General features: G+C 45.1%; 4 protein-coding genes across 5 annotated transcripts; 2 read left to right on the top strand and 2 right to left on the bottom strand.

Moving 5' to 3' along the window:
• Positions 1–8,287: 8,287 nt before the first annotated feature.
• On the top strand, positions 8,288–19,554 carry LOC117668282 (major histocompatibility complex class I-related protein 1-like). 2 transcript variants are annotated; one of them, XM_034422061.2, is made up of 6 exons: positions 8,288–8,395; positions 10,197–10,472; positions 11,509–11,784; positions 12,075–12,356; positions 18,256–18,345; positions 18,847–19,554. In XM_034422061.2, the coding sequence occupies exons 1-6, from the start codon at positions 8,326–8,328 to the stop codon at positions 18,885–18,887; spliced, it is 1,035 nt and encodes a 344-aa protein (XP_034277952.2). In that variant the 5' UTR covers positions 8,288–8,325; the 3' UTR covers positions 18,888–19,554. The 2 variants fall into 2 exon arrangements, with proteins under 2 accessions (XP_034277952.2, XP_060541527.2); XM_060685544.2 differs by lacking the exons at positions 18,256–18,345; positions 18,847–19,554 and adding an exon at positions 13,836–14,761.
• A 3,281-nt stretch (positions 19,555–22,835) lies between these two features.
• On the top strand, positions 22,836–37,809 carry LOC117668283 (major histocompatibility complex class I-related protein 1-like). The gene is made up of 6 exons (XM_034422062.3): positions 22,836–23,485; positions 28,334–28,609; positions 32,405–32,680; positions 32,885–33,166; positions 36,252–36,335; positions 36,862–37,809. The coding sequence occupies exons 1-6, from the start codon at positions 23,254–23,256 to the stop codon at positions 36,921–36,923; spliced, it is 1,212 nt and encodes a 403-aa protein (XP_034277953.2). The 5' UTR covers positions 22,836–23,253; the 3' UTR covers positions 36,924–37,809.
• Positions 37,810–58,925: 21,116 nt separating this feature from the next.
• On the bottom strand, positions 58,926–79,246 carry LOC117668281 (class I histocompatibility antigen, F10 alpha chain-like). Its single transcript, XM_034422060.3, has 8 exons — positions 79,092–79,246; positions 73,110–73,388; positions 71,023–71,298; positions 66,176–66,457; positions 61,399–61,488; positions 60,121–60,162; positions 59,198–59,260; positions 58,926–59,010 (listed from the first exon to the last, which is right to left on the bottom strand). Exons 1-7 carry the CDS (start codon positions 79,159–79,161, stop codon positions 59,223–59,225), a joined length of 1,077 nt encoding a protein of 358 aa, XP_034277951.2. The 5' UTR covers positions 79,162–79,246; the 3' UTR covers positions 58,926–59,010; positions 59,198–59,222.
• A 13,715-nt stretch (positions 79,247–92,961) lies between these two features.
• LOC117668276 (major histocompatibility complex class I-related protein 1-like) lies at positions 92,962–103,742 on the bottom strand. Its single transcript, XM_034422054.3, has 6 exons — positions 103,395–103,742; positions 98,826–99,101; positions 97,311–97,496; positions 96,142–96,423; positions 95,574–95,663; positions 92,962–94,283 (listed from the first exon to the last, which is right to left on the bottom strand). Exons 1-6 carry the CDS (start codon positions 103,735–103,737, stop codon positions 94,234–94,236), a joined length of 1,227 nt encoding a protein of 408 aa, XP_034277945.3. The 5' UTR covers positions 103,738–103,742; the 3' UTR covers positions 92,962–94,233.
• Between the last annotated feature and the right edge of the window lie 6,711 nt (positions 103,743–110,453).

Raw genomic sequence — 110,453 nt, 5'->3', positions numbered from 1 at the left:
TGAAAGCTTCCACGCCATTCTGCATTGCCGGACTTTTGCTTTAAGACTTTGCTGGAAGTATCTCTGGACTTGATTTAATTCCGTAATTATTGAATGCTTTCCTTTGATGTATTAGAAGTGGGGAGAAGTTATCTCTCCTCTTTGTAAATAATAAACTCTTGGCAGGCAGCCACTAGGTTGTTGCCAAGTTCCGTTATCATAAGGAAAAAGATTTTGCTGGCTGGTTTGGTCTTTAACCCCTGAACATCTGTTGGTGTGTGTGCGTGGGGTTGGGGACAGAACATGCAGGCCACGCCCACCCTGGCTCCGCTGAGGCAAAAACATCGTGATACGTCACGATCCGGCCCGTGACACGATTGAATTTGACACCCCTGGTATAATGTGCAATAGAATCTTCCAAAAAAAATATATATTTCTTTTAAAACAGAAGTGTGCGTTCTGAGATTTATGCCACTAAAGTAAATTCATTTCAATTTTTTAAAAAATTAAACTTTACCATATATTTGATCGTCCAAAGTTTGACAAATAATTAATATACCAAGTGTAGCTTTCAAACACTAAATGATTCCAGATCGTCATTTATGGAGTTTCATGCTATAGAAAAAGGGAACATGAGATGGATTACACAGCCAGGCTGCTACCTCCTTAACAATTGTACATATATTGTAAGTTTGCCAAAATTATTTGCTATAAATAAATGCTTTTGTTTTCTTCCCACTTGAGTTGCTGCCTGTTTTGGGAGGTATAATAATCCAAATTCAGAAGGGGGAATATGCTTTGGGGTACAGGCTCACTTTGTGTTTGCTGCAAATGTTTAAAAGATTTGTGCAGAGGGGCAGGAAAAAGCACAATGGATGTGAGGTATTGAGAGGTCCACACAAGCTACAAATTCCTCTTCCCCTTTCAAATCCAGATTGTTGTACAGCTTCAAGAGAGGTAATTGAAAATTTGAAATCTTCATTTTTTGGGCTCTTTTTTGGGCCGTTTTCAGCCATTTTTCAGGCTGTTTGGATGTTCAGTAGTAGTAAATAAATAGGGAAATTGTACTTTGTTGAGGGCTTTGATTCAATTTCCCTCTATTTATTTGCTACTACTGAACATCCAAAACGGCCAAAAAACAGGTGGGTGTGGGGCCAGCCAGTGGTGAGTCATTTCACTGAACTGGGCAGAATTTTAACAACCAGTTTGCCCGAATCAATCCGAACTGGCTGAATCCCACCTCTGTTTCCTGGCTATGATAGCAATGCCGGTTCTTTGTTAATCATCTCTCAAGGAATAAAATTGTGTGTTTGTTTCAACACAGTTGAATAAAAATAATAACACTACAGCCTCAACTTTTTTCTTTTGCAAACTTAAAATATACTAGCTATTTTTATAGCAAGAAATTGGTCTAATCAATAAATGCAAAGACAAAAGTTTTGTTTTTTTCGGTCTCAACAAAATCTAGAAGCAGTTTCCAAGTAGAAAGAGAAGAATCCAAGTGGATGTATTCTTATTCTTATTATCTTTATTCATTAAATAAGAAACTCAGTCAACTGAACATTCAAAAATGCATCACAAATACCATTTGCACACCAGAACAACTAGACACAAGAACAGTTTTTTCCCAAACGCCATCACCCTGTTAAACAAATAATTCCCTCAACACTGTCAAACTAGTTACTAAGTCTGCATTGTTGTTCTGCCCTGGCTACGGATCCCAAAGAACGCAGCACACACAAAGTCCGTTCAAACCTTAGTTTACTAAATAAACCAGTCTTTTACAACAACGGCTGTTAATTAACTGCATTAACAGCTGCCAAGAATTCAAAGAATAATAACTGAAAGCTTACTATGGTTGGCAGAATGCCCAGAAGCAATTTGCAGGAAGCCGATAAGATAAGACAAAACACGAAGGTATGTGAACTAAGTTGTTCCCTGCAAATTGCTTCAGTCGGCGTTCCTCCTTAAATAGGCTAAGGGAGTGGCCAGTTAGCCCCAAGCCTTACTCTCGAGGAGACCTCCTCCTGAGGAGCCACTCCTGCCTTTTGGCAGCTCTGCGTGCCTGTGCATCGAGAAGAGGCTCCTCCTCTTCGTCCTCTTCACATAAGGGAGCTTCTGGAGGTTCTGAAGGCCCTGGCTGAATCCCCGCCTCTGGCACCACATCTTCTCCAGCCTCCTCATTGTCTGATTCGAGTGCCAGCTGCACAGGCTGCTGGCGCAGCACCACACCAGCCTCCTCACTGTCTGAATCAGCTACTAGCTGCACAGGCCACTGATGGGCCACAACAGCACTACTATTAATCTTCTCATTGTTACCATCACCCATCTCCTTCCACTTATGAGTGTGCGACTGGCTTGTATCCTTATGATTTATATTGATATTGATTGTTTCTTTTATGTACTTTGAGAGCGTATGCACCAAGACAAATTTTCTGTGTGTCCAATTACACTTGGCCAATAAAAAATTCTATTCTATTCTAAGATCACTCGGAGTTTCTAACCTGGAACATAGAATCGTAGGGCTGGACCTCAGAGATTGTCTAGCAACTAGACTCTAGTCCAACTTTCTGCTTAAGGAAGGAGAGCTTATACCCATGATAGCGAACCTATAGCACGCATGCCACAGCTGGCACGCAGAGCCCTCTCTGCGGGCATGTGAGCTGTTACCCAGCTCACTTCCACTGCACATGCGCACGTGCCTCCCACTGGCCAGCTGATTTTCGGGATGCGCATGTGGGAGATGTGCACACATGCGAGGGGAGCGCATGCTTGTGCAGGGATGTGGAGAGCGTGGGATGAGAGCGGAAGCTCTCCACTTCTTCTAGAAGTGGGAAACGGGCTTGTTTCCAGCCTTTGGAGGGCCCCCAAAGCCAAGGGGAAGCTGTTTTCGCCCTCCTGGAGGCTCAAGGAAAGTCTCCGGAGCCTGGGGAGGGCAAAAAATAGGCCTCTTGGAAGTTTTGGAAGTCCGGAAATCAGCCTGTTTCCAGCCTCCAGAGGGCCTCCAGTGCCCAGGGGACGCCATTTTCACCCTCCCGGAGACTCGAGAAAAGACTCTGGAACCTGGGAGGGCATTTCTGCCGTGGTGCAAGTTGCTAAAATTTTTGAATCCCACCTCTTGCATGCATGCGTGGGGTGGGGGTCACGGCGGGGGTCGCATAGTCTCTTGGGGAGATTTCAGCCTCTTGCTGGGACTCCAGTTTAGATTTGGCTGAGTCTGAAGTTGGGACAGTCCTGTCTTCTTCTGAGTTGGGAAAAGGCATCAGAGTTCCGCCCCTTTCAAAGGCTTTGGTCAAAATGTAGCAGAGAAGGGTTTTCATGAAAAATCTTCCTCCCCTCCCAACTGCTGCTGTTCTTTCTCTCAGTTCTCCTCCATCCATCTTGGAGGCAGAAGGTCTTTTTTGGGACAAATCTGTTCAGTTTGTAGTTTGAAGATCTTCCTGTGTCTCTTAATAGGAATGGCCTGGAGTTGTTGTGACTAAACAACTGTAAAATACCTCTGGGACAGGGGTGAAATGTAAAATGTGTTACTACTGGTTCTGTGGGCGTGGCTTGGTGGTGGTGGGTAAAGAGAATGGGTGGGCGTGGCCAACTTTTTTTTTTTAACTTTTCAAAGCATTTTTTCTAATGCTTTGAAAAGCCTCTGCTGATCAGGCAACTCAGCTGGGATCGTCAGAGAGGCATTTTAAAAAATGCTTTGAAAAGCCTCTCTGACGATCAGGCAACTCAGCTGGGATCGTCAGAGACTTTTCAAAGCATTTTTTTTAACCACCTCTTCGGCCAAGAGGTTGCAGAAAAAAATGCTTTGAAAAGCCTCTGAGGATCCCAGCTGAGCCGCGCGATCATCAGAGGCTTTTTTTTAAAAAACTTTTAAAAGCATTTTTTCATTGTAAGAGGTTGTAGAAAAAATGCTTTTAAAAGTAAAAAAAAAGCCTCTGATGATCATGTGATTCAGCTGAGCATGGTGGGGGGGCGCAGGGATTTTTGCTACCGGTTCTCCGAACCACCCGCCACCATCACTACCGGATTGGGCGATCTGGTCCAAACTGGGAGCATTTCACCCCTGTTCTGGGGGCTTTTCCTTCTAAACAGGGGGAAATTCATATGCTCTCTGGTGGATTCTTTTGAACTTTGACTATTTTTTCTTTTTGCAGAGAAATATCAAAATAAGTACAGAGCAACATCAAGTGAGTGGTTTGTCCTCTTTACATGGTAGATCCAAGTCAGGGTGAGAATCAGAGGCAGCATCAGTTGAGATGTAGATGTGAGTATGTATGTACAAACACAAAAGAAGCTCATGAAGAGTTGTGTTAACTTCCTCTTCCTCTCAAGAAATCATCTGTGGAAAGTGGGTCTCTTTTCACAACAGCCAGGCTGTTCTTGGGAGTGGAGACCCCAAGGAGAAACATCTGGGACAAGGAACCCTCAAGAAGGTGAGAAGACCCCTCTGGTTGGAAGATCCCTCTGACTGAGAAGCTGCTTTGTTTTCCAAGAAGGTGGAAAGGAAAGGCTTGGACATCATGTTATTTATTTTTATTTATTTTGTCAAGCATGTATTAGATACCAGATATCAGTGTAGACATAACTATGAATACATGAGATGGATACGAATAAATGGGGACAGTAGGACAGGGATGGTAGGCACGCTGGTGCGCTTATGCACGCCCCTTACAGACCTCTTAGGAATGGGGTGAGGTCAACAGTAGACAGTAGACAGTTTAAGGGGGTTTGGGGAAGAAACCACAGAGTCAGGTAGTGCATTCCAGGCATTGACCACTCTGTTGCTGAAGTCGTATTTTCTGCAGTCGAGTTTGGAGTAGTTTACCAGGAATGTCAATGGAGAAGCCGGCAGGTAAAGTGGCAGTCATGTGATGTCTTTGTTATGTAAAATGTCTAACTTGTCTATATCTTGTCTGTATCCCTACCTCCCTACAGTTCTGCAAGGGTTAACAATATCACACGCCCTCTCATTTCCATAATCCTACCTGATTCCTGACTCCTCCCCTTTGGTATAAAAAGGACTCTCTGAGGTAATCTTGTTCCAGTTCCAGCTGTGTATCTGTATGAGATAAACATAAGGTCAATAACCATTCAATAAAAGGCCTAGGATCTATCCAGGTCTAGAATAAAAGACTGAAAATAAAATACTCTTTGATTAGTGAGTTATTGGGTTAGAACCATCATCCTTAACAGTCTTGCTTAACGACCAGGGATTCACCTCATGTGCTCACATGAAGTTTCACTGAATGACCACACTTCTTGATGACAAGTTTTCCAGCCCCTATTGTCATACATCAAGGACTATGTGCAGGAAAACGGTTTGGGATGCAAGCAAAGCTTTTACGACAGGATAGTTTAAACTTTAAGATAACGGAGAAAAGGCAAGATGAAAACACAAGTGATTTTGGATGAGACAAGAAAAAGGAAGTTTTTCAAAAAGTTTCCAAAGAGGACAACTATTGCCCGCCAAATTAAGCTTCCACGGAGGCAATTCTCTATGAAAATTAATAATTAAATAGTTCACTAACAAAGTGTTATCAGCAAGAGAAATGGAAATCAAGATGAATTATGCAAAAAAAAAAAAGAAATCTGGAATTTGCAAACACTGTGAAAATGGTTGGTATATAAATTGGGTAAAGAAAAAAAACAGCCGTCAAAAGGAGAGCAGAACAGAGGTCCGATTGGTCATTGCCTAGCAACAGAGTAAATGTTCCGATGAGTGACATTTGGCTGCTGCCTATAGAAGAGGTTGGGATGCCTTCGTTCTCTTTGCTGGAAACCACATTTAGTTCAGATGGATATGAATTTCACGTTTGAATCTCAGCCCTGTAGACCTGCTGACAACCTCGAACTCGACCTTGGGCTAACTTTAGATGATTCTTGGAAGCTCCTCTTTGAAGAACATATTTTGTAGGCCAGCCTTCACTTTGGTTGAGCTTCCTGGGGATATTTGTGTTACCTGATAACGATACCTGATATTCTCTTGCAGGACTAAAATTAAATACAGGCAGCGCTTTGCCTGGGATTTCATTATTGGCATTTTAAAAGGGGACATTTGCACTTTTAACATGGCAGTTTGGATATAATTTTTTTAACATTAAGGCAGCGTGTTTTTCTCTCCTTTGCCAAGGCCGTTTCTTTTGGTATGGGAGAACTTGCTTTTTCAGCAACTACACAACAGAAAGTGTCTTCTGGAAGACTTTTGGAGGCACCTGCAAGTCAGTGGTGGGTTCCTACCAGTTCGCCCTGGTTCACACAAACTGGTAGCGGCAGCAGCGAGAGGCTCCACCGACCCGCCCGGATGTCATCACAGACGGTCTGCGCATGTGCAGAAAGTTCTGCACACGTGCAGAAGCAATGCGCGCGTGCAAATTGCCCACACGTTCACGAGAGCGAAGCAGTAACGAAGGAAAGTGGAACCCACCCCTGCTGCAAGTATTAAGCAAGATAAAAATTTATCTGGAAAAGAGAGTATATAGACCCGTGATGGCGAACCTATGGCACGCATGCCACAGGTGGCAGGCGGAGCCATATTAGTGGGCACACCAGCTCAGCTCTGGGGCGCATGCGCGCGCTGGCCAGGTGATTTTCGGGCCTTCTGGACCCACCAGAAGTAGGGAAACAGGCTGTTTCCTGCCTCTGGAGGGCCGGGGGGGGGAGAAGGCCCGTTTTTCTTTCTTACCTGGCTCCAGATCCTCTCTATTTATCTGGGAAGGGTGAAAACAGCCTTTCCCACCCCCTTGGAGGCCCTAAGGAGGCTGAAAGGGCCCATTTCCTGACTCCCGGTGGGACAGGAAGTGACGTTTTTTCCTGTCCCCAGCCTCCAGAGACTCCTAGAGAGGCTCCTACAGACTCCTAGAGAGGCTCCTACAGACTCCTAGAGAGGTTCTGGAGGCTGGGCTGGTTTTATTGTTTGATCACTTGCTTTCTGTCATTTCATATATAACAAAAGCATGTATTGTTTCTGTAACCAATAACTATTTAAAAATAGTTTCTATCCTTGGGCTGTCAGACTCTTAAACATGACCACAATCACTCCATGCACACATGGAAACGTATGACTAATTTTTATTTTTATTTCCCCCCCTAATTGCATAGGGATTATTCTTTATACTATTTATGTTGTTTGTATTTTTTGTCGTGGATTGCACCAGTGAGGCTAAAACCAATTTTGTTGTATACATGATGTACAATGACAATAAAGGCTATATTATACATAAAAAGATTTGGGCCCGTCAGGTTCTTTAAACTACCGTGTTTCCCTGAAAATAAGACCCTTGGATTTGCAAGGCAATGGGATGTGTGTGCGTGAAGAACATGGTGGCGACGAACATGGTGGCCAGGGTGAGCGAGTGGTGACCGGGGGACCGGTTCGGGGGCGTGGTCAGCCAGCCATTACTACCGGTCCTGCGACCGATGACAAATTTTTACTAGCGGTTCTCCCGAACCGGTGCAAACCGGGAGAAACTCACCACTGGATCAGTCAGTTAAAACAGATGAAGGTTACGCCTGCTGTGAACCCAGAGAGAAAAGAGATGATCTGAAGGGGAGGCTCATCCTACAGACGGCCAGTTTCCAGGGACTCACCAGGAATTGGAAGGTCCCCCTAATGGCCTCTGCCTTCTTCATCAGTAGAAATACAGAGCCATGAAAGGGAGGCAGAAGGTCCCTCTGTAAACTGATGCCTCCGTTGGGTTCTGGTTTCTTTGCAAGGGTGGCTGGAACGAGGGAGAAAAGTTTCATCTGTTTATTTTTGCAGAAATGGAGAGCCTCACCTTTAGGACAGAAGTCCAAATCTAGCATGTTGTGTAAAATACGGCTCAGATATTCACACAGAAAGTTTGTTATTTACAAGCAATCTATGTGAATTCTTTCACAGGATTACTGTTCACTCCCGATCAATTACATTTGTCCTTTTGGGAAGAAGATTACATTTATTGTACTTGGTACAAGAGAACAAAACCTTCCTATCCTATCATTGTCAGGAATTGCCTGTCGCAGGTCTGTAGTTTGTCTGTGTGTCTCTCAAGGAAGCTGCCAAAGAGAAGGGAAGCTTAGACAATCCAGTAGGTAATTTGATCAGTTCAGCTTTTGCTGGCTTGTTTCTACATAATTTGATTTGTTTCTGGCTGGCTTGGTGCTTCAACACTAGTTGAGAGCTTTCTTTTGATGGGATGGTTTTCCTTTTACCCCCTTTGGTAACTGAGAGGAGAAACTTTTCCTACTGGTTGAGATCAGCCAATCACCAGCTCACACTGGATTATTGTATTGTTGGTCTTTGGGAGCGTGTCTTTCTCTGCCTGCAACTTCAGGAGAGAGGAGCGCAGGCTGAGGATCGTGGCCAGGATGTCTTTGCACTCTCTGGCTCTGTCGCTTCTGCTATTGGTGGCGGTCACTTTACGGGAGAGCTGCTTCGGTGAGTCCCTTCAGGGGCCATCAGGGGTTCTGGCCCCTTCTTCTGTTGGTGGGAATCCATCCAGGGAATCTTTCTCCTCCCCACCCCCCAAAAAAGATTATTCCCAGAAAGAGAATCCTGATTTAGTCCTCTTTCTAGTCCGCTTCCCCTCCCCCTCTGGCCACTCTCAGAAGGAACCTCAAAGGTTGGATGGGATTCTGCTGCCTCTTCTCCCCCAGGGGAGCCCCTCTGGGAACAGGACAAGGGTGGCCCCTCCAGATGTTAGTCAAGTCTACCTGGGCACCCTCAAGCGCAGTTCTTTTCCCTCCCCCAAAGTGGAGGTTTTCAGTTTGCTGGTGATCAGGTCAGTTCACAAACCTCTTGGTTACCTTCGCCCAACTCCTCCACCTGGATCCTCTTTCCTGCCTTTAGCTGTGATCTGTGGCTATTTGTGGCTTCTGGTGTTAGGACGACCCGGGTTGTGTCTGGAATCGGTTCAGTGTATTGGCCGACGCGGAGGCTGGTGTAATTGAACCGTTGGGATAAGGCTGCCTTGTGACTGCAACAGGATAAGAGACTAGAGAGAAACAGTCCTTGAATAATGTTTCTAAAGATCCCGCCTTCTTGACTGTCACTTTCTCCTCGATCCTCTGGTTTCTCCTCTAAGGCAGATTTCATTGCTCAGCAGGACAAGGGAAAGAAGCAGGTTCTGGATCACGGAGAGTCAGATCCCCCCCCTCCTATTCTTAGAGAAAAGCTCTGATCCCTTTGGATGCTGAAATCTTCCCAGAGCAGGAAGTGGATCTGGGGCTCCCTCTCCCCAAAAGCTCTGAGAAGCCCCGGGGATTGTGGGGAAGAGCAGGAAGAAGGAGACCCAGGCCTTTTCCTGTGACTGCGAAGGACTGGGAGACCATACTGGATAGAATAGGAAGTCAGACTATTTCTTTCTCTGGGCTGTGCAAGTATTTCCTTTTTCTGTGTAGATCCAGGTTCTGCCCAAATAAGTCCCGTGAATGATCCTGAAAATTATCTTTAAAATCTTTGGTGCCCTGGGACCCCCCCCCACCCCAGCAGGGGGGTGGGGTTTTGACGGAGGCCTTTCTGGAAGGGGAGAGGGCAGAACTGAACATGACTGCACAAAGTTTGGGGATCCTGCTCTCTCTTTGGCCCTGGTTTCCCTTCCCTTCCTCTCTCTCCCCCAACCTCTCTGCCTTCCAACCCTTCAGGCCCTCCAGAAGATGCTCCTGTCAGGTTTCGTTGCTATCTTAAATAAACTTCATTCTCAAACGCAAGGTCTCTAATGAATCTTTTTTTTTATTTAAGAATAGGAGAACGACATCCCTGAACTCTGTGTGCAGCCAAAACTGGCACCTCCTTCCAACCCCTCCCTTTCCGTTCTTCAACCCCAATGTCTCATTGGCCATCGTGCAGATCCATCTCTTCATCCCAAGCACTTTCTTTCCACAGGAATTTCCCCCCTCCCTCTGTCACCCAGGTAACGCTCTCTACTAAAGAGCAGGGAACTAGGTAAAAGTTCATCTCAGCATTAAAGCAAAGCTTCTCCCTCTTTCATTCATGTCAGCGCTGGAGGAGATCATAATTTGGAACGCTGACAGCTCCTTTGCCTCTTGGTCATTCCCTCTTTCCACCCTCTGCTTTTTCTTTCTCTCCCAACATCTCTCCCTTCATTTTCCCCTTCCTCCTCCACCCCCCAAGTCTCTTCTTCTTCCTTCCAGACCTGAAAAGGGGGCCAGCTGTGCCCCACAGGATCAGGGTTCTCCAGCCGAAGTCCATTAACTCTGTCCCTCTGGCTCCGTTCCAGGCGGTTCCTCCCACTCGCTGAAGTATTTCTACACCTCCATCTCGGACCCCAATCAGGAGCTGCCCCACTTTGTTCTTCTGGGGATTGTAGATGGTCAAGTCTTTGTTCACTATGATACCCACAGCCGGAAGCTGAAGCCTCGAGTCTCCTGGATAGAGAAGGCGGGGAAGCTGGATCCCAAGTACTGGGACAGTCAGACCCAGATATCACATGGCGAAGAGGAGGCATTCATAGTAAGCCTGGAGAATCTGAGGAGTCGGTACAATCAGAGCGAAGGTGAGTGATGGGATAGATGGCTCCTCCTGCACCATATTCCTCATTCCCAGGAACCAGCGGGGGGAGGTCCGGGGTGGTGGTGGTCACTTCAAAGGGAAAGTCTGCTTCCATACCTTTTAAAAATAATGTCTATTCTTTTTTAAAAAATCAATATAAGATTGTCCTTGCCTCCATAGCTGACATTTTCTGCTAACTACAGTTAATAAAAACATTTTTAAAGGTATCCATCTATCTGTCTGAATATTGATAGGATGCCCCTGGTGGAGAAGGGAGGAAGGAGACAAGCCAGAGTGGAGGGGAGCCTCCTTTTTCAGGCCTGTTTGTATGTTTCTGCTTAGCCCAAAATGGGAACCACCCAGTAGTGGGTTTCAAATCCCATTGCTACCGATTCGCTTTTGGGCACGTGCGTGTGCACCTGCACAGAAGCATCCGGTGGGTGGGTGGAGCTTCCCGCCACCGCTACCGGTTTGCCCGAACTGGTAGCAACCCACCACTGGAACCACCCCTTGTGACCTGCTTATATTTGTGAATATTTGTGAATATAGAGCCAAGATTTATAGTCACAGGGATCCCTGCAGGCTTCTTTGCAGATCTACCAGATCCTCTTCGAGGCCACAAGATTGTCAGTCACTCTTTGCAGCCACAGATTCAGCAACTCTCTGGGATCCATCCCTTCCTTCCCCCCCCAAGAGTCTGCCCTGCAGAGAAATGGCAGAAGGAAAGATGGAAGGATATCCGTCCCTCCAATTTTTCTGCAATTCCTTTTTTTCCTGGATCTCCCTTGGGATCCTCTGCTGGCCTTTCCAGGTTCCCTTTTCTTGGCGAGGTTCAGGGGCTCCATCCCTGGTTGGGGGGGGAGGAAATGCAGGGAGGCAGGTCAAGGGAGGGGAGAAGGGCGGTTATTGATGGGGGCTTTCTTTCCCTTGAAGGCTAGGGAGGAAATGGGGGTGTCAGTGCCCTTGTCAACGTTTCTGCAGCGAAGGAGGGTCTCTGTCTATCTTGAGGACTCCAAACCATCATGTTGCCCCTATTTCAGGCCTTCACACATTGCAGAGGATGTATGGCTGTGAACTCTGCGCAGATGGGAGCAAAAGAGGGTTTCTGCAGCTTGGATATGACGGAAGGACCTTCATCACCTTCGACAAGGAGACCCTCACCTGGGTGGCTCCTAACCCCTTGGCCCAGATCACCCAGAGGAAATGGGATGCTATTCCGGGAAAGAGTCAGGGACATAAGGCCTACCTGGAGGAAATCTGCATAGAGTGGCTCCAGAGGTACCTGTCCTACGGGAAGGACACACTCCTGAGGACAGGTGAGCATCTGGATCCAGGCGGGACTTTCCTTCTTTATGGCCAGATCTCTTGTACACATTCAGCTCTTTGGGTCCCTGGCCGGATTTCTTGAACGCATTTGGCCCCTTTGGGTCCATTGTCTTGGATGCCCAGGAGGGAATCTCCTTCCAGCACCTCTCCAGCACACAGGAAGCTCTGTTTGGTTGTGGAGTGGAAGGTACTGGGAGACTTTCCTGCCACTCCCAAGTTTCTCATCCACCTTCTAGGCTCTGGTAGGACTCAGTTAATTCTGGGGGTGCCATTTCTGCAGAGCCCCCAGTGGTGACAGTGACCAGAAGGACAGAGACTGAGGATGGGATGGAGATGCACATCTGCCAGGTCCACGGCTTCTACCCCAAGGAGATCGATGCCTCCTGGAGGAGGGACGGGGAGGTCTGGCTGCAGGACACCCTCCATGGGTCCGTAGCCCCCAATGCGGATGGGACCTACCACTACTGGCTCAGCATCCGGATCGATCCCAAAGAAAGGGGACGCTATTGGTGCTATGTGGAACACGATGGTCTGCAGGAACCTCTGGATGTGGCCATAAAAGGTAAGAAGCTGCAGGGAGGGAAAGGCTGGGCTATTTTTCTGGCTGCAGGGTTGTGGGAGACAAATTTGATCTCAGCTGTGTCCATCAGTGAGCATACTTGACTTTTAAGCTGTTGGTTTTTCCTGTGTTTGAGGTTGATGGTTCTGCAGGGACCAGTCCAGGGGTGAAATGCTCCCAGTTTGGACTAGATCGCCCAAAACCGGTAGCGATGATGGCGGGTGGTTCGGAGAACCGGTAGCAAAAATCCCTGCCCACCCCCCAAACCCAGTTGAGCCGCGCGATCCTGAGAGGCTTTTTTTTTTTTTTTTACTTTTAAAAGCATTTTTTCTTCAGCTGAAAAAATGCTTTTAAAAGTAAAAAAAAAAAGCCTCTGAGGATTGCGCGGCTCAGCTGGGATCGTCAGAGCCTTTTAAAAGCATTTTTTTCTACAACCTCTTCGGCTGAAGAGGTTGTAGAAAAAAATGCTTTTAAAAGGCAGCTGAGCCGCGTGACCATCAGAGGCTTTTTTTCTTTTAAAAGCAAAAAAAAAAAATTGTTTTAAAAGAAAACAAAAGCCTCTGATGATCAGGCAACTCAGCTGGGATCGTCAGAGCCTTTTAAAAGCATTTTTTTCTACAACCTCTTCGGCTGAAGAGGTTGTAGAAAAAATGTTTTAAAAGTAAAAAAAAAAAAAAGTTGGCCACGCCCACCCAGTCACATTACCCCCCCACACACCAAGCCACACCCACAGAACTGGTAGTAACAAATTTTACATTTCACCACTGGAGCAGTCCATAGAATTGGCTTTATGTGATTTAAGGGAAGCAACAGACTCCCATGACAAGAATTGACCGGTCCTGATTAAATGCCCTTAGAGTCTCTTAGCCTTTGTCACTGGCCTGTTTCCTATCTCCAGCCATGGAGCAGGAGTTATACTGAGCACCCAAAAAAGATTTTATTTTCTTTAGCCTTCCCAAAGTACAAAAGTCAGGCGGAGTCTCGTAGTCCCTTTTCTTAAGGCCAAATTTCATTTAAATTGTTGAACTGCAGCTGACTTCAAGAAATGCATAGAGTGGCTGGACTGAGGCCTCCGTAGTCAGAAAAGCGACTATCAGTCTGAATAAAATAAAATAAAAAAGTCGTTTTTTTAAAAAAAAAATCAAGCATCAATCCATCAGGGCCGTGGCTGCTCTTCAGTGAGAGTCCTGAGTTTTGTGCAAGAAAAATGGAAAGTTCCCTTCCTTAATCCTGCCCCCCCTGGAGCCCCCACCAAATCTGATTCTGCCATTTGAGGGACCCTCTAGAAATTGGATATCACCACATTCCATTTTTTTCATCCTGAAATTCTGAAAGTAAAAAAAATTACAATGTCAGACCTGGAAGCCATCTTTTTTTCCTTTGAGCCTTCAGGCCTGCCACAAATTCTACTGTGGGAAAATGGGAGGGGGGGGAATTGTATGGAGTGAAGATGATATGTAGTCAAAATAACATTCTTTCTAGAAAGTCAAGGCCGTTGTGCCCTGCAGCTGTGCTGAGAAGAATGAGGAGGTATCTTCTGTTCCGGAGGGTACCTGATTGGTTCGTGTGATGGACATGTGGGTGAAGGGCAAGGATTTGAACTTTCTTTTGGGAGAGAAAAACCCGGAAGTTCTCAGATTCGGGTTTTCCCAGATGTGTTCTGTCCCCCACCACACGCACACACACCAACAGACGTTCAAGAGTTAAAGACCAAACCAGCTGGCAAAATCCTTTTCCTTATGATAATGGAACTTGGCAACAACCTAGTGGCTGCCTGCCAAGAGTTTATTATTTACGAAGAGGAGAGATAACTTCTCCCCACTCCTGGTACATCAAAAGAAACAGCTCAATAATTATGGAGTCAATCAAGTCCAGAGATAATCCAGCAAAGTCTATAGCAAAAAGTTTGGCAATGCAGAATGGTGTGGAAGCTTTCAGCTTTGTTCGTCACAAGGTTTGACTGGCCACCACGCTCCCTTTTCTATCCTGTGGGGTGTGGTCCAGTGACTCAGCCTAATCTCGGGCACACCTTTTCTTCTGTTGCGCGCGCTTATTTCTGCGACGCTGGCGTGGATCCAGCCAAGACTCATTACCCTCATCACTGTCCATCTGTGGCTGCGTGGACGTGCTTGGCCCCGGCCCTATCTCTTGCCCTTTGGTGGACACCGAAGGCATTGCCAGAGAGGAGGGTCCTGGAGAGGGAGGCCTTGCCAACTCCTCTCCTTCACTCTCAGAATCCTCTCCTGCCGATGACACAGGCTCAGATAACGGAGCCACAACACGATGTGCCAATATGACATCTCTAATAAAAGTTAGCTTTGAGGAACTTCAAGCCTCGGAGTTTGATTTCGTTGGGGGTGTTACTTGGAAACCTGACATAGAATTTTTCTGTTTCTGGACTGGTCACAACTCCTCACCATCATCCAAAAATCAGGAGAGGAAGTGGCATGATATAAATTAGATATTATAAATTATAAATTCTGCCCCTGGGTATTTCCCCCCTCAAATCCTACAATGCATGTTCCAGATCTGCAGAATTTTGTATTTTTTATTTGCAGTTGAGCAGAATGAAATAGAGAACAGTTAAGGGATCTTTAAAAGATGAGAATGTCATCTGGATGTTCCATGGTATTAAAGTTTTATGGTAAATCAGGCACTTTGTCCCATAAAAACTCAATCTGGAGTCAGTCAAAGGCCTCTTCGGCTAATCAAAGGAGGCCAGATGGCTGGACAATGAAGGGGAATCCAAAGCTGGCTTGAAAATCTTCCTCCAGGAGTCCCCATTGATGGTTCCTCATCAAGTTGAAGATATCAAATGGATGCTAGAAGAATCAGCCCGTTGTCATCTGTTCTTCAATATTCCTTTTAGTGATTTGAAGGAATCAATAGAACAAATAGCTATCCAATTTGAAGGTGATATAAAACTGGCCGAGTGAGCTAATATCCTCAAACAAGGGCGTGAAATTCAGAATGGGCTGAGAGGAACAACAATGAAATGGAAGAAGGACTCAAAAGAAAACAATGTCCAGGAAGGATGAGAATCTCAAATGAGCTAAGTCACAATCACATCCGACTGAATGTAATGGATCCTGTACCGAGAAAATGGTAAGACTAGATGACCTCTTAAATTCCTTCCTCCTAACTCTAGGATTCTAAGTGCGACGTTCTTCATTTAAGAAATAAACATCAAAGGAGCAAGTATTGGGTAGGGGATATTTGGCTTGGCAGGAGACAGAATATGAGTCTGAAGTATAGTGTACCTTTTAAGAAGGCTGTGTGCAATTTTAGTCTACCCCAAATAAAGTATAACTTCCAAATGATAAAGGTAAATTTCTCTCTGTGTTCTGCCATGATCGGAGCCAGCCTCAAGGAGAAGGTCCAGTTCCAGGCAACACCCTTTAATTGTTCTGATCTAGGCTTCCCCAAAAAGCACGAAGCTGAATCCTGGTCCCAACAAAACCTCTTTTATTAAACAAGCAGTGAATTCCTCTCATTCACCTTCAGCAAAGTCTTTCAAGAGAGAATTTACAGAATTTATCTGGCTTGGAGACCTGCCAGGCCGATATCTTCAAAACTTGGCAAAGAGTCTCAGAGAATCACAAACCAATTAGCGAACTAATTGTCTCCTGCAAACGCCACTCCTCTTTCGCTCCTCTTTTTTTCCCTCTGGGAGGGGTCGCCTGTCCAACTGTGGCCTTACTCCCAAGAAAGAAAGAACAAGGGTTTAAAGAAACCCTTGTTTTTAGTTGTTCCCTTCGTCCGGCAACTCTGTGCAAGCGCACACTGGGAACAGGCTCCAGCTGCTCATCTGCCTCACTGATGTCTGACTCTGAAGGCAGCTGATAACTATCAGACGGCCCTGGCCCCCTCTCTGCCTCCGATGCAGAGCCCTCATCAGAGCCTTCCCCAGACTCCAGGACTGGCCCATGTTCCTCCCCAACCTCCTTACTGTCTGAATCTGCTGCCAACTCCGCTGGCAGGACACAACATTAATACGAATTCGGAGCAATTGGAAAACGTTCACAGTACAGCAACAAGGCTGATCCAGGAAAGGAAACTGAATCCTCTGTAGACGAATAGAAGAAGCTCAGCATGTTTAGTCTTGAGGAAAGAGCAGTGGTGGTGTTGGTGGGATACGTGATAGGGCTGCCCTGGGATTCCCACCTCGGTTGGAAGCTCCAAATGCAAAGATTGAAACAATTTCTATCATGCCACTTCCTGGCTAGAAGACTGAGTATATGAAGTGAACGTTCATTCTTTTCTTCTCCTCCAGGGGGAGAGACCCATCTTACAAGAGATAAAGAAAATGAAAGTATACTTTAAAAAAGTGGGGGATGGATGATATGAAGCCTTTTGCTTTAAATAATAACATGCTACTATTCAAGGAAAAGAAAAAAGATAGCTACTGGATTTCCTGAAGAACATAATGAGCAAATCAGCCAGCCCTGGCCTAGGCAACCCATATCAATCAGGACCTCCCCAGTTTCTCTAGGGCAGAGATGGCTAACCTTTTTGCCGTCGCATGCCAAAAGTGGGGGGAGCATGGGGGGGTTGCAGGTGCGGGTGCCCACATCCATAATTCAATGCTCCCCGCCCTCCCGCGCATGCGCACGTGACCTCCCCACACTTCCCACTGCTTTTGGCACACGATGCCATGGTGGGCACGGTAGGCCTGCTTTTCCCCTTCCCCAGGCTCCAGAGGCTTTCTAGGAGTCTGGGGAGGGCAAAAACAGCCTTCCCCATCCCCCGGAGACCTTCCAGAGGCTGGAAACAGCCAGTTTCCTGACTTCCGGTGGGACCGGAAGGCCTGAAAATCAATTGGCTGGTGCGTGCATGTGCGTTGGAGCTGAGCTAGGGCAACCCTCACGTGCCCACCAATATGGCTCCGCGTGCCACCTGTGGCACCCGTGCCATAGGTTCGCCATCACGGCTCTAGGGTTCACTTATAGGGTCCTTGGAACTCTTCCTGCAATTCACTCAGCCACCTGAGTTGGACCCCGGTTCTTTGTGGACTATCCAACCACAATAGACATAAGTGTTGCATCCAGAACATGTTCACTGATTCATGTTTCACTAATTGCAAAATTAAAATGACCAGGTGCAATTTTTCTTCTTGGGCCATGAGATGCTTGAAGTCAAATTAACATCAAATAATCATTCAAAGAAATGTATTAGGATCTGTTGCATGGGTATATTGGGAGCGAGTCTTCAGTCTCATAAGCTCTCCTGCCAAGGATTTTAATCATGATTTTTTTCTCAAAGCCGGTTAGATGCTGGCTGAATTAGATGTAAGAAAAGTTAAGGCAATGGTTGGGTTTAAGTATCTCTTAAACAAATCGTGGTTTGATTGTTTTGACTTAGCACACAATAATCATCCTGGCCTCCTTCCCCTTCTAAATTTTTATATGCTGTTTTTATAGTTTAACATTTTATTGTAGACTGCTTAGTGTCTCACATGAGGGAGACGGGCAGTTTAAAAATATGGAGAATGAATAGAAAGAAAGAGAGAGAGAGAGAGGAAAGAAAGAAAGAAAGAGACAAAGAAAGAGAAAGACAGAAAGAAAAAGAAGGAAAGAGAAAGAAAAGGAAGAGAAGGAAGGAAGGAAGGAAGGAAGGAAGGAAGGAAAGAAGAAAGGAAGGAAGGAAAGAAGAAAAAGAAAAGAGTCGGCTGCTTTCATGCTGGCTTATCTGAGACAAAAGCAGCGTCATGAGGACACGTCCTGTAAACAATGGTTTGCAAGGCGTCTTCATGCTACAGTTAGAGGGACATGAAGAGAAGCCCCTTAGACTGTTTAATGTTGGGAATTCCCAGCCCTTTGGCATAATTAGGTGCTACCTGCCACCAAATGGGAATGATTGTTTGGGGTTCTCCTTCAATGATCTGCTCTTTCTCCCAATTCAGTTCCAGAATCCAACCTGGGCCTCATCATCGGTTGCGTTGTGGCTGCTCTTGTCCTGTTGTGTGTGATTGTTGGGACTTTGATATTCTTCAGTAAGTATCTTTTTTGCGGGGGGGGGGGTGATAGTCTCTCCCTTTGGGGGAGATTCTTCTGGGCTTCCTTTTGTCCTGTTTTCCCAGCCCACTTTGGGAGCATCGGAGATCTCGGCCTCTTGCTGGGATGCCAGTCTTCACTTGGCTAAGGTTGTTGGAGGTTGGGACAGTCCTGTTTTCTTTTGAGTTGGAAAGAGGCATCCCAGTTCCGCCCCTTTCAAATGCTTTGGTCAAAGAGCAACAGAGAAGGATTTCCATGAAAACCTTCCTCCCCTCCCAGATGCTGCTTCTCCCAATTCCCTTTCTTTCATCTCAGAGGCAGCAGGTCTCTCTTGGGGCAAATCTGTTCGTTTGTAGTCTAAAAATCTTCCTGTACCTATTATAGAAGTGGTTGTGACTAAAAAATTGTAAAATATCTCCTGGGGCTTTTCATTTGGGGAAATTGGATGATCTTTGTTGGATTTTTTTGAGCGTCGACTATTTTTTGTTGTTTTTTTGCAGAGAAACATCAAACTGCATACAGAGAAGCATCAAATGTGTGATTTGTCGTCTTTACATGGTAGCTCCAAGTCAGAGTGAGAGTCAGAGGCATCAGTTGAGCTGCATATCTAAGTATGTATGTACAAACACAAAAGAAGCTCATGAAGAGTTCTGCTAACTTCCTCTTTGTCTCAAGAAATCATCTGTGGAAAGTGGGTCTCTTTTCACAACAGCCAGGCTGTTCTTGGGAGTGGAGACTCCAAGGAGAAACATCTGGGACACGGAGCCCTCAAGAAGGTGAGAAGACCCCTCTGGTTGGAAGATCCTTCTGACTGAGAACTTGCTCAGATGGAAAGGAGAGGCTTGGCCATCATGTGATCAGCAGGAGGCATTTTGAGAAGAAAGGAGGCTTGGTGGATGCCAGCTGGATCTCCTCTTGCTCTGCCACCACAAGGCTCTCCCAACTATGAACTGATTGGAAAAAGAGACTTTGGAGTAATGTGTAGGTTGTGCTCCTTCTGTGTCTGGTTCTGGTGAAACCAGAATCTATTTGGGTACTTTGGGACAATTGTTATGTCCTTATTTGGGCATCCGCCGGGGATTGGCTAATCCTCCGGCGGGAAATTTAAAGAACTGTCATTGGGCGGTTGAGCCTGCCGGAGCGTATTTAAAGAGCCCCGGCAGCACAGCCGCTCGTCTTTTTCTGTACTAAATAAAGTGCTGAATGGACCAGAACTGGTCGCGCCTTTCTTTCTCTGCGCCGATCTAACAGTTGGCATCAAGGCAGAAATGGCCAATCACACCTTCTTTCAGGATGGTTTTTGAGGGCCAGCCTGGAAAACAGGCCTCGCCTCTCAGCCAAATACTAAACGGCCTGACCCAGTTTATATTTTTGGATTTAAAAAGGCTTGAAAGGAACCTGCCAATTCAGGTGGTGGCAGGTAGGAGTCCTGACCCACTTGAAGCAAACGAGTGAAAGGATCTTCACTGTTAACCTCCCACTGAAAGCATCTTTCCCAATGAATGGAAGGCAGGGCAAAGTGGGGCCTTACCCAGAGCGGCCATATTCCTAAAAACCTCTGTTGGAAGAAACATCCTTCTAGGTTCTGCTCCAAGTGGGGAAAAAGACACTGGAAACATGGAGACTGCTTGGAAAGATGGTTTAATGGTGGACAGGATCACATGGCTTGAGTTCCTGAACAGAAAAGGGGCAGATACAGTAAATCCTCGGGTTTTTATGCTCTCTCTCTGGCTCTGCATTTCTTGGGACCCCAAAAGAGTATCCTGATTGGTTGTCAGACTCCCAGGGGGTTGGGGTCTTAGCTAGCCTTGCTGTCTGATGGTCACATGTGCTTCCCAAGTCACATGTGGTGAGTTTCTGCTGCTATTGTGTAGAGGGCTAATCCTATCTTTGTTGGATCTTTGGCAATTCCTACTATGGCTCTGCCTGAAGGAGGTAGATCTTTGTTATGTAGAATAGACTGGCCCAGGCCTTAATGACCCATTGACAAAGGGTGGGGGCAGGAAGATGGGAGCTGCTTCAAAATATGCTTCTCCATTTCTCATCCAGGGAAATATAATATTCTGCCTTTTTCATATTTCCTAAAATATTTCACTCTTCCAGGAAAGGGGTGGGTGCTAACTTCCTACACCTCCATCATGATATCCCAGCAGAAGGCCCTCCAACTGGGATCCAGCAGCGTCCATTCTTCCTCTGTCAAATCGAGAGCCATCTCCTCTAAAGTGATTCATCTCAGTCTATATAGGTTGGGCAAAGAAAAAAAAAAGTCAAAAGGAGAGCAGAAGAGAGCTCCTATTGGTCATTGCCTATCCTATTTCCCCCCAAAATAAGACATTCCCTGATAATAAACCCAATCTGGCTTTTGAGCGCATGGCAATAAGGCCAAGCGCTTATTTCAGGGTTCAAAAAAAATATAAGACAGGCTCTTATTTTCGGGGAAACACGGTAGTAACAGAGTAAATGTTCTGATGAGTGACAGTTTCCTGCTGCCCATGTAAGAGAATGGGCTGCCTTTGTTCTCTTTGCTGGAAAGAGAACAATTTACACATTTAGCTCAGATGGATATGAATTTCACTTTTGAATCTCGGCCCTTTAGACCTGCTGAGAATCTTGAACTCAACCTTGGACTAACTTTAGATGATTCTTGGAACTTCTCCGCGGGCTGGCTGGGATGGACTCCATACCGGCCAAAACAGGACGTGGGGGCCGCACATGTCCCCCCCACCCAGCCCATTTGCAGCCTGGACGACCTCCTACAGCATTTTGCGCATTTTGGCCAGTAAAGGGCTGCAGGAGGCCGTCCAGCCCAAAAACTGGCTGCAGGGGGGCTGCCCCGTTTTGGCTGCCAGAGGCGTTGTGGGCCGGTCCTTTGCTATTTTCAGGTTGGCCCCGCGGACCAGATTTCAGCACCTTGCAGGCCGGATCCAGCCCGCGGGCCTTGAGTTTGTCACCTCTGGTGTAGGGTTTCCTGCCTGAGTAAGGGGTTGGACTAGAAGACCTCCAAGGTCCCTTCTAACACACACACACACACACATACTATTACTCAGCTTTTCCACAGCTACTCCCACTTGTATTCCTCCTTGTGAGTATAATTAGAGAAAAACATCCGTTTCTAACTGCTTTACTTCCACACCTTCTTTCCATGCACCCTCAGTTGTTCCACAGCACAGCTTTTACTGGCAATTTTGCTGTGGTGTCCCTGAAGAGAGGCCTTGAAGAGACAGGACGAAAACAGCAAAGGTCCTGGAAACCATTTTGGCAGGTTGCTGTCTCTCTCTCGCACCCCTTAATGAAGGTTTTTTTGCTTTGCCTGAATTTCTTGGTATTTCCCATTTTCAGATGGGCAAAAAAGCTCCTTTGCAAATTCAGGGCTGAATTCCTTATCAGCTCCAGGCCAAAGTCAGGGTGCCTGAGTTTGGGGGCCACAGCAGTGCCTGCCTGAAGAATCTCTCTCTAATGGACGATGCAGAGTTACAGATGAGCTGCCTGCAGTCCCTAAAATGGTGAAATATTCCCTGCAGTGTTCTTAAAATGGCAGAGGGCTGACTGCCAAAGGGGTCTAACTCAACATGGCAGATGGTATTTCCCCCTTCCCTCCCTCCCCCCCCTCAAAGCTGACAAATCCTCAGTCTCGCAATGCCTCCAGGAGCGTCACAAAGTAGTGCACGCATTTACAGGCCCAGTTTGTGAAAGCTTTGTGCAGCGTCAGCACTTCATCGGCCGGAAGAAGGAGAAGGCCATCCAGCATGTTGAGTCCTCTTCCCGTTGTTCTCTATTTACCGTGCTTCTAAAGTGAAAACTCAGCTTAAAAATCAGCCAGATCCTCCATTAATCAGTGGTGATTTTGGGAAGGTAGAAGAAAGGTGGCAGCAATTGGTGCCTTCTTAGCTGAAAAGATCTGTGTGGAGTGGGAGATAATAACATTCCCTTTTTGGCAACGAAAGGAACACACAGACACACACAGAGGTTCATTTGGCTCCTTTCCAAAATCCTGGCTCAGGAAGCAACCAGGGATTCTCCAGCCCTACAAAGGCTTCATACACACAGTGGATTTAACTGGGTCAGTCAATGCACCTGGGAGGCGCCTTCGCATAACCTTCTCACGCTGGATTTCTTGCGACCTGAGTGAATTTTCCTTTCTGGGACTTGTGTGTATTGTGTGTGGATCCCAATTGCAGGAGATGCTGCACCATAAACCTACCAGTCAGTTAAAACAGAGGAAGGTTACGCCTGTTGTGGACCCAGAGAGAAAAGAGAGGATCTGAAGGGGAGGCTCATCCTGCAGACGGCCAGTTTCCAGGGACTCACCAGGAATGGAAGCTCCCTTTAATGGCCTCGGCCTTCTTCATCGGCAGAAATATAGATGGGTGAAAGGGAGGAGAAGGTCCCTCAGTTAGCTGGAGCCTCCGTTGGGTTCTGGTTTCCCTGCAAGGCTGGCCAGGAAGTCAGGCTGGAAGGAGGGAGGCAACTGTCAGCTGTTTATTTCTGCAGAAATAGAGAGCCTAACCTTTGGGACAGAGGTCCAAATCTAGCATGCTGTGTAAAATACAGTTCAGATATTCACACAGAAAGTTTCTTATTTACAAGCAATCTATGTGAATTCTTTCACAGGATTAGTGTTCACACTCTGTCAATTACATTTGTCCTTTTGGGTACAAGATTGCATTTGTTGTATTTAGTACAAGAGAACAAAACCTTCCTGTCCTAGCATTGTCAGGAATCGCCTGTCACAGGTCCGTAATTTGTCTGTGTGTCTCTCAAGGGAGCTGGCAAAGAGAAGGGGAGGTTAGACAGTCCAGTAGGTAATTTGATCAGTTCCAGGGTTCGCTGGCTTGTTTCTACATAATTTGATTTATTTCTGGCTGGCTTGGTGCTTCAACAGAATTTGACACCTTTCTTCTGGTGGGATGGTTTTTCCTTACCCCCCCCCCCTTTGGGGGAGAAACTACTGGTGGGGCTCAGCCGATATCAGCTCGCACTGGATTGCTGGGTTGTTGGTCCCTCTGAGCGTGACTTTCTCTGCCTGCAACTTCAGCACAGAGGAGCGCAGGCTGAGGATCGCAGCCAGGATGGCTCTGCACTCTCTGGCTCTGTCGCTTCTGCTGTTGGCGGTAGTCATTTTACGGGAGAGCTGCTTCGGTGAGTCCCTTTGGGGGCCATTGGGGGTTCTGGCCCCTTTTTCTGCTGATGGGAATCCATCCAGGGAATCTGCCTCTTTCTCCTCCCCCCAAAAGATTATTCCGAGAAAGAGAATACTGATTTGGTCCTCTTTCTAGTCTGCTGCCCCTCCCCCTTTGGCCACTCTTCGAAAGGACCCCAAAGAGTGGGTGACATTCTGATGCTGCTCTCTCCCACTCCCCTCCAGGAGAGCCCCTCTGGGAACAGGACAAGGGTGGACACCCCAGTTGTCAGTCAAGTCTACCTGGGCACCCCCAAGCGCAATTCTTTCCCTCCCCCAAAGTGGAGGTTGTCGGAAAGCGGCGTTTGCAGGTGGTTGGGTCACTTTACAAACTTCCTGGCTGCCTTCGCCTGGATCCTCTTTCCTGTCTTTTGGGAGGGTTTGATGGCTCTGAAACCACCGTCGATATCTTCACCGCTGGACGGTCCAAATTGGACCTCACTGTCCTGTAGAGACAGTGATAGAGGAGGGCACATCCTACTGATCCCAGGGACATAGGCTGGCCAGGTGTCCACTATTTGAGCGGACAGTCCGCTTTTTTCACATTATGTTCACTACTTTTTTTTCCACAAAATCGTGGACATTTTTTTAAATTCAAAAGCTTTATGATGAAATGGTACGTAATCCAAAGCTGTACAGTCTAAGAGAATAAGGATAGGAGAATCGCGTTTTGTCTTTTTTTTTCATAAGTTAGAATGAGACAAAGATCGAATATCCATTGAACTCGATTCTCCGAAAAAATTAATGATGAGATTAAAATAAAAATATATTATAAAATTATGTACAGTTCACATTTTAAAAATGTATTGTAGCTTGTGTCGACTGACTGCTTGTACCATCCGTTCGAAGTGAACTTTGTATATTTTTTTAATATTTCTCAACGTTGTACTGAAATTAAAGAATTATTCCTTAAACACAAAGAATTGATCAAAGCTGCGCAGTCAAATAAAAAATACACACGAGAGCAAAGTAAAATGTAATTTAATATTTTACATATTATTATAATATATTTGATGTTTTGAATTTTAAGTAAAGTTTTGAAGTGATTATTTTAATACGTGTTAAAATGTTTGTAAAAAAATATATAATTTAATTGTAATTTTTTTTTTAACTGCTTAACACCCCCCCCCCCCGCTTGTCCGCTATTTTTTGGAAGCAGACCAGGCAACCCTACGAGGGACACCGCAAAGTCCCTGGTTGATCCAGGATAAATCCTTTTTTCCGGCGCTGAAGAGGCAGCCATTAAGTTGTTGAAGTTGGGACAGCTCCGAACGAAAGAGAATGAGTAAAAGTGTTACGATCTGGTGAGAGGCTTTTTAAATCTGGACTTTAAGAACACCCTGAAGTGCAAATATAATTAGAATTGAAGTTAGAAGGAATTTACCGGCGGAATTGAGCCTGAATTTAAATTAATTTCCCTCCTTCCTTCTTGATTGTCACTTTCTGCTCAATCCTCTCCCCTCCCCACTCCTCGTCCTAAACCCCCGATATCCCCAGAGCTTTTTTCTAGGACAGGCAGGAATTTTCCCACCCAAAATACTCCTTTTTCCATTTCAGGAGCGCTCAGCGTGGGTCAGTTTGCAGAATCCAAAATCCAGTTGCAGCAGCTTTTCAGAAGGCACAGAAATAGTAGGCAGGATCTTAACGTTAAATAGGTGGGTTGGACACAGAAGGAGAAAAGCAGCTCTGAATAGTGACCGTGAAATGAACGGCTTGCTTGGACACAGAGCAGCCCAAACTGACCAGCCATTCCTAAATGAGGAGGGTTCACGATTGTGAGGACGCCCATGCCCAACCTGTGTTACATTCACACGTTTCTCCTCTCAGGCAGATTTCAGACTTCCTCATTGCTCAGCCCCATAAAGGGAAAGAAGCGGATTCTGGATCATGGAGGGTTCGATCCCCTCTCCTTTTGTTAGAATGATCCCTTTGGATTCTGAAATCTCCCCAGAGCAGGAACTGGATCTGGGGCTCCCTCTCCCCAAAAGCTCTGAGAAGCCACTGGGATTGTGGGGAGGAGCAGGAAGGAGGATCAGGCCTTTGTCTTGTGACTGGGAAGAACTGGGAGATGATCCTGAATGGAATGGGCAGTGGGAGTATTTATGGGCTGTGCAAATTATACCCCTTTTCCGTGCAGACACAGATTATACCCAAATAAGTCCTGGGAATGATCCTGAAAATGATCTTTAAAATCACAGATTTTCTGTGGAATAGCAATAGCAATACTGTTTAGATTTATATACTGCTTCACAGTGGTTTACAGTGTCAGGATATTACCCCCAACAATCTGGGTCCTCATTTTACTGACCTCGGAAGGATGGAAGCAATGGTGAAATGTAAAATTTGTTACTACCGGTTCTGTGGGCGTGGCTTGGTGGGGGGGTGTAATATGACTGAGTGGGCGTGGCCAACTTTTTTTTTTTTTTTTTTTACTTTTAAAGCCATTTTTTCTACAACCTCTTTGGCTGAAGTGGTTGTAAAAAAATGTTTTTAAAAGCCTCTGACAATCCCAGCTGACTTGCCTGATCGGCAGAGGCTTTTCTTTTTTTTTTTAAGCCTCTGACCATCCCAGCTGACTTGCCTGATCGGCAGAGGCTTTTCTTTTTTTTTTTAAGCCTCTGACCATCCCAGCTGACTTGCCTGATCGGCAGAGGGTTTTCTTATTCTTTTTTTAAGCCTCTGACCATCCCAGCTGACTTGCCTGATCAGCAGAGGCTTTGTTTCTGTTTTTAAAAGCATTTTTTCAGCTGAAGAGGTTGTAGAAAAAACGCTTTTAAAAATTAAATAAAAAGCCTCTGATGATTGCGCGGCTCAGCTGGGCATGGGGGTGGGGAGGGATTTTTGCTACCGGTTCTCCGAACCACCCGCCGCCATCGCTACCGGATTGGGCAATCCGGTCCGAACCGGGAGCATTTCATCCCTGGAACTTTGAGCTGGTCAGGATCGAACACCTGGCATTGGGCAGAGGTAGCCTGCAATGCTGCATTCTATCCACTGTGTCACCACGGCTCAAGGTATGAGGGTGAGCCCCGCTGAATCCTGGGTTCAAACCAACCCACTGAATCTTGGGTTCAAAGCCAATGCCTGAACTTTGGGATGGGAAGAGGAATTTCCCTGCCGGGAGGAGGGGAGGCATAAGGAAGAAGATCCGGGGTTACGCAGCTTTGCAGCTCCCTTTGACCCATCTTTGCCTTTCCGTATCTCCCAGGCAAGCAGTTTGGGTTTCCCTTAAAGATCCCATTGTCAACTGTCTGCCTAATGCACCCAAAAGAACTAAACACCTTGAGAGCCTTGGATTCCCAAAAGTAACACTTTATAGGATACACCATTTTGGTACTGAAGAATCAAAATCAGCTCTGGTTTCCCAGGCAAATGCTTGCCTAGTTAAACAATAGCTTCCCTTTCTCCCCACCCCTGGGTGATCACATTGTCCAATTTTTTTAATGGGAACAGCCCACCTTCTCAAGCAACTGCAGTTGTGACCTTGATCGTGTCCAGGCTCTCACAGTCTGTGCACAAGTTCTCAGCATTTCCCTCCCCCCAGTTCATTGGCAAGTTGAATGTCGATAATGTTTGAAAGAAGCAAAGCAGTTCAATCTTGACGCCCTGGTCTCACTCAGATTCCCCCCTCCCCTTCCCCATTTCATAAAATCTCCCCCCCTCAAATTTGCACTCATTAACAATCTATGTTGGCCCTCAATGAAGTGAGAATGGGTTTTTGTCAGTTTCCAAGCTGCCATAAGGAAAGAGAGGAGAGGCTTGAACTTTCACCTACTTAATTCCCCTGAAGAACTGTCTCCACGGAGATGGGAGGGGAGGGGGAACATTCCTGTGAACTGACGGAGATGGGATGAGAAGAGTGGCTTGGAAGATGGCCAATGAGACACAGAGAATTGGGAACCGGAAAGAGAGGTTTTGGGGGGGCCAAAGTTCAGTGCACATTGAGTCAGGGTCAGTTCGTTATGCTCAATAAAGAGAAAAATTTCCTCAAAGATCGGGCATTTGGAAATTCATTTATTTGGAGATAACAACGAAGCTTGACAGTTTTTTTCCCCTGTTGGAGGGATTAATGGGGCTTCCTGCTGTGTTTTGAGCTTCTGAGGACGGAGCCCCCCCTTCTCCCTGTGGGGTACATGCAGCCTCCTTGGGGCAGAGTCTAAGCAATCCAGCAAGGGGGGTTGACGGAGGCCTTCCTGGAAAGGGAGAGGACACAATTGAAGGTGACCACACAAAGTTTGGTGATCCTACTCTCTCTTCGGTCCTGCTTTCCCTTCCCTTCCTCTCTCTCCCCAAACCTCTCTGCCCTCCAACCCTTCAGTCCCTCCAGAAGATGCTCCTTTGTCCCTCTGTCGCTCCCTCATTCCACCATCTGCTTATTCTTTCTCTCCCATCATCTCTCCCAGGGGTGAAATACTACTGGTTCGGACCGGTTCAGCTGAACTGGTAGCGACAGTGGTGCGTGTTTCAGAGAACCGGTAGCAGCGGAAGCGCAAGGCTCCGCACACCTGCCCCGACGTCATTACTTCCTGGTTTTAACCAGGAAGTAACCTGTTTTTGAGCCTCTGTGCATGTGCAGAGGGTCCAAGCGCACAGGTGACATGCGAAGCAAAGGTGCGCACACCCTTCCGAACCGGTAGGGAAGTTAAATAGATTTCACCCCTGATCTCTCCCTTTGTTTTCCCCTTCCTTCTCCACCCCCAAGTCTCTTCTTCTTCCTTCCAGACCTGAAAAGGGGGCCAGCTGGGCCCCACAGGATCAGGGTCCTTCAGCCGAAGTCCCCTAACTCTGCCCCTCTGGCTCCCTTCCAGGCACCTCCTCCCACTCCCTGAAGTATTTCTACACCTCCATCTCGGACCCCAATCAGGAGCTGCCCCAATTTGTTCTTCTGGGGATTGTGGACGGTCAAGTCTTTGTTCACTATGACACCCACAGCCGGAAGCTGGAGCCTCGAGTCTCCTGGGTAGAGAAGGCGGGGAAGGTGCATCCCAAGTACTGGGACAGTCAAACCCAGATATCACATGGCGAAGAGGAGGCGTTCAGAGTAAGCCTGGTGAATCTGAGGAGTCGGTACAATCAGAGCGAAGGTGAGTGATGGGGTAGGTGGCTCCTCCTGACCATATTCCCCATTCCCAGGAACCAGCGGGGGGAGGTCCGGGGTGGTGGTGGCCACTTCAAAGGGAAAGGCTGCTTCCACACCTTTTAAAAAAGAACATCTATTCTTTTTTAAAAAAAAATAGTATAAGATTGTCCTTGCCTCCATAGCTGACATTTTCTGCCAACTACAGTTAATAAAAACATTTTTAAAGGTATCCATCTATCTGTCTGAATATTGATAGGATGCCCCTGGTGGAGAAGGGAGGAAGGAGACAAGCCAGAGTGGAGGGGAGCCTCCTTTCCAGGCTAAACAGCCCCAAATGTCCCAACTTTTTTTATTTTATTTTATTTTAATTTTATTTAGTTTGTTGAACATGTACAAGATAACAGGTATAGGTATAAACATGGACATAAACAAGGAATGAGTATAAATAAATGGGGACAGTAGGACAGGGACTGTAGGCACGCTGGTGCGCTTACGCATGCCCCCTTTACGGACCTCTTAGGAACAGGATGAGATCCATGGTAGACAATTTAAGGTTGAAGCTGTGAGGGTTAGAGGATGTAACAACGGAGTCAGGTAGAGCATTCCAGGCATTGACCACTCTGTTGCTGAAGTTGTATTTTCTTCAATCAAGTTTGGAGCGGTTTACCTTGAGTTTGTATCTATTGTTTGCCCGTGTATTGTTGAGGTTGAAGCTGAAGTAGTCATTGACAGGCAGGATGTTGTAGCAGACAATTTTGTGTACTATGCTTCGGTCAGACCATAGGCGGCATAGTTCCAGGTTGTCCAAGCCCAAAATTTTAAGCCTCATGGTGTAAGGGATTCTATTGTGAGCAGAGGAGTGGAGGACTCTTCTCATGAAATACCTCTGGACCTGCTCAATTGTATCAATGTCAGATATTCCAGGCAGACGAGCTGTATTCAAGAATTGGTTTGATGTGACTGTGATGATGCAACTTATTATCATATATGGTGGACTTGTAAAAAAATCAAAGCATTTTGGATAAAGATTTGGTGGGTGATGCAGAATATTTTAAAAAAAAGATTGAAATTTACTCCGCACTTGTTTCTATTGGGTATAACTACGGACTGTACAGTTGTAGAGACTAAACTGATCCTGAACTTGATAACAGCAGCAAGATTGTTGATAGCACAACATTGGAAGAAGGACTTTTTGCCTACTATTGATGCTTGGATATTGAAAGTAACTAACTTAGCTGAAATGGCTAAAATTTCAGCATATGTGAAGGATCATACACAAGAAAGATATATACAGGACTGGAGAAGATGGATTGATTATATTCAAAATAAGTATCAGACTAAAAAATATCAAATAGCTTATGAATGAATCTTTAATTGTATAAGCGCTACATGAGTGATATTAGAAGTATTATATCTAAGAAGCAGGATTTTATCTATGGGGGGTTAAGAATTATTTTTTAGAGGGTGTTAGTTTACTGGTTGGTTAAGCAATTTAGTTTATTGTTAAAAGTTAATAGAAATACCTTGTGTTCTGCTCTGAGAAGTCGGGGAGGGGGAGGGGGAGGGAGGGTTGGGTGGGAGGGTTGTGGGAAAACTATGTTTTTTTCTCTAATAAAACTTTTTCAATAAAAAAAAAAAGAATTGGTCTGGCAAAGGTTTCGTATGCCCTAGTTCACAGTACAATGTTATCGGAGAAGAAGCTTCGCAAGATTAGGTTAACAACTCTTAATACCTTTTTGGCAATGCTGTTATGGTGAGCTCTGACACTTAGATCATTTGAGATGAGTACTCCTAAGTCCTTGACAGAGTGAAGGTCGTCTACGAGGTCATATCCACCCAGCTTGTGTTCTGATTTTTGTTGCCAATGTGTAGGACAGAGCATTTGCTAGTTGAGATTTGGAGTTGCCAATTTCACAATCATTCTGACAGATAGTCTAGGTCACTTTGCAGGGCAGCAGCATTGTCGGTGGTGTTAAATAGTTTTACGTCATCAGTGAAGAGGACGCAGCTGCTTGTGATATGATCACAAAGGTCATTTATGTAAAGCAGAAAGAGTGTGGGTCCTTTCCTCAAAGGGAGGCTCCTTCCAACCTCCCATCGCCTGAGTTGCCTCCTCTGGACCTTCTCCAACTCCCTCCTTTCCTTTTCGGAGGTCTTTGACCAGAACTGCACATAATATTCTAGATGTGGTCCAGGGGTGGGTTCTAATTTTTTTTACTACCGGTTCTGTGGGTGTGGCTTATTTTGTGGGTGTGGCTTGGTGGTGGGGGTAATGTGACTGGGTGGGCGTGGCCAACTTTTTTTTTTAACTTTTAAAAGCATTTTTTCTACAACCCTAAGAGGTTGCAGAAAAAAATGCTTTTAGAAGCCTCTGACGATAAGGCAACTCAGCTGGGATCGTCAGAGGCTTTTAAAGGCATTTTTTTTCCAGAAATTTTTTTTTGGGAGAAAAAAATGCTTTTAAAAGTTTTTTTTTTAAAAAAGCCTCTGATGAGGTGGGCAGGGAAAGCGATTGGTGATCGGGCTGGGGACCGGTTCGAGGGCGTAGCCAGCCAATGTTATTACCGGTTCTTTGAACTACTACAAATTTTTACTACCAGTTCTTGCGAACCGGTGTGAACCGGGAGCAACCCACGACTTATGTGGTCCCACCTTGGATTTATGCAAAGGCTTTATTTATTTATTAAATGTATTTATATGCCGCCATTCTCCCAAAGGACTCAGGGCGGCGAACACAAGTTAAGAAACAAGTACAATAAAATCATAATTTAATCCAAATAATTAATTAGTAGTCAATAATAAAGCCCGGAATCAGTCTCAGCCTATTTGTTTGAAAAGCCAAGTCTTCAAGTCCCGACGGAAGGAGCGGAGATCAGGAGCCGTCCAGAGCTCAGTAGGCAATTTATGACAATAGCTTCTGTGTTTTCAATACCATTTTAATGATTGCTGACATCCTGTTAGTCTTTTTCATTTTTTACATATAATTTGTACTAAAACATTTCAACAAGAAGATAAAAGCTAATACAAAGTAATAAAAAGTCAATCAAAGAAAAATAAAAAAGTACAAGAAAAGAAAACCAGCCTAAGAAAATTAGTAAAGAAAAAAGACATGAAGAAATGATTTCTGATATTCTTCAGAGCAGTTATAAATATAAATATATTTTAGCCCCTCTAAAGCAGCCATTCTCAATATTTTGACCCTGGAGGAACCCTTGAACTATTTTTCGGGCCTGCTTGTATATTTCTGCTTAGCCCAAAATGGGAACCACCCCTTGTGACCTGGTAATATTTGTGAATATAGAGCCAAGCTTTATAGTCACAGGGATCCCTGCAGGCTTCTTTGCAGATCTACCAGATCCTCTTCGAGGCCTCAAGATTCTCAGTCCCTCTTTGCAGCCACAGATTCAGCAACCCTCTGGGATCCATCCCTTTCTTTCGCCCCCCCCCAAAAAAGTCTCCCCTGCAGAGGAACGGCAGAAGGAAAGATGGAAGGATATCCATCCCTCCAATTTTTCTGCAATTCCTTTTCTTCTGGGCCTCCCTTGGAATCCTCTGCTGGCCTTTCCAGGTTCCCTTTTCCTGGGGAGATTCTGGGGCTCCATCCTAGGTGGGGGGGGGGGAAATGCAGGGAGGCAGGTCGAAGGGGGGGAGAAGGGCAGGTTATTGATGGGGGCTTTCTTTCCCTTGAAGGCTAGGGAGGAAATGGGGGTGTCAGTGCCCTTGTCAACGTTCCTGCAGCGAAGGAGGGTCTCTGTCTATCTTGAGGACTCTCCAAACCATCATCTTGTCCCTATTTCAGGCCTTCACACATTGCAGAGGATGTATGGCTGTGAGCTCCAGAGAGATGGGAGCAAAAGAGGGTTTCTGCAGCTTGGATATGATGGAAGGACCTTTATCACCTTCGACAAGGAGACCCTCACCTGGGTGGCTCCCAACCCCTTGGCACAGATCACCCAGAGGAAATGGGATGCTATTCCAGGAAAGAGTCAAGGACATAAGGCCTACCTGGAGGAGGAATGCATTGAGTGGCTCCAGAGGTACCTGTCCCATGGGAAGGAGACTCTCTTGAGGACAGGTAAGCATCTGGATCCAGGCTGGAGTTTCCTCCTTTATGGCCAGATTTCTTGGATGCTTTTGGCCCCTTTGGGTCCCTTGTCTTGGTGCCTGGATGCTTGTGGAGTGGAAAGTACTGGGAGACTTTCCTGCCCCTCCCAAGTTTCTCATCCACCTTCTAGGCTCTGGTAGGACTCAGTTAATTCTGGGGGTGCCATTTCTGCAGAGACCCCCGTGGTGACAATGAGCAGCAGGACGGAGGCTGAGGATGGAATGGAGACGCACATCTGCCAGGTCCATGGCTTCTACCCCAAGGAGATCGATGCCTCCTGGAGGAGGGACAGGGAGGTCTGGCTGCAGGACACCCTCCATGGGTCTGTGGCCCCCAATGCGGATGGGACCTACCACTACTGGCTCAGCATCCGGATCGATCCTAAAGAGAGAGGCCGCTATCGGTGCCACGTGGAGCACGATGGCCTGCAGGAGCCTCTGGATGTGGCCATAAAAGGTAAGAAGCTGCAGGGAGGGAAAGGCTGGGCTGTTTTTCTGGCTGGATGGTTGTGGGAGAGAAATTTGATCTCAGCTGTGTCCAGCTGTGAGCATACCTGAGCTTTAAGCTGTTGGTTTTTCCTATGTTTGAGGTTGATGGTTCTGCAGGGACCAGTACATAGAATTGGCTTCAGGTGATTTAAGGGAAGCAACAGAATCCCATCACATGAGTTGACCGGTCCTGATTAAATGCCCTTAGAGTCTCTTAGCCTTTGTCACTGGCCTGTTTCCTATCTCCAGCCATGGAGCAGCAGTTATAATGAGCACCCAAAAAAGATTTTATTTTCTTTAGCCTTCCCAAAGTACAAAAGTCAGTACAAAAGTCCCTTTTCTTAAGGCCAAATTTCATTTAAATTGTTGAACTGCAGCTGACTTCAGGAAATGCACAGAGTGGCTGAACTGAAGCCTCCGTAGTCTGAGTAAAATAAAATTAAAAAATCCTTTTTTAAAAAAAACCAAGCATCAATCCATCAGGGCCGTGGCTGCTCTTCAGTGAGAGTCCTCAGTTTTGTGCAAGAAAAATGGAAAGTTCCCTTCCTTAATCCTGCCCCCCCTGGAGCCCCCACCAAATCTGATTCTGCCATTTGAGGGACCCTCTAGAAATTGGATACCATCATATTCCATTTTTCATCCTGAAATTCTGAAAGTAAAAAAATTACAATTGGTCTGGACTGGTCACAACTCCCCATCGCCATCCAGAAATCAGAGGAGGCAGTAGCATGATATAAATTAGACATTAAAATTATAAATTCTGTCCCCGTGTACTTCCCCCCTCAAATGCTACAATGCAGGTTCCAGATCAGCAGAATTTTTTATTTTTTATTTGTGGTTGAGCAGAATGAAACAGAGAACAAGGGATCTCTAAAAGATGACAAGGTCATTTGGAGGTTCCATGGTATTAAAGCTTTATGGTAAATTGGGCATTTTGTCTCATAAAAACTCCATCCAGAGTCAGTCAAAGGCCTCATCAGCTAATCAAAGTAGGCCGGATGGACGGACAATGAAGGGGGATCCAGAGCTGGTTCGAAAATCTTCTTCCAGGAGTCCCCATTGATGGGTCCTCACCAGGTTGAAGATATCAAATGGGTGCCAGAAGAATCAGCCCTTTGTCCTCTGTTCTTCAATATTCCCTTTAGTGATTTGGAGGAATCAATAGAGCAAATAGCTATCCAATTTGAAGATGATATAAAACTGGGCGAGTGACCTAATGTCCTCAAAGAAGGAAGTGAAATTCAGAACAGGCTGAGAGAAACACAATGAAATGGAAGAGGAACTCAAAAGAAAATAATGTCCGGGAAGGATGAAAGTCTCAAATGAGCTACTAAAGACACAATTGCATCTGGCTGAATACTTTAATGGATCCCGTTCTGAGCAAATGGTAAGACTAGATGACCTCTTAAGTTCCTTCCTTCTAACTCTAGGATTCTAAGTGCGATGTTCTTCACTTAAGAAATAAACATCAAAGGAGGAAGTATTGGGCAGGGGATATTTGGCTTGATAGGAGATAGAATATGAGTCTGAAGTATAGTGAACCTTTTAAGAAGGCATTGTGCAATTTTAGGCTACCCCAAATAAGATATAACTTCCAAATGATGAGGGTAAATTTCTCCGTGTTCTGCCATGATCAGAGCTTGTCTCAAGGAGAAGGTCCAGTTCTGGGCAACACCCATTAATGCGGATTTAGAGCCATTGGAAAAAGTTCACAGTTTCCGGAATGAACTTCTATTCATTCTGTAGATGAATAGAAGAAGCTCAGCATGTTTAGCCTCGAGTGAAGGTGCTAGTGGGGTACGTAATAGGGCTGCCCTGGGATTCCCACCTCAGTTGGAAGCTCCAAATGCAAAGACTGAAACAATTTCTATCATGCCACTTCCTGGCTAGAAGACAGAGTATAGGAAGTGAGCATTCATTCTTTTCTTCTTCTTCAGGGGAAGAGACCCATCTTACAAGAGATAAAGAAAATGAAACTATACTTTTAAAAAAAGGGGGATAGATGATATGAAGCCTCTTGCTTTAAATAATAAAATGCTAATATTCAAGGGGGGAAAAGAAAGCTACTGGATTTCCTGAAGGACATAAAGAACAAATCAGCCAGCCTGGCCCCAATTTCTCTAGGGTTCACTTACAAGGTCCTGGGATCTCTTCCTGCAGTTCTCTCAGCCGCCTGAGGAGGACTCAGGTTCTTTGTGGACTATCAAACCACAACAGACTTAAGTGTTGCATCCAGAATACCTTCACTGATTCATGTTTCCCCGATTGCATAATTAAAATAACCAGGTGCAATTTTTCTTGTTTGGGCAATGAGATGCTTGAAGTCAAATTTACATAAAATAATCATTCAAAGAAATTTATTAGGATCTGTTGCATGGATAGATTGGGAGTTGATCCTCAGTATCATGAGCTTTCCTGCCAAGGATTTTAATCATGGTTTTTCTCTCAAAGCTGCTGGAGCACTGGTTAAACTAGATGTAATAAAAGTTAAGGCAATGGTTGGGTTGAAATATCTCCTAATCATGTTGTGGCTTGATTGTTTAGACTTAGCACACAATAATCATCCTGGCCTCCTTCCACATTCTAAATTTTTATATGCTGTTTTTATAGTTTAAGATTTTATTGTAGACTGCTTAGTGTTCCTCCATGAGGGAGATGGGCAGTTTAAAAATATGAAGAATGAATAGGAAGAAAGAGAGAGAGAAAAGAGAGAAAGAAAAAGAAAGGAAGGAAGGAAGGAAGGAAGGAAAGGAAGGAAGGAAAGGAAGGAAGGAAGGAAGGAAGGAAGGAAAGAAGAAAAAGAAAAGAGTCGGCTACTTTCATGCTGGCTGATCTGAGACAAAAGCAGCGTCATGAGGACATGTCATGTAAACAATGGCTTGCAAGGCGTCTTCATGCTACAGTTAGAGGGACATGAAGAGAAGCCCTTTAGACTGTTTAATGTTGGGAATTCCCAGCCCTTTGGCATAATTAGGTGCTACCTGCCACCAAATGGGGATGATTGTTTGGGGTTCTCCTTCAATGATCTGCTCTTTCTCCCAATTCAGTTCCAGAATCCAACCTGGGCCTCATCATCGGCTGCGTTGTGGCTTCTCTTGTTCTGGTGTGTGTGATTGTTGGGACTTTGATATTCTTCAGTAAGTATCTTTTTTTTTTTTGGGTGTGTGTGTGTGAGATAGTCTCTCCCTTTGGGGAGATTCTTCTGGGCTTCCTTTTGTCCCGTTTTCCCAGCCCTCTTTGGGAGCATCGGAGATCTCGGCCTCTTGGTGGGACACCAGTCTCCGTTTGGCTAAGGTTGTTGGAGGTTGGGACAGTCCTGTTTTCTTTTGAGTTGGGAAAAGGCATCTCTGTTCTGTCCCTCTCAAAGTCTTTGGTCAAAGAGCAGCAGAGAAGGATTTCCACGAAAACCTTCCTCCCTTCCCAACTACTGCTGCTTCCCCCAATTCCCATTCATCCATCTCAGAGTCAGCAGGTCTCTTTTGGGGCAAATCTGTTCAGTTTGTCTTCTGAAGATCTTCCTGTGTCTCTTAATAGGAATGGCCTGGAGTTGTTTTGACTAAACAACTGTAAAATACCTCCTGGGGCTCTTCCCTCTACACAGGGGGGGAATTTGATGATTTCTAGTGGATTCTTTTGAGCTTTGGCTATTTTTTCTTTTTGCAGAGAAACATCAAACTAGATGCAGAGCAGCATCAAGTGAGTGCTTTGTCCTCTTTACACGGTAGCTCCAAGTCAGAGTGAGAATCAGAGGCAGCATCCGTTGAGATATGTGTGTGAGTGTGTGTGCAAACACAAAAGAAGTTCATGAAGAGTTCTGCTATTTTCTTCTTCCTCTCAAGAACTAATCTGTGGAAAGTGGGTCTCTTTGCACAACAGCCAGGCTGTTCTTGGGCGTGGAGACCCCAAGGAGAAACATCTGGGACAAGGAGCCCTCAAGAAGGTGAGAAGACTGAGCTGGGTGGAAGATCCCTCTGATTGAGAAAATGCTCTGTTTTCCAAGAAGGTGTAAAGGAAAAACTTGGCCATCACATGATCAGCAGGAAGCATTTTGAGAAGAAAGGAGCTTTGGTAAATGCCAGCTGGATCTCCTCTTGCTCTGCCACCACAAGGCTCTCCAACTATGAACTGATTGGAAAAAGAGACTTCGGAGCCATCTGTAGCTTGTGCTCCTTCTGTGTCTGGTTCTGGTGAAACACGAATCTATTTGGGTAGTTTGGGACAATTTTGCTAGGGAACCTGAGGAGCAAATCATTCAGATCCGTTCAGAGAGAGAAGAGACCTGGGGAAGTCAGGAGGGGATGACTGAGATGTTGTCTTCCCAGGTGATGTGGGATGAATTTGGTCTTGTCCCTCCTGAGCAAATGGATGGGGCCCTTTGCAGCAGAGGCTCTACCAAATGTCCTTGGCACTTCCTGCCCTTCCTGGCTGGTGAAAACCTCTGCAGTTGACAGGGAACATGGCAGGGGTGAAATGCTCCCAGTTCGGACCAGATCGTGTGATCCAGTAGCGATGGAGGCGGGTGGTTCGGAGAATTGGTAGCAAAAATCCCTGCCCCCCCCCCCATGCCCAGCTGAGCCCTGCAATCATTAGAGGCTCTTTTTTTTAGTTTTTAAAAGCATTTTTTCTACAACCTCTTCGGCCGAAAAAAATGCTTTTAAAAGTAAAAAAAAAAGCCTCTGATGATTGTGCGGCTCAGCTGGGATCGTCAGAGGCTTTTAAAAGCATTTTTTTACAACCTCTTCAGAGGTTTTAGAAAAAATGCTTTTAAGAGCCTCTGACGATCCAAGCTGAATTGCCTAATCGGCAGAAGCTTTTTTTTCTTTTAAATGCCTCTGACGATCCAAGCTGAGTTGCCTGATCATCAGAGGCTTTTTTTCTTTTAAATGCTTCTGACGATCAGGCAACTCAGTTGGGATCGTCAGAGCCTTTTGAAAGCATTTTTTTTACAACCTCTTCACCGAACCCCTTGCTAAAATTTTTGAAGTCCACTCCTGCCCGCAGTGTTACCAACCCATTTCCTTCCAGGTAAGGTGAAGGTCTCTCTTTGCTTCATGGACACAACCATGAAGCTTTCTTGGCATCGAGACAGAAATGGCCAATCGCACCTTCTTTCAGGATGGTTTTTGAGGGCCAGCCTGGAAAACAGGCCTTGCCTATTAGACAAATACTAAACGGCCTAACCCAGTTTGTATTTTCAGATTTAAAAAGGCTTGAAGGGAGTCTGCCAATTCAGGTGGTGGCAGGTAGGAGTCCTGACCCACTTGGAGCAAATGAGTGAAGGGATCTTTCGTAAACACCTTTCCCAATGAATGGAAGCCAGAGCAAAGAGGGGCCTTACCCAGAGCGGCTATATTCCTAAAATCCTCCAGCATAACTTCCCTACAGAAGGCCCTCTGGCTGGGATTCAACAGCGCCCATTCCTCCTGTGTGAAACCCACATCCACCTCTTCAAAAGCACCAGAGCTCTAGAAAAAGAGAGAAAATCTTCCTCAGTAGACAATCCTGCAACAGGCTTGTAAATTGTCTCTCTTATTGTACAAAACAGGAAACAGAGCTTTGCCAAATATCAAATGGGCCTTTTTTGCAGAACAGAGTTATGTTGGATGTCCATATAGTCAACCACATTATTGTGTGCTTTTTATTTTTTTCCCCTAAAAAAATTCAGTTTGTTTTTCAACTGAATCATTTAGCTTATACTTATATGATATATTAAAGGAGGAAAAAAACTCTGAAGTGGTTTGTCTTGGTCTGATTTTCTTACGTTAAAAAAAAAAACTGGTATTTTAACAGTGTTGTGGAATGAAGGGATCAAACAACATTCCTGGGTCAGCCAGAGACAGTTTTATTGCGCAAGGTTCAGAGTCAGATTTATACCTGAAACTTTGAACAAGGAAAGAGCTCTGATACAACTGTTTTTATACATTTCTAAGACAAAGGATTCGGTGAGATCATGTATTTTCCATATGGTTAACATACATCTGATTTTCCCTATATGATTAACATACATTTGATAATATGTTCATCTAATTACTAAACCACTACTTGCTAGTTTTATAAGATTATTTTAGCTACACAACTTTTTCTTAAGTGCTTGTAGTTGCTAATGGGAGATTTACTGCTGTCCTTGGGTAATAAGAGGTAATAAGTGACTCTTTGTTTCTTGTGTCTGTTTTTGTGTATCTTACAGTGAGGCCATTCAGATATATTCCATCTGGCTGTCCTTCCGTGATGGCTAGGCCTCATCAGAAGATTTATTACCACTAATGGGGTTTAGCTGTTTTTAATGTAAACTCCAACAAGCACGTTTCTCTCTTATAATAATGTGAATAGAGAGGGTCTTTTAGAGTTCATGTAGCTGACTCTGTATGATTCCTTCTTTTATCCACATTATTCCTCCCTTTGAAAGTTTTTCCATGCAGAAACTTTCACTACTCCCTTCATAACATTCTATTTCTTTTAATAAACAGGGCTAATATATAATATCTAACAAAATATGATTAATCTAGGCCAGAGATAGGTATTTCTTGATCTTCACTCTCTTAATCCTTGGAGGTACTCCCTCCATTCTTTTTCAGACTCCATTTCTACATTTGTGTCTGTTTCAGAGTTTTTATCTTCAAGAAAGCGCTCTGTCAAAACTAATTCCTTCGCAGTCTATCTCTTTCACTGTTCTGATAGATAGATGTTTCAGCACAGGGATTGCACAAGGAATAAAAGCTAGGTCTGCCACGGCACATATCAACAAGAATAACATTTGTTTAATCCACCCGGATCCAGGTACCCAAGAAAACCACATGTCCATTGTTTGTAACATCTGACCTATCTTGGATGCCCTATCCTGCAATTCCTTGGCAATTTCTCTGACCACTCCTGATTTATTCATATAGAAACAACAGTCTTCTCCCAGAAATACACACATACTTCCTCTCTCTGCGGTTAGGAGGTCTAAGGCATGTCGATTTTGTAGGATCACTGCTGCCAATGAATCTATCTGGTCTTGGATTTCTACCAGGGTTCCAGCAATTTGGTTCAGGCCTTCTTGGAGCTCCTCTGATAATTGCTGAAACTGTATTACTGAGTGTGTCACTCCACCTATATCTGTTCCAACTGCAGTTCCTATCCCCATGATTACTAATAGTGGGACTAGGATTGGTGCCCATTTCTAAACATGCCCCATGAGAGGAGCAGGGATGGTATGTTCTCCACTGACAACACCTATTTTAGGAAAAAGGTGTACTAGTGTGCATGTTCCGGTCCAATTTGTTGGCAAACATAAATATGCATCCTTCCCGCAGAAGAAGAAAACTCCTTTTTCCCCTACACACACACCTATGTTGATGGAGAAAGCATGGGTCCGATGGTTCTTTTCATTAGTCCAGACCCCCAAAGTCCCCACCACAAACATTCCAGCAAGCGGCTGTAATGGGACTTCTAGTGAAGGGTCCTTTTGCTTATCTCTGAGGATTGGGCCTTCAAAAAGATACCGGGAGGTAGTATTCCCAGGGGGAAAGAGGATACAGAAACCTGTGCTGGACCTAATGGAAAGCCAGATAGGGAAGCAAGGGGGCTGGAATAGACTGGGGCACCTTTCCTTGGATACATTCCAGAACCCCTTCCATCCTCCCCATCTTGTGATAGTGGCAGTTGGTGGTAGTGAGAAAGTGACCTTATGGTGAACTGAGTGGTGTGCAGAAGGAAAAAGATCTTTGGTTAGTTTTACATCCCTAAAGTTCATTCTAGGACCAAGGTACACTTCTGATGGACCTTGGCTATTGGGCCAGCAATGGGGAGGCGGCTTTTTCCCAGCCGTTGGAATGCCTTATAAAAATCTCCTTGTATCGGAGATACTGGTGCTTTCTTTCTACTATCTTTTTCAAGGACTATTGAAGCCTTTGTCCTAGCCCAGAGTTGTGGCTTGACAGGAACGGCATGATAAAATGAAGGGCTGGCAGATAAACACAATCAGCATTTTTGACCTAAGGTAGGGTCATACTGATTAACAAGGTTTTGACCCAATTCCAGTATCCTTGATATGTAGTCTACTCTTCTCAATTGTTGCAGGGGCCCGTTCTCCTTTTCTATTCCTCCCTTTACTGGGATTGTCAAACTCTTGACATTAGGTCTTGAAGTCAGCTCAGGTCTAAAGAAACGACCCCACCTACTGACAATACGTCGTTGGTGGGAGCGGACTTGGCCTAAAGTATCTCTACTTAGTGACCTGATGCTGGTCGGTTCCTTGGGGTTCTCACTATTTCTAGATCCTTCCTCATGGACAAGGGGGATTTCTCGGACACACACACAACATTGGGAACTACTGTTCAAGATAGTCTCACTCACTAGTCCCTTAGCTAATAGTACCCAAAGCCCTAAATAAATCATAATGCCACAAGGTCTTAAGAGCACAAGACCCGTAGTTTATAAATTCACCACGTCAGGAAGAGGGTTAGGGGTATGTGTAACTTGGGGGAGGGCAATATCAATCATATTCCTAGGTTTCCCACAGAGCCGGTCCTTATATATATACCCCAGACCACTCCAACGATGCCCTTGAAGTGATGTCCCGGTGCCTGGAGGCCGTGCGGATCTGGATGGGGAGGAATAGGTTCAGGCTCAACCCATCCAAGACCAAGTGGCTGTGGTTTTCGACATCCCGATATAGTCATTTGGTGCCATCACTGACTATTGGGGGCGAATCATTGGCCCCCACGGAGAGGGCGCGCAACTTGGGCATCCTTCTGGATTCACGGCTGTCTTTAGAAGAGCACTTGACGGCCGTGACCGGGAGGATTTTTCATCAGGTTCGCCTGATCTGCCAGTTGTGTCCCTTTCTGGATCGGGACTCGTTACGCACGGTCACTCATGCCCTTGTCACCTCCCGCCTGGACTATTGCAACACTCTCTACATGGGGCTCCCCTTGAGGAGCACCCGGAGGCGCAGAGTGTGGCCGCGTGGGTGGTAATGGGAGCAACATGGCGTTCCCACGTAACACCCCTCCTGCGCGAGCTGCACTGGCTCCCGGTGGTCTTCCGGGTGCACTTCAAGGTTTTGGTTACCACCTTTAAAGCGCTCCACGGCTCAGGACCTGGGTACTTGCGGGACCGCCTACTACCACCAATAGCCTCCCACCGGCTGGTATGCTCCCATAGAGAGGGACTCCTCCGGGTGCCGTCGGCCAAACAATGCTGACTGGCAGCCCCCAGGGGGAGAGCCTTCTCTGTGGGGGCACCTATGATCTGGAATGAGCTACCCCCGGAGATACGGAGGATCCCAGATCTGCTCCGCCGCGCTCTAAAGACCTTATTATTTCACCAGGCAGGTGTGGCCTAATTTTCTCCCTCTTTTATAAAAGATTTTTAATTTTTTAATATCTTTTAATATTTTATATATTCAAATTTTAAAATTGGTTTTAAACAGTTTGGGGTTTTAATTTGTCTGGGCCAAAACTATTTAATTTGATTTTAATTCTACTTTTTTTTTTATTTAAAAAGTTTTACAAATACATTTTCTCCCCAATTCCACCCCCAAACCCTCCCTAACCCTCCCCTCCCCCATGACTTCCTTTAGATAAAATCCAAATCAAAATTACATTTTTTGAAACTTAAACCCCTCCACCCCCTGTGTACTATTTATATCTTCATAGAATGCAGTTAATCTATCCCTACATAATACATTCAGCTAAAAGCTATCTGATATTTCCTAGTTTGATATTTATTCTGCACATAATCTATCCACTTTTTCCACCCCCATACATAAGTCTCTTGAGTTCGATCTTTTAAATATGCTGAAATCTTCGCCATCTCTGCAAAACTGGCCATCTTCAAAGTCCATTCTTCAATAGTGGGCATATTTTGTATGTTTGTGTTTTATTGTTTGGCTGTGCACCGCCCTGAGTCCTTCGGGAGTAGGGCGGTATAGAAAGCAAATCAAATCAAATCAAATAAATAAATAAATAAATAAATAAATAAATAAATAAATAAATAAATAACAATACCACCAGAAGGGCTAAAATAGTTGTTGCCCAGAGTCCCCACACCCAATCTTCCTCAAACATGAGTGTCTTTAAGAATTGCTCACTGGATTCTATTACAGTTACAAATTACAGTCATGGAATGTTGTCTTCCTCCGTTCCAAGCTTCGGCCATGCGCGGGGAACCAGCTTCCGGGGTGGTTCAGCAAGGCTGACGATCACCACCGTGTGTTGAGAGTCCGTTGCCGGTAGGACTCAGCAGGGTGTATTCTTCTTGAACTTCAGCACCAATGGCCTGTCAGTTTTTGTCACCTGGTATGTGACCGGATCACTCTGGTCTGCGGGCGTCAGTCTCGTCCAGTGGACCCAGGATCTTCCTTTTAAGGTCTTAACTGCAAGAGGTGAACACATCACAACAGTATATGGCCCTTTCCATCTAGGTTTTAAGTGCTCATTTTTCCAATGTTTTATCCATACTCTATCACCTGGTTTGTAGTTGTGACCTGCAGTCGTAATAGGGGGAGGTCTACATTTTTGCATATAATGCCTCAGTTGGTTGACATGATTGTTGTGCTGTTGTAACTGCAAAATTAACTTTCTTGCTTCTACCCCCCGCTTTTTGAACTAAATCTGGCCAGCCTTGAAAGTGGTGCTTGAACAAGGCAGGGGGTCTACCATACAGAAGTTCAAAAGGAGACAGCTGGTATTTGGTTCGTGGGGTTGTTCTACAAATGTACAAGGCCATGGGGAAAACTTGATGCCATGGCAAGTGGGTTTCTAAGCACAGTTTGGTAATGATTGCTTTCAATGATCGATCAGCTCTCTCAATTTTTCCTGAGGATTGGGGCCGAAATGCACAATGATATCTCCATTTCAGGCCCGCTGCTTCAGTTAGGTGGTGATTTATACGTTGCACAAATTCGGGGCCATTGTCTGAACTGATGGTAGATGGACATCCAAATCTAGGGATTATTTCCTTTAAAAGAAAGCGTGCCACTTGTATAGCTAATTTATTTCTAGTAGGGTAGGCCTCGATCCACCCTGAGTAAGTGTCAATGAAAATGAGCAGGGCTTTATAACTATTGCATTTGGGCACGTCAGTAAAGTCCACAACTAAGTAGTCCATGGGCAAGTAAGAGATGGGCTGCTGTCTTGGTGGTAAATGCGGTCCTTGCTTAGCATTCACTTGCGCACACGTAGGACATTGAGAAGTTACTTTGGCAACCAGGCTCTGCAAGTTAGGTATGTAGAACGTTGCTTGCAACTGTTGGGCTAAAGCAGTCTTGCCAATATGTGAGGTCTGATGTGCCTCTGATATTAACAGCCAGGCAAGTGAAACTGGTACCACTAGGCGATTGTCTGGAAGGGTATACCATCCTTTACAAGAGTGGCTTTTAGATCTCCTTCAGCCTTGTCCCTCTCCACATGAGTATAGGTGGGATGTGATCTTTCAATGTATGATTCTATTTCTTGTGCTAGATAAAGATAGTAATCATTTTTATCTAGGGGACGGTGTGCTGCCAATTTGGCCTCTCTATCAGCAAATCGATTGCCCTGTGCAACGAGAGTGTCTGCCTTCTGATGACCTGGACAATGGATGACAGCTAAGGATTTAGGATATTGTGCAGCAAAGATCAATCTTTTAATGAGAGGGGCATGTTGGATTAGTTTGCCTGCAGAATCAGTGAAGCCCATTTGCTTGTAAATGGCTGCATGTGCTTGAATAGTCAAAAAGGCATATTTACTGTCTGTGTACACATTAATAGTCTTGTCTGTGGCTAACTCTAATGCTCGGATGAGTCCCCATAACTCAGCTGCTTGGGCACTTGTACCCACTGGAAGAGGAGCACTTTCAATGACTGCGTGTTGGCTAACTATAGCATACCCTGCATAATGAGCACCATCTTCCATAAAGCTGGAGCCATCAGTAAACCAAATAAGCTGGGCATATGGAAGAGGTGTGTCCGTTAGGTCTGGTCTACAGGAATACTGATGGTCTAGTACATGTAGGCAGTCATGTAATGGAAGGGATGCATCGGGTATAGGCATAAGAGTGGCAGGATTGATAGTTGCACATTGGTGAAGGCTTATCTGGGGGTTTTCTAACAGCAGTTCTTGGTACTTATGAAGCCTCTGATTACTTATCCACAAGTGTCCTTTATTTTCCAGAATGGTTTGCATGCATGGGATGTGAAGACTGCTACTTCAGAGGTGAAAGTCAGTTTGTTGGTGTCTTTCATAAGTTCTGCTACAGCCGCCAGAATTTTAAGGCAGTGTGGCCAGCCTTGGGCAGGGCAGTCTAGCTATTTAGACAAATAGGCCACCGGCCATTCCCATGACCCTTGCTGCTGAGTCAGCAACCCTAATGCTACATTATGGCGAACATCTACATAAAGACAGAAGGGCTTGGAAAGAGCTGGCAATCCTAACGCTAGAGAGGATACAAGTGCTTCTTTTAAATGACTTAATGAATTTACTTGTTCCTTGCCCCATTCAAAAGGGTCTGTTTCTGCTCCATGGGTTGATGCATACAGGGGTTTGGCAAGTAAGGCAAAATTGGGAATCCATAAGTGGCAAAAACCCATGACTCCCAGAATGCTCTGCAGTTCTTTCCGATTTTTCAGCGGGGGCAGTTGCAAAATTGCCTGTTTACGAGGTAGGCCCAAATTCCTCTGTCCCTGAGACAGAATGTATCCCAAATATGTAACTTCTTTTTTTTATTAATTGAGCCTTCTTCCTTGAAGCTCTGTATCCACAGTCTCTCAGTAACTCAAGGAGGGTCTGGGTATTTTGGAAACAGTTCTCCTGAGTGGTTCCTGTCACTAACACATCATCTACATACTGGAGGAGACAGTCCCCTTCCTGAACAGGTTGGAAGTACTGCAAGTCCAAAGCCAAGGTGTGCCCAAAAAGGGTAGGAGAATTCTTAATGCCTTGGGGTAATCTTGTCCAGGTATACTGACAATACGCAGTTTAGAGTCTTTCCACTCAAAGGCAAACAAGTCTTGACTATCAGGGTGTAAGGGTATAGTGAAGAAAGCGTCTTTCAGGTCTATGACTGAGAACCATGCGGCTGTGTGAGGAACGGTTCCCAGCAAAATGTAGGGATTCGGGACGGTCGCATGGAGCGTGACCACTGCATTATTTACGGGCCTTAGATCTTGTGCCGGTCTCCACCCTCCATCTGGTTTCCGAATGGGCAGAATGGCTGTATTCCATGGGGACTGAGTTTCCCTTAGTATCCCTGCAACTAAGTATTTGTCAATTAAAATTTGCATGGCTTTGGCAGCCTCTTGAGGGAAGTAATACTGGGTCACTCTGATGGGCTTGTATCCCAATTTCAATTTAACTTCCACAGGAGAGGCGAATTTAGCTAGTCCGGGGGAATTGTCCTCTGCCCACAGGGTGGGAACATTAAATTCCTCCCAATTACTTTCGGGGCTTGTGTCTTGCATTAACATCAGTTGCCAAGTCTCATCTACTGGGTGTGACACTGTCAGGTATTGTCCATTCTCGTTGAAGGAAATGGCGGCTCTCATTTAAAAAGTAGATCCCTTCCTAATAGTGGGACAGCGCATTCAGGCAAATAGAAAAATTGGTGCTCCACTAGGCCGTTCCGACCTTGCATTTGACAGTTTTCAGGAGGCTGTGTGTGGCAGCTGTGCCTGACACTCCTTGAACTCTGACTTTCTTAGTTGACAAGGGGGCCACTGGTTTATTCAGGACTGATCGACTGGCTCCGGTATTGATCAGCATGCAGACTTGATGTCCTCCCACCCATAAATCCACCATGGGCTCTGGGGGTGGGTCCGTGGGGCCCTGGCCTCTTCAGTCATCCCACTCCAGTTTGGCTAGGCCGATCACCTCCTCATTCTGGTATGACTGGCTGTGTTGTTGCCTGTCAGCACCTCTTCTTCCTCTAAATGCTCCTCTCGGGGTTTCCCTAAAACTTCTTCCTCTAAACACAGGCTGTCCACGCCCGTAGGATACTCCTCTTGATTCCGCCCTTCTATGGGGGCACTCTCTTTGCCAATGTCCTTCTTCTTTACAGATGGCACATTGGTTGGGTCCTAAGGTAACTCCTCCCAGGGCCAAAGCTAACATTTCAGTTTTCTTTCTTTCTTTAATATCTCGCTTTTTCTCCTCCTCTCTATCTCTATTCAGGTAGACCTTTCTGGCCACTTCTAGGAGTTCACTGGTATTCTTCCCTAGAGCTCCTTCCAATTTCTGCAGTTTTCTCCTGATGTCCATTGCACTCTGACTGATAAATCGTTCATTTAACAGGTATCTATTTGCTGGATCTTCTATGTTTATCCCAGTATGGATCTTATAGGATTCTACTAGTCTAGTCAAGAAGGCCTCAGGACTCTCATCCTTTTCTTGGTGTATGGTGGCAGTTTTGGCATAATTAGTGGGACCTTTTGCTGCTTCCCTTAAACTGTTTATGCATAGGAGGCGGTAGGCAGCTAATAGAGTTTGGTCTTGGTTAACATTGGGATCTCAATTTGGATCTACTTCTGCAGCTGCTGTGGCCTTTTGCGCAGCATTGGCTCCATCTGGATACATACGGGCTAAGACCTTCTCCTTAGCGATTTTGAATTTTTCTCTGTCCTCCAGGGAGAGTAATTAAATAATAATTGCTGGATGTCTCCCCATGTGGGTCTATGTGTGTGCATTATAGTACTAAATAGATCTACTATTTTGGTAGGCTTCTTGCTAAATGGGCCATATTGCTGTTTCCAATTAAGTAGATCTGTAGTTGTAAATGGCTGATATTGAAGCAAGGGACGAAGGATGGGCAGTCCCTGGGCATCAGTTCCATGACTCAAAATTTCCCTCAAGGGGGCCTGAGTCTCTGTCTTCTTTAAACTTGTCTGGCTTCGAGTTCGGGAACTAATGGGTTTAGATTCTTCTGATGGGACCAAACAACATTCCTGGATCAGCCAGAGACAGTTTTATTTGCGCAGTTTCAGAACCAGATTTGTATCTGCCATTCTGAACAAGGAAAGAGCCCTGATATGACTGCTTTTATACATATCCAAGACAAAGGATTCTGCTGGCACATCAGTTTTTCATTTATGGTTAACATACATCCGTTACATGACAATTGACACTTTTTTAATTACCAAATTCCTGCCTTAATTTATAGTACATGAGATAATTGTAGCTAAACATCCTCCTCTTTTGTAATCACTGATGCATAGATCCATGGCTGTCCTTGGATTAATAAGTAACTTTGTTTCAGATGGATGTCTCTGCATCCTTGACAGATATCTTCCTCGGAAGACATATATTATACATGGTCCTTGCATCTTTGACAGATAGGCCTCCCAAAAGATATGTTGCCAAGAATGGAATTTCGCTGACTTTAGTGTAATTTCTAAACAAGTACTTTTCTGTCTTATAATAATGTGAATAAAGAGGGTCCTCCAGTGTTCATATAGCTGATCTTATACCATTCACATTATTATTTTATTCACATTATCCACTTTACTGCTGTTGCTGTCATAGTGAGCAAAGATCTGATCGTTCACATACCCGACAGCAACAGAGTGGGGCGGCCACTGCTTGGGCTCCAAGGTGGCAAAGTAGACAACTGTGAGGGAATGTGAGGATGTTGTGGCCCCGCCCTCTGAGCCTATCTCATCAGAGGAAGAAAGTTCCGAACATGAGGAAGAGGAGTCAGCCAGGCCTCCCTCTCCAGGCCCCTCCCCTCTGGCACTGTCTCAGGTGCTGGCCGAGGGAGAGGAGATTAGCCAGGAGCCAGGTGTCTCGGATGAGAGCGAAGGAGAGCCATCATTCCTGGATGCACACCAACAAAGGCATGATAAACGGTTGCAGCAGTTAAGGAGGCGTGCTAGGGATTAGAACTGAGTCACTGGACCACACCCCAGAGACTATATAAGAGAGGGTGGTGGCTGGTAAAACTCCGTGACGAACAAAAACGAACTTTGGCTAGTCACTTGAACAACGTCTGAAGCTGCCGAAACGAATATTGTTTTGCTGGACTATTTGCAATGCGTATGTAATTTTATGTTATCTGTTGCAGTAAAAGCTCTTGGCAGACAGTGATTATATTGCTGCCAAGTTTGAGATAACGACCTGTGTGCGTGCCAAGTACTTTCTTAACCCTCGGCTGGCTGTGTTTGTGTGTGTGTGTGTGTGTGTGGACGGGGACAGATCAGAGGAGGGGCCTGGAAAAGGACCCAGAGGGGCAGATTTAGGGGGCTTCTGCTGGATGATTCTGATGTTATGGGGCACAGCAGGCCCCATGATCAGATCTGGAAGGAAGAGGAACAGATTGGGTGGCAAAGGAGAAAGGGGGAAAGGAAGGAATAGATGATGGAGGAGGAGGCAGTGGGTGGAAAGCAGGAGTGAGTGAAAGGCAGAAAAGCAGCTTCTGGAGGTTCCAACAGTGTTTTTTCAGGAGGCAACCAGATTTTCTTTTCTTCTCTCTCTCTCTCTCTCTCCCTCTCTCTCTCTCTCTCTCTCTCTCTCTCTCTCTCTCTCTCTCTCTCTCTCTCTCTCTCTCTCTCTCTCTCTCTCTGAAGACATTTCACTTCTCATCCAAGAAGCTTCTTCAGCTCTGACAGGATAGTGATAGATTCTGTCAGAGCTGAAAAAGCTTCTTGGCTGAGAAGCGAAATGTCTTCAAAAGAAAAAAACAAGAAAGTCCGTTGGCCTCCTGAAGAAGCACCTTTGGGAGAACCATGACCTGGATCAGGGGTCTCCAACCTTGGCAACTTTAAGACCTGTGGACTTCAACTCCCAGAATTCCTCAGCCAGCAAAGCAAAGCTGACTGAGGAATTCTGGGAGTTGAAGTCCACAAGTCTTAAAGTTGCCAAGGTTGGAGACCCCTGACCTGGATGACTGAGAATCTCTACAGACTTTCAGCTTCTGGGGGGTGGGTTGGAGGGCAGAGAAGTTTGGGGTGAGAGAGAAAGGGAAGTGAAAGCAGGATCAAAGGGAGAACAGGACCCCCAAAACCTATCTCCCCCCCCATCGTGCCCTTGCCTCACTGAGGGCCAACGTGGATTGTTAGTAAGCAAAGATTTGAGGAGAGATTTTATAAAACAGGGGAGGGAGAGGAGGCAGGAGAGATCCGGGTGAGGCCAGAGGCCGTGGGACCTTTCAGGGAAACTCAAATCCCTTGAGGAGATGTGGGCAGTCAAAGGTGCAGTGATAGGTGCAGCAATGAAGCCATGCAGCTCTCCCCCCCCCCAAACCCTGGATCTTCCTGCTTAGACACCAATTGGGAAATTCCCCCTCCAAGAGTTCAGCCATCTGAGCAGAAATTGGCTTCAGAACTAAATGACTCCCCCTCATTCCACAGAAAACCTCACTGCTGATTATCCCAAAATTGCTTCATTTCAGCCACCCAATGTGGGCACTCATGCTGTCATTCAGAGATACTTGCATGGCACCAGATTTACTCTAGTCTAGATCTCAAACTCTTCGCTTTCCACAGATGACGCTCAGAAAATTGTTCTCTTCTGCTGCTGATCCTGATTTTGCATCCCCACCCCACGCATAATAGGACTGGGCTCTTGAACCAGTACAGTGAGAGACTAAACCTTCAAAAGCTGTCAGTGATCTGCTCGTGCTTTGCCCCTCTCCCTGGCTGTTTGTATGTTCTGCTCAGTAGATGCTGGCCCCAAAGCAACAGAAGCCAGAAAGGCAGAATATGTGATTGGAGGGGGGGAGGGGCTGCGCAAAGGTAGCTAAGAGTTTTTGAGTTGACCTGATCATGTTCCACAACCTCCACCAGGAAAGGACTGCCTTTGGGGGCATCCAGGTAAACCTGACGGACATCTGGAGAGGCCACCCTTGTCCTGCTCCCAGAATAGTTGGGAGTGGGGGAGTGGAAGAGAGCATCGGAGAGGGAGAGGGAGAGAGAGAGGGAGAGAGAGAGGGAGAGGGGGAGCGAGAGGGGGAGCTAGATGATAGAGGATAGAGGATAGATGATTGATAGATAGATAGATAGATAGATAGATAGATAGATAGATAGATGATAAGTAGATAGATAGATAGATAGATAGATAGATAGATAGATAGATAGACAGACAGACAGACAGAGATAGATACATATATACATACATAGATCTAGATTGATAGATTAGATAGATGATAGATAAATGATAGATAGATAAATGATAGATAAATGATAGATGATAGATAGATAGATAGATAGAGATAGTTAGAGATAGATAAATTAGATAGATGATAGATAAATGATAGAGATAGATAAGTGATAGATAAATGATAGAGATAGATGATAGAGAGGGATAGAGAGAGAGAGATGAATGATAGGGAGAGAGTGAAAGAGAGAGAGACGAAAGATAGATAGGGATAGATAGAGAGATATTGATAGATAGATTGATCTAGATTATAGATTAGATAGATGAGAGATAAATGAGAGAGAGAGATGATGATAGATAGATAGATAGATAGAGATAGAGAGAGATGAATGATTAGAGAGAGAGAGAGAGAATGATAAATGATAGAGACAGATAGATAAATGATAGATAGAGATAGATAGATAGAGATAGATAGATTGATAGATTAGATAGATGATAGATAAATGATAGAGATAGATGGTAGAGAGGGATAGAGAGAGAGAGAGATGAATGATTAGATAGATAGATGATAGATAGATAGATGATAGATAGATAGATAGATGATAGATAGATAGATAGATAGATAGATAGATAGATAGATAGATAGGGCTAGATAGAGAGAGGTGAATGATAGATAAATTGATCTAGATTGATAGATTAGATAGATGATAGATAAATGATAGAGATAGATAAATGATAGAGAGAGAGAGAGAAGAATGCTAGATAGGGAGAGAGAGAGGGATGAATGATAGATAGGGAGAGAGTGAAAGACAGAGAGAGACAAAAGATAGATAGGGATAGATAGATATTGATAGATTGATCTAGATTGATAGATTAGATAGATGAGAGATAAATGAGAGAGAGAGAGAGATGATAGATAGATAGATAGATAGATAGATAGATAGATAGATAGATAGATAGATAGATAATTTTCTGGATGGATTCCTACCAGCAGAAAAAGAGGCTGAACCCCTCACATCCCAGAAGGGACTCACTGCGGCACATGTGCTGCAGAACGACTGCCTCCAATACTAGACGCCAGAGGGAAGCAGAGCACAGAGCCATCCTGTCCGTAAACCTCAACCTGCGCTCTGCATCCCTGAAGTCGCAGGCAAAGAAAGAGGCGCCCCCACTGATCAACAGGGTAACAATCCAGAGCTAGCTGGCGATTGGCCAAGCTCAACCAGTAAGGGGGGAAAAAAAAACATTTCCAGGATGTCTCTGTTGCTAGGCAGACAATCGGGCAAAACTTGTGAGAAGAGCTGGAAAAGGGAAGTGAAAGTTTCATCTGGGTCAGCATTCAAGAACATCTCATCGCAGGAATTCCTTGTCATGGGGGAGGAGCAGAACTGCGGGGGTCAAAAGAGTCGGAGTGTTATCTGTTTGCAGGGAGGGGGGGCGTCCCTTTCACATCCCGCCCAGACCTCACAGTTGAGGATCAGGTGAGGATCAGGTGGCGGAGGTCAGCAACCCCGAATGATCTTTGCTCTAGATGAAAATGCCCAAAGCCGTTTGGGGGAACTTCAGAGTGAAGGCTGCTTGCCTTTTTATGGAATTGATGATGATGCTTTTATACTTCCCGTAATAAGCAGAATATGAGTTAGAGCCAGTGGTTTTGTTTTTTTTTAGGGCTTGAATCATCTCCTGCTGTAGTCAGCCTTCCAGTACAGAATGTACAGAATGAGAATTAGGCCATGCTTGTGGGGAAGAGGAGGGATCTGGGCAGGGGTGAAATCTAGCAGGTTCTGACAGGTTCTGGAAAACCAGTAGCGGAAATTTTGAGTAGTTCGGATGTCCGTTCCCATCCAGAGTGGGATGGGAATGCACATTTTGCAATATCTTTCTCCCAGGAGTGGGGAGGGAAGGGGGATTTTGCAATATCCTTCCCCCAGGAGTGGGGAGGGAATGGGGATTTTGCAGTATCCTTCCCCTGCCACGCCCACCAAGCCATGCCATGCCCACCAAGCCATGCCCACAGAACCGGTAGTAAAAAAAAATTGGATTTCACCACTAGATCTGGGTCTGTATTTCCACCGATGAAGAAAACCGGGGCCATTAGAGGAGCTTTCCAATTGCTGACTAGGTGGCTCAGTGGCTAAGACACTGAGCTTCTCGATCAGAAAGGTCAGTGGAAATTTTGAGTAGTTTGGAGAACCGGTAGCAGAAATTTTGAGTAGTTTGGAGAACCGGTAGCAGAAATTTTGAGTAGTTTGGAGAACCGGTAGCAGAAATTTTGAGTAGTTTGGAGAACCGGTAGCAGAAATTTTGAGTAGTTTGGAGAACCGGTAGCGGAAATTTTGAGTAGTTTGGAGAACCGGTAGCGGAAATTTTGAGTAGTTTGGAGAACCGGTAGCGGAAATTTTGAGTAGTTTGGAGAACCGGTAGCAGAAATTTTGAGTAATTTGGGGAACCGGTAGAAGAAATTTTGAGTAGTTTGGAGAACCGGTAGCAGAAATTTTGAGTAATTTGGGGAACAGGTAGAAGAAATTTTGAGTAGTTTGGAGAATTGGTAGCGGAAATTTTGAGTAGTTTGGAGAACCGGTAGCAGAAATTTTGAGTAGTTTGGAGAACCGGTAGCGGAAATTTTGAGTAGTTTCGAGAACTGGTAGCGGAAATTTTGAGTAGTTTGGAGAACCGGCCCACCTCTGGCTGGCCCCAGAGTGGGGTGGGAATGGAGAGTTTGCAATATCTTTCCCCCAGGAGTGGGGAGGGAATGGGGATTTTGCAGTATCCTTCCCCTGCCACGCCCACCAAGCCATGCCATGCCCACCAAGCCACGCCCACAGAACCGGTAGTAAAAAAAATTGGATTTCACCACTGGACCAGATTGAATCCTGCTGGCCATTTGGAAAGTTCTGGTTTTTCTTTCAGACATTGGAATCAGGAGATGGTCAACCCTGCAAGGAAGCAGCCTGGCTGCACAATCGATCTCGCGTCCCATTTTTCTAAATTGTGAAAATCCATAAATGGCAACCTGGAAAAATTCAGTGGCTGACTTGGTACATTGATTATTTGTTAAAGTTTGGATGATCAAACATATGGTCAATTCACGCTGCAATAATTAATATTTTTTTAAAAAAAAACATGAACTGCTTTAATAGCAGACATTTCAGAATTCACACTTTTTTAATAATGATTTTGTTCAAGATTATATTATACAGATAAAACTAATACCACTGATACAAAGAAAACAAGAAGAGAAAAGAGAGGTAAACTCCTCTTTCATTCCACACAAGTATGATCAGGATAAACAACTTATCAATCTTTCCTTAAAGTAAAACCAAGTAAATCTTAACTGACTTTTAGATCTATGGTTATTATTTGTATTTTAAATGTTTTATATTGTGTTTTTATTATATGACTGTAAGCTGCCTAGAGTTGCCTTGGTGAGAAGGACAGCATAGAAGCTTAATAATAATAATAATAATAATAATAATAATAATAATAATAAGAATAAGAATAAGAATAAGAATAATAATAATAATAATAATAATAATAATAATAATAATAAGAAGAAGAAGAAGAAGAAGAAGAAGAAGAAGAAGAAGAAGAAGAAGAAGAAGAAGAAGAAGATATTAATGTCCAAATTGAGTGGAGGAAACATCATAAAAGCCATAAATACCTGGGCTATACCTGTGATTAGATACTCTGCAGGAATAATTGACTGGACCCAGATGGAGTTAGACAATTTGGACAGAAAAACAAGGAAGCTTATGACAATGAATCATGCCTTGCACCCTAAAAGTGATGTTGACCGATTGTATTTACCAAGAGCAGAGGGTGGTTGAGGACTCCTACAAGTAAAGCAGACTGTGGAAGAAGAAAAATGCAGCTTGAATGGTTACATCCAGAAAAGTGAAGAACCAATGATTAAGGAAGTAAATAAAGGAGGCCTTTTAAAGACAACTAAAACAAAAGCAGAATATAAGAAAGAAGTAATTGAGCAGCGAGCTGAAAATTGGAAACACAAAGCTCTGCATGGCCAATACTTGAAAAGTATTGAAGGCAAAGCTGACCAGAAACTAACTTGGAACTGGTTAAGATCAGGAGTACTGAAAAAAGAAACAGAAAGCTTTATTTTGGCAGCTCAAGAACAAGCCCTAGCCACAAACTGTATGAAGGCAAAAATTCAACATGTTACCACCAACAGCAAATGCCGCCTCTGCAATGAAAAAGAGGAGACAGTTGACCACCTGATCAGTGGGTGCAGCAAAATTTCACAAACTGACTACCTACAACGCCATGACCGTGTTGCTAAGATCATTCACTGGAAATTGTGCCAGAAGTTTGGATTTGAGTACAGCAAAAACCACTGGGAACATCAGGTTGAGAAAGTTTTAGAGAATGAGAAACTCAAGATCTTGTGGGACTTTAGGATTCAGACTGACAGGCACTTGGTCCACAACACACCTGACATAACAATAGTTGAAAAGAAAAAAAGTATGGTTCATTGACATTGCAATACCTGGTGACGCACGGATTGAAGATAAGCAGCAAGAAAAAAAAATCACAAAGTACCGGGACTTGCAAATTGAAGTTGAGCGACTGTGGAAAAAGAAATCGTGTGTTGTCCCGATTGTAATTGGAGCCCTTGGAGCAATATCCAAAGGACTACCTCGCTATTTAGAAATTCTAAATTTACCGGACTTGAACATTTTGACTCTGCAAAAAACCACCTTACTCGGAACAGCTTACATCCTCCGATGATACCTTAACAGTTCCTAGGTCCTTGGTTAGGACTCGAGCTGCTGAGCTATTAACCAGCCTCAAAGGCTGTGAATCTCACTAAAGATTAAATAATAATAATAATAATAATAATAATAATAATAATAATAATAATAATTCCTCTTCATCCCATTCCTCAACCAATTCTCTGAACACACATCTCTACAACCTCATCTGCCCAATTAGCAAAAGTCCATTAAAACATACCAACACTTTAACAATCATATAATTAGGAGAGCATTAATTGGCACTTGGTTGGAAATAAAGAAAAATGCTATACGAAGGTTCCCGGGTGGCTTTCCACAGTGGAGGCGTCTATGCACCCCAATACTATATCTCTTCCTAGAATTATACGGTATAGGGACCTACTAGACTCAAATGGACTACTAAGAACACACCAGGACCTCAGAGATGTGGGAATAGAATTGGACTGGTGGCCCTACCTTCAAGTACAAAATAGGTATAGGAAAGACAGGGACAAAGGAGGAATAGATGTGAACCCTAATAGGCTTGATAAATTTCTGGAAATGAAAGAAGGGAAATTAATATCCAAAATATATAAATATTTACTAGAAATTGACTTAAATGAGAATATAATTAAAGACCAAATGATTGCCTGGACTAGAAACATAGGTAAAAATATTCAACTAGAAGAGTGGGAAAGGATTTGGGAAAACAACATTAGAATAACGAAATCAGTAACTTACAAGGAAAACCAATACAAGATGTGGTATAGGTGGTACCTTGCCCCCTCGAGACTAGCACAAATGTACCCTAATTTGGACCCAAAATGTTGGAAATGTAAACAGGCCCGAGGAACTTTTTATCATGTATGGTGGCTATGTCCCAAATCAAGGCATACTGGGGGAAAATTAGAATCTGGATATCACAAATTACAGGAGAAGAAATAGAATTAGACCCAGAGATTTTTTTTATTAGGAATATATAAACAAAATATTAGAAAAGAAATGACATATTTGATACATCATATAATTACGGCGGCCAGAATAGCAATTGCACAAATTTGGAAGACAGATCATTTGCCAACCGACCAACAGATAATACAAAAAATATATGCATGTGCGGAATCAGATCAACTAACACTAAAATTAAAGGATAAGGAAAGCTCAAAGTATTTTAAAGTATGGGACACGTGGTATGATTGGATTAAGCGAAAAGAAAGTGGATAAGGATGTACTTAGTAAAGTACAAAGATAATCTTGATGAGTATTAAATTTTACTTTTTTTTCTCTAATAGTGAGTTTTAAATTAAGAATTGATAATTGGTAGTGTATTTCCATGCTTATTTCATATAAATACCAACAATGACTTTACCGTCATGAGGATGGATGTGGGACTAGGTTATGAAATATAAAATGTGTGGAGGAGAAGAATATATATAGATATGTAAAAGAATAGAAATGAAATGTCAAATATAAGATATGATCTATGTATATGAATATTTTATTATGGTTTTAATTGTTTTTATAATTGTTTGATAATTTAATAAAGTTTGTTTAAAAAAAAATAAAAAAATAAAGGTTGTCACAAAAGACCACATAATTATTGCAAATTATATCTATTAAACCCAATTTGAATCTTTTTCATTCCACAATTATAAACACACAACATTTCCTATTCTGCTCTGATCCTCATTCAGAATAAAAATGTTATTTATTTCAATGATAAAAGCAATGATGAATGTCCAAAAAATATATCCTGGTTCAAGCATATTGTGGAAGGTCCTGAAAGGCTCCTCCTGAGAGTCTGGCCTAATTCAGAAGAAGGTCGATCCCATCTTCTCTCCTCTCTCCTCACGCTGGGACTGTCCACTCAGGCTGAAAAGAGGAGGGAAAAAGCAGGCAGGGTCAGTCTGGGAGGGAGCCCAGAGGAGGAATCCCACCGCCCAGGCTGAGGGATCAGCAAAGATCATCCCAGGGAAGGAGCAGAAACAACAGCCTCAAGAGAGGTCTAGGACAAGGGTCTGCAACCTTAAACACTCAAAGACCCATTTGGACCCGTTTCCCACAGAAAAGAAAACACCCAGAGCCACAAAACCCTTCCCGTGCCTGACTATTTCTTGAGTGGCCACAAAACTAGCATATGTAGTTGAATTAAATGTTCTGTTTTCTTCTGGAACTTTTCTTTTCCTGGATTTATCCATGGTTGGCCTACCAAGGGTTGAAAGCTCAATAAATCACGTGCCGGCAGGTGTCGCACATTGGTGGTTGTGACGCATATTTTGAGTGATAAGGAGCCGCAGCTGAGGGGGTGAAAGAGCCACATGCGGCTCCAGAGCCGCAGGTTGCTGACCCCTGGTCTAGGACAACTCGCCACAGCCAACTCACTGCAGCCAACTCTGCCATGGCCAACTCACCATGAGACAATTACCACAGCCAACTCACCGCAGAACAAAAGTTACACAATATTGAAGAAATGATGGAATAGAATCATTAAAGATAGGACGCAAAAGGAAGGACAAAATGAAATGTGAATGACAAAAATTAAATAATGACTTAAAAGCCAGCCTGCTTTTAAAAGTTAAAAAAAAAAGCCTCTGATGATCGCGTGGCTCAGCTGGGATCGTCAGAGGCTTCTAAAAGCATTTTTTCTGCAACCTCTTCAGCCGAAGAGGTTGTAGGGAAAAAAAATGCCTTTAAAAGCCTCTGGAGATCCCAGCTGAGTTGCCTGATCGTCAGAGGCTTCTAAAAGCATTTTTTTCTGCAACCTCTTAAGGTTATAGAAAAAATGCTTTTAAAAGTAAAAAAAAAAAAAAAAAAGTTGGCACACCCACCCAGTCACATTACCCCCCCATCAAGCCGTGCCCACAAAATAAGCCACGCCCACAGAACCAGTAGTAAAAAAATGTAGGGCCTACCCCTTTTCAAACCGTTTTCAAACCCCCCCAAAAGCCTTCTTAAGAGCTAGAACACTTCTGCTCATTCAAGAACAGTTCCTTCTGACTTACTTGGGCATAAACTGTCAGATCCTTTGTCACCTGCTGGAGAAAAAAACGAAAAGAAAGCCAGAAGGTCAGTTTCTTGGCTAGAGGGAGGAGATAGAAAAATACAGATCTGATTCCAACCCGCTCCCCCCCCGCTCTCTCTCCCCCCCCAAACTTGCAATACATCACATGACATTGACGTGATGACACACGTTATCACGGGGTGATAGGGGTGACACGATACCAGTCTTCCAATATTTGAGGGGCCGTCAAAGAGAAGAGGGAGTCAATCTATCCTCCAAAGTACCTGAGGGCAGAACAAGAAGTAATGTATGAAAACTCATTGAAGACAGATCCACTAAGGAGAAATTTTCTGACAGTGAGAGCACGTAATTAGTGGAAAGGTTGTGGGTTACTGGACAGCCATTTCTCTGGAATAGTATAGGATCATCTGCTTGAGCAGGGGGTTGGACTAGAACTGTGATGGCGAACCAGTGGCATGCAGGGCCCTCTTTGTGGGCACGCGTACCATCGCCAGCTGCTCTTCTGGTTTCATGCCAGCTACCTGATCATCACGGGTGTCAGAGTGCTGGAAAATGGCCTGAATCCGGCCAAAAACCAGGCCATTTCCGGGCCTTATCCGGGCTGTTTTCAGGCCCGAAATAAAGCCTGAAACCGGCTGGAAATCGTCCTGGAAACCGGCCCAAAAACAGGCATGCCCACGCCGACCAGCTGGTCTTCAGGTTTCTGGCGCTCTGGCTTGCACACTTGCACGCACATGCATGCGCGTTCCGGTTTGGGCACCTGGTCCCGAAAAGGTTTGCCATCACTGGACTAAAAGGTCTCTTTGAACTCTGTCATATTGTTAGAGAGCTTCTCAATCAGAAGTATCTTTCCACGCAGCTGGGTCTTGTCACCTTGAGGATTCCTTGCCCCAGATGCTTCTCCTTGGGGTTTCCACTCCCAAGAACAGCCTGGCTGTTATGAAACGGGGGGTGGGGGGGACAATCTTCCCTAGCCTAGTTCTTCAGAGGGAGAGGGAGATAGCACAACTCTGCACCTCCACGACCTGCTTTTGTGTTTGGACATACACAAATATACATATACAAGTCTTCAACTGATGCTGCCTCAGTTGGAGATTACATATAAAGAGGACGAATCACTCACTTGGTACTCTTCTTGATACTTGGTACTTAGCTTGACATTTCTCTGTAAGGACAAAAATTAGTGAAATAATAATAATAATAATAATAATGATAATAATAATAATAATAATAATAATAATAATAATAATAATAATAATAATAATAATAATTTTATTTCTATACCGCCCTTCTCCCGAAGGACTCAGGGCGGTGTACAGCCTATTTAAAAACACAGACAAAACAGCAATTAAAATTTAAAATAATTAAATAAATTGGCTCAGATTTAAAACCCCCAAAAATTTAAATACCCCAATTTAAAACTATTATGTTGATAGTCCGGCCTGGCGGAACAACAGGGTCTTCAGTGTGCAGCGAAACACCCGGAGGTCGGAGATCTTACGTATTTCCGGGGGCAGTTCACTAAGAATAATCCAATTCCACCAGAGATCATCTAATCCCTCCCTCTGCAGAAAAAACCCCAGGAGAGAGTTTAGCAGTTGTTTAGACACAACCTCCCCTCAGACTATTATTAACAATCACAGACTACAAGCATACCACCTGATTTGCCCCAAGAGGGACCTGCTGCCTCTGAGATGGATGGCGGGGAATTGGGGGAAGCAGCAGCAGCAGCAGCAGCTGGGAGGAGAGGAAGGTTTTCATGGAAATCCTTCTCTGCGGATCTTTGATCAAAGCTTTTGAAAGGGACAGAGCTGGGATGCCTCTTCCCAACTCAGAAGAAGACGGGACAGTCCCAACGTCACTCAGCCAAGTCAAGACTGAAGACCCAGCAAGAGGCCGAGATATCAGATGCTCCCCAAGAGGGCTGGGAAAATAGGACAAAAGGAAGCTCAGGAAAGTGTCTCCCACCGGCCAGTTCGCTCCCACAGAGAGGGCCTCCTCACGGTGCCGTCGGCCAGACAATGTCGGCTGGCGACCCCCAGGGGGAGAGCCTTCTCTGTGGTGGCACCTCCTCTCTGGAACAATCTACCCCCAGAGATACGAGTGATTCCAGACCTCCGGACTTTTCGTCGGGCTCTTAAAACCTATTTTTTTTCAGTTAGCCAGGCTGTCCTGATTTTATGGTTGGTTTTAAAATTTGATATTGATTTTAATTGAAATGTTTTAAATTATGGGCCAAATTTTATTTAATTATTTTAAATCTATTTTAACTTTTGTGTACAAATGTTTTATATTTGGCTGTTCACCGCCCTAAGTCCGAAAGGAGAAGGGCGGTATAGAAATCTGAAAAATAAATAAATAAATAAATAAAAATTACAGTATTGTAAATAAGGATACTTACTGAAGAGTATCAAAGTCCCAACAATCACACATGCCAGGGCAAAACCAGCCACAATGAAGCCAATGATGAACCCTTTGTTGGACTTTGGAGCTGAATTGGGAGAAAGAGCAGATAATTGAAGAACCCCAAACAATCATTCTAATTAGGGGACATAACAGAGTCAAAGGATTGGAAATCCCCCCAATTAAAAGGATGAAGAGCTCATGTCCAGGGGTGAAATCCAAAAATTTTCCCTACTGGTTCTGTGGGCGTGGCTTGGTGGGCATGGCCAGGGAAGGATATTGCAAAATCTCCATTCCCACCCCACTCCAGGGGAAGGATACTGCAAAATCTCCATTCTCACCCCACTCTGGGGTCAACCAGAAATGGTATTTGCTGGTTCTCCAAAGTACTCAAAATTTCCGCTACCGGTTCTCCAGAACCTGTTAGAACCTGCTGGATTTCACCCCTGCTCATGTCCCTCTCAGGGTGACATGCAAATGCCTTGCTGACCATTGTTAGATGTGTTCTCATCAAGCTGCCTTCCTCAAAAACACCAGTCCAGCGTGAAAGTAGCTGATGTTCATCTTTAGCATTTCAGCTCAAAAGCAATTTGCAATCTTGTGACTCTCGGCAGTTTATAGAAACAAAAACGTCAGCAACACCATAATATAAACAAAATTCATGAAATAATGAACATGTCTTTGATCTTTTTACAAGCTACCCCAATATGTCATGACTCTGGATGGAATTGGGCAGGTCTGTATCAGGGGAGGGTTCTAATTTTTTTTTACTACCAGTTCTGTGGGCGTGGCTTATTTTGTGGGTGTGGCTTGGAGGTCATGTGACTAGGTGGGCATGGCTAGCTGGTCAGAGTCATTTCTGGAAGGTCCTTGCACTTACGACCAGTCCTCGCACTTATGACCCGACTCATTTGTTTGCTTTTAACACTGATCAGTGTTAAAAGGATGGCCCTTTGAAGCCCCGCGGCAAGAGTTTAAACAGTTTTTTTCCCTCTAGTCATCAACTGGGACTCAGGAGGCAGCAATAGATTGAGGGTGGGACCAAATAAAAGGTAAGAATAACATGGGGTGGGGGGTGGGGGGGAGGGCTGGGGGGGAGAACCGATTCGGTGACGTCATATCGTCACCACTACCGGCTCGGCCGAACCGGACCGAACCAGGAGGAACCCACCACTGGTCTGTATGCTGTCTTTTTTCTTAATTTCTTATATTCACATTTTATAATGTAAAGCAGGGGTGTCAAACTCAAGGCCTGGGGCTCGGATCCAGCTGGCGGGGTGCTTAGATCTGACTACTGATACATCAATCCAGCTACTCTGTGCATTTCATGAAGTCAGCTGAATTTGACACATGTTAATAAAATTTGGCAGTCAGAAAAGAGCTACAGATTCCTCCTGATTTTTTTTTCCTTTAGGAATTCTAAACAAAAGAAAATCTGTTTCTGGTGCTCAGCATAACTGCTGCTCCTCTGCTGGAGGCAGGAAACAGGGAAGAAATAAAGGCTAAAATAGGAACTAAGAGCATTTCATCAGGATTGGGATGGGATTCTGTAGCTTCCAATAAATCACCTGAAGCCAATTCTATGGACTGTTCCCTACAGATGCACTAACCTCAAACACAGGGAAAACCAATGGATTAAAGTTCAAGTATGCTCACACCTGGAAATAGCTGGGGTCAAATATCTCTCCCACAATCCTTCAGCTTGAAAAAGAGCTCAGACAAACTTCCGGTTTGGCGGCGCGGGGATGCAGTCGGGGAAATGGCGAGGCTCTGATGAGCCCTGCCAAAACCCCGACTGGCTAACTGCCGCTGACAGGTCTGCGGACCTACCCTGTCCTGAAGGGACAGGGGAAAGAGAGGAACCCCTTGGGCGGCCGAGAGGAATGGGCCTCGGAGGCCGGAGGCAATCCTCTAAGTCAGCAGCGGGGGACGGCAGCCATGGCGGCTGCCTCGAGACTGCGGCAAATCGGGACAAGCAAAGTGCAGGAGGAAGGAAGAAAGGATGATATGCTTCGGAGCTGGGTGAGTGACACCAGCCCAGGCGAGAAACAATGCGTTAATGAGGATATTTATAAATAAGACCCCCAGCCTTACCTAGCGGCTGAAGATCTGAGGGGCTTGAAGATTTTGAAAAAAAAAGGAAAGAAGTTTTAAACCCTTTAAGAACTTTATTCCACCACTGATTGATTGGAGGGAACTGCTTATTAATTAAATAGAGCTGGATATTTGAACCTTCTTGCTAAAACCGAAATGAACTTGAAAAGAGAAAAGCGAATTAAGGACTTGCCACCTTTAAAAGCCAGACAAAGAGATCAAACGGATTGCTACACAAATGTTTCAAAATGGCGATTTAAGCTGTGACCAAGTAAAAGTGTTGATTGCAGAAACTTGTTTTTTCTTGAAAAGAACCTACTTGTTTTGATACATATTGTGGATTACTTTGGGGGGAAAAAAACTAGGACTTTTTGAACTTTGGAGATTCCTATTCTGTCGTTTAATGACTTTACAAAGAAAGAAGAAATACAATGACTAATAAACTTTTAACTGACTGGTGTAGCAATAAAAGGCTTGGCGCAAGATCAGAAGTGGAGAAGCTGATGTTTTACTGGAAATAGACTTTATAATAGAATTTAAAAGGATATGCAGAGTTTTAAGCGTGGAAGTATTGACTTTGAATTGAAATACATATGGACAAATAAGGGGACGAAGAAGCAAAATAAATAAATTAGATAGCAATGTTTGAATGTTTAATTGTTTAAATGGTTCAAAATTTAGAGCTTTAAATAACAGAGCTTTAAATAACAGAGCTTTAAATAAAAACAAGAAGTGTTTATGGTAATTAAAGATAGAAACATAATAAAAATAGAAGTGGGAAGTTAAGGTGATTAAAAGTGATATGTTCATAAAAGCATAACTTGTAACATGTTTTAGTTTTAATTTGATAACAAAGTGGTGGATGATAATGATGATCAATTGTTAATGATTTTAGATGATGTACTAAGGTACACAGATGGAAGTTATAATTGTGATTGCATTTAACACATGTTGGAAATGATTAATATTAAGAAATAAATGGGGATACACCCTGGAAGAGAACAGTTGGAAACAGTGGATTAGTAGACAATATATGGAAAAAGAAATTTTTAATAAGTTAGCAGAATAGAAGTTGAAGTTAATGGAGGAGAATATGCTGAGAAATCAGCCAAATAATGAAATGCTGGAAATCAGCCAAATAATAGGTGGAGTTAAGGAGGAGAATGCTGTTAATCAGCCAAAAGAAAGCATGCTGGAAATCAGCCAAAACAATGGAAAATGCTGGTAATCAGCCAAATAAAAGGGGGAGTTATGGAGGAGAATATGCTGAAAACTCAGCCAAAATATGCTATGGTGGAAATCAGCCAAATAATAGGTGGAGTAATAGAGGAGAATGAGGAGAATATATTGAAGAATAATTATTAATAAGGGGTGAAAAAGAAAATGTTGGGTGATAATTAAAATGAAATGGTAAATTTTGAGATCTCTGTGTAAAAGTTTAAGAACATGATAGGATGAACTGGGTTTAGAAAATGAGAAAAATAGAAAGAAATTTTGATTAATAAATTGAAATAAAAATTGAGTTGTATACATTTGGAATTTAAGATTTGTGGATAAAATTGTAAGGTAAATTTATAGATTAATAGAATAGGTTGTCTTTGTATTTAATGTTGTTGCTAAAAGGAGCAAGGGATAAAAAATTTAAATAAAGTGGTATTGAAATTTTTTTATCAGGTTCGTCTGATCCGCCAGTTGCGGCCCTTTCTGGACCGCAACGCCTTGCGCACAGTCACTCACGTCCTTGTCACCTCTCGACTGAACTACTGCAATGCTCTCTACATGGGGCTCCCCTTGAAAAGCACCCGGGGGCTCCAACTGGTCCAGAATACGGCCGCGCGGGTGGTTATGGGCGCAACTTGTTGTGCCCAAGTGACACCCCTCCTGCGTGAGCTGCACTGGCTCCCAGTGGTCTTCCGGGTGCAATTCAAGGTGTTGGTTACCACGTTTAAAGTGCTCCATGGCATTGGACCTGGGTACCTTCGAGACCGTCTTCTGCCACAAGTAGCCTCCCACCGGCCAGTCCGCTCCCACAGAGAGGGTCTCCTCAGGGTGCCATCAGCCAAATTATGTCGGCTGGCGACACCCAGGGGGAGGGCCTTCTCTGTGGGAGCCCCTGCCATTTGGAATGAACTCCCCCCAGAAATTTGTAAAATCTCTGATCTCCGTGTATTTCGCTGTGCCCTCAAAACCATGTTGTTCCGCCAGGCTGGGCTATCAATGTAAAGATTTTAATTTGGTTTTAAATGGGATTTTAAATTTGGGGTTTTATAAATTGGGCCTATTATTTAATAATTTTAATTATTTTTAAATATTGTCTGTCTTTGTGTTTTTAATTAGGCTGTACACCCCCTGAGTCCTTCGGGAGAAGGGCGGTATAGAAATAAAATAAATAAATAAATAAAATAAATAAATTTTGATTTATAATTGCATATAAAAATGAGCTCTGCCTTAGTAGGAGATTAGGATGTATGATGAGATAATAGGAAGATTTATTAAGACGTTGGAATTTATGTTAAAATTCTTTGTTCTCATTTGTTAAATTAATGTACCCGTTTGTGACCGGACCGAGACTTCGTTCATGAAAAAATTTTCTTTTTTATGTTTATGTTGGAAAAAAATAAAAAAAAATTACAAAAAAAAAAGAAAAAGAGCTCAGCCTTTCCCTCCCTGCAGTCTCTTACCCTTCAGGGCCACGTCCAGAGGCTCCTGCAAACTGTCGTGCTCTACGTGGCACTGGTAGTGGTCACTGTCATTGGAATAAATCTGGATGCTGAGCCAATAGTGGTAGGTCCCATCCGCATTGGGGACCACAGTCCCATGGAAGGTGTCCTGCAACCAGACCTTCCCATCCCTTGTCCAGGAAGCATCAATTGCCTTGGGGTAGAAGCCGTCGATTCGGCAGACATGCGTTTCCATCCCATCCTCAGTCTCCGTCTTGCTGCTCACTGTCACCACTGGGGAGTCTGCAGAAAAGAAAGATCTCTGAGCCCCTCCAGAGCCTGAAAGGTGGATGAGAAACTCGAAAGCTTCCTATTACTTAGTTTTAATTTAGGGATTCAACATGCCACAATTGCAGCATCTCCAAGAGTTTTACAAATGCTCCCAATCCGGATAATATTCAAGCACAATGATTCTTGATTTTTAGTGACTCAGCCTAAAATTTGCAGCAGATTGTGGCTCTAAGGAAATTTCACTTCCACTTCCTCAAATTGTAAGCTGTTCCAGGCCTCTTTCCACAATATCAAGATAGGGAGAACCAGAATCAAAGCAAAGGCATGGAGCCTTTTGGGATCTCACACTGGTCAATTTGGAAAAATGATTGTCTCTCTCAAAGCGGGGGGGGGCAGAGAGAGTGATGCCAAGGGAAAAGAGAGACAGTCCTCCCAGGGCAGGGAGAGGAATGAGGCAGCAGCTCAATGGGCATAACCGGGTGGGCGTGAAAAGAGTGGGTGTGGCTGGGTCGGGTCAGATGATTCGGCGCACCTAAGTAGGTGCAGGTAGGTTGGTGTGGGCAGGTGGAAGCAGATGGATGGATGCGTATGACTGGGCACAGCCGGCTTGGTGTGGAATGAGTCAACTGGGCATGGGAGCAACTTAATGTCCCGGCATTTCCTTGCCTCCCTGAACTGCTGGCAGCCATGCAATGCCTCCAGGAACCTGGCCGTGGTTGATCTCCCGCCACCCCCAGAACAACTTCCACATCGCCCTCTGTCTCTTCCTCATCCTCTAGCCAGACTGAGGCTGTGAAGATCTGGATGGGGAGGAACTGGCTCCACCTTAACCATAACGAAAGAGAGGTTTCAGCCTACCTGGAACTGGAGAGCTGTCATGTTTTATATTGTCCCCCAAAGGAGACAAAACTTCATATTCTCCAGATTTTGCTCTCTATAGTTCTGGGAGTGAAAGCTGAGCTTTCTCCATCATTCCCCAGCAACTTTCAAATGAACAGAAGATAGGGGTGGTTCAGGAGGTACTTGGCTTCAGCCCACACCATTGCTAAAGGTAGAGGCAGAAAGTGAGTTTTTCTGTCCTTGGAGTGCCCCGCGCCTGCCCCTTCACTGGTTTGTCAGCAAGTGGCTGTAAGGCAGAAAGGCCACCGCCCTAGGAGTCCCGGTTCCAATGAAGACTGGAGGAACAACTAACAGAGTGCAAAGAAAGCCAGAGGGGTCCTTTCAGATCATTGGGGGGGGCAGTTTGAAAGTTTGAGTCTACTGTAAGTGGAGTTTCGGGTTGTTTGCTAGTTTGTATAGGGTCTTGGGTTTCCTTGGTCAAAGCTATTTCTGGTTGCCTTAGAACTGAGGTTCCTAGTTGGCCCCGGAGTTGGTCTATATGCCTTCTCCATAGCCTACTGTCCTCTAGTTCCAATCTGTATGAGTGGGGCTCTGTGATTCCTATCACCTTGGCAGGGATCCAGAGAGCACCCCTGGTGTAGTTGTGGGCATACACCATGTCCCCTACGCTGAATGACCGGAGTTGGCTAGTCAAATCGCTGGGTGCTTTGGCAGTATAGTTGGGGTATAGCCAGTCTAATTGTGATTGTAGCCAGCAACTCATTAAAAATGCTGATGGGCTTCTGTTTGTTGTTGCGCTAGGGGTAATGTGCTGGACTAGGAGGAATTTGTCAATTTTGGCCTGCCAATCTCCCGAGCCCATCCTTCATAGGGCTTCTTTTACGGATTGCATCATCCTCTCCAGTTGACCATTGCTGGTCAGATGGAATGGTGCAACCAGGGCATGTCTGATTCCCTGTTCCGCCAAGAACATTTTGAATAGAGGGGCTGTGAATTGAGGGCCATTGTCTGAGACCAGAACGTCTGGTAGGCCATGGGTGGAGAAAAGTCTCTGTAATACTTTAATGACTGCCTCTGCCATTTTAGAGGTCATAAGTATTATCTCAAGCCACTTCGAATAAGCGTCCACAACTATTAGGAATGTCTGGCCTTGGACTGGTCCAGCAAAATCAATGTGCACTCTTGACCAGGGTGCTTTTGGCATTTCCCATTTGTGTGCCGGGGCAGAGGATGGTGCTGGTCTGGACTCCTGACAAGGTGTGCAGGTAGCAATCCATTCAGCAATTTCCTCATCCATATTAGGCCAACAAACATAGCTCCTGGCCAGTGCCTTCATCCTGATGATTCCAAGATGCCCCACGTGTAAAGCCTCTAGCACTGGCTTCCTTAATTTTGGGGGTACAATTACCCGGGTCCCCCCACAGTATACAACCTTTTTGGGCTGATAATACATGCTGCCGTGCATCAAACGGCTGTAGGTCACCCCCTACTGCCCCCTTTGGCCACCCCCTACACACCCAGTTCAGAACTTGTGCTAAAGTTTTATCTTTGGTAGAATGTCTCACTATCTTGGCCAATGTAATAGGGCCGGATGCAACTTCCTCAATAAGAAGTATGGGTACGATGGGAGTGGGGTCTTCTAAGAGTTCTGGTAATGGGCACTGACTGAGGGTGTCTGTGTGGCCCAGGGACTTGCCCGGCCAGTGGGTTAGCAGGTTAGAATGATGACTCATCTCATCATTTGCGGTGATAAAACGGTCAGGGTGGGGCGGTCCCCAGCCAGCAGGCCCAGGAGCGGTTTGTAGATGGTTATTAGTTCAAAGTCTCTTCCATAGATGTATTTGTGGAACCGCTTGACCCCCGCCACTGCAGCCAGCGCCTCTCTGTCCAGCTGGCTGTAGTTCCACTCGGCTGCCGATAGAGTCCCGGAGTAAAAGGTAATCGGGGCCTCAGTCCCGTTAAGCGTTCAGTGGTTGAGGCCAGCCCTGATGCCAAATGGGGAAGTGTCACATGTTAGGATGAGGGGGTAGAGTCTCATTATATTGTATTAAAATGCTATCGGAAGGCAAAAGTTTTTTGATTACAGCAAATATGGCAGCTTCCTTCCGGCCCCAAGTCCATTTTGCCCTCTTATCCAGCAGCCAGTGTAGCAGCTCAGCTACTGTCGCCTTCTGCAGCAGAAAAATGCTATAAAATTTTAACAAACCCAGGAATGCCTGGAGCTGTATCTGATTTTGGAGTGTTGGGGCTGCTTTCATAGCCTTGACCTTACTTTTTGTGGGGTGTATGCCTGAGCTGTCAATTAAATATCCCTTGGCACTGCAATCTGGCACTTTTCCTTTTTTACTTTAAGTCCAGCCTCTCGAAACCAACTAAGAACTATCCTCAGTCAATTGAGGAGCTCTTTCTTATTGGCCATGGACACCAGGACATCATCGAAGTAGGGCACTACCCCTGGAATGCCCTGTAATAATCATTCCATTATGCTTTGAAAAAGTCCTGGTGCTACGCTAACACCAAATTGCAAACAGCGGCATTTAAAGGCACTTTGATGGGTCATAATAGTCTGTGCCTTTGCGGTGGCATCGTCCACCGCAATTGCTGATATGCTTGTGCTAGGTCGAGTTTGGTGAAAGTTTCCTAAACTTTCCTAAAGAATGTAACAAATGTTGTACGACTGGTAGGGGTTAGGTGCTCTGCTGAAGCACCTTGTTTATTGTACATTTGTAGTCCACGCAGATATGGACTGAGCCATCAGATTTTATCAGTGTGACTATAGGGGTCTCCCACTTAGCATGGTCTACTGGCTCTAAAACCCCCAGCCAATTAGCTTGTCTAATTTGCTGTCAATTTTGGGCCGGAGAGCGAAAGGGACCTTTTGTGGCTTCATCCGGATAGGGGCGATTTTTGGGTCTAGGCTAAAAGAGATGGGCATTCCTGCATACTTGCCCAAACTCCCATTGAATACATCTGCAAACTCCCCGACCAGCTCATCAGTGCTGTTGTCCTGGATGGTGTGGATGCTGGTCACCCCCATGCCCAGGGATGCGAACCAGTCCAAGCCAAGCAGGCTTGGCAAGGCACCATCTACCACGGTTAGTTTCAACAGCACGACAAACTTTTTAAACTTGATTTGGAAGGTCCCACTCCCTATGACAGGGATGTGGTTCCCTTGATAGTCCTTTAGCTGCACTCGTTGATGCTTCAGATGATATTTCTTATTATCCTGCCTAGTCCCGCCTTCTCCTTTAGTGAAAATGTATAAAACTTTTTTAATCCTTTGTTCTAGGTTCTTGACATTTTAGCCAGGAGCCCTTTTCCTTGAGGGACTCCAATAAAAAGCAATAAAAAAACCTGCACCTCCTGTCTGGCATCCATCCTCAGCACCAGGCTCAGACCCGAATTGGGGACAACAGCACAATGTTGGCAGCCAGCGAGCCATTGAAAGGAAGGGAAGGAGGGAGAAAAGTGGGGCAGAAAGGGAGAAGGACTCCTGTCAAATGCCAGTGACAAAGACAGTGGGGCAGGGAGATGCTTCCCCATCAGAAAGCTGCCCCTCACCCCGCTGTAGGAAAGAGGGGGGCAGGGAAGGACTTCAGCCGGCAATGGGAAGTGTGTGGGATGGAGCGAGTGAAGTCTGCCCAGTGGTGGGTTCCTCCTGGTTCGGCCCAGTTCTCCCGAGCCTGTAGCCGTGACGATATGACGTCACCGAACCGGTTCTGGATCCAGATGCTCACCTGTCCTCAGCAGCATCTTCTTCCCATAGAACAGGTGCTTCTGCAGCCTCTGAATGCAGTCTTTCTCCAGGTAGAACTTCCATTCCTGATTAGATCCTGGACTATCATCCCATTTCATCTTGATGATCTGAGCCAGGGGCTGGTGAGCCACCCAGGTGAGGGTCTCCTTGTCGAAGGTGATGAAGGTCCTCCCATCGTAGCTATACTGCAAAAACCCTTCTTTGCTTCCATCACCCCAGAGCTCACAGCCATACATCCACTGCAGTGTGTGAAAGCCTGAAAGAGGGATAGGCAGATGGTTTCGTGAGTCCTCAGGAGAGAGAGACACCCCGTCCCACCCCACAGAGACTTTTTGACAGTAATGAAGCACTGACACCCTGATTTCCTTCCTAGCAATTCCCACCCCCACACTATTGTCCTCATTCTTCTCTCACTCAATGTGCACACACACACACACCGGGTTAAACCCCTGAACTTCATCAGGAAACAGGCAGCTCAGACATTCTCCTTTCAGCTTCCCAGGATTAGAAAAGGCAGTGGAGGATCCCAAGGGGGAGAAAAATGGAGTTGCAGAAGAAATGAAGGGATGGAGCCTCCTCCATTTTTCTCTCTACCACTCCTTTGTTGGGGAAACTTGGGGGTAGAGGGGTGGTGGCAGGGGTGGGTTCTTAAAATTTTTACTACCGGTTCTGTGGGCGTGGCTTATTTTGTGGGCGTGGTTTGATGGTCATCTGACAAACAATTCTTTAGGATTTAGCAGAGGCACTGGTCTACCAGGCTTTTAACTGCTTGCAGAGCCATACCGGTCTACCCCCTTTTTTTTTTTTTGGAGCATTCCGGTCTACCCATTTGTTTTTGGAGTGCACTGGTCTACCACCACACTACCTTTTACCGCTGATCAGCTCTAGGGCGGTTCTTTGAAGGGCCGCGGCAAGAGTTTAAACAGTTTTTTGCCACTCTGCCATCACCGAGAGCATCAGAAACCGCTTTCAGGCAGCTTGGACTCAATTACCAATCTACCACCACCGAGTGGTTTACAAGGAGCAGATCGGTTCTAGCCAATCAGTTGTGAGGCTTCTTGGCTTTTCAATTTAAAGCTAAGGTTTTTTTCCCCTCTTCTTTGTCAAGTGAGCCCTGACTTTTTCCTTCTAGCTGATCAGCTAGGACTTGGGAGGCAGCAAATAGATTGGGGGCAGGGCCAGGCAGAGGTGCTATTTACCGGTTCTCTGAACTACTCAAAATTTCCACTACCGGTTCGCAAGAACTGGGGAGAACCGGTAGCAACCCACCACTGGGTGGTGGAAAAAGGGATCGTAAAGTGGCAACAGGGCCCAAGAAACTCATGGCCTCAAAGAGGATCTGGGTGTTGTCCCCAAATTCAGGCAAAAATCAGGAAAAGAGAGAGGGACATCTCAAGGGGGCTTCAAAAAGACAGCTCACAACTCAGTCAACTCCAACAAAAGAGGAGAGGAGGAGCAAGGCCTGGGTTACTGCATTCAGTTTTGGTCACCACATTACAAAAAATATGTTGAGACTTTGGAAAAAGTGCAAAGAAGAGCAACTAAAACAATTAAAGGCCTGGAGACTAAAACATATGAAGAAAGGTTGCAGGATTTGGGTTTGGCTAGTCTAGAGAAAAGAAGGACCAGGGAGAACATGATAGCAGTATTCATCTGCCTAATATGCAAGCAAGCCCAGGTTCGAATCCCAGAAGGGTATGGCTAGCTGATGAGCGCTAAATAGCTTGAAATAGATCTATACTAGTCTCCCTTTATTTCTTTGTCAGTAAATATAAATTTAATACAAAATAGTTTGTCGTGAAAGCGACGGCCTGAGGGCTCCTGGATTGGGGCTGAAAGGCGAAAGGAAGCATATCCTTCCCATATTTGGGCAGACCAGGTTGCTTTGATAGAAAACCCATTTAATCTCCCCTGGTACAAGCTGACAAAGTGAGGAGGACCTGTGGCTTAGAGGTTAATACATCTGCCTAATATGCAACGGTATGTTGAAAAGACTTTTTTAAAAGTGTAGAAGCATTTCGTGAGAGGGAATAGGGGGCAGGAGAAGCCATTCGATCCATCACTCACCTTCGCTCTGATTGTAGCCAGTACGCAGAAACTCCAGTTTTGCTCTGCTCAGGTCCTCATAATTACCTACGTTCTGGGTCTCTCTGTCCCAATGCTGGGGATTCTCCTTAATTATCTTCTCCACCCAGGAGGCTCGGGGCTGCAACCTCTGGCTGTTGCTGTCATAGTGAACATAGACCTGATCGTCTACATACCCCAGAACAAAATAGTGGGATTGCCCCTGACTGGGTTCTGTGGTGCAGGTGATGAAATGCTTCAGGGAGTGTAGGAAGGAGGAGCCTGGAAGAAACCCAAAGGATAGAGTGAAGGGGCTTCAGCTGAGGAACCGAGATCCGATGGAGCACAACAGGCCCCAATCTGAGGGTTTGGGGAGCAAGAAGAGACCTGGGGGGCAGAGGAAGAAGGGGAAAGGAAAGGGGGGCTGATGGAATAGAAAGAGGAGGCAGAGGGTGGAACAATGAAACAACTGAGAGGCAAAGAAGAAGCTTTGGGAGTGGGGTGTGAAGGGTAGGAGGGCAGAGAAATTGGGGGTGATGAAGGGAGGGAAGGGAAAATAGGGTCAAGGAAAAAGCAAATCTTTGTGCCTTCCCTTCTAGCAAGGCCTCCCTCAAACCATTTCCTGGATTGCTCATTCTCTGCCCCATGGAGGCTGAAGTGGCCCCACAAGGAGAAAAGGGGGTCCACCCCAGAAGCTCAAAAGCAGTAGGAAACCCAACCTGGTCACCCCAACTGTCCATTTACAGATATTTCCCTAAAGGAGAAACATGTTTCTAAAGACAGAAACTCAGAGCTTTAGCTCCTTGCTCCCAGCAGATATTTGGTGCCCATTAAGAAAGACTGGGCCATCCTATCTACAAGACAAAAGACCTTCAGCTCCAGGGTGATGGGATTAAGACATGACCCTCCAGGACATAATAGGATTATCTAGCAGCAGAGCTCACTGCATTGCAACATCTTCTATTATTATTGTTTATTGGTTTGATTTATATGCCACCCTTCTCCGGAGACTCAGGGCAGCTTACAATGCATTAAGCAATAGCCTTCATACTTTTGTATATACCTGCTTAGTAGGGCTTTTGCCCCCACCCCCCAAGTGGTGTTCTTTTTTATACAAAGTCAGCTTATTGCCCCCACAATCCGGGTCCTCATTTTACCTACCTCGGAAGGATGGAAGGCTGAGTCAACCTTGAGCCTGGTGAGATTCGAACTTGCAGTAATTGCAGGCAGCTGGCAGCTAGGTGCTATTTAACAGCACTTTAGTCCACTGCTCCATGAGGCTTCTAAGAACATTGCATCACCTAGCACAGTTCAACCAAACTTGACTCAGATAAACATGATCCCAAATGGCTCCATGGGAGTCTGACAACAGGCAATAGGATACATATTCTTGCACAGGAACAGGAAGCTCAAGGGCAAGGCCTAAGAAAGGTATAAATAACCCTCACTCTCCACTCCATGTTGCCAGCTGCCCAGGACCTCAAACCCATGTGGTCTTCGCACTTATGACTGGTCATCATTTATGCCCGTGCAGCTTTCTTAACAACCATGTCACTCATTTCACAACTGCTTCTCTTCACCATGGTGACAAGATAGGGCAAAAACGTAAAATGTGAGGACAGTCGTAAGTTCGAGGACTGGTCAAAAGTGCGAGGACCAGTCAGAAATAACTTTTTCAGCCCTCAGAGTAGTCCATATGCATAAAAGGATACAGCAATAGAGAGGGATGAAGGAATGGAAATTAGAGTAGGAGTGAGGGTAAGAGATGGGGGAAGAGAGGAGGAAAAGGAGAAAGGAAGAGGAAGTAGGAAGGAGAAGAAGAGGGGGGGAAGAGAAAGTAAGAAGGAAAGAAAAGAGAGAGGTGGTAGGTTTGAGGAGAAAGATTGCTGTACAATAAAAAAGATGAAAGGGAAGAAAGCCAACCCCAAACAAATATAAAGATATTAAGATAAAGAATGAATTGTTAAACTTTAAAGAATAAAAGAGAACAAATATGAATAAATAGCAATAATTAAAAACACACATACAAACATACAATGTATTTTCTTTGAACAGAGTATTTGGCCGGTTCACAAATTTAAAGAGTGTTTAGTCATTTCAATTAAATTTACAATTTCTATATTTCCTTTTTGCCATATTTATTCCTCATCTATTTTTTTAAAAAACCAATATTACCCTTCATCCTCATCTCTAATCTTAATTAAATTCAATTTTCCCTTCTATTCTATATTATACCCCTTCCCATTGTCATCTATTTTTATATCCATCCTCACATTGGTTAATTATGTAATATTACAGTTGTTTAATACAAATTCAACATTTTAATATAAATCAATTAGTTATATAACTATCTTTTTTGTATATTAATCAATATGAACATGAATATTCCAATTATTTCCATGCAATCCAATTTCTTACAAATCAATTAATTATATTTACCAATAATAAATCAAATAATTTTCCCCGTATATTCCTCCAAACCACAACTTAACCATTTCTGCTTTCAACACAATATACAATTAATAGTATCTCAATTATTACAATTCCCTAGTTAAATAGAGCTTTTTTTCTTTTGTGTTTTAAAATCTTGAACTCTCCTCTTTTGCCCTAAATTTCCCATTGTTTGCAGTTTTGCACCTACCTTTTTTGGTGAGGAAAAAGAAAAAGAAATCTCTCTCTGCCTCATTTTGTCACATTGCCACAAAGACCCTGCTTTACTTTCAGTTTCGTTTTTTCAGCATAGGTAAGGGGAAAAAAATCTGATCCAGCACTCTTTGCAGCTAGCAGCAGAGCCCTACGCAAAACAGCTGAGAGCAAATCAGCTGAGAGTCGGGAGGCCGATCTAATCAAATTGTGCTAATTAACCTATGCTGAAGCCGAGAGGGGCTGTTTTTTCTATTTTTGCAGGCACCAGTCTACTCATTTGTTTTCTTTTAACACTGATCAGCTGTAGGGCGGCCCTTTGAAGCCCTGCGGCAAGAGTTTAAACAGTTTTTTTCCCTCTAGCCATCAGCTGGGACTCAGGAGGCAGCAATAGATTGGGAGTGGGTGGGGTAAGCGAACGGCGACCAGACTGGGAACTGGTTTGGGGGCGTGGCCAGCCAATCTTATTACCGGTTCTCCGAACTATTAAATTTTTTTACTACCGGTTCTTGCGAATTGGTGCGAACCGGGAGCAACCCACTACTGGTCATAAGACTGAAAAATGGTCATACATCACTTTTTTCAGTACCAATGTAACTTTGAACGGTCACTAAATGAAACATTGTTAAGTCGAGGACTATCTGTATTAGCTTGACTTTGCTGTTGCAGAATTGGTCTGAAATAATTAGAAATGTAATGCAAAAGGCTGAGGTTGCAACTTTTCTTGTACTCTGCTGTACTGAAAAATGTCAGGTCTTTTTTTTTTCTTATCTTTTGCACTCCTCCTTTTTCTCTATCTCTTGTTTCTATTTGCATTTTATCTTATAATCAACTTTAATAACACTTAGAAATTTTTTAAAAAGAGAATCCTTGGTGGGATTTTTTCCCCACCAGGAAGAAAAAACTTTTATCCTTTTTTTGTCCAAGTGGGGGCGACTATGGTTATGCCTTATTAATGATAGAAGTGCCCCTAGTGGTGAGGGTGGGAGTTGCACATGCAGCCAGGAAGTTTGCTAGTTGAGGTGGTCGCATCCGAGCGTTGCCATCCCACAACCTCCACAGTGGGACGGAAAAAATTGGGCAGGTAAACTTGACTGACATCTGGAGTGGCCATCTTGTCCTGCTCCTAGAATGGCTCAGGGAGATCGGGAGTAGGCGAGAGAGCAGCAGCAAAGAGGGAGAGAGACAGACAGGCAGACAGACAGATAGAAGACCAGCAGGCAGACAGCGAGGCAGACAGGCACGCAGACGGACGGACGGACGGATTCCCACCAGCAGGAAAGGGGGTTGAGCCCCTTACATCTTGAAAGGGAATGGAATGGAATGGAATGGAATGGAATGGAATAGAATAGAATAGAATAACAGAGTTGGAAGGGACCTTGGAGGTCTTCTAGTCCAACCCTAGACAGGAAACCCTACACCACTTCAGACAAATGGTTGACCAACCTCTTCTTAAAAACTTCCAGTGCTGGAGCATTCACAACTTCTGGAGGCAAGTTGTCCCACTGGTTAATTGTTCTCCCTGTCAGGAAATTTCTCCTTAGTTCTAAGTTGCTTCTCTCCTTGATTAGTTTCCACTCGTTGCTTCTTGTCCTGCCCTCAGGTGCTTTGGAGAATAGCTTGGCTCCCTCTTCTTTGTGGCAGCCCCTGAATCTTTTGCTTTAAAATTTTTATTAATTTACCCTTGCCCCATAACTGAGGTTTTCTGTATATGTTACAATTATTCAAAGCAGATGGCCAATCCAAAATGTGACTTACGACCATTTTCACACTGACAACCATTGCAGCATCTTTTTTTAAAAAATTTTTAAAATTTTTATTAATTTAAGAAACCACATAATACATTTATAAATGCAAGTAAAACAATTTACAACAAACATCATCTTTATAACATCTACCTATAATATCTGAATTGTTACAATATCAATATCCTATATTCTTCAATATACAATATTTCTCTCACCTTATATAATATTATTTTATTGATATCTCGTGTCTCTTTCTTAAATTTCATTTGATTTAAAAATTTATTTTACTCTATTGATACCTTTTCTTTTATTCAATTTTTCTTTCTTTCTTCTTCTCTTTTTTTTTTTCACTTCCCTCTAACCATTTATACCATTTTTGCCAGACCAGATAATATTCAGATTCTTCTTTTCCTTGGATCTCCTTGGTAAGTTTATCCATCTCAGCGCATTCCATAATTTTGGATATTAATTTTTTTTTTAATTTGATTTATATGCCGCCCTTCTCCGGAGACTCAGGGCGGCTTACAATGCGTTAAGCAATAGCCTTCATACTTTTGTATATTTATACAAAGTCAGCTTATTGCCCCCACAAACTGGGTCCTCAATTTACCTACCTTAGAAAGGATGGAAGGCTGAGTCAACCTTGAGCCTGGTAAGATTCGAACCTGCAGAAATTGCAGGCAGCTGTGTTAATAACAGGGTGCATTAAACCACTGTACTACCAAGGCTCCTTCAATTTCTCTTGAGTCGGGACCTCTTCTTGTTTCCAATTTTGTGCATATATAATTCTTGCTGCAGTCAAAATGTGTGTTATTAAATATATTATTTCTTTTTCATATTTGCTTGTAGGTATTCCTAATAAATAAGTTTCTGGCTTTAATGACACCTTTTGAGTTATTATTTGTTCCAGTTGCATTTTTATATTGTTCCAGAATTTTTTAGCTTTGGGACATGACCACCATATATTGCAGCATCTTAAGCAACTAAAAGCAAGTCTTTTCACCGATTAATTGTTCTAACTGTCAGGAAATTCCTCCTTAGTTCTAGGTTGCTTCTCTCCTTGATTAGTTTCCACCCATTGCTTCTTGTCCTGCCCTCAGGTGCTCTGGAGAATAGCTTGGCTCCCTCTTCTTTGTGGCAGTCCTGAATCTTTTGCTTTAAAATTTTTATTATTTTACCCTTGCCCCATAACTGAGGTATTCTGTATATGTTACAATTATTAAAAGCAGACGGCCAATCCAAAATGTGACTTATGACCATTTTCACACTGACAACCATTGCAGCATCTTAAGCGACTAATTTCTCCTTAGTTCTAAATTGCTTCTCTCCTTGATTAGTTTCCACCCATTGCTTCTTGTCCTGCCCTCAGGTGATTTGGAGAATAGCTTGACTCCCTCTTTCTTTGTGGCAGCCCCTGAGATACTGGAAGACTGCTATCATGTCTCCCCTAGTCCTTCTTTTCATTAAACTAGACATACCCAGTTCCTGCAACCGTTCTTCATATGTTTTAGCCTCCAGTCCCCAAATCATCTCTGTTGCTCTTCTCTGCACTCTTTCCAGAGTCTCTTTCTAGGGACTCTTGGAAGGGACTCACCGAGGCACACGTGCTGCAGAGCGACCACCTCCAACACCAGGAGCCACAGGGGCGCAGAGCGCAGAGCCATCCTCTGTCCCGAAACCTCCGCCTGCAGCTGCGCTCTCCTGAAAAGTCCCAGGCGAAAGAAAGAGGCGCTTCGGGACGATCTATAGCATAATAATCCAAAGCGAACCGGGGATTGGCCAAGCTCAACCAATAGGGAAAAAACCATTTCCATGACGTCTCTGGTTGCTAGGCAGGCGGAGGAGGGGAAAACTTCTGAGAAAAGCTGGAAAAGGGAAGCGAGAGTTTCACAAGAATCAACACATTCAGCAACATCTCATTCCAGGAATTCTTCATCATCATGGGGGGAGGGGCATATCATGGGGGGAGGGGCAGATCTGCAGGGATCAAAAACAGCGGGGGAGTTTTCTGGGCGCAGGCAGTGGGGGGGAGGGGCAGGGCCAGATTTAGATAAAAAGAGGCCCTAGGCTATTCCACTTATGAGGCCCTTTCACCTATAGTGAAAGTGTAATTTTAATTTTGCTAACAATTTGAATGTAGGCCCCTCTTGATCTTGAGGCCCTAGGCTGAAGCCTAGTTAGCCTATAGGAAAATCCGGCCCTGGGGAGGGGGTCCTTTTCAGATCCCACACTGCCCCCTCGCAGCTGTGTGATCAGGCGGAGATCGGAAACCCCCAAATGATCTTCGCTCTGGATGAAAATGCTCAAAGGCACTTGGGAGACCTCCAAGGCGAAGACGCATCTTTCTATAGGAAAAGGTCAGGGGTGCAAAACGCAGAAGAATGCATGAATGGATTCCCTCTTTCCTTTTATTCTCCTGCAAAGACCTGAATCTTCAGGAAGCTTCACAACTCGATAGTTTTCCTGCAATGAACTGAGATTGGTTTCAGTGGCTCTTCTGGGGAATCCTTCACCTGAAAATAATAAATTCAGGTTATCAGGTTATGATCATTGTTATTATGGCGGACAAATGATAAAGGATTAATGATGGTGCTTTTACACTTCCCGTGCTGAGCAAAGTAGGAGTAAGAGGTAATGGGTTTTTTCCCCCCAAGGCTTGAACTATCTCCTGCTCTGATCAGCCTTCCACTGAGCATGTACAGAGTGAGAATAAGGCCATGGCTGTGGAGAAGGGGAGGGAGCTTCTGCCTTCCTTTCATGGCTCTGTATTTCTACCGATGAATAAGGCCAAGGACATTAGGGGGACCCTCCAATTGCTGGTGACTCTGGAAATTGTCGGTCTGTAGGGTGAGCCCAGGGGTGAAATGCTCCCGGTACGGACAGGATCGCCTGATGGAGGCGGGTGGTTCAGAGAACCGGTAACAAAAATCCCTGCCCCCACCCCCCATTTTAAAAGCATTTTTTCTACAACCTCTTCGGCCAAAAAAAATGCTTTTAAAAGTAAAAAAAAAAAAGCCTCTGATGATCGTGCAGCTCAGCTGGGATCGTCAAAGGCTTTTAAAAGCATTTTTTCTACAACTTCTTTGGAGGCACAACCTCGCCGAAGAGGTTGTAGAAAAAAATGGTTTTAAAAGTTAAAAAAAATTGGCCACGCCCACCCAGTCACATTACCCCCCCACACCAAGCCACGCCCACAGAACCGGTAATAACAAATTTTAGATTTCACCACTGGGTGAGCCTCACCTTCAGATCCTCTCTTTTCTTTCTGGGTTCACAGCAAGGAGTAACTTTGTTTGCTCTCCGAGCCTGGTTAGTTTAAGATGGAGCCTCTTGTTCAAACAAGAGATTCACGCACAAGCTACTGGATGGACATGCGTGGACACAGAAACACACAGACACAATCCATGTTTGGCAGGGATCTGTTGAACATGTTTACTTTCTTAAAAGATTTCATTATCATGTTTATTTATGTCTCTCCTCTGATGCCGGTAAGATGCAGGTCTGTCTCTTTGCAAGCTAAGAATCCTTGATTAAATTCTATCTCTGCAGAAGAAATATTTTTTCATTCCTCTCACGACAACCCTCTAAGGTAGGTCAACTGGTTGACATTGGCTGAAGTCTTCCTCCAAGGGCAAGGGTCTCCATGGCAAGGGCCCCCAATTCACAACTTGTACATCCTACCTTCAAAACGACGCTATAGAGCACTGCACACCAGAACAACTAGACACAAGAACAGTTTTTTCCCGAACGCCATCACTCTGCTAAACAAATAATTCCCTCAACACTGTCAAACTATTCACTAAGTCTGCACTACTATTCTTCTTCTCATTCTTCCTAGTACCTATCTCTTCCCACCTATGGTTATATCCATGTTGCTTGTATCTTTACAACTTCTATTGTTTTTATTGTTTCCTAGTATGATTTGATTGCTTATTAGTATCCTATGATTATCACTAAGTGTTGTATCTTATGATTCTTGATGAATATATTTTATTTTTTCTTTATCTACTGACAGCATATGCACCAAAGACAAATTCTTTGTGTGTTGAATCACACTTGGCCAATAAAGAATTGTTGTGGCTCCATTGCCTGAGCCTGGGCTATCGACAGATGCAGACTCTGAGAGTGAGGGAGAAGAGTTGGCAAGGCCTCCCTCTCCAGGACCCTCCTCTCTGGCAATGCCTCCAGAGGACACCGAAGGCCAAGAGATAGGCCCAGAGCCAAGCACGTCCCCGCAGCCACAGGTGGACAGCGACGAAGTAGATAAGTGCTGGCTGGATCCTCGGCAGTGGCGCAGGGAGAAGCGTGCGCAGCAGAGGGGAAGGCATGCCAGAGATTAGCTGAGTCACTGGACCACACCCCACAGGGTATAAATGTGGGTGTGGTGGCCGGTTCAGTTTGTGACGAGCAAAAACTAGAAATAATCCATGATCTCTGCGTTACTGGACTTCTGCCTGCCTTGTCGGACTGCATTTGGACTAATCCTTGTATTGTTGAAACTTTGCCTGCTTTATCGGAATGCTTGCAGTCTAATCTTTGTTTTGTGTGAGTAAAGTCTGAATTGGCAGCTAGCCACTGGGTTGCTGCCAGCTTTATCTTCAAAAATTTTGTCGTGTGGCTTATTAACTCCAGGCCGTCTGTGGAGGTGCGTGTGTGGGACGGGGACAGAACAAGAATTCTATTCTATTCTATTCTTCCGTAGGAAAGTTTCTGGGCTTTGAAGCTGGTTGTGCCATCAAAATCACCTCCACCTCCTCCACCTTGAAAACATATGAAGAACCGTTGCAGGAATCGGTATGGTTAATCTAGAGAAAAGAAGAATTAGGGGTGACAGGATAGTATTCCAGTATTTGAGGGGCTGCCAGAAAGAGGATGGGGGGGGGGTCAATTTATTTTCCAAAGCACCAGAAGGCAAGATGAGAAACAACGGATGGAAACTAATCAAGGAGGGAAGCAACCTGGAATTAAGGAGAAACTTCCTAGCAGTGAGGACAATTAACCAGTGGAACAACTTACCTTCGGAAGTTGTGGGTCCTTCATCACTGGAGGATTTTAAGAAAAGATTGGACATGTCTGAAATGGTATAGGGCAGGGGTGAAATTCAGCAAGCTCTGACAGGTTCTGGAGAACCGGTAGCGGAAATTTTGAGTAGTTCGGAGAACGGGCAAATACCATCTCTGGCTGGCCCCAGGAGTGGGGTGGAAATGGAGATTTTGCAGTATCCTTCCCCCAGGAGTGGAGAGGGAATGGGGATTTTGTAGTATCCTTCCCCTGCCACACCCACCAAGCCACACTCACCAAGCCACGCCACGCCACATCCACCAAGCCACGCCCACAGAACCGGTAGAAAAAAAAATTGAATTCCACCACCGGTATAGGGTTTCCTGCTTGAGGAGGGGGCTGGACTAGAAGACTTCCAGGGTCCCTTCCAGATGTCTTCTGATTAAGGTGTGAATCCTTGCCTTCTGTTGCTGAATGTGACTGTCAGTATGAAGGCACAAATGCAGAAGGGCGTGCAGGATCTGTGTCACTCTCCCATTCCAGACCAGTTCCCCTAATTGTCAGCATTCTGATGCTGCCAAAAAAAGACGAGGCTTGACTTTTCACCTACTTATTTCTCTGTAGATAATATCCCCTAGGACAGTGATGGCTAACCTTTTTGCCATCGCGTGCCAGGAGAGGGGGGGCGGGGAGGGTCGCGTGCGCACGTGCCCATGCGCATGTGTGTGCAACCCCCTCCCCCCTCCCCCCCGCTCCTGGCACATGATGGCCTGGTAGGCGCATTTTTCTTTCTTATCTGGTTCCAAATCCTCTCTGTGTATCTGGGAACGGCGAAAACAGCCTTTCCCACTCCCTTGGAGGCCCTACGGAGGCTGAAAGGGCCCATTTCCCAACTCCCGGTGGGACAGGAAGTGAAATTTTTGCTGTCCCCAGCCTCTAGAACCTCTCTAGGAGTCTCTAGGAGCCTCTCTAGGAATCTCTGGAGGCTGGGGACAGGAAAAAACGTCACTTCCTGTCCCACCGGGAGTGGGGAAATGGGCCCTTTCAGCCTCCGTAGGGCCTCCAAGGGAGTGGGAAAGGCTGTTTTCGCCGTTCCCAGATACACAGAGAGGATCTGGAGCCAGGTGAGAAAGAAAAACGGGCCTTCCCCACCCCCCCAGGCCCTCCAGAGGCAGGAAACAGCCTGTTTCCCTACTTCTGGTGGGCCCAGAAGGCCCAAAAATCAGCTGGCCGGTGCGCGCATGCGCCCCAGAGCTGAACTGGCGTGCCCACTAATATGGCTCCACGTGCCACCTGTGGCATGCGTGCCATAGGTTCGCCATCACGTCCCTCGGAGATGGGATGGTGGGGGGAACATTCCTGTGGGGTGAGGTCAGAAGCTGGGGAGACTGACTTGGAAGATGGCCAATGAGAAGATGAGAATTGGGGAATGGAAAGGGAAGGGGTTGGGGGTCAGAGGGTTAGTATCGGCTACGACGAAGTCAGGGCTAGATCTGTTGTACTCAATAAATGGAATATTTCAGCAAAGATTAATTGTTTGGGAGTGCAATTTATTTGAGATGACATCGAAACCTGACACTAATATTACTTAGAAGTTATGATTGCCACATTAATTTCTTTGAAGTTATGAGTGCCACATCAATTTCTTTGAAGTTAATGATTGCCACATCAATTTTTTTGAAGTTAATGATTGCCACATCAATTTTTTTGAAGTTAATGATTGCCATATCAATTTCTTTGAAGTTATGACTGCCACATCAATTCCTTTGAAGTTAATGATTGCCACCCCACCCCCACCCCCAGATCGCATGATCGCATGTCAGGCACTTGGAAATCAGTTTGCACTTATGATCAGTTACACACACGTCAATCCAGAGCTCTTTTATGACTGCAGAGGCCTTTCCTGAAGGCCTCTGATGGTGAAACGGAGGCTGGGGGCGCCATGCGTGAGGGGCAGCCAGTAGCTGCAGAAGAAGTGGGCAGGCAACAGGTTCCTGCTGGGCAGAGCTGTTGGTGTCACCTCTGTGAGGTGAATCAGTGGAAGACATCACCCAAAAATAAGACCTGGTGCCTTTCTTGGTGGCATACATATATTCTACTGAGACACCTGGTCTACTCCTCCCACATGTTGGGGTAGACCAGGTGTCTCGATAAAAAAACACTTAATCTTTCTCCTGGCTCAAGCTGATGAAGGGAGGAGAACTTGTGGCTCAGAAGGTTAATTCAATTGCCTACCATGCAGGAAGCCCAGGTTCGAATCCGAGTAAGGGTATGGCTAGCTGATGAAAGCTAAAAAGTAAAATGTTTTATAGATGGCACTTAGATCCTAAGAAATTATCATGTATGTACTCGAATTTGCAAGCTAAATGTTGGTGATGTGAATGTAATGACGCAACCTATCATCATATATGGTGGACTTGTAAGAAAATCAAGGCATTTTGGATAAAAATTTGGTGGGTGATGCAGAACATTTTGAAAAGAAGGTTGAAATTTACTCCTCAATTGTTTCTATTGGGTATAATTACGGACTGTACAGTTTCAGAGACTAAATTGATTTTGAACCTAATATCAGCAGCTAGGCTGCTGGTAGCTCAATATTGGAAGAAGGACTCTTTGCCTACTATTGAAGAGTAGATATTGAAAGTAACAAACCTAGCAGAAATGGCGAAAATCTCGGCGTACTTGAAGGACCAGACGCAAGAAAGATACATATCGGAAAGGAGAAGATGGACTGATTATATTCAAAATAAGTATCAGACAAGAAAATATCAAATAGCTTATGAATGAACGTTAGTACTAGAAGTATTTGGTTATCTGTAGTGGAGTTAAGGTTTCGGTGGGTGATGCAGTACTTTGAGGATAAGTAGATTAATCTAGTTTATGTTTGATTAAATGAAATACCTTGTATTTTGCTCTGGGAAGTCGGGGGGGAGGGTGGGATGAAGGGGGGGAAAGGGTGGGGGAATGGGGAGGGGGGGATTTTTTTGTATTTTCTTTTTGTAAAACTTTTCAATAAAAAAAAGAAAGAAAGCTAAAAAAAGCTTGAAATAGATCTATACTAGTCTCTCTTTATTTCCTTATCAGCAAAATATAAATCTGGTATAAAATGGTTTGTTGTGAATGCGACTACTTGAGGACTCCTGGATTGGAGCTGAAAGGCAAAAGGGAGCAGAATGCCCCCTCCTACATGTTGGGGTAGATAGAAAAACACACACACACACACATATATATATATCCTCCATCCTGCCCTAATCCAGTGGTGAAATGTAAAATTTGTTACTACCAGTTCTCTGGGCGTGGCTTGGTGGTGATGGGGGTAATATGACTGAGTCGGCGTGGCCAACTTCTTTTTTTTTTTTTTTACTTTTAAAACCATTATTCTACAACCTCTTTGGCTAAAAAATGCTTTTAAAGCCTCTGATGATCCCAGCTGATTTGCCTGATCGGCAGAGGCTTTCTTTTTTTTTTTAAAGCCTCTGACGATCCCAGCTGACTTGCCTGATCGGCAGAGGCTTTTTTCCCTTTTAAAAACATTTTTTCTATAACCTCTTTGGCTGAAGAGGTTGTAGAAAAAATGCTTTTAAAAGCCTCTGATGATCCCAGCTGACTTGCCTGATCGGCAGAGGCTTTCTTTTTTTTTTTTTAAAGCCTCTGATGATCCCAGCTGATTTGCCTGATCGGCAGAGGCTTTCTTTTTTTTTTTTAAGCCTCTGACGATCCCAGCTGATTTGCCTGATCGGCAGAGGCTTTTTTTCCCTTTTAAAAACACTTTTTCTATAACCTCTTTGTCTGAAGAGGTTGTAGAAAAAATGCTTTTAAAAGCCTCTGATGATCCCAGCTGAGCCGCGCGATCATCAGAGGCTTTTTTTTCACTTTTAAAAGCATTTTTTCGGTCAAAGAGGTTGTAGAAAAAATGCTTTTAAAAATTAAAAAAAGCCTCTGATGATTGTGCGGCTCAGCTGGCAATGGGGGGGTGGTGGGATTTTTGCTACCGGTTCTCTGAACCACCCGCCTCCATCGCTACCGGATCAGGCGATCCGGTCAGAACCGGAAGCATTTCACCCCTGCCCTAATCATTTTTGTTGCTCTTCTCTGCACTCTTTCCAGAGTCTCAACATCTTTTTTACATGGTGGTGATCAGAACTGGATGCACTATTCCAGTATTTGCAAACATTGCAAGAACTGCTGCTCTTCTCAGAATCGCTCTGAAGCCTAGTTCCTGTTTTTAACTATGTTTGCTATCATTCTGACTTTTTCCACATTCTCGATCCTTCAGAAATGATCAGTTTCCTAGCTTTTAAGCCAGAAAGCTAGCAAACATAATCTTTCTGAATGGTTGAAAGGGTTTTTTCCCCCCCCCCCAAGTCTTTCTATCATACGGGAGAATCGCCTTCACTAGAATTATAGGTCAAAAGCGACCGAAGACAATATATTTGAAGCAGTGGTGAAATCTAAAATTTGTTACTACCAGTTCTGTGGGCGTGGCTTGGGGGGGTAATGAGACTGGGTGGGCGTGGCCATTTTTAAAAACCTTTTTAAACCATTTTTTTCAAAGCATTTGTAAAAAAATGCTTTCAAAAGGCTCTGACTGTCCCAGTTGAGTTGCCTGATCTGCAGAGGCTTTTTTTCTTTTAAATGCCTCTGACGATCCAAGCTGAGTTGCCTGTTCTCTTTTGGCAGTCAGCTCTTTCATTCTGTCCACTTAAAAATCTGTGCAATTGCTCAGTGACCACAACCAAGAGAGTCCGGGATAGCAGTCATTGAGTGAGGCAGTCACAAATGTGCCTCAGTTAGCTACCACAATATTATAACCATAATTTGGGGCACCTTCATGTTCATAAACTGAGGATTATTGTTGGAAATCCAACCCGTTGAAAGGTCGTCAGATTTATGTCAATTTTGCACTAATTCCTCTGAAACAATGACGGGGCCCTTTCGGCCTGGAGGCGGAACTGCTGCAGCTGCTGGTTGCAAAGACTGAAGCTAATTCAACGGAGTGGTAAGCAGTGCGATTTGCTGTGAGAGTTGAGCGTTCTTGTGAGAAGCTGATCCATTTTGCTTGGGCTGGCCGAGTAAGTGAGTTGACGACAAATATCAGGGCAAGCAAACACAAGCACCCAAAGAGGGAGCTTACTCAATTTGCTCAATGAACTTCCCATGTAAGTAAACAAACGAATGCAAACATATACACAGGTAGTGCTCAACGTACGACCACATCTGAGCCCAGCGTTTATGTTGCTGAGAAATTTGTTAAGTAAGTTTTGCCCAGGGGTGAAATGTAAAATGCATTACTACCGGTTCTGTGGGCGTGGCTTGGAGGGGGGGTAATGTGACTGGGTGGGCGTGGCCAACTTTTTTTTTTTTTGTAACTTTTCAAAGCATTTATTCTAATGCTTTGTAAAGCCTCTGGCGATCAGGCAACTCAGCTGGGATCGTCAGAGAGGCTTTTTAAAATATGTTTTGAAAAGCCTCTCTGGCGATCAGGCAACTCAGCTGGGATCGTCAGAGACTTTTCAAAGCCTTGTTTTTACCACCTCTTCGGCCAAGAGGTTGCAGAAAAAAATGCTTTCAAAAGCCTCTGAGGATCCCAGATGAGCTGCGCGATCATCAGAGACTTTTTTTTTTACTTTTAAAAGCATTTTTTTGTCGAAAGAGGTTGTAGAAAAAATACTTTTAAAAATAAAAAGCCTCTGATGATCGTGCGACTCAGCTGAGCATGGGGGGGGGCGCAGGGATTTTTGCTACCGATTCTCCGAACCACCCGCCACCATCACTACCGGATCAAGTGATCCGGTCCGAACCAGGAGCATTTCACCGCTGGTTTTGCCCCATTTTACGATTTTTCTTCACACATTCATTAAGTGAATCACTGCAGTTGTTAAATTACTAACACGGTTGTTAAGTGAATCTGGTTTCCCCGTTGACTTTGCTCGTTGGAAGGTTGCGAAAGGGGAATCACATAACGCCGGGACACTGCAACCGTCATACATGTGAATCAATTGTTCAAGCATCCGAATGTAAACCACGTGACTGGCCATGGGGATCCTGCAACGGCCATAAGTGTCGTTGTAACTTCGAACAGTCACTAAGGGAACTGTTATAAGTTGAGGACTACCTGTACTTGGAACAGGAGGCCAAGTCCCTCCCAAAAGTTTAGCAAGACTGTCTTACAAGAGTTCCATGTCAAAACAGGACGCAGAAGAGTAGATCGGCGAAGTCAGAGGTTGTGGAAGGTTCATCAGTGGGTCCAGTTTCAGAGTCCGGGCCCTGAGGTTCAAGGGTCAAGAGTCAAGGCACATGGAGTGGGAGTTCATGGAGGCTGTCCTCAGGAGGAGGGCTTGAGCCCACTGGTCTATTTTAACTGAAGCAGCCTCAGTGTTGCTCATTTAGTGGGGCGAGACTCCTTCCTCCTTCCTTGTGAACCGTCTTGGAGGAACCCCTATGCTCCATTCCCTTCACAGTGCAACACTGCCCTGCCCAGTCCCAAATCCCATCACTGGTCCATAAGGAGTCTATGGTTGAGGCAGGGGTGAAATCCAGCAGGTTCTGACAGGTTCTGGAGAACCAGTAGCGGAAATTTTGAGTAGTTCGGAGAACCAGCAAATGCCACCTCTGGCTGGCCCCAGAATGGGGTGGGAATGGAGATTTTGCAATATCCTTCCCCTGCCACGCCCACCAAGCCACACCACGCCCACCAAGCCATGCCCACAGAACTGGTAGTAAAAAAATTTGGATTTCACCACTGGGTTGATGGTATCGAAAGCCACCGAATGTCAAGGAGTACAAGGATGGATGCACCAGAGGTAATCCTCAACAAAAATGGGGATTTTGCAGTATCCTTCCCCCAGGAGTGGTGAGGGAATGGGGATTTTGCAGTATCTTTCCCCTGGAGTGGGGCGGGAATGGAGATTTTGCAGTATCCTTCTCCTGCCACGCCTACCAAGCCACACCACGCCCACCACGCCATGCCCACAGAACCAGTAGTAAAAAAAATTGGATTTCATCACTGGTTTGAACCATCTCTTGTTGCGATCAGCCTTCCACTGAGCATGTACAGAGTGAGAAGAGGAAGGACCTTCTGCCTCCTTTTCATGGTTCTGTATTTCTACCGATGAAGAAGACCGAGGTCATTAGAGGACCTTCCAATTGGTTTTGAGTTCCTGGAAACTGGCCGTCTGCAGGATGAGCCTCCCCTTCAGATCCTCTCTTGTCTCTCTGGGTTCACAGCAGGCGTAACCTTCCTCTGTTTTAACTGACTGGTTAGTTTAAGGTGCAGCATCTTGTGCAAACAAGAGATTCACACACAAACAACTGGATAGACATATATTGCCACAGAAACACATAGACATAGTCCATATTTTCCAGGCCATCTGCTGAACATGTTTACCTTCTGAAAGACTTCAGTATCATGTTTATTACGGTCTCTTCTCAGACGCTTTGGATTCTGGTAAGAACCAGGACTTTCCTTCTGCAAGCTAAGAGCCCTTGGTTAAGTTCCAACTCCACAGAGGCAATATTTTCTCCTTCCATTCCTCTCCCAGCAACCCTCTAAGGTAGGCCAGTTGGGTTGACAGTGGTTGAAGCCTCCCGGTGGACAAAAAAGGCAAGTAATTTAATTTAATTTAATTTAATCAATTCAATTTATATGCCGCCTTTCTCCGAAGACTCAGGGCGGCTTACAATGCATTTAAAAAAAAAACATTATAAAAACATTTAAAAATTAAAAATTAAAACATTAAAACCCATTCACACCATTCATGGCCGGATCTCACACAATCACAACAGCGAGATCAATGGCCCCAGGCCTGCCAGAATAGCTAGGTCTTCACCGCTTTTCGGAAGGCCAATAGGGTGGGGGTGGTCCGGACCTCAGGAGGTAACTGGTTCCAGAGAGCTGGGGCAGCCACAGAGAAGGCCTTCCCCCCACCCAGGCCCGCCAGCCGGCATTGTTTACCTGACGGGACCCGGAGGAGATCTTACCGGTCACTGGGAGCTATGCGGCAGAAGGCGGTCTCGAAAATAGCCTGGCCCTGACCCATGTAGGGCTTTAAAGTAATAACCAACACCTTGAATTGTGCCCGGAGACCAATAGGGAGCCAGTGCAGCTTGCGGAGAATTGGTGTAATGTGGGTGTATCTAGGCGCACCCACGATAGCTCGCGCGGCTGCATTCTGGACCAACTGTAGTCTCCGAACCCTTTTCAAGGGTTAGCCCCATGTAGAGCGCGTTGCAATAATCTAACCGTGAGGTGACAAGGGCATGAGTGACTGTGAGGAGAGCCTCCCGATCCAAGTAGGGTCGCAATTGGTGCACCAGGCAAACCTGTGCAAAGGTCCCCCTAGCCACAGCTGTCAGATGTTGCTCTAATCTTAGCTGTGAGTCTAGGAGGATACCCAAATTGCGAGCCCGTTCTGAGGGGGACAATTTCCCCCCCAAAACCAATTTGCCTGGAAGCTCCTCCAAGACGGCCCCCAATTGATGATCTCAGCACAAGTGTGGTATATTGGGGAACCCCCAGAGGCAGATCTTCCATCTTGCACTGGACAGTGTCCCACGAATGAGCCTGGCCCTGGCTGAACCTCTTCCCTCTCTTCCACCACCCAGGACGGAAGGTCTGAGTCAGCTTGCAAGCTTCCTCCTTTTCTCCAATAACAGGACAGGGTTATTCAAGAGGGAGAGAGGGAGGAAGGGAGAGGGGGGAGGGCAGTGGTGAAATCTAAAATTTGTTACTATCAGTTCTGTGGGCGTGGCTTGGGGGGGGTAATGTGACTGGGTGGGTGTGGCCATTTTTGAAAAAATAACTTTTAAAACCATTTTTTCTACAACCTCTTCAACGAAGAGGTTGTAAAAAATTGCTTTCAAAGGCTCTGACGATCCCAGCTGAGTTGCCTGATCGGCAGAGGCTTTTTTGTCTTTTAAATGCCTCTGACGATCAGGCAACTCAGCTTGGATTGTCAGAGGCTTTTAAAAGAAAAAAAGCCTCTGCCGATCAGGCAACTCAGCTGGGATCATCAGAGGCTTTTAAAAGCATTTTTTCTTCAACCTCTGAAGAGGTTGTAGAAAAAATGCTTTTAAAAGTAAAAAAAAAGCCTCTGATGATTGTGCGGCTCAGCTGGGCATGGGTGTGTGTGTGTGTGCAGGGATTTTTGCTACCGGTTCTCCGAACCACCCACGGCCATTGCTACCGGTTCAGGCGATCCGGTCTGAACCGGGAGCATTTCACCCCTGGGGGAGGGGGAAGAGGAGGGAAAGAGAGGAGGAGAGGGAGACGGGGAGGGGGAACACAAACCTCTCCAAAGAAGGCTTCATCTCAAGTGGCACCTTTGAGGACTGTTCAACTGAGTATGAGGACAATGATGGAAAAGCCGTTTCAACTGTTTCAAAACTCTCAATGCATTTGGAACGCTGGAGTTCCTGTGTTAATCTGCCCAAACACATCCTTAGTTTGGGAAATAATAAATTTAGTTTCCTAAAACCAGGGAATCTGGGGACTCTTTTTTTTTATTTTATTTGGCACAAGTAAAAGGGGTGCCTTGTTTTTAATCCGCACCTCCCCATTGGAGATTTTATCATCTCAGTTAGTTTTTCTGCCATGTCAGCTTTCAGATCTCACTCTGAAAATTCACAGGAAGTCTTGCGTCATCAGGCCTGGGGATCCCAGGGGACGACTTAATTATTAAGGTGGAATGATTAAGATATCTTTGCCTATCAGATCTTCTTTCTAAAAATATTTAATGTTTGAATGATAATTACAATATGAATTGTTTTAGCATTTACCAACTACCTGTTTTTAGCTTTGCTGCATGTTGCTCAGAGAAACTGGGGTGGCTATTGTGAAAGCATTTGTTTTCAGCTGACTGTAAGAAGAAATATCCTTCTGAGTTCAGCTCCAAGTGGGGGGAAAAGACACTGGAAACACGGAAATTGCTTGGAAAGATGGTTTAATGGTGGACAGGATCATGGTTTGAGTTCCTGAACAGAAAAAGGCGAGACACAGTGAGTCCCCGGGTTTTATGCCCTCTCTGGCTTTGAACTTCCTGGGGCCTAGAAAGAGTATCCTGATTGGTTGTCAGACTCCCAGGGGGTGGGGGTCTTAGCTAGCCTTGCTGGCGGATGTAATTTTCCCAGGTGCCATGTGGTGAGTTTCTGTTGCTAGATGGGTCCTATTGTGTTGCAGATGATGGTCTATTGACAAAGATTGAGTTTCTGCCTCTGGCCCATTAACAAAGGGTGGGGACAGAAAGATGGGAGCTGCTTAGTCTTTAAAACATGCTTCTCCATTTCTCATCCAGGGAAACATAATATTCTGCCTTTTTAATAGTTCCTAAAATATTTCATTCTTCTAGGAAAGGGGTGGGTGCTAACTTCCTGCATGACAAAAGCAGCTCCTGTCCCCAACGCAGTGAAAAGCAAAGGGAGTGTGATGACCCGGGACGTGGCATAAAGGCAACACAGACAGAGAATCGATGTGAGTCCCTTTATTGGCACCAACTTTGCCCCCAACGTCCCTTTTACTCTCCAGCCTGGAAAAAAGCTTTTCCACAAACCTGCAGATATGCCAGTCCAAAGGCTGTAAGCAGAATGACTGCAATCAATCATTGCAGCAGGGCCAGAGAATAAGTCCCGGAAGCGAAGAATAATTCAAAGCAAGACAAGATAAACACACAGAAGGACGGAAATAATTCAAACAGTCCAGAGGAATGCCAGGAATGCAGTCCACGACACTATAGGAATTCAGCATTTGTTCCAGTAGTGGGTTTCAATTTCGGTTGCTACCGGTTTGCTTGTGGACGCGCATGCACTCATGTGCATATGCAACACTTCTGTGCATGCACAGAAACGTCCGGGTGGGTGGTCGGAGCCTCCTGCCGCTGCCGCTACTGATTCGCCTGATCCGGGGCGAACTGGTAGCAACCCACCACTGGTTTGTTCCCAACATGCCCCTCCCAACTGCTTCTCCTTTAAACTCCATCCCCAGGTGTGCCTTGTGAAGGGAATCAGGGCCCTTTCCTTCCTTGTAAGTCACGCAACCCATGTTACTCTACTCTGCGTTCCCACCACCAACAGAGCCACTCTCCTGCTCTCCATCAGCTGTTTGTCTTCCATCTCAGAGTCAGACGCTGACAGGGGGTGGAGGGGAGGCATGGCAGGGAGGACTTGAAAACTACCATGGATTGGAGGAACAGCTTTTTGGGAAGGATCGAGGAGGGGGGGAGAGAAGGTTGGCTAGAAGCTGTATTTGTCTCCAAATCGGATCTAGTTGGGGAGGGGGATTGTCCACAATTCAGCATTCTGTCAGCCTCTGAGCTTTCAATGCTTGCTTGTCGGATGCCATGGTAATGGGGGGGGGAGAGGGGGAATTAGGAAATTGCTAGATGGGGAAGCGTGCTGGAGAAGGAGTATGGAGAAACGAAACCGAATCTTAGCTGCAGTCCTGTGCCTTTGAAGCTGCTATCTGCTGACATTCCAGATTGATGACACTGCCAGACGTGTGATTCCACCTGACCTCTGGAGGACCTTTGGATTGGATGATTTACGCTGGACAGTTGGGAGGAGATGCTTTCTATATGTGATTTTCATGCCTATTGCCTCAGATCTTGCTTTCCTTGGCTGCATTCAGTTCAATTTCAGTAAAAGTACCTTTATCTATGGAAATGGAGTCGGCGTCATTCTTTCCTGAAATCTGAAAGGAGGCACACCTGACACATTCCTATAAGATGCAAAAATGGACTTCTTCATATAGAAGCGGCTCCCTGTACAATACCCTGGCCAGAACTGTGACTTCCTGGAAAAGAAAGAAAGGAAAATGGAGTGGTCAGTGTGAAGTTTCCGAAAGATGCCCTAATTAATTCATGAGCCATGAGCCAAACTTCAAAAGAAATACAGTCATTTATTAGGAGCACCATTTCGGCAATATTCGGATGCAGTTAGAACTAATCCCACGTAGATTTATGTTCCCCTATGACCCTGTCTCTCCCCTCCTCCCTGGCCATGTCATAAATCACATTCTCCAATTAACCATTTTGGCTGGCTGTGAAATCCAACACCCTCCTACTCATTGTGGTAAGAAAGCATCTATGGAATGCCGCTTCAGTTAGGGAAATCAATCAGCTCTGTCAGTTCTCCCTCCCTCCTGCTCATGGCAACTTGAAAGCTTTGCAAGTTGACAGTTTCTTAGGTGGATGGAAAGAGATGAAGAAGCTTAGCTCCTTCTGACTCTAGATCCCTCCTTCCTTCCCTCACATACAAACTAAAACACACCAACACATCCAAAGAGTTTGCACCAAACAATGTCCTAAGAGGCATAGGAAAGAATTCTTAACATTGATCTATCTCCACAAAGAACAATAGTCCAACAATTCTTCAGCCAGAGGGCACAGCCAGTGTGAGGATACAGATGGCTCCAAAGTTTCTTTTTCCAATCAGTTCATTCTTGGAGAGCTTTGTGGTGGGAGACCAAGAGGAGATCCAGCTGGCATCCACCAAGGCTCCTTTTCTCTCAAAATGCCTCCTTTTGATCACTACCTTTACGGAGATTCCTGACCGTGTTATGGCCCAACCTGACCGTGTTATGGCCAAGCCTTTCCCATCCTCATTCTTTGAAAGCAGAGCAGCTTCTCAGACAGAAGGATCATCCAGACAGCTGAGTCACCTCACTGTTTTGAAAATTCCTTGTCTCAGATGTTCCTCTTTGGAGGTCTCCGTTCCCTAGAATGTAATGTAAAAGGGGGCCACCTTTCTCAGCTTAGTTCTTGGAGGAAGACAAAGATATCACATCTCTGCAGCTTTAGGAGCTGCACACACACACATGAGAAGCTACCTCTGATCCCAGAATTGGATCAGAATTGGTTAGAATTGGAGCTAACATGTAAAGATCACAAATCATCCACTTGATATTGCCTTGCAGACTTAAAGCTTAGTCAAGACTGAAGTCCCCCAAAGAGGCCAGATCTCAGATGCTCCCCCAAAAGGCTGGGAAAACATGGGAGAGTGAAGCCCAGAAGCTCCCCAAATAGAGAGACTCAGGAGAATTTCTCCATCTTCCTTCAATCACCCCCCAAAAAATGATACTTACTCAAGAATATCAAACTCCCAACAATCACACACGCCAGGACAAGAGCAGCCACAACGCAGCCGATGATGAGGCCCAGGTTGGATTCTGGAACTGAATTGGGAGAAAGAGCAGATAATCGAAGGAGAAGCCCAAACAATCATCCCAGTTAAAGGAGAGACTTAATTCAGCCAAAGGGATGGAAATTCCTCAATTTAAAAAGTCTTAAGGGGCTCCTCTTCATGTCCCTCTAACTGTAGCATGAAGACATCCTGTTGACCATTTTTTCAATAAATCCCTGATCATCAAATAATGTGTACAGTTCTTTATGAAAGCAGCAATTTGTTATTTGCAGGGACAGGGGCTAAGAGAGTATCTAAGGGGATTTCGTGAGGATCGGTCAACTGTTGTGATGGGATTTGTTGCTTCCGAATCCAATTCTATGGACTGTTGCCTGCAGGCCCACCAACCTCATATATGGGAAAAAACCAATCAACGAGAACTCAACTTCACATCTGGACAAAGCTGGGGTCAGATTTCTCTCCCACAACCCTCCAAAGAGCCCAGCCTTTCCCTCCCTGCAGCCTCTCACCCTTCAGTACCAAGGCCAGAGGCTCCTGCAGGCCGTCGTGCTCCACATGACACCGATAGCGGTCCCTCTCTTTGGGATCGATCTGGATGCCGAGCCAATAGTGGTAAGTCCCATCCGCATTGGGGGCCACAGACCCATGGAGAGTGTCCTGCATCCAGACTTCTCCGTCCCTCCTCCAGGAGGCATCGATCTCCCTGGGGTAGAAGCCGTGGACCTGGCAGATGTGCATCTCCAGCCCATCCTCAGCCTCTGTCCTTCTGGTCATTGTCACCACCGGGGTCTCTGCAGAAACACCAGAATTAACTCTGAGCCCCTCCAGAGGCCGACAGGCAGAAAAATCTCCCATTACTTGGTTTTAAGGCAGGGATTTAACACGTTCTAACTGCAGCGTCTCCAAGAGCATTTTAGGAAATGCTCAAATGCTTGACAAAAATGGAAACAGTGTCCAAGAAACAGTGGCAGATAGCATTTATCACATTGAGGTACCCCACGTGGAACTATCCAGTAGCGAGTTGTCCCACAGCAAATATCCCCAAGTGGCCTGTTGCCTTATTGTGGGCTGTGAACAGGATACTACTAAGTGCTTTTGCTGCCTGATCCACACAGACACACGTCAGCAAGGGTGGGCTTCAAAAATTTGAGCAAGGGGTTCTCAGCCTGGTTGCTGGGTGGACGTGGCCATGGTGGGCATGGCCTAGTCAGCCTCCTGCACTACGGCAAGGGGTGAAAACAGCCTCCCCAGGCTCCAGAGGCCCCTGAACTTCCCAAACTTCAGATAGGCCTGTTTTTCGCCCTCCCTGAGCCTCCGCACACACCACGCACTTACCTGCATCCAAAACAGGTCACGTGGGGACTCCTGGGCCGGACGGGGTGGGGTGGGCAGGGCCATCCAGGAGTGGGATCTGGGGGTTCACTGAACTGCACAGAATCTTAGCTAGAGGTTCTCCCGAACCCTTGTGAACCCCCAGTAGCCCACCCCTGTCCGTCAGGCAGAGGCCGCATTTCCTGGTCCATTGAATGGCTTTCTGTGTCTTGGAGACTTCCTGGAGGGGGAGGGGAAGAATTCCTTCCCAGGGACCCAGGCAGCAGACCAGGGACCCAAAGGGGCCGAACGCGTGCAAGAAATCTGGCATAAAGGAGGAAAGTCCAACCTGGATCCAGATACTGACCTATTGTCAGCAGCGTCTCGTTCCCATAAGACAGGCACTTCTTTAGCAACTCAATGCAGTTTTCCATGATGACCTCCACCATGGGGAAGGAGAATCTGGCTTTCCCATTATAAGCCTCCATGTAAAACCCACTTTCACTCCCATTTCCCTGGAGTTCACAGCTTGCGATGCCCTGTAGCATATCATCTGAAAGGGAGACAGGATTATTGTTTGAGGAATCCTCAGGAGAGACAGATATCTCCATTCTTATAGGGACTTTGATTCAATAGGAAGCCAGTAAGAAAAGGGACAAATAACAACTGGAAAATGAAAGAAATTCATTTCCCCCCTAAAGCGCTCCCCCACCTCTCCCTCTCTCTCTCTCTCTCTCTCTCTCTCTCTCTCTCTCTCTCTCTCTCTCTGTGTGTGTGTGTGTGTGTGTGTGTGTGTGTCTATCCCCATCCATCCATCCATCCATCCATCCATCCATCCATCTCTCTCTCTATATATATATTGTGGCTCTGTTACCTGAGCCTGTGTCATCGGCAGGAGAGGACTCCGAGAGTGAAGGAGAGGAGTTGGCAAGGCCTCCCTCTCCAGGACCCTCCTCTCTGGCAATGCCTTCGGTGTCCGCCGAAGGGCAAGAGATAGGGCCAGGGCCAAGCACGTCCACGCAGCCACAGGTGGACAGTGATGAGGGTAATGAGTCTTGGCAGGATCCTTGGCAGCGTCGCAGAGATAAGCGCACGCAACAGAAGAAAAGGCGTGCCAGAGATTAGGCTGAGTCACTGGACCACACCCCACAGGATATAAAAGGGGGTGAGGTGGCCATTCAGACTCTGTGATGGACAAAACTAACTACTATCGAGTCACATTGCATATTTGGAAACAACATTATCGGCCTTGGATTTATTTTACGAACTGGACAATTCTTGACTGTGGGTATTTTGTTCATTGAGTAAAAGTTCTTGGCAAGCAGCTACTGGGTTGCTGCCAAGCGTCTTATCGGAAGAATTGGTTGTCTGCCAGTTTATTTAACCCCCGGCTGTCTGTTTGTGTGTTTGTGTGAGATGGGGACAGAACACTCTATCCCTATCCCTATCCCTATCCCTATCCCTATCCCTACCCCTACCCCTACCCCTACCCCTACCCCTACCCCTACCCCTATCCCTATCCCTATTCATTCATCCATCCATCTATCTATGTATCATCTATCTATCTATCTATCATCTATCTATCTATCATCTATCTATCTATCTATCTATCTATCTATCTATCTATCTATCTCTATATCTATCACATTTTGATTGCCCATCTGCCTTTAATATTTATCACATCCATAAAACTTCAGTTATGGGGCAAAAAACTTCAGTTATGGGGCAAGAGTAAAATAATTTTTAAAGCAATAAACATAATTTCAAAATAACATTTTAAAAAGGAAACAGCCTTTTAATCTGGGAGCAAGCCACTTTCTTCTCCTCTCGTGCTATTGGCAGGGAACATGGGGCAGGGAGATCCACCCGACCCATCACTTACCTTGTCTCTGATTGTGGTAAATCCTCATAAATTCCAGGTGGTCTCTGTGCCGATCATTGAAGTTACGTGCTACGTCAGTCAGAGCCTGCCAGTATTGGGGAATATCCTTCCCCGATTTCTCCATCCAGGAGACTCGCGGCTGAATCTTCCTGCTGTTGCTGTCGTAGTGAGCAAAGATCTGACCGTCCACATAGCCCACAATGAAAAAGTGACTCAGCCTCTGACTGGGCTCGAAGATGGTGAAGTAGACAATCTTGAAGGAATGTGAGGAGAAGCCTGAAAAAGGACCCAGTCGGGTAGAGTTAGGGGGATTCTGCTAGGGGACTCGGATGCTATGGGGCACAGCAGGACCAGTGGTGGAATTCAAATTTTTTTACTACCGGTTCTGTGGGCGTGGCTTGGTGGGCGTGGCTTGGTGGGCATGGCAGGGGAAGGTTACTGCAAAATCTCCATTTCCTCCCGATCAGCTGGGACTCGGGAGGCAGAAAATAGATGGGGGCAGGGCCAGTCAGAGGTGGTATTTACCGGTTCTCCAAACTACTCGAAATTGCCGCTACTGGTTCTCCAGAATCTGTCAGAACCTGCTTAACCCCACCTCTGAGCAGGACCCATTATCAGATCTGGAAGGAAGAAAAAGAGACTAGAGTGGGCAGAAGAGAAAGGGGGAAATGAAGTGTTGTAGAATGATGAGACCAAACAACATTCCTGGGTCAGCCAGAGACAGTTTTGTTGCGCAAGGTTCAGAGCCAGTTTTGTACCTGAAGCTTTGAACAAGGAGAGAATGCTGATACAACTGTTTTTATACATTTCTAAGACAAAGGATTCAGTGAGATCATACATTTTCCATATATGGTTAACATGAGATCATACATTCGATTTTCCCTATATGGTTACATACAGTGGATAATATGTTCATCTAATTACTTAAACCATTAATTTTAGTTTATAAAATTATCTTAGCCACACAACTTTTCTTAAGTGCTTGTAGTTGTTTATGGGAGAGTTACTGCTGTCCTTGGGTAAATTTATTGGATTAAGTAACTCTTTGTAACATATAGGTCTTTGTGTCATTCACAGTGAGGTCACTCAGAGGTTTTCCATATGGCTGTCCTTTCATGACATCTAGGTCTCATCAGAAGATATATTACCACTTAATGGGGTTTAACTGTTTGTTAATGTAATTTCCAACAAGCACTTTTCTATCTTATAATAATGTGAATAGAGAGGTTCTCTCAAAGTTCATGTATCCAAGCACGTCTTCCCCCTATAACAATGTGAATAGAGAGGGTCCTCCAGAGCCCATATATCTGACTCCGTATGATTCCTTTCTTTCATCCACATTAGAAGGAAGAGATGATGGAAGAGAAAGAGGAGGGAGAAGGTGGAAAGAGGGAGGGAGGGAGAGGCAAAAAAAAAACAGCTTCTGGAGGGGTTTGAGGGCAGAGAAGTTTGGGATGAGAGAGAAAAGGAAGAGAAAGCAGGATTCAAGGGAAAACAGGAACCCCAAAACCTACCTGCCCGCCTACCCCAATTGTGCCCTTCTCTCCTCCAGCAAGGCCTTGTATGGATGGCCCCAAGCAGGCTGTAGTCACCCACAGGGGAAAAGGGGGCAGTTTCCACCTCCAGAAGCAGCAGGAAACCCCACCTGGTCTACCCAGCTTCATAGGGAAAACAATAAAATCAGCTTCTTGCCTCACTGCCAACGTGACTTGTTAATAAGTAAAGATTTGAAGAGAGATTTTATAAAACAGGGAGGGAAAGAGGGATTGGGTGGGGGGGCAGCAGCCATGGAACCCTTGGGGGAAACCCAAACTGATTGCCTGGGAGATGTGGGAATTCAAAATGGGAGTAAAGGGAGCAGCAATGAAGACACACGGCCCCTCTGGATCCGTGGTGAAATTTAATTTTTTTTTTACTGCGGGTACTGTGGGCGTGGCTTGGTGGGCGTGGCAGGGGAAGGATACTGCAAAATCCCCATTCCCTCCCCACTCCTGGGAGAAGGATATTGCAAAATCTCCATTCCCACCCCACTCCGGGACCAGCCAGAGGTGGCATTTTCCGGTTCTCCGAACTACTCAAAATTTCCGCTACCTGTTCTGCAGAACCTGTCAGAACCTGCTGGATTTCACCTCTGATCTGGATCTTCTTCCTCGCCTGCCGCCCCCCCTCCCTGGCTGGGTAATTCCTCCTCCCCTCCCAGTTCAGGCATCTGAGCAAGAATTGGGTTTGAACCCAGGACTCAGTGGGGCTCACTCCCATTCCACAGAAAATCTCACTGGGATTATCCCAAGATTGCTTCAATTCAGCAACCCAATTTGGGCTCTCATGCTGTCTGTCATTCAGATTTACTTGCAAGGCACCAGATTTATTCTAGATCTCAAACTTTCCACAGATGATTCTCAAAAAATTGTCTTCCTCCGGTGCTGATCCTGCTCTCTTTTCAGTGGCACTATGGAAATCAGCCTTGACACACACAGTCACAAATTTCACGAGATGAGCCTTGAAGTCATCAAGGCTACTCTCTTCTCAGGATCGGAACTGAAATAAAAGCCTTTTTCTACCCCTCAATATGTATCTAGCAAAAAATTACTGGTACAAGATTAAAATCTAGCTGGAAGAAATGATACAGCAACGTATTGAATTTAAACCAGAGTTCCTACGGGGTATCTTTCCAGAAAAAAATTAGTAAGGAAAATGTATATTTGATCATACATGTAATAACAGCTGCAAGAATTGTGTATGCTCAAAATTGGAAATCAGAGAAAATACCTTTGGAAGAAGAAGTAATAAAAAAATTTTTAGATTGTGCAGAAATGAATAGATTAGCTCTGATGATTAAAGATAAGGAGGAATCAAAATATTTTAAAACATGGAATTATTTTTATAGTTGGTTGGAGAAGAGATATAAATGACCGATACCATAATTATGTATAAATGATGATTACAATATTGATTTAGTAATGAAATGTTAGAATGGTTTGGATGAAGATGAAGATAGATGAAGAAGAAACTTAGGGAAGATGGAGAAGAAGCCTAGAAGATAACACTGAGATGTCACAGGGAGGGGAGGATTGATGTATTAAATGTTTGTCTTTAAAAAAAAAATTACTCAAAAAAAAATATGTGTCTAGCCTCTGCTTGACTCTCTCCAGCAAAGAGGAACCCCAAAACTCTCTGGACAAGTGGTTGCCCTGTCCAGCTGCTCTTACTAAAACATTCAACGAGAATCTGGCTCTCTTTCACCAAAATCCATCACTTTATGAATGAGGTGTTTTTCTTTTTTCTAATCCAATTCAAAAGAAAGTTTGTTAAGGCCAAAGATCAAGAAAAATAATAATAGCACCATTGAGAAAAGGAGATAATATGATGAAGAAAGGAAACATATGAAACCCATCATTGTAGAATCAAATCTACTGCAGAAACTCTGATCTAGGCCTTTATCCTGGGAATCGATGATCATGTGGAGAGTTGATTAGCCCTGATCACTGTCATTCTGAGCAGGATGAGGGACATTTCTTTGTGCTTTACAAGGCTGGGATCCGCTCAGGGATCCCCCTTCCCTTGGCCTGAGGAGATATCGCAAACCAGACGTGATACCTTATTAACGGTAGTTAATGCCCCTAGTGCCCCACTACTGCCCCTAGTGGTGACAGTGGGAGGTGCAAAGGCAGCCAGGGAGTTTGCGAATTGACATGGTCGCATCCGAGTGTTGCCATCCTACAATCTCCACGGTGGGACGGAAAGAATTGTGCAGGTACACTTGACTGACATCTGGAGGAGCCATCTTGCCTTGCTTCCAGAATGGCTCAAGGAGATCGGGGGTGGGGGGAGAGCGGCAGCAAAGAGGGAGAGAGACAGACAGCAGACAGGCAGGCAGGCAGGCACACAGATGGACGGATCGGATGGATGGACAGACGGATGGATTCCCACCAGCAGAAAAAGGTGTAAGTCCCTTACATCTTGAAAGGGAATGGAATGGAATGGAATGGAATGGAATGGAATGGAATGGAATGGAATGGAATGGAATAGAATAGAATAGAATAGAATAGAATAGAATAGAATAGAATAGAATAGAATAGAATAGAATAGAATAGAATAACAGAGTTGGAAGGGACCTTGGAGGTCTTCTAATCCAACCCCCTGCCCAGGCAGAAAACCCTACACCACTTCAGACAAATGGTTATCCAACCTCTTCTTTAAAACTTTCAGTGTTGGAGAATTCACAACTTCTGGAGGCAACTTGTTCCACTGATTAATTGTTCTAACTGTTAGGAAATTTCTCCTTAGTTTTAAATTGCTTTTCTCCTTGATTAGTTTCCACCCATTGCTTCTTGTCCTGCCCTTAGGTGCTTTGGAGAATAGCTTGACTCCCTCTTTCTTTGTGGCAGCCCCTGAGATATTGGAACTGCTATCATGTCTCCCCTAGTCCTTCTTTTCATTAAACTAGACATACCCAGTTCCTGCAACCGTTCTTCATATGTTTTAGCCTCCAGTTCCCTAATCATCTCTGTTGCTCTTCTCTGCACTCTTTCCAGAGTCTCTTTCTAGGGACTCTTGGAAGGGACTCACCAAGGCACACGTGCTGCAGAGCGACCACCTCCAACACCAGGAGCCACAGGGGCGCAGAGCGCAGAGCCATCCTCTGTCCTGAAACCTCCACCTGCAGCTGCGCTCTCCTGAAAAGTCCCAGGCGAAAGAAAGAGGCGCTTCGGGACGATCTATAGCATAATAATCCAAAGCGAGCCGGCGATTGGCCAAGCTCAACCAATAGGGAAAAAACGTTTCCATGACATCTCTGGTTACTAGGCAGGCGGAGGGGGGAAAACTTCTGAGAAAAGCTGGAAAAGGGAAGCGAGAGTTTCACAAGAATCAACACATTCAGCAACATCTCATTCCAGGAATTCTTCATCATGGGGGGAGGGGCATATCATGGGGGGAGGGGCAGATCTGCAGGGATCAAAAACAGCGGGGGAGTTTTCTGGGCGCAGGTGGGGGGGGAGGGCTGCGAGGGGCTGTGGGATCAGGCAGAGGTCGGAAACCCCCAAATGATCTTCCCTCTGGATGAAAACGCTCAAAGGCACTTGGGGGATCTCCAAGGCGAAGACGCCGCTTTCTATGGAAAAAGGTCAGCGGTGCAAAACGCAGAACAATGCATTAATGGATGCCCTCTTTCCTTTTATTCTCCTGCAAAGACCTGAATCTTCAGGAAGCTTCAAAACTCGATAGTTTTCCTGCAATTTTAGGTTTAGGTTAGGTTAGGTTTATTAAATTTGTATACCGCCCTTCTCCCGAAGGACTCAGGGCGGTGAACAGCCAAGATTAAAATACATGCAATATAAAAATTAAAATAAATTAAAACAGAATTAAATCAAATTGGCTTCCCAAAATTTAAAACCCTTTGCCCATAAAATAACCCTTTAAAATTTTAAGCCAGCCCGGCTTGCTGAAATAGGAAGGTCTTCAAAGTTCGACGGAAAGTACGGAGGTCCGGGATCAGTCGTATTCCTGGGGATAGCTCGTTCCACAAGGCGGGTGCCCCCACAGAGAAGGCTCTCCCCTTGGGGGTCGTCAGTCGACATTGCTTGGCCGACGGCACCCTGAGGAGACCCTCTCTGTGGGAGTGGATTGGCCGGTGGGAGGTTATCGGTGGCAGAAGGTGGTCTCGTAAATACCCAAGCCCTAAGCCATGGAGCGCTTTAAAGATGAGAACCAATACCTTGAAGCGCACTCGGAAGACCACCGGGAGCCAGTGCAGCTCACGCAGGAGTGGTGTTACATGGGAGCGCCTTAGTGGCTCTTCTGGGGAAATCCTTGGACTGAAAATAATAAATTCCTCTTCAGGTTATGATCGTTGTTATTATGATGGCCAAATGATAAAGAATGGATGATTTGACACTTCCCATGCTGAGCAAACTATGAGTAAGTAGCAATGGTTAATTTTCAGGGCTTGAACCATCTCCTGCTGTGATCAGCCTTCCACTGAGCATGTACAGAGTGAGAATAAGGCCATGGCTGTCGAGAAGGGGAGGGAGCTTCTGCCTTCCTTTCATGGCTCTGTGTTTCTACCGATGAAGAAGGCCAAGGACTCAATTGCTGGTGATCTCTGGAAATTGTCTGTCTGTAGGGTTGCCAGATCTGCTTCCAAAAAATAGCGGACAAGCGGGGGGGGGGGGTTTAAGTAGTAAAAAAATAATTTTACAATTAAATTATATATTTTCTTAGAAACATTTTAACATGTATTAAAATAATCACTTCAAAACTTTACTTAAAATTCAAAATATCAAATATATTATAATAATATGTAAAATATTAAATTACATTTTAATTTCATCATAAAGCTTTTGAATTAAAAAATGTCCACTATTTTGTGAAAAAAATAGTGAACATAATGTGAAAAAAGCAGACTGTCCGCTCAAATTGTGGACACCTGGCAACACTATCTGTCTGTAGGGTGAGCCTCACCTTCAGATCAGTGGTGGGTTCCTCCTGGTTCCGTCCGGTTCGGCCGAGCCAGTAGCGGTGACGATATGACTTCACCGAACCGGTTCTCCCCCCCCCGCCCTCCCCCCCACCCACCCACGTTATTCTTACCTTTTATTTGGTCCCACCCCCAATCTATTGCTGCCTCCTGAGTCCCAGCTGATGACTAGAGGGAAAAAAAACTATTTAAACACTTGCCGGGGGGCTTCAAAGGGCCGTCCTACAGCTGATCAGTGTTAAAAGCAAACAAATGAGTCGGGTCCTAAGTGCGAGGACTGGTCGTAAGTGCGAGGACCTTCCAGAAATGACTCTGACCAGCTAGCCACGCCCACCTAGTCACATGACCTCCAAGCCACGCCCACAGAACCGGTAGTAAAAAAAATTTAGAACCCACCCCTGCTTCAGATCCTCTCTTTTCTGTCTGGGTTCACAGCAAGGAGTAACTTTGTCTGCTCTCAGAGCCTGGTTAGTGTAACATGGAGCCTCTTATTCAGACAAGAGATTCACGCACAAGCTACTGGATGGACATGCGTGGACACAGAAATACGCGGATACAATCCATGTTCGGCAGGGCACCTACTGAACATGTTTGTGTGAATCCTTGCCTTCTGTTGCTGAATATGACTGTCGGTAAGAAGGCACAAATGCAGGAGAGGCTGCAGGATCTGTGTCGCTCTCCCATTCCAGGCCAGTTCCTCTAATATTTCTTAGAAGTTGTGATTGCCACACACACACACACCCAACCCCAGATCATGAGATCGCATGTCAGTACACTCCATTGCTTGATTGCTCACAGTTAGGAAATTTCTCCTTAGTTCTAGGTTGATCCTCTCCTTGGTTAGTCTCCATCCATTTATTTCTTGGCTTGCCATATGGTGCTTTGGAAAATAGCTTGACCCCCTCCTCTTTGTACAAGACCCTCAAATATTGGAACAGTGCTATCGTATCCCCCCAGTCCTTCTTTTCATTATACTAACCAAACCCAATTCCTGCAACCGTTCGCATGTTTTAGCCTCCATCCCCCTAATCGTTTTTGTTGCTCTTCTCTGCACTCTTTCCAGACTCTCAACATCTTTTTTACGTGGTGGTGACCAGAACTGGATGCGCTATTCCAGTATTTGCAAACATTGCCAGAGCTGCTGCTCTTCTCAGAATCGCTCTGAAGCCTAGATCCTGTTCTTAACCATGTTTGCTATCATTCTGCCTTTTTCCACACTCTCGATCCTTCAGAAATGCTCAGTTTCCTAGCTTTTCAGCCAGAAAGCTAGCAAACATAATCTTTCTGAATGGTTGAAAGGGTTTTTTCCCCCAAAGTCTTTCTACCATACGGGAGAATCGCCTTCACTAGAATTATAGGTCAAAGGCGACCGGAGACAATATATTTGAAGCAGTGGTGAAATCTAAAATTTGTTACTACCAGTTCTGTGTGCATGGCTTGGGGGGGGGTAAATGAGACTGGGTGGGCGTGGCCATTTTTAAAAACCTTTTAAAACCATTTTTTCAAAGCACTTGTACAAAAATGCTTTCAAAAGGCTCTGACTGTCGCAGCAGAGTTGCCTGATCAGCAGAGGCTTTTTTTCTTTTAACTGCCTCTGACAATCCAAGCTGAGTTGCCTGATCGACAGAGGCTTTTTTTCTTTTAAATGTCTCTGACGATCCAAGCTGAGTTGCCTGATCAGCAGAGGCTTTTTTTCTTTTAAATGCCTCTGACGATCCAAGCTGAGTTGCCTGATCAGCAGAGGCTTTTTTTCTTTTAAATGCCTCTGACGATCCAAGCTGAGTTGCCTGATCAGCAGAAGCTTTTTTTTTTCTTTTAAATGCCTCTGACGATCCAAGCTGAGTTGCCTGATCAGCAGAGGCTTTTTTTCTTTTAAATGCCTCTGACGATCCAAGCTGAGTTGCCTGATCAGCAGAGGCTTTTTTTCTTTTAAATGCCTCTGACGATCCAAGCTGAGTTGCCTGATCAGCAGAAGCTTTTTTTTTCTTTTAAATGCCTCTGACGATCCAAGCTGAGTTGCCTGATCAGCAGAAGCTTTTTTTTTTCTTTTAAATGTCTCTGACGATCCAAGCTGAGTTGCCTGATCAGCAGAGGCTTTTTTTCTTTTAAATGCCTCTGACGATCCAAGCTCAGTTGCCTGATCGGCAGGGCTTTGTCAATCAGGCAACTCAGCTTGGATCGTCAGAGGCATTTAAAACAAAAAAAGCCTCTGATGATCGTGCGGCTCAGCTGAGCATGGTGGGGGGGGGGGCGCACAGGGATTTTTGCTACCAGTTCTCCGAACCACCCGCCGCCATCACTACCGGATCAAGTGATCCGGTCCGAACCGGGAGCATTTCACTGCTGGTTTTGCCCCATTTTACGATTTTTCTTGACACATTCATTAAGTGAATCACTGCAGTTGTTAAATTACTAACACGGTTGTTAAGCGAATCTGGTTTCCCCGTTGACTTTGCTCGTTAGAAGGTTGCGAAAGGGGGATCAAATAAAGCTGGGACACTGCAGCCGCCATACATGTGAATCAATTGTTCAAGCATCCGAATGTAAACCACGTGACTGACCATGGGGATGCTGCAACGGCCATAAGTGTCGTTGTAACTTCGAACAGTCACTAAGTGAACTGTTATAAGTTGAGGACTACCTGTACTTGGAACAGGAGGCCAGGTCCCTCCCAAAAGTTTAGCAAGACTGTCTTGCAAGAGTTCCATGTCAAAACAGGACGCAGAAGAGTAGATCGGCAAAGTCAGAGGTTGTGGAAGGTTCATCAGTGGGTCCAGTTTCAGAGTCAGGGTCCTGAGGTTCAAGACCCAAGAGTCAAGGCGCATGGAGTGCGAGTTCATGGAGGCTGTCCTCAGGAGGAGGGCTTGAGCCCACTGGTCTATTTTAACTGAAGCAGCCTCAGTGTTACTCATTTAGTGGGGTGAGACTCCTTCCTCCTTCCTTGTGAACTGTCTTGGAGAAACCCCTATGCCAGTGATGGCTAACCTTTTTGCCATCGCGTGCCAGGAGAGGGGTGGGTGGGGGAGGGTCGCGCGCACACATGCCCACGCGCATGTATGCGCAACCCCCTCCCCCCCACTCCTGGCACATGATGGCCTGGTAGGCCCGTTTTTCTTTCTTATCTGGTTCCAGATCCTCTCTGTGTATCTGGGAACGGCGAAAACAGCCTTTCCCACTCCCTTGGAGGCCCTTCGGAGGCTGAAAAAACCCATTTCCCCACTCCCGGTGGGACAGGAAGTGACTTTTTTGCTGTCCCCAGCCTCCAGAACCTCTCTAGGAGTCTCTAGGAGCCTCTCTAGGAGTCTCTAGGAGCCTCTCTAGGAGTCTCTGGAGGCTGGGGACAGGAAAAAAGTCACTTCCTGTCCCACCGGGAGTGGGGAAATGGGCCCTTTGAGCCTCCATAGGACCTCCAAGGAAGTGGAGATTCCCAGATACACAGAGAGGATCTGGAGCCAGGTAAGAAAAAGAAATGGGCCTTCCCCACCCCCCACCCCCAGGCCCTCCAGAGGCAGGAAACAGCCTGTTTCCCTACTTCTGGTGGGCCCAGAAGGCCCGAAAATCAGCTGGCCGGCGCACGCATGCGCCCCAGACCTGAGCTGGCGTGCCCAGTAATATGGCTCTGCATGCCACCTGTGGCACGCGTGCCATAGGTTCACCATCACGGCCCTATGCTCTATTCTCTTCACAGTGCAACACTGCACTGCCCAGTCCCAAATCCCATCACTGGTCCATAAGGATACTATGGTTGATGCAGGGGTGAAATCCAGCAGGTTCTGGAGAATGGGTAGTGGAAATTTTGAGTAGTTCGGAGAACCAGCAAATGCCACCTCTGGCTGGCCCCAGAGTGGGGTGGGAATGGAGATTTTGCAATATCCTTCCCCTGCCACGTCCACCAAGCCACACCACGCTCACCAAGCCACACCACGCCCACAGAACCAGTAGTAAAAAAAATTGGATTTCACCACTGGGTTGATGGTATCGAAAGCCACCGAAAGGTCAAGGAGTACAAGGATGGATGCACCAGAGGTAATCCTCAACTTACAATCATTCATTTAGTGATCATTCGAGGTTACAACGGCATTGAAAAAGGTGACTTTGGACCACTGTTCACCCTTACGACCAGATCAGATGGTGATGGTGGAGAAATATCTGGACACAGGAGCAAAATGGCTGCCTCTTTCCTAAAGGACCATTCAGGAGCCACCCCAATTCTTGTTCCTTCTAAAGGAAATAAATAAAGGTTATTCTTTTATCAATTGTAACAGATCTAATACCAAAGTGTGAGACTATCTGTCTGCTGTTTTCTGACTATGTAAAGTGACCACAAATGGTAATCAGTGGAGACAATGTATTATGACTTGCTAAGAGCTCCCCAGGAAACAGGAACTTAAGCCTTGGGCAAAAATCACTATCAGGAGACAGGAACATCTGGGGATGGACGGAAATTGTCAAGAAAGCACTTTAAAGGTGGACCTGTAAGAAAATCAAGGCATTTTGGATAAAAATTTGGTGGCTGATGCAGAATATTTTGAAAAGAAGGTTGAAATTTACTCCTCAATTGTTCTTACTGGGTATAACTACGGATTGTACAGTATTAGAGACTAAATTGATTCTGAATCTAATATCAGCAGCTAGGCTGTTGGTAGCGCAATATTGGAAGAAGGACTCTTTGCCTACTATTGAAGAGTGGATATTGAAAGTAACAAACCTAGGAGAAATGGCGAAAATCTCAGTGTACTTGAAGGACTATACACAAGAAAGATACGTATCGGAGTGGAGAAGATGGATTGATTATATTCAAAATAAGTATTGTTGGAAGAAACATCCTTCTGGGTTCTGCTCCAAGTGGGGAAACAGACACTGGAAACATGGAGACTGCTTGGAAAGATGGTTTAATGGTGGACGGGATCACATGGCTTGAGTTCCTGAACAGAAAAGGGGCAGATACAGTAAATCCTCGGGTTTTTATGCTCTCTCTGGCTCTGCATTTCTTGGGGCCCCGAAAGAGTATCCTGATTGGTTGTCAGACTCCCAGGGGGTGGGGGCCTTGCTGGCTGATGGTCACATGTGCTTCCCAGGTCACATGTGGTGAGTTTCTGCTGCTATTGTGTAGAGGGCTAATCCTTGTTGGATCTTCGGCAATTCCTACT

Source organism: Pantherophis guttatus, chromosome 2 (assembly GCF_059756535.1).
Source record: "Pantherophis guttatus breed Tessera chromosome 2, ASM5975653v1, whole genome shotgun sequence".
NCBI lineage: Eukaryota > Metazoa > Chordata > Lepidosauria > Squamata > Colubridae > Pantherophis > Pantherophis guttatus.
This window is presented reverse-complemented; position numbering and strand designations above follow the sequence as displayed.

What these genes read in the sequence shown, in the direction of transcription:
- LOC117668276 (XM_034422054.3), bottom strand. Translation starts at nt 103,737, where the DNA reads ATGATGAAGAATTCCTGGAATGAGATGTTGCTGAATGTGTTGATTCTT. An exon ending in TCTGCAGCACGTGTGCCTTG is followed by an intron (nt 99,102 to 103,394) that starts GTGAGTCCCTTC and finishes GTCCTTTTTCAG; the next exon opens with GCTTCTCCTCACATTCCTTC. An exon ending in CGAGACGCTGCTGACAATAG is followed by an intron (nt 96,424 to 97,310) that starts GTCAGTATCTGG and finishes GTGTTTCTGCAG; the next exon opens with AGACCCCGGTGGTGACAATG.
- LOC117668281 (XM_034422060.3), bottom strand. Translation starts at nt 79,161, where the DNA reads ATGGCTCTGCGCTCTGCGCCCCTGTGGCTCCTGGTGTTGGAGGTGGTC. An exon ending in TCTGCAGCACGTGTGCCTCG is followed by an intron (nt 73,389 to 79,091) that starts GTGAGTCCCTTC and finishes GGTTTCTTCCAG; the next exon opens with GCTCCTCCTTCCTACACTCC. An exon ending in TCTGGACGTGGCCCTGAAGG is followed by an intron (nt 61,489 to 66,175) that starts GTAAGAGACTGC and finishes CTCCCAATTCAG; the next exon opens with CTCCAAAGTCCAACAAAGGG.
- LOC117668282 (XM_034422061.2), top strand. Translation starts at nt 8,326, where the DNA reads ATGTCTTTGCACTCTCTGGCTCTGTCGCTTCTGCTATTGGTGGCGGTC. An exon ending in TCTGGATGTGGCCATAAAAG is followed by an intron (nt 12,357 to 18,255) that starts GTAAGAAGCTGC and finishes CTCCCAATTCAG; the next exon opens with TTCCAGAATCCAACCTGGGC. An exon ending in TGGGACTTTGATATTCTTCA is followed by an intron (nt 18,346 to 18,846) that starts GTAAGTATCTTT and finishes GTTTTTTTGCAG; the next exon opens with AGAAACATCAAACTGCATAC.
- LOC117668283 (XM_034422062.3), top strand. Translation starts at nt 23,254, where the DNA reads ATGGTTTTTCCTTACCCCCCCCCCCTTTGGGGGAGAAACTACTGGTGG. An exon ending in TCGGTACAATCAGAGCGAAG is followed by an intron (nt 28,610 to 32,404) that starts GTGAGTGATGGG and finishes TCCCTATTTCAG; the next exon opens with GCCTTCACACATTGCAGAGG. An exon ending in TCTGGATGTGGCCATAAAAG is followed by an intron (nt 33,167 to 36,251) that starts GTAAGAAGCTGC and finishes ATTCAGTTCCAG; the next exon opens with AATCCAACCTGGGCCTCATC.